General features: G+C 54.0%; 4 protein-coding genes across 6 annotated transcripts in view; 2 read left to right on the plus strand and 2 right to left on the minus strand.

Annotated features, from left to right (window-relative positions):
• Positions 1-16,955: 16,955 nt before the first annotated feature.
• TCTN1 (tectonic family member 1) lies at positions 16,956-38,251 on the plus strand. The gene is made up of 14 exons (XM_055147278.1): positions 16,956-17,228; positions 18,768-18,888; positions 20,709-20,839; positions 24,310-24,461; positions 26,388-26,475; positions 27,806-27,915; positions 29,380-29,400; positions 31,553-31,687; positions 32,199-32,324; positions 32,661-32,746; positions 33,724-33,864; positions 35,938-36,100; positions 37,526-37,648; positions 38,108-38,251. Exons 1-14 carry the CDS (start codon positions 17,009-17,011, stop codon positions 38,249-38,251), a joined length of 1,761 nt encoding a protein of 586 aa, XP_055003253.1. The 5' UTR covers positions 16,956-17,008.
• Positions 38,252-38,290: 39 nt separating this feature from the next.
• On the minus strand, positions 38,291-60,565 carry HVCN1 (hydrogen voltage gated channel 1). Of its 3 annotated transcripts, XM_055147277.1 has the most exons (7): positions 60,508-60,565; positions 57,055-57,093; positions 50,142-50,414; positions 44,649-44,753; positions 42,449-42,680; positions 39,507-39,619; positions 38,291-39,341 (listed from the first exon to the last, which is right to left on the minus strand). In XM_055147277.1, exons 2-7 carry the CDS (start codon positions 57,073-57,075, stop codon positions 39,276-39,278), a joined length of 810 nt encoding a protein of 269 aa, XP_055003252.1. In that variant the 5' UTR covers positions 57,076-57,093; positions 60,508-60,565; the 3' UTR covers positions 38,291-39,275. The 3 variants fall into 3 exon arrangements, with proteins under 3 accessions (XP_055003252.1, XP_055003249.1, XP_055003250.1); XM_055147274.1 differs by having other exon boundaries at positions 38,291-39,619; XM_055147275.1 differs by lacking the exons at positions 57,055-57,093; positions 60,508-60,565 and adding an exon at positions 52,658-52,808 and having other exon boundaries at positions 38,291-39,619.
• A 5,787-nt stretch (positions 60,566-66,352) lies between these two features.
• On the minus strand, positions 66,353-84,982 carry PPP1CC (protein phosphatase 1 catalytic subunit gamma). The gene is made up of 7 exons (XM_055147350.1): positions 84,751-84,982; positions 75,645-75,776; positions 74,703-74,933; positions 70,844-70,948; positions 69,676-69,899; positions 69,340-69,474; positions 66,353-67,682 (listed from the first exon to the last, which is right to left on the minus strand). The coding sequence occupies exons 1-7, from the start codon at positions 84,803-84,805 to the stop codon at positions 67,593-67,595; spliced, it is 972 nt and encodes a 323-aa protein (XP_055003325.1). The 5' UTR covers positions 84,806-84,982; the 3' UTR covers positions 66,353-67,592.
• Positions 84,983-135,843: 50,861 nt separating this feature from the next.
• Positions 135,844-139,803, plus strand: part of CCDC63 (coiled-coil domain containing 63) — a 21,169-nt gene continuing 17,209 nt past the window's right edge. Inside the window, exons 1-2 of the mRNA XM_004611173.3 lie at positions 135,844-135,917; positions 138,937-139,126. Coding sequence (XP_004611230.2) covers positions 135,859-135,917; positions 138,937-139,126 — 249 coding nt within the window. The 5' untranslated portion in view covers positions 135,844-135,858. The remainder of the gene's footprint in view (positions 135,918-138,936; positions 139,127-139,803) is intronic.

The raw sequence follows: 139,803 nt of genomic DNA on the forward strand, positions 1-139,803 counted from the left end.
AGCCGCAAGACGGGAAAGGCGGAACCGGCCTCTGGGAGAAAGCCAGAGGACTCCGATTCACAGAGGGAACGTGGAGTGCTGGGTGCCAGCGCCGGCCGACAGAGGGACCGACAGTTACTGTTTAATGTGTCCCTAGCTTTAGTTTTGCAAGATGAAAAGAGTTCTGGAGATGATGGAGGGATGGTTGCACAACCGCAGGGATGGACTTAATGCCACTGACCTGTGCAGCCAAAAGCGGTGTCTTAAAGGCCAGCGATGTCTTCAGGGGCCTGAGGACGGGGCCCCATGCTGACATACCCCGCCCCAGCACTGTGAGGTGGCCCCTGAGTACCTCCAGGACTGCCCTTCCCAACTAATTAAAAAAGGAGGCACTTAAAATGGTGGTATGCATATTTTTATATAATTAAAATGCTTTTTTTTTAAAAAAAAAGACTAGCATTCTGCACAAGACAGCATTAAAAATAAAACCAAAAAAAAAAAAAAAAGAGGCACTCTCTCTGCTGCCTGCATCACAAGTTCAGATGTGTACTCACTCTCTCTCTGACTTTTCTTTTTTTCTTTTTTTCTTTTTTTTTTTTTTTTGCTTTTTGAGTCACTCCCAGCAATGCACAGGGGTCACTCCTGGCTCACGCACTCAGGAATCATCCCTGGCAGTACTCAGGGGACCATATGGGATGCTGGGATTTGAACCCGGGTCGACCGCGTGCAAGGCAAACGCCCTACCCGCTGTGCTATCACTCCAGCCTCTCTCTCTGACTTTTCTAAATGAAACCACTTTTATTAAAAAAAATGGGGGGGCTGGAGTGATAGCACAGCGGTAGGGCGTTTGCCTTGCACGCGGCCAACCCAGGTTCAATTCCCAGCATCTCATATGGTCCCCCGAGCACCACTGGGAGTAATTCCTGAGTGCAAAGCCAGGAGTAATCCCTGAGCATTGCTGGGTGTGACCCAAAAAAGAAAAAAAGAAAAAATGGGGGGTGCTGGAGCAATAGGACAGCAGGGTGTCTTGCACTCAGCCAGCCTGGTTCGATCCTTGGCATCCTGTTTGGTCCTCCGAGCACTGCTAGGAGTGATTCCTGAGTGCAGAGCCAGCAGTAACCCCCGAGCATTGGTGGGTGTGACCCAAAAAGAAAAAGAAAGAAAGAAAGAAAGAAAGAAAGAAAGAAAGAAAGAAAGAAAGAAAGAAAGAAAGAAAGAAAGAAAGAAAGAAAGAAAGAAAGAAAGAAAGAAAGAAAAAGGTTAAGTCCTAGCCTGAGAGAAGATATTTGCATGTGTAAAGTCAAGAAGGTTCAATACCCAGAGCACAGAAAGGATTTCTTTGTATTAATAAAGAAAAAAGGGTCCAAAGAGATGGTACAGGGAAAAGGCGCTTTGTTGGATATCTTTGGTTTGTCCTTTCTCCCCTTGCCACTAGGAGCTTAGGTTTATCAGTCACACCCATCAAAGTGCTCCCGAGTCACTCCCATTCCTTTGTTTATCTGTAACCATTTCTACCAGTTTATCTGCTCTTCCCTTAATCAAACTCTGTTAATTGGTAAGGTCAGAACTTCCTAGGACACTGAATATTATAACATTGCCTTTCTCTCCTCTTTATGCCTTTTGAATAATTTACTTTAAAGCTATGTCTTTTTTGTATAGACACAAGAAGACAATATTATGTTTTTATAACTTAAGACTTAATTGGCCTCGAATATTATTCCCTCCTGGGTATCTGCTTTCTCCACTTAAGCCTCAGTTGCCCTCAGTTCCTAGCACCCCAAAGTAGGGTCCCCGATGTGGGACGGGAAGGATCCAGGGCAAGCAGTGAGTTATGTGCTACCCTGGCATCGAGATGGGCCTGGCCAAAGTGCCTAATTCTTAACTATAAGTTAAGAGCTTGATCATAGACAAATGCTGTCATGATCCAATAGTAATTATGAGACTGGGACCCTGCCAGGGATAGGAAAGACTGATCTGGCCTGAGCACTGTAGTCTGAGATTGAGATGGCCCCAGGAGAGCAATTCTATAAGCTTTAATGCATCTCTTATTGTGTCCATACAAAATAATTAATATTATGAATTCTTATATGTTTGCTGGCTGAGGAGAAGAGAAACACATTCATGGGACTCTGCCCTTGGGTGGATCCTCCTGCTGAAAGAGAATTAAATCCTAGGAGAAGCATCCCCTGAGGGAAAGGAACCTTACCCTATTGCTGACCACACCTATGTGTATGCCCCAACCCCCTCATGCTGTGGAGATTTAACTAGGCTGTAAGAGTGGGTTGGGGGCCAGATCCACGGGGCCAGATCCACGGAGCCAGATCCACGGGGGCCAGATCCACGGGGGCCAGATCCACAGATCGAGAAAGAGACTGAGAGCCGGGAGAGAGACAGAGAGAGAGAGAATGAAGTAGGATGGGGGAGAAAGAAGCAGGAGGAGAATCAGAGGAGAATGGAGATGGACATGAAATAAACCGATAGAGCAACCAGTTTGGCCTTGTTCCTTCCTTCGCCTGCCTCGCCGCCTGCGCGCCCTTTCTTTTTATTTTTGTGTTTTACACAACTGGCGTCCCTGGGTGGGCACGAACCACCAACCTTTCGGTTAACAGCCCTTTCTTTTTATTTTTGTGTTTTACACAGCGCTTGCCTTGACTGACCTGGCTTTGATCCCCGACATATAAGGTTCCCTGAGTACCACCAGGACTGACCCCTGAGCACAGAGGTAGGCACCCCCTCAAAATCTAAAAAATATTAAAAGTGAACTTGAAGGGCTGGAGAGATGCTTAAATGCCTAAAGCACAGGTTTCAATGCTGGGGCTCTGGGCTCCATCCTCAGCACCGCAGGAGCAATCCTGAGCACTGAGCCAGGAGTAGCCTCTGAGCACTTCAGGATGTGTTGGCCCCTCAAGATGAAACAACAATAACAACAAAAGTGGATTAACAGCTGGGGAGACAGTACAGAGTTCAGGGGAACATGACCCATGGCCCCGGTTTGATCCAGGTCCCCTGAGCTGGGCTTCGGAGGCCCCCCTAAAAAGCATTTTTAAAAAGTGGACTTAAGGGAGGGAGAAGGGGCCATGATGACAATGATGGTTGGAAGGGGTCACTCTGGACGCGAGATGTGCACTGAAAGTGAGCGAAGGACCACTTGATGGCCTCTCAGTATCTGCATTGCAAACCATATGCCCAAAAGTAGAAGGAGAGAGACAAAGAAGAGAAGTGCCTGCCACAGAGGCAGGCGGGGGTGGGGGTGAGGTGGCAGGGGAGATACAGGGGACATTGCTAGTGGGAAAGGTACACTGGTGGAAGGATGAGTGTTGGAACATTGTTTTGTTGTTGTTGTTGTTTTGCTTTTTGAGTCACACCCAGCAATGCTCAGGGGTTCCTCCTGGCTCTGCACTCAGGAATTACTCCTGACAGTGCTTGGGGGATCACGTGGGATGCCAGGGATTGAACCCAGGTCAGCCACATGCAAGGAACATTGAGTGTTGGAACATTGTATGACTGAAATCTGATAGTTTTATAACTATCTCACAGTGGTCCAATAAAAAACCAATTAATTAATTAATTAACAATAAATTAATTTTTAAAAATGTTAGGAAGAATAGGGAAAAAAGTTGACTTACGAAGATCGGGTGTTCAGGACTTAAATGAAGGGAGAATCTAGCAATCAGCTAAGGCTGGGTAAGGTAGAAATGATTGCTTTCATAGTCCATTTCTGGGAATGTAAAGAATCACGCCTTATCAAGGAAGGAAGGGAGGGAGGGGTAAGGAATGAAGGAAGGAAAGGAATGAAGAAAGCAAGGAGGAAGAGAGGGAGAAAGGGAGAGGGTAAAAGAATTATGCGGGCCAGAAGCAGGTAGAGCATCTACCTTACACGTGACTCACTGTCCCCAAGACCCCATATGGTCCCACAAGCCCACCAGAAGTGATCCTTGAGCAGAGCCAGGTGTGGCCCAGAAACAAACAGACAAACAAAAAGAGGACTGGAGCGATAGCACAGCGGGTAGGGCGTTTGCCTTGCACTCGGCCAACCCGGGTTCGGTTCCCCTCATCCCATATGGTCCCCTGAGCACCACCAGGAGTGATTTCTGAGTGCATGAGCCAGGAGTAACCCCTGTGCATCGCCGGGTGTGACTCAAAAAGCAAAACACAAACAAACAAAAAGCACTATACCTTATGGAGCCAAGGGGAGGGTTTTGGGGGGAGGGGCGCACACCTGCAGTGGTAGGGATCAAACCCAGGTCAGCTGCCTGCAAGACAGGTGAGCTGTGGGCTCTTCTATCACTCCGGCCCGAGGGCGAGTGGGATTTGGAGAGAAGTTACATGCTTTTCTTTTTATTCCTTGTTCCAAAGCACAGAACTGTTTCCATGGCAAATGATTTCTCTCTTCTCTGAGGCTTTTTTTTTTTAACTTTTTTATTGAATCACTGTGAGATAGACCCTTACAGAGCTGTTCATGATTGGATTTCAGTCATACAGTGTTGCAAAACCCATCCCTCCACCAGAGTACATTTATTTCCCAGCGCCAATGTCCCCAGGTTCCCTCCCATCACCCCCACCCCCCACCCCCTGCCCAACTCTATGGCAGGCGCTTTTCTTCTCTCTCTGTCTCTGTCTCTCTCTCTGTCTCTTTGTCTCTGTCTCTCTGTCTCTGTCTCTCTCTGTCTCTCTGTCTCTCTCTTCTCTGAGTTTTACAACAGAATGGAATAGTGTTCCTAACTTCCCTTTTTTTTTCTTTTTCTTTGTTTGGGGGCCACACCCTGCAGTGCTCGGAGTCTAGTTCTGTCGTGCTCCAGAGTCGCTCCTGGAGGCGCTCAGGGGGACCTTCTGCAGTCATAGGTTGAGCCTGGACCTTCCACATGCAAAGCGTGACCTCCCCTGAGCTGCCCCGCCAGCCTGCTCCGTTCCTCTTACCTTTGCCCTTCTCCACGGTGGCCCAGGGTTCTCACTGATGGACTATACTGCTGATTTCTAGAGAATAACAAAGACAGCAAATGACCTTATTCAAAGCTAAACCCTGGCTAAAAGGAAAGAATAGACACATATAAAAATTCTCCAACTTGTTAGAGAGGAAACTGTCAGCTGCTCAGGCTGGTTCAGGGAGCATTTTGAGGAAGTCGCTATTTGAGGAAGTAGGAAACTTATTCAAAACAAGCTAATCTCTGTAGCGCAGTTAGGCCTATAAACTTCAGGGCTCTTTTGCGGGGTGGGAGTTAGGTGATAACATGTAGGACTCAGGTGCTACTCCTGGCTAGATGCTCAGGGGTCTCTCCTAGCAGTGCTCAGGGGCCCATATGTGGTCTGGGTCTGCCACAAGGTGGACCACCTGTGCAAGGCAGGCACCCAAAGGTCCATACCATCTCTCTGGTCCTAGCGTTCTTTTTTTGTACTGAAGAAAAGAAATTTGAAATGCTCAAATATAAATGGAAGTACTTCTATGGCCCTTGCCCTTGCCCCATAAGTCTAGTAGAGCTTTTTTTTTTTTTTTTTTCTGGCTTTAGGGCTACATCTGATGATGCTCAGTGGCTACTCCTGGCTCTGGCTCTGCACTCAGCAATCTCTCCCCTGGCAGAGCTCAGGGGCCATATGGGAGTGCCAGAGATCAAATCCGGGTCAGCCATGTGCAAGGCAAGTGCCCTACGGGCTGTACTATCTCTCTGGATCCCATTTCTAATAGCGCTTTATTGGAGCATAGTCACATCATTTATTTACAGATTGTCTACTATGAGGACAAAGCTGAAAAGTTGACAAAGATCTCAAAGTCTAAAACCCTGAAATCATTGCGACCTGAATCTTGACAGAAAAATTGAGCTCGCTGGAGAAGCCAGCCCTGCGTACGCTGGTTAAGCAACCGCACTACCCTCTCTCGGTTCCTTTTCCAAAGTTTGGTTAATATTTCTTTAGAAGACGTTTGGCTTAAAAATTGGGGAGCAGCGTCTGGGGAGATGGCTCAATCAGCTCCACATTTGCTTTGCGAGCATGAGACCTGGGTTCCGGCCCAGATACGTCATAGTCAGACTCCTGAGCACTGGGTTGGGAGTAAGTACTACTGGGAGTGGCGTGAAAAACACAAAATAAGCTAATTTGGAAATTTGGGGGATTTTTTTTTCTGACTCAGCCCAGTGGTGCTCAGGGCTTACTCCTGGCTCTGCACTCAGGCATCACCCCTGGTGGTCACTCCTGGCAGATTCCTGGGGGCCTAAATGGGATGATGGGATCAAATCCCCGTCTGCTGTGGGAAAGGCAAGTTCCCTAGCCGCTGTACTATCGCTTGGGCCTCAATTGGAGAATTTTTTTTTTTTTTTTTTGCTTTTTGGGTCACACCTGGCGATACACAGGGGTTACTCCTGGCTCTGCACTCAGGAATCACCCCTGGCCGTGCTCAGGGGACCATATGGGATGCTGGGATTTGAACCCGGGTCGGCCTCATGCAAGGCAAACGCCCTACCCACTGTGCTATCTCTCCAGCCCCTGGAGAATGTTTTTTAATTGGTCACATCTGACAATGCTCAGGGGTTACTCCTGGCTCTGCACTTACTCCTGGCAGTGCTGGGGATATATGGGATGCTGCAAATCGAACCTGGGTTGGCCGAGTGCAAGGCAAATGCCCTACCTGCTGTACTATCGCTCCGGTTCCCCAGGGAATATTTTTAAAAATATCTATTTATTTATTTATTGCTTTTTGGGTCACACCCAGTGTTGCACAGGGGTTACTCCTGGCTCATGCACTCAGAAATTAACTCCTGGCGGTGCTCAGGGGACCATATGGGATGCTGGGAGTAGAACTCGGGTCAGCCGCGTGCAAGGCAAATGCCCTACCTGCTGAGCTATCGCTCCAGCCCCACCCCAGAGAATATTTTTAATATTTAATATTAAATATTTGGATGAGCCTCACGCATGAGGGACCAGCAGAGGAACCCAGGTGTGCGGGACCTGGGTGCTAAGACCTCCAAGCCTGCTCGGATTGGGACTGAGCCTTCTCCATCCAGACCCCCTATTTTCCAGTAGCTTGGCAGCCACACTCTCAAACTGCTCCCGGTGCCATGTAATCCCACCAACGGCCAACAACCAGAGACTATAAGACCAAGCTCCCGGAAGCCAGGTCTAATAGTCTTGTTCTCCTTCTTGGAGAACCTGACAAGCTACCAAGAGTCTATTGTCCGCACGGGAGAGCCTTGCAAGCTCCCCATGGCGTATTTATATCCCAAATACCGTAAAAGATATATACATACCTCTTGGAGAGCTCAGCAAGCTACCAAGAGTATCCTGCCTGCACGGCAGAGCCTGGCAAGCTACCCATGGCATATTTGATATGCCAAAAACAATAACGAGGGGCTGGAGCGATAGCACAGCGGGTAGGGCGTTTGCCTTGCACGCGGCCGACCCGGGTTCGAATCCCAGCATCCCATATGGTCCCCTGAGCACCGCCAGGGGTGATTCCTGAGTGCATGAGCCAGGAGTGACCCCTGTGCATCACCGGGTATGACCCAAAAAGCAAAAAAAAAAAAACAAACAAAACAAAAATAACAATAATGATAAGTCTCATTCCCTTGACCCTGAAAGAGCCTCCAATCGTTGGGAAAGATGAGTAAGGAGAGGCTGCTAAAGTCTCAGGGCTGGGGCTGGAGCGATAGCACAGCGGGTAGGGCGTTTGCCTTGCACGCGGCCAACCCGGGTTCGAATCCCAGCATCCCATATGGTCCCCTGAGCACGGCCAGGGGTGATTCCTGAGTGCAGAGCCAGGAGTAACCCCTGTGCGTCGCCAGGTGTGACCCAAAAAGCAAAAATAAATAAATAAATAAATAAATAAATAAAGTCTCAGGGCTAAGTGTAATTGAGATGTTACTGGTGCCTGCTCGAGTAAATCGTCAAACAACGGGATGACAGTGATAATATTAAATATTTTTAATATTTAGTATTTTCTCTCTGGCTGAAAATTCTTAAAATTTTTCCATCCACCCAGTCCAAGTACCCTTTTCTACATTGGAGACTAACTCAATGTCCCTTTGCCTCCTAATCCTCTCCCCTAAGCATGGAGTTTATGAAAACCTTGCAAGTACAGAAAAATAAAGACTTTTTTTCCCTGTTACAGTCAAGGTTGCTGTAAAGAACAAAGTTTTGGTGACAAAGGGCGCCACCTTCAGGGAAAGAGTCAGAGCTGCGGATGCCTGAGAAATGGTTACAATCAACGGGGAAGCAAGAGTTTTGGTGACTGTTCCTCTTCAAGCGCAGGCGAATTAGTCAACATCAGTTCCTCCTTCTCAATGAAGGAACCCTAAACTCGTGTTTCATAGCGTATTTTGTCCTTTGGCGTTCTTAAGTGCCCAATGTCACGCTACCCTCCCATACAGCTTCTCGCTATTTCCCCGTCTCATGAGCAAAGCATCTGGACACAGGAAGTCCACCAGAGGGGACACAGCGGCAGCACTTGGGATTGGAGTCTAAACGCTGGGCATGCAGGATTCGGACTTTCAGTGACTTCAGAATACTGTATCTCTGTGCCTGCAGAAGAAAATGTTTATGAGAGACACACAGAACTTGGGCCCAAAGAACCCAGACAGTTCTCCCTGCTCTTTCCTGAAGCACAATGAAAATGAAAGAAGAAGAATAGATGGGAGATTAAAAACGACTGTTCAGGGGCATTGTCAGATCCTAAAGGGAGGAGACGGAGATGGGGCTGGAGAGATAGTAGAGGGATAAAGGCACTTTCTTGGCCGACCCTGGTTTCATCCCCAGCAGCACATGCGCTCCAGAGCACTGCCAGGATGATCCCCAAAGCACAAAGCCAGGAAGAACCTCCAAGCACCACAGAGTGTGGTCCAAACTCCCCTAAAAGAAAGTGGATGGACTCTGCCGAGCAAGTGGGATACTATCGGTAGCTTGCTGGGCTCTCCAAGAGGGGCGGAGGAATCGAACCCAGGTAGGCCTCATGCAGGGCAAACGCCCGACCCGTTGCACTATTGCCTCAGCCCCTGTGGAAAATATTACATATAAATTTGAGCTCTTTTCTCCCAAGTTTGAGGTCACACTGAGTGGTGCTCAATGCTTACTACTGGCTCTTACTCAGTATATTTTCCACAAATATACTGAGGGGTCTTGGCAGATTCCAACTCATGCTTTTCCTTTTCAAAAAAACCTTGCTCACCTATATTATGAAAGATGCCAATACTTGGGGCTTGGGGTATTCATAAAATTTTATATAATAACTATAAAACTGTATGTAGCTCCGGGGACATGTCTTAGCAATAGAGTACTTGTATTGCCTGTGTGAGAACCTAGGATTTCTAGCAATGCAAAAAATAACAACAAAACCCAACAAAAGCACAAACTATTAACGCTTTATTGAATCTTGGTATTTTTTAAGTTTATCACATGTATTGATATTGGTTGTTTATATATATATATACATTAGAATGTGTCAGGATTTTAAATTGTAATGTTTTTATTTAATGTTTTCCTTATTTGAATTTGACAAGCCTTTGAACACAACAAAATGAAATTTTTTTCCTGCACTATATATTAGCCAGATCAGCCCATGCAAGGCAAATGCTCTACCCACTGTGCTATCGCTCCAGCCCAGTGCAGATATAAAAATTTTAAAAATTGCTTTGCCGTTTTTTTTTCTGGGGTGGGGGGAGGGGGGATTTTGTTCCCAGTCCTCTGGAACATAGTTCTGTTTTACCGGTTTTTTCTTTCTGAGTGTGAGTGGAGAGACCTTTCACATTCATCCTGCAACCCTGTACAAGTTAAAAAACAAAAACCAAACACTCAAAGTCTCTGGCACATGCTTCTTGGTTTTTGTTTGTTTGCTTGTTTGGGGTTTGTTTGGGTTCTTTTGCAGTGCTTGGGGAGGAAAGAAATGCCCCCTTTCCTAGTCCAATTGGGAAAATAAAAAATATTCACCCTGGTTTCTCTGTGGGGAACTGGGTGGGAAGCTAGGGGATATGCACCTCTTCCCGAGTTGGGAGAAATATTTTCACCCCAGCAGCTTGCCTACTCTTCTGGGTTTTTTGGTTTATTTGTTTCTTTGCTTTGTCTGAGCACTGAACACTATGGCAAAAGAAAAGAAGGAAGGAAGGAAGGAAGGAAGGAAGGAAGGAAGGAAGGAAGGAAGGAAGGAAGGAAGGAAGGAAGGAGGGAGGGAGGGAGGGAGGGAGGGAGGGAGGGAGGGAGGGAAGGAGGGAGGGAGGGAGGAAGGAGGGAGGGAGGGAGGGAAGGAAGAGAGAGAGGAAGGGAGGAGGAAGGAAGGAAGAAAGGAGGGAGGGAGGGAGGGAAGGAAGAGAGAGAGGAAGGGAGGAAGGAAGGAAGGAAGGAAGGAAGGAAGGAAGGAAGGAAGGAAGGAAGGAAGGAAGGAAGGAAGGAAGGAAGGAAGAGAGGAAGGAAGGAAGGAAAGAAGGAAGGAAGGAAGGAAGGGAGGGAGGGAGGGAGGGAGAAAGATAAGAATAAATAAAATAAATAAATTTAAAAAAAAAAGAAAGTGGATGGAGTGCTGGGGATACAGGCCTGGGTATGCACAAGACCCTGGGCTCCATCCTGGGCACCACGTGCCTTTCCAAATACTGTTGGCTATTGCCTGGTACCCCTCAGCACCACTGGGAGCTTGTGAGCTTATACTTCTCACTTGTTGGAGAGTCAACGGACACAAGCTAATAGGAGCTTAGAAAGATTCAGGCCTTCCTGGTCCCAGCTACCTGGGGGAAGAGGTACCTTAACGGAACATCTGTACTCGGGACTGTTACCCCACAGCCCCTCCTACAATTCTTGGCCTCCTATGATTCTTGGCCGGAAGTTCAGATGTTTATTCTCTGGAAAACTTGAACCAGAGCAGTTCTAGATTTAGGGAATATTCAGAGAAAGTAGCAGTGGCAACATGTTAAAGTCAGGACTTAAGTAAATCATGATCACGAAACCATGAAATCCCGTTGATCATCGAATTTCTCGAGTGGCCTCAGTAACGTCTCCATTCGTCCTATCCCTGAGATTTTAGAAGCCTCTCTCTACTCGACCTTCCCAATGATGCTGCATTGGAGGCTCTTTCAGGGTCAGGGAAATTGTTACTGGCTTTGGCATATGAATACACCATGGAAAGCTTGCAAGGCTCTCCCAGGTGGGCAGGAAACTCTCAGTAGCTTGCCAGTTTCTCCCAGAGGGACAAGTAGGTTATAAGATATAGCTTCTGGGAGCTTACTTTTAAGTCTCTGGATGTTGGCCGTTGATGGGATTACACACACCTGGGTTCCTCTGCTGGTACCTTCATGTGTGAGGCTTGTCCGAACATGTGGAGAGGGGCCTTGAGCATGGCTGTGGCTAGGTTCCGGAGGTCTTTGGCTACTGGGAGCTCTGTTTGGGGCAGGGAGGGAAGCTGGAGCCCATTTCCTCCGAGGGACCCCAGGGAAGACAGCCAGGCATGCGGGCAAGAGACTCTTTTACATAAAAGTGTGGAGTAAATTTTAAAAAAACCAAGCCAGGGAGCTGGAGTAATAGCACAGAGGGTAGGGCGTTTGCCTTTCACGTGGCCCACTCGGGTTCAATTTTTGGCATTCCATATGGTCCTCCAAGGACCTCCAGGAGTGATTCCTTAGTGCATGAGCCAGGAGTAACCTCTGTGCATCACTGGGTGTGACCGAAAAAGAAAAAAAAAGCAACCCTATGGCTGAAAAAACAAATCAGGGCTGTCTTGGCAATGCTATTCCAAAAGCACCACGCTAAAAGTGTGTGTTTGGGAATAAAGCAAATAAGATATTGTGTTGTGGGGGCTGGAGCGATAGCACAGCGGGTAGGGTGTTTGCCTTGCATGCGGCCGACCCGGGTTCGATTCCCAGCATCCCATATGGTCCCCTGAGCACCGTCAGGGGTAATTCCTGAGTGCAGAACCAGGAGTCACCCCTATGCATTGCCGGGTATGACCCCCCCCCAAAAAAAAGATATTGTGTTGGGGGCCAGGGAGATGACTCAAAGGAGGGTTTGCTTGATGTGTACAGGACATGAGTTCAATCCCCGGCACTATATGGCTTCCCCAGCACCCCAGGGTGCAGCCCTGGTGGCCCTCAGCACCACTAGGGAAGTGTGCGGATAAACACACACACACATACACACACACAATCATTACTGCAATTGCTGAGAGTCAAGCTTCATGGTTTTGGAGAAAAGACAAGATCAACACAGTCAAGTAGAGGCCAGAGATAGTGCAGCAGACCCAGGACATAGGCCAAGCTAGGTTCCATCCCCATATGGTCCCCTAAACCCGCCAGGAATAAGCCCTGAGCATTACAGGTATGGCACCTCCCCCACCCGCCCAAACAGTCAAGTAAAACCCCTGGAGTCTTGATTTTATTTTTCTTGTTTGGAGAAGGCAGGGCAAGGAAGCATTCGGGCCTTACCCCGACAGGCTCAGGGTTGACCCCTGTCCGCGCTGAGGGGATCATATATGGTGCGGGAGATAGCCTGGGTGGTTGCATACGAGGCAATTACCTTACTTCCTCTTACTTCTCTGACCTCTGCAGTCTTCATTTGATTGGAAGCTTAATAATGATGAATTTTCTTTTGAAAGAATACATTTTAGCTCTGTGTTTCTTTTATTTATTTATTTATTTTTGGGTCACACCCAGCAATGCTCAGGGGTTACTCCTGGCTCTGCACTCAGGAATTACTCCTGGCAGTGCTCCGGGGTTTATATGGGATAACGGGGATTGAACTTGGATTGGCCGTGTGCAAAGCAAACGCCCTACCCGCTGGCTGTACTCTCAGTACCTTGCCAGGCTCTTCGAGAGGGATGGAGGAATCGAACCTGGGTCAGCCGCATGCAAGGCAAACGCCCTACAGGCTGTGCTATGGCTCCAGCCCACTACACTGTGGTAAAGGGAACAAATGAACTTTCAAGAACTTTAACAGATAAAAAATTGGCTAGGGGCACGAGCGATAGTACAGCGAACGCGGCCAACCCGGGTTTCATCCCCAGTCTCCCATTTGGTCCCCTGTGCACCCTCAGGAAATTCCCACGTATAGAGCAGGAGTAATACTTGAGCATCGCCAGGTGTGCTCCCCGCCCCCGCAGAAACATAAAATGAACTGACTTGTTTATAGTGATATGCAAGCCCGGCGATGTTGACTGTTCTTCTGAACTTAATCTCTCCGCAGTTCAGAAATAGATTACACAATTCTTAAACAGGTAATGGGATGTGGTCCAGGGATAGAACACTTGCCTTGCATGTATGTATGAAGCCCTGGATTCAAAAAAGCTGGGCGTAACCCCTGATTATCACCGGGGCTAGTCCCCAAACTGAAAAATAAATTAGAATGTAAAAGAATAAATAAAGTTCCAGGTAAATGTAAGGCTGCTACAGTGTTGCCTCAGGCACTGAGCCAGACCCTGGAGCTCTGCCTCTGTGGGCAGCCAGGTGGATGGGAGTGCAGCAACTATAGCCAGGGTGTGTGTGTGTGTGTGTGTGTGTGAGAGAGAGAGAGAGAGAGAGAGAGAGAGAGAGAGAGAGAGAGAGAGAGTCCAAGAACCCCCTGAAGGAATGAAGGAACAAGGACAAAATAAACAAATTCTATCCCAGTAATCATTTCTACTCAGCATTTCAAATAAAGGTGATCTTTTCCTTATTTTCATTTTTCTTTTCTTTTTTGGCTTTTTGGGTCACACCTGGTGATGCTCTGGGCTTCCTCCTGGCTCTGCACTCAGGAATCACTCCTGGTGGGGCTCAGGGAAGCAGGCTGGGGATGGAACCCAGGCTGGCTACATGAAAGGCAAGCACTCCACCTGCTGTTCTCTTGCTCTGGCCCCTACCCATGATCTTTTCTTGATATTATCTTCTCTATCGTCTGTGGTTATATGATCTCTGACATCCTCCTCACTTCCCACCTCCCATGTTCCCATCACCACTACATGGTTTGAGAGACAATGCAGCACCCCTTTGGTACCTTAGCAAGCACTTCCTAGATAGCCCCATAGTAATTTTGTGACACTTTATGAAGTCCGAATAGGGTTGTGGCGTGCTCAGGGGACAGGGGACCATGTGAGATGCTGGGAATCAAACCTGGGTCGGCCACGTGCAAGGCAAATGCCCTGCCCGCTGTGCTATCACTCCAGCCCCTGAGAGCTATTTTCTTACTTTGTCCAAAACCACAGCATTTGGGTTGTGCATGAATGTTTGTGATTTAAAATGTCCATCTGTTTCTCTAGAATTTTTGGCATTCTCAGTTCCTCATAGTCTGTGCCAACACTGGGAAGAACCAATACAATTCATCTTCTGGGAATTCTGTCCTTGAAAATTGCCAGTGCGAGAGTTAGCTGCCGGGGACTAAAGCTGGCTTCCCGAGGCCGTGGCAACTGTGTGGTTTGGGCTTTGATGTGGGTTGGGATGGATGAAGTGGATGTTATTGTTGTTATTTGTTTCTTTGTTTGGGGGCTACACCAGGTGATACCGGGGAACACTCCCATCTTAGTGCTCAGGGTTACTCTGTACTGTTCAGGGGACCATGTGGTGTCAAGAATTGGACTTAGGGCTCCTTCATGCAAAATGTAAAGCATGTACTCCAGCCCATGAGCCCTTTCCCCAGTCACCTCTTCTCCTTCTCCTTCTCCTTCTCCTTCTTCTTCTCCTTCTCCTTCTCCTTCCCTTCTCCTTCTCCTTCTCCCTCTTCCTCTTCCTCCTCCTCCTTCTCCTTCTTTTTCTCCTTCCTCTTCCTCCTCCTCTACTTCTGGTGGTGGTCAGGACTTACTCCTGGCTCAGTGCTCAGGGATCACTGGATCACTGGGATCACAGCTGGAGGTGCTCAGGGAACCATATAGGGTCAGAAGTCAGGTAGTCCACCTTCGAAGCAAATGCCCTCCCCACTGTACTATCACTCCAGCCCCTCTCCTTCTCCTTTTCCTTTTTCTTGTCCTTTTTCTCTTTCTCCTCTACCTCCTGTTCCTCTTCCTCCCCTCCCCCTTCTCTTCCTGCTGCACCTTCTAACTACCTAAGATCAGGTTTCTGTATTTTTCCTACAAAAACTGAATTTTAGAGTGCTAAAAGCAGACTAAGCCAATGAATGGTTTTTCTGGGCTCCGCCGAGCAGCACTTCTTTCCCCTCCTCCACCGCTATTTTGGTCTGTGTCGTAAACATGTTTCCTATGTTCTCAGGAGCTGCAGGTGGTTCCGCTTTGTTCACCTCTTCCTGGCAGCTTGTAGCTTCTTGAAGCCTAACTTGCCTCTCGTGCCCCGTCTCTGGGTCAGACATTCCTGCTACAGCTTGTTGAAGGTATGCATCCCTTCTGTTAGTCCTCATTTGGGGGAAAGAATGTGAAAACCAAGGCCAACCCAAGGTTAAGTGTGCCTCTAGCCCAAACAGACTCACCTGTGGCAGCCTGCTGTCACGCCCCCAGTGGAGACCCACGCTCGGACAAGCAGAGATGCAGTGATGAAGATAAGGGAAAACTCGCAGTGTCTGAGACACAAGGTTTTTGTGGCTGTGGTTCTGACAAGCCTCGAGATGGGTGGACCCCACCCCCAGTGGGGACACCCAGGTCTCTGCTGTCACTGTTCTGGTGGGGGGGTAGAGAAGAGGAGGTGATAAAAGGCAGGATTTATCTAGGTTTGTTTGTGCAAAGGCTCAAACTAATATCACCTTTTTATGGAGACTGTTTATGAATACCTTCAAAAAATACTGAAAGCCTTACAGTGGAAATCTAGTCATATCTATCAGTTCACACAGCAGATAACCTTGTTCCCAGGACGCCGGCTCACCACATCAGAGGATGGCACTTTCGATTTCGATTTCAACAAAGGTCGCTTTTTCCCTACAAGTATGTCCCAAACAATTACGGACAAAGTTGCACTAAGAAGGAAATATTACGACCTGCAATACAGGTACTGAGCGGCCATCATGTTTGATCCATAGCCTACTTTCAGCACACATCTCCCATCCCGAGCGAGTCCTCCAACCATCATTTCCTTAGTGGTCCCTTCTCTATCCCAGCTGCCTTTTTCCCCAGCACGTGAGACTGGCTTCCACACTGTGGAACAATCCTCCTGGCCCTTATCTCTACTATCCTTAGGTGTTAGTCTCCTATTATGTTACAGAGGCAGGGGGGCAAGAAGGGCTGGGGTGGCAGGAGGGATACTGGTAACACTGGTGGTGGAGAATGGGCACTGGTGGAGGGGTGGATGGGTACTCGAACATTGTATGACTGCAACGTAATCACAAGAGTCTGTAAGTCTGTAAAAAAAAAATTATAAAAAATTTTTTAAAAAGAAGGTATTTGTCTGCTTATCTGAAGGGCAGATTGAACTGCATAGCCCGTGTTTTCACTTGCATGGCAAGCTATCCGTGGTGTATTCATATGCCAAAAACAGTAACAAGTCTTACAATGGAGATGTTACTAGTGCCCGCTCAAGCAAATCGATGACAGTGATACAGTGATCACAGTGTAGTGGAGAGAAATGACCTGACAACTGAGAAGCCTCTAACAGAACAAATGGCAAAGCCAGTGCCCATAGGACGAAGGACAAAGAAAACGTCAATAATGAATAATCTCTGCGCTCCTTCAAAAAGCCCTATTTAGTAGCTTCTTTAGTACCCAGCTGAGTCAGGGCATTTCTCAAGAACATTGATTTCTCAGCTTTGTTTAATACTTATTGAGTCCCAAGAGTTAGATCCTGGAAATGTGCCTTTAATTCAACTCGCTCTGAGCCCACAGGTGGGGTTCACGCGCCCTTGTCTCCGCCCCGCCTCCTAGTCTCCGCCCCCTCGTTTCTTCCCCGCCCCTTGTTTCTGCCCCGCCTCCTGGTCCCCGCCCCGCCCCTTGTTTCTGCCCCGCCTCCTAGTCTCCGCCCTGCCCCTTGCCCTCCGCCTCTCCCCTTGTCTCCGCCCCTCTCCTTGTCTCCGCTCCGCCCCTTGCATCCGCCCCGCCCCTTGTCTCCGCCCCGCCCCGAGTCTCGCGCGGCCTGAGGACTGGCTTCCCGTGATGCCCCGCGCCCCGCCGCCGCGGTTGCTGGGCAACGCGCGTTCCGTCTCCGGAAGCGCGAGGTTCTGCCGGGCCATGGGGCTTCAGGCAGTGGCGCTTCTTCTGCCGGTGCTCCTGGACTGCTGGGCCTCCGTGTGTGCTCAGGTCGGGGCCACGCCGCCGGCGCCGACGGAGGGCCTGAAAAGCACGGAGGCCGCCCTGACGACTGTTCGGCCCGCATTGTCGCCCAGGCCCCCCGCGACTCCCAGGCCCCCCAGGCCCACCTCCGGCCCCCGGCCCACCCCGGTCACGGACGGTGGGTACCAAACCAGTGCCACCCACGGGGATCCACGACGGGGGTGTCGTTCGGACGAGGAGGTGATAATGACGGTGATGGTTGTGAATGCTAGTCGACACCGAACGTGTGCAGGCATCGCTGTTAGAGTATTCATTCTCAGCGCGGAGAGGGAGTGACTTGTCCTGTCGATGGGAAAAGAGTGTTGAGAGGAACGAATCTCTGAAAGTACTTGCAGTCGGCCGGGAAAATGTTAGTGCTAAAGGCGATAACGAATCAATCCTTTCCCCGTTGCATTTGAAGAGAAAAGTAATTCAAAAGTTCTAGATCGCGGTGGAAATGAAATGCACAAGGTGTATCGACCTTTCCGCCTATTAAAAAAGGATGCAAGGGGCAGGAGGGAGAGTGCCTGAGCCAGAGTCCAGCTTTGGCAGGCTGGACCCCGAGTTTATGGACCCCCAGCCAAAAGAGCCTGCAAGTGTGGCTCTCAGTTCAGGAAATGTCATTTCGGTAGAACCTCCCTAATGCTACTGTGTCCCACCAGGACTCTGTCTGGAGGCTTGGGGCGCTGTATCTGCCAGGAGTGGGCTCCTGCCCTTTGGTGATCATTTGAGCTGTAACCAAAAAAAAATTTTTTTTGGCATACCCAGATGTGCCAATCCTCTGTTTGAGGGAACCTGTGACGCTGGCAGTTGAACCCAGCCTTCTGCATGCAGTGTGCACTCCGGCCCTTTTTCAACCATCTATCTGCCCCCCTCAAAAAGTTTTGAGTTTGGGGAGGGGAAGATTTGATTTAAGCGCCAAGGAGAGAGCTTACTCCTCTGTGTGTGTGGCTGGGTGAGACAGTGGTGTTAGGACTTTGAATTGTTCTATTTTGTTTTTTTTTGTTTTTATTTTTGGGGCATGCCTGGTAGTGCTCAGGGGTTACTTCTAGCTCTGCACTCAAGAATCACTTCTGATCAGGCTCTGGAGATCTATGGGATACCAGGGATCGAACCCCAATCAGTCAGGTGTAAGGCAAGTGTCCTACCTGCTGCACTATTGGGCCAGCGCCACTTCGGTAATTTTATGGTGGATCAGTGGGAATAACTTAAAGAATTTCACCGACTCCTAAGAATCCAGGACTTGGGGCCCCACGGTGGCGTCCAGCGGGCTCCTCGGCAGCAGGGTGAGGCTTCAAGGAATGTCAGTCAGTTAATGCCACCAGAGGACTTGGCACTGCCCCTGGTGGGCCTTAGGGTCAGAGAGGTGATGTAGAGTGGGTGCCTGTCCGAGTGATTGGCATCTCTTAGCAGATTTTGAAAGTCCGTGTCTGGGAATCCTAGCTTGTCCAATCAGTCCTCAGAGGTAAAACCTAGAACTTTCCTGGCATGTCCTACAGCATCTGCATCTGCGTGGGGAGGCCTGGGATGTGGCACACACAAACGGACCCATCTCCGCTTCCCACTGTCCTCTAAGGCATGACAGGATAAACAGAGCTTTCGCAGGGCCTGGCGGGGAGTACCGCCTGCCTCTTGTGACGCCCGTTTCTCCCCCCACACACACCTCCTGTGCCTGCAGTTGCTGCTTTGTGCGTCTGTGACTTGTCTCCAGCTCGGTGTGACGTCAACTGCTGCTGCGATCCCGACTGCAGCCCCGTGGATTTCAGTGTCTTTTCTGCCTGTTCAGTTCCAGTTGTCACGTAAGCTTATGACACGTGCAGCTTTCACCAAAAACAAACCAGAGGCCAGAAAGTGAAAGTGCTCTCAGGGCTGAAGAGCCTGACCTGGTTTCCATCCTTCCGAAGCCAGCCAGCAGGGAGAGAGTCTGTGCTCCTTTTTTTTTTTTTTTTTTTGCTTTTTGGGTCACACCCAGTGATGCTCAGGGGTTACTCCTGGCTTTGCACTCAGGAATTACTCCTGGCGGTACTTGGGGGACCATATGGGATGCCGGGGATCGAGCCCGGGTCGGCCGCATGCAAGGCAAACGCCCTACTCGCTGTGCAATCGCTCCGGCCCCGAGTCTGTGCTCCTTACAGGCCTCTGCCTTGCTGGTAGAGAGGAGTGGAGGGGTAAGGAACCCTCTGGGTTCAGAGAGGGAAGGACAGTTCACATTGATTTGTCAGCAGATATGGGTATCAATGTTTTTGTCTTTTGAAGTAAGAAGGAATTAGACTTACTTGAAGCACAGGGTGAAAAATACAGCTTAATTTTACAGCTTTTTTGTTGTGGAGGTAGTATTTGTAACACATAGAGTTAAATAGCCTGCAAAGCACTATCTATGGTTCTGTGGTATGTTCATCTAGGTTTTTTTAATTTTTGCTTTTGGGCCACACCCAGTGGTGCTGAAGGCTCACGCAGTGGTGCTCTGGCTCTGTGCTCAGGGATCACTGCAGGAGTAGCCCTCAGCACTGCTGGGACATGCCATAAGGAATACCTGAGCATCACCAGGTGTGGGCCCCCCAGCCCCCCCCCCCCCCAAAAAAAACAGCCCATTTTTATTTAGTTTATTCAGTGTTAAAATGTTTGAAACTTGAAAGTTTACCCACTTACAGGAAAAAAAAAAGACAACCTAAAATTCTACCAAAATTTATGTAATTGACTCTGTCAGGGTTTACAAGATTCATTTATATCAAATTTGTACCCTTATTAATATTTCTTACTTGAAAAGAATTTCTTAAATGTTATTTTAAACTTTCTCAATTACTTTCCCTGTGAGTGGGAAAATTTTCAAATGCCAAACATTTTATTTTATTTTATTTTTTCAAATGCCAAACATTTTAAACCTGAATAATCTAAATAAAAATGGGTTAGATTTTGGGGCTGGAGAGATAGCACAGCGGGTAGGGCGTTTGCCTTGCACGCGGCCGACCCGGGTTCAAATCCCAGCATCCCATATGGTCCCCTGAGCACGGCCAGGGGTAATTCCTGAGTGCAGAGCCAGGAGTAACCCCTGTGCATCGCCGGGTGTGACCCAAAAAGCAAAAAAAAAAAAAAAAAAAAAAAAAAAAAAAAGGGTTAGATTTTTTTGTTGTTGTTTTGCTTTTTGGGTCACACCCGGTGATGCACAGGGGTTACTCCTGGCTTTGCACGCAGGAATTACTCCTGGCTGTGCTCAGGGGACCATAAGGGATGCTGGGAATCGAACCTGAGTCGGCCTCATGCAAGGCAAACACCCTACCCACTATACTATTGTTCTAGCCCCAAAAATGGGTTGATTCTTTTCTGGGTTTTGTTTGTTTGTTTTTTGGCCACACCTGGTGATGCATAAGATTACTTCTGGCTCTGTACTCAGGAATTACTGCTGGCACTGCTCAGGGAACCATATGAGGTGCTGGGGATCGAACCCTGGTCAACCGCATGCAAGGCAAAAACCTATAGAAATGGTTTCAGCCTAATACCACATGCTCATAAATGTCCTTAATGAAGTTATTGAGCACAATGGCACAAGCATCAGTGATTTGAAAATAATCCTAAAATTGTATGTACCTGCCTCAAAACTTTTTTGTTTTAAATTTTTTAGGGGTGATCGTCAGTTTTGCAGTCAAAAAGCAGCTATCTACTCCTTGAATTTTACAGCGAACCCACCCCAAAGAGTCTTTAAACTTGTTGACCAGATTAATCCCTCCATATTCTGTATTCATATTACAAATTGTAAGTATTTGATGGTGATGTACTTTCTGAAACTCTGAAAAAAAGTGTCTTTATAATTATTTTCTGAAGAAATGTTCCATTCAGTGAGATTGAAAGATATCTTGCATGCGACTGACCTGGGTTTGATCCCTGATATCCCATATGGTCCCCTGAGCCCCTCTAGGAGTGATTCTGAGTGCAGAGCCAGGAGTAATCCCCAAGCATTGCTGAGTGTGACCCCAAAAGCCAAAGATAAATACATGAAAGTGAGATTGTACAGCAGGCAGGGCACTTGCCTTGCACACATCAGAGCTGGGTTTTTTTATTTTGCTTTTTGGGTCACACCCGACGATGTACAGGGGTTACTCCTGGCTCATGCACTTAGGAATTACCCCTGGCGGTGCTGGGGAGCCCATATGGGATGCCGGGGATCGAACCCAGGTTGGCCGAGTGCAAGGCAAACGCCCTACCCGCTGTGCTATCGCTCCGGCCCCCAGAGCTGGGTTTCAATGTTGGCACCTTGGATGATCCCAGAGCACTGTCAGGAGTGATCCCTGAGCACAAAGCCAGGAGTAAGCCCCAAGCACACAGCCAAGTGTCAGCCTCCCAAACACACAACAACAAAAGTAAAAGTGATGGGGTGCATTGCCCTGTCTCTCAGAGAGCATGCTGTATTTCATAGCTATTTGTGACGTGCAGACATGCATAGCATGCATAGGGCTCGTACTGGCTCTGCACCCAGGGATCACTCGTGGTGCTCTGGGGACCATCTAGGGTGCAAGGGGTCAAACCCAGGTCAGAGTGCAAGGCAGGTGCCCTACCTGCTGTACTAGCTCCAGCCTCAAAAACAAGATAGTTTTTACTGAAAGAAATCTATGTAGGAAAACGTGAGGGGAGAGAGGAATACATGTGTAAGGAACATGGGCTTCTCTGGAGTGGAAAAGCCTATTGTGTTTGGTTTTTTTTTTTTTTCAACATTTTTCTCTTCTGCTGTAAATGGTCCAGGTTTCGTTTCAATTTCCCTTTTTTTGCTTTTATTTTTACTAAGAATATTTGCATGAAAACCGGATCTTTATTTTTATCTGGGCAATCAACTTGAATACCTGTCGAATTTCAAAGTACAGGAAAAGTGAAACATTCTCAAATACCAAAGGCCAGAGACACGTTTCTATCTTTTAAATTATTTGTTATTTTACACAGGGTCATTCCAGTCCTGTTTATGCTTTTAGTAATCAAATGTCGTCATTGTTGTTGAATGTCTTTATATTTGTTTTTATTTTGTTTGGGAGCCACACCCAGTGGTGCTCAGGGCTTAGTCCTGGCTCTGTGCTCAGGGATCACTCCTGGTGAGGTTTGGGGGACCATATCGTCCAGGGATTGGCTGCGAGCAAGGCATATTCTCTACCTTCTGTACTCTTGCTTCTCCCTGTGGGTGTTGTTTTTTATTTTTTGAGGGGATGGGAGGTTTTTTTTTTTTTTTTCTTTTTGGGTCACACCTGGTGATGCACAGGGGTTACTCCTGGCTCTTCACTCAGGAATTACCCCTGGTGGTGCTCAGGCGACCATATGGGATGCTGGGATTAGAACCCGGGTCGGCCGCGTGCAAGGCAAACGCCCTACCTGCTGTGCTATCGCTCCAGCCCCAGATGGGAGGGTTTTACCAGGTGGTACTCAGGGGCTCTTCCTGGCAGTGCTTGGGGAGTCAGGTGGGAGTGACAGACCCAGGCTCCTGCATGCAGCATCACGCTCCAGCCCATCATGCTCTGTCATCCCCCGGCCCGTATCTGGGGTCTTTCCCTGCTGGCTGAGAATTGAGAGGAATGTGCTTTGCCTTGTAATCCTCATCACAGTTGGTCAAACTCCAGTGCAGTGACCGCGCCAGCTGGTCCCCTCCTCCTCCCGCCGCCTTCCCAGCCTGTTCTCCTCTTGGGCTCTGGAGGTGACGTGTGAGGGGACAGACGGGACCTCTCACTCCCGCTGCCATCTGGAGAGCGAGTCCCTGAGAGGCTGACCCTGCCCAGTCCTCTGCCCGTCGGTTGCAGAGAGGATGGATTGTTCTTGGCTTCTCTGGAACTCTTTTTTTTTTTTTCTTTTTGGGTCACATCCAGCAATGCACAGGGGTTACTCCTGGCTCTGCACTCAGGAATTACCCCTGGCGGCGCTCAGGGGACCAGATAGGATGCTGGGAATCAAACCTGGGTCAGCTGTGTGCAAGGCAAACGCCCTGCCCGTTGTGCTCTTGTTCCAGCCCCCTTCTCTGGCACTCTTTTTTTTTTTTTTTGCTTTTTGGGTCACACCCGGCGATGCACAGGGGTTACTCCTGGCTCTGCACTCAGGAATCACCCCTGGCGGTGCTCAGGGGACCATACGGGATGCTGGGAATCGAACCCGGGTTGGCCACGTGCAAGGCAAATGTCCTTTATATTTGCCCCTTCTCTGGCAGTCTTTACTGTACCGTTTCCACATGAGAGAAACGGGCCAATTCTGAGGAACCCAGTTCAGTTAGTAAAATTCACAGGGCCCGAGGCACGGCTCAGTGGCAAAAGCAACTGCTTTGCATGAGGCTGTGTGTTTGACCCCAGGCGCTGCCTGCGGGTGCTGATATGATCCCAGCGGCTGTGCAGTTCAGGACCCTTGATGCCCCAAAGCACACGATCTCCAGAGCACAGCCCCCAGGGGTGTGCAAGCTCTGCAGCTGAAGTGTTTGACCCCAGACACCCTGAAGCATGGGGGAGCCCCAGTTGGCAAAGGGCGGAGACAAGTCTATCAAATTCAGGAAATTTGGGCCGAAGTAAATACTCTCCCCCACCCCCGCCTCAGGCTCAAATGCCATTAAAGCTGTTCACAAAATATTATTCATGTTGTATAATAGCACTGTCACTGACACTATCGTCCCATTGTTCATTGATTTGCTCAAGCAGGCTCCAGTAACATCTCCATTGTGAGACTTGTTGTTACTGTTTTTGGCATATAAAATACGCCATGGGTAGCTTGCCAGGCTCTGCCGTGCAGGCAGGGTACTCTCAGTAGCTTGCCGGGCTCTCCAAGAGGGACAGAAGAATTGAACCCAGGTCAGCCACATGCAAGGCAAACGCCCTACCCACTGTGCTATCACTCCAGTCTGTTGTATAATAAAATTATTATTATACATATATATATAACACATACTGTCACTGTCACTGTCATCCCGTTGCTCATCGATTTGCTTGAGCAGGCACCAGTAACATCTCCATTGTGAGACTTTTGTTACTGGTTTTGGCATATTGAATATGCCACGGGTAGCTTGCCAGGCTCTGCCATGCAGGCGGGAAACTCTCAGTAACCTGCCTGGCTCTCCAAGAGGGACAGAGGAATTGAACCCAGGTCGGCCACGTGCAAGGCAAATGCCCTACCCTCTGTGCTATCACTCCAGTCCATTGTATAATAAAAGTATTATGTACATATATACATACAAAACACATACTAATTTAAAATATTTTTTCTAAAAACAGATAAACCTGCATTATCCTTCGTTGATCCAGAAGTACCTGATGAAAGTAATTTTGATAAATTGATGAAAACATCTCCTGGCTTTTCTTTGAATGCAGAATCAGATACTTCTTTCACAAACACATCAGATGCTCCAAAGGCTGGTAAATATGAGGTAAACCCAGAACTAAACTTTTTGTTTGTTTGTTTGTTTTGTTTTGGGACCACACTTGGCGATGCTCAGGGGTACTCCTGACTCTGCACTTAAGAATTACTCCTGGCGTTGCTCAGAGGACCCTAAGGGCTACCAGGGATTGAACCCGGGTCGGCTTCGTGCAAGGCAAACACTTTCCCTGCTGTACTATAGCTCCGGCCTGTAAACTTCCATTTTTATTCAGTGATAAATACCAGGTCAGTATAAAAGTTACTATCTCTTGAGCATTTTTCATGTGCCAGCCACCACGAAGAACTTTCCAGGCATCCCCTCCCACGGCGGGCAGACGGCTGTCTCCGCTGCGTTGATGACAAGCAGGTTCATAGAGGGAAGTAACTTGGACTTGACAGTTTGCCGATCCCAAGCATCCTGTGTCTAATCTGTTTATCAGCACGTCTTTCCCCTGGGCACAGGCCCTGGCCTCCGGTCTTGCTCTCATGAACAGTCCGTAGTGAGCATCCTTTTATGGGGGCACCCTCTCAAGTGGTCCCTGTGGGGCCGAGAGGCCCCTCCTGGCGGTTCCCAGGCCCCCGGACTGGCAGTTGAATGTGGGAGCCCGAGGATGTGCTGTCAGGGCTCAGCGCAGGAGTGAGCCCGGACCCGGACCTCCCTCGGGCCTGACACCCCAGTCTGTCTCTCCTCAGCCCCCGGCATCTGAGACACATTTCTCTTAGAGTAAGTATTTAGGGTAGGTTCTCAGAAATGGGGTGGCTGGTTAAAGGGCAATATGGACCTTGGTGCCCTGCAGAAGCACCGTAGCCGTGTATGGCCCCCGGTCAGAGGGAGAGGACTTGTTTCAGGGCAGTGCAGCCACTTTTTCACTGGAGAAACGTAGCCAGATGATGGAGGCCGAGTGATCCCCGGCATCCCATATGGCCTCCTGAGCACTGCTGGGTGTGGCTAAAGAACAAAAATCAAATGGAAAAAGAAAAGAGGCTAGAGCAATATGCAGCAGGGAAGGCTGTTGCCTTGATGCGACTGACCCAGGCTCAATCCCCGCATGTATAAGGCCTGGGTTCAATCCTCTGTTCCGCATAAGTAAATAAAATGTGCTTTAAAAAAAAAAAAAAAGGAGGGGCTGGAGCGATAGCAGGTAAGGTGTTTACCTTGCACGCGGCCGACCCGGGTTCGATTCCCAGCATCCTGTCTGGTCCCCTGAGCACCGCCAGGAGTCATTCCTGAGTGCAGAGCCAGGAGTAATCCCTGAGCATCGCAGGGTGTGACCCAAAAAGCAAAAAAAAAAAAAAAAAGGAAATAAAGAAAGAAAAGTAGCCAGCTGCTCAGTCGCTACATGTTTCATCTTGAATATTGGGGGAATTCTCATGAAATTCCCAGTGTGAAGGTCTGGTGTGTAAGTTACAGTTGTTTGATAATCACTGCTGGTGAGAATGCCTACCTGCTGTCACCTCCGTCCCGCACTGCAGAGGCGACCCTCAAGTCAGGTCCAGAGAGTTTCCTCATGAAGAATGAGAACATGGTTGCTGCACATTTGCATGCACACACTGGCACACACTGGCACATTCACACAATAACACACAGTACACACAGTAGCACACTCACACACTGGTACACACACTGGCACAGACACACTGACACAGACACATTGGCACACTGGCACACATAAACACTGGCACACACACACTGGCACAGACAGGCACACACACACTCGCTCACACACTGGCATACACACACATAGGCACACACTGGCACAGAAACACAGGCACACACACACTGGCTCACACACTAGTACGCCCACTGGCACACACAGCACACTCCACACAAGCCCACATTGGCACACTCAGGCCACCACCTCACAGTGCTACCTGGCCCGTGGCGCTGTGCAGTCGGGTACGGTCCCCCACGTGATGCTGCTGCTGTTCCTTCCAGTACGGCGTTCCGGTGCAGACGGAAGATGGATTCCTGCGATTCCCAGCTCCCCTCATGTCAGCTCTGTGCACCGATAATAACCCTGCAGGTAAGGCAGCAGGCTTTTCATTTCTGCCTGCAACACTTTGTTCTTCCATTGGAAACACGCTTAGCTGGTTGCCTCTGTATGCTGAAACCAGCTGAGATACTGTTTCCACCTATGGGATAGGAGAAGCTTAAGAAACTGAAGGCTGGACTGAAGTACAGTGGGTAAGGCACTTGCCTTGCATGCGGCTAACTGGGATTCGATCCCTGGTATCTCATATGGTCCCTGAGCACCGCCAGGAGTAATTCCTGAGTGCAGAGCCAGGAGTCCAGAGCCTGAGCATCACTGGGTGTGACCCAAAAAGCCAAAAAATATGAAAAAGGGGTGATCCCTCCCTGTGCATAGATCCAGGAGTAAGCCCTGCTGAGCACTGCCAGGTGTGACCCCAAAACCAAACAACACAACCAAAGAAATGTAAGGCTGTAATGATGGAGAGCCTCAATTCCACCGCTAGTGAAACTATCTGTTGGTTTGGGTTTCTCCTTCCACCTCCTCGCTGCCCTTTGGCCACCCCTTTTATTGGTTTTACTGAAAAGTTAGCATTGTGTCAGAAGTAAAAACAAATATGCCCACTGACCCAGCTCTTCTGCTTTTCGGATTTGGCCCTATAGAAATTCTGGCCCACAGTTGAAATAATTGGCAGCATTGTCTATGAAGCAAAGTTAGAGGCAATTTAAGTATCTGCTGGTGGGGTGGATGAAGAACTCTGGGATACATTGTTTTTGTTTTTGTTTTCTTTTTGGGTCACACTCAGCGATGCACAGGGGTTACTCCTGGCTCTGCACTCAGGAATTACTCCTGGTGGTGCTCAGAGAACCATATGGGATGCTGGGAATCAAACCCAGGTCAGCCGCGTGCAAGGCAAACACCCTCCCCGCTGTACTATTGCTCCAGTCCCAAGTGGGATACACTGTTAAGTGAAAAAATGCAGGGCAGAATATGCCAGGCATTTGTTTCCAAAAGGATACACACACACGTATAACATACATAAGCTTTTATCTGCATCGATTGTTTTGTTTCCAGGAAACCACATTAAGTACCTCAAAGCTGTGTTCAGGGCAGGAAACCATTGATTTCCAGAGGACAGGTGACCAGGATTGGTTGGAAACTGCTCAGTAACTTATGCTTTTTTGAGTTTTGAATCAGGTGAACATATTATCTATTTGAAAAAATAATTTAAAATTTCAAGTATATTTTATATTTGTCATATCATATTTTATAGCTTTGCCTAAATGAGAATATTTTGTTAGTACCAAGCAGTTCAGATGTGTCCTTTATTTTCAATTGTCCCCGCTCCCACCTTGGAAATATCTGATAAATGTCTGATTTCTAGCTTTTCTGGTGGATCAAGCTGTTAAGTGCAGCAGAAGGATAAACTTGGAGCAGTGTGAAGAGGCCGAAGTGCTGAGCATGGCCTATTACAGCAGCCCTAAAATTCTGAAGGTAAGGATGGCTTGGAAGTGAAACAGATTCGTTAGGTCTGTTTTCTGTTCCTCGCAGCCTTTTATTTATTTATTTATTTTTGCTTTTTGGGTCACACCCAGCGATGCTCAGGGGTCACTCCTGGCTCTGCACTCAGGAATTACCCCTGGTGGTGCTCAGGGGACCATATAGGATGCTGGGAATCAAACCCGGGTCGACTGCGTGCAAGGCAAATGCCCTCCCCGCTGTGCTATGTCTCCAGCTCATCACAGCCTTTTTTTTTTTTTTTGCTTTTTTTTTGGGTGGGGGGGGTCACAGCTGGCGATGCACAGGGGTTACTCCTGGCTTTGTACTCAGGAATAACTCCTGGCGGTGCTCAGGGGACCATATGGGATGCTGGGAATCGAACCCAGGTCAGCCGCGTGCAAGGCAAACGCCCTCCCCGCTGTGCTATCGCTCCAGTGCTATCACTCCAGCCCCTCATCACAACCTTTTAAAACATGACAGCCCGCAGCCAGCAGCGCCTTGACCCCTGCCTCCAGTCTTTTCCCGAATTGGGTAGTGGGATAATCATCTATTTCTCAGATAGTTGGCTTGTATTTTGTTTCATTCCTTTTTTAAAAAACTGTCATTCATTTTTATGGTAACCGATGCCTATGTCCTGAATTTAAAAAGCCTTTACTAATCCAAAACCTTAGAAATTGTCAAAAGCATCTTAATGTCTATGACAGAAATAATCCTATTAGCACCAGAGATCTCTGTGGAAAAGACCAGAAAAGGAGAGAGAAATCCATGTTTGGTCGGCAGGGGCTGGGGAGCACTCGGGGAGGGCGCTGGCTACATGCGTCCCTGACGCCACCTCTGAGAAGCCTGAGCACCGCTGGGTGTGGCAGTGGGCCTCGGGGAGGGAGGCAGCACCTGGCCGCGGTGGTCTCGGCTGGGCACAGGAGTGGGCTCAGCAGCCCCGTGGCAGGGGACCCACAATCCCCGGGGGAAGGGGACTCAGCCACACGCCTCCCCGTGCCGTCCGCCTCCTGCTTCTCTCGGCCTTTCCCGCTCCCTGCCTTCCCTTCCCTTCGCTGTCCTCTCCGTCCCCTGGGCCTATGCGTGCTTCTCAAGAGTGTGACCCACAGGGTTGCTCCGAGAGGAGTGCGGGGACATGCCATCTCCCCGAGCAGGAGTCTGGGGACAGAGGGGAAGTGCTTTGAGGCCAGCCGGGGCCTGCTGGGGTGGCAGGAGCAGGTGGCCAAGTGCCCCCCACCCCAGGACAGGCACAGCAGAAGCTCAGGGCCTGGTGGTGCTGGAGGAGGCTGTGACGTGCCCCAAACCCCCAGCATGCAGGAGTGGCCGAGTTGAGTCGCATGGCAAAGGGAGTCTGTGGCTTATTGTCATCTGTTCTTTGAAGTCCTGGGAAAGAGGGACACACCTGGGGCCTGGGGCGCTTCTGCCGTGTCTCACACACTCATTGTGATTTCCTTTGTCTAGATTCCGAATTCAACAGCCAAGGTGAGTGTTTCTGGATGACAGTAAGTGTTGCGAATCCCAGGCCTGATTTTTTTTTTTTAATTCTTAAATGGAATTACAGTGTTACACAGTTACAAAATTGTTCATGATTGGGTTTCAGTCATATAATGTTCCAGCTCATCCCTTCACCAGTGTACATCGCTCACCTCCAATGGGCCCAATATCCCTCCTCTCTCTCTCTCTCTCTCTCTCTCTCTCTCTCTCTCTCTCTCCCCTCCCCCCAACCTTTCCTTCTGCAACACATCCTGGAAGGTTATCAGGTATATCCCTTTACCTACTTTCAGCACTCGGTTTCTGTCCAAAATGATCATTTCCAATTATTATTGTCATGTTGGTCTTCTCCATCCCAAGTGCCCTCCGCCCCCGCACACCCTGTGGCAAGCTTCCAGCCACTGAGCAGCCTGGTTTCAGAGCCCGCAGGGAGCAGGGGTCCAGCAGGCCCACTGCTTAGGGGAGCCCCGTCCCGGGGCCCTCCGAGCCTCACAGAAGAGCCTCCCCTTCTGCCCACGGAATGGTGGGGCTGCCTCCTTGCAGCGCCTGGCGTGGGCACACCTTATCAGGACAGTGAAGTCTCTGAGTGGGGCTGACATGGCCCCGAGTGCTCCTGAGCCTGACACCCAACGACACCCATCTGCTTCCATGTGCAGACTGGGGAGACTGAGGTGTGGCAGCTGGACAATGGCCAGGCTGACTTTTCTTTTTCTTTTTTTGGGGAGGGTGGTCACAGCTGGTGGTGCTCAGGGATTCCTCCTGGCTGTGCATTCAGGAGTCACTCCTGGCAGTGCTCGGGGGACCCTGTGAGATGCCGGGGATTGAACCCTGGTCAGCCACATGCAAGGTAAACGCCCTCCCCACTGTGCTAGCGCTTTGGGTCTGAGTTTCCTTTTTCCTTTCTGGGTTTTGGGCCGTTCCCAGCAGTGCTCAGGAAATAGGGGACTGAGGCTTCCGACTCATTGTGGTGTCTGGGCTATCAAAGCTTGTGCTCTGAAGGATGAACAGGTCAACCAGTATCAGAGACTCGCTGAAAGATTTTCTGAGGAGCAGCTTCCAAGATTTGGTAGAGAATCGGGAGTACACAACGTGAGAGCATTTAGTGAAGCCCATTCTGATGCCTGGAACTCACACGAAAGCACCCACGAGGGTCAGCGTGGCGGGTAGTTCCCTGCGGAGCTCCCTTTCGCCCCTGGCTCCTGGTGCGGGAGGGACTCATGGGGCTAGAAGGACCGTGTCACTCTCGGACTGTTCCCGAGGAGGCTGACAAGCGAGCACAGCTCCGACCCCTCACACAGTCCGCCGCCCCCAGTGCTTGTGGAAATTGTGCCCACATGCCCACACAGCACGGGACCACGTCATCCTGCGGCTCGGGGGGTGCCCTGCGCTGGAACAGACAGGGACCCGGCTCCTGTTCATGACCTGAGCACAGGACTCACACGAGCCTCTAAAGCCACCACTGTGGCCTGTCCTGCTGGGGGTGTCGTGACGGGGTTGTCCTCCCGACTTCTCCCTGCCCATCTCTGCTTCCGAGCCACGTCATGTTCAGCTGGGGGGAGGGCGCAGGGGGACTGCAGACCCCGCTGTGCTCATGGGCCACTCCTGATGGTGCTTGGGGGACCATATGCAGTGCCGGGGATCAAACTTGGGTTGACTGTGCAAGGCAAGTGCCTTCCTCCGGCCTCGAGAGGGATGACAGGACAGTTGCACGTCTTTGTCATGGAGCAGACACATAGAACTTGTCTGTAAAATGACAGCTACAGCCCTTGCTCATGTTGAAGCAGAGATAGCATCGCCCGGCGCAGCATTTGGTACTGCACAGTGCGTCTTAGAGCATCGGACAGCATTTTGGCTGAGGGCAACTCTTCTCTCTCTGTCTCTGTCTCTCTCTCTTAGACACACGTGCGCGCGTGCGCGCGCTCGCACACACACACACACACACACACACACACACAATGGTGGGATCATGGATAAGACACAAGTTGAAAGTTCTTGGGATGGATTTGCCCCGTCCTGTCTGTCATGTGATGGGTATTTGGCTGTGTGGGGTTTCCTTGTGCACATGTGTGTGTTGGGGGACTCTGGGGGCTTTTTTGGGAGCTTCCCCTCCGACCCGTCAGGAGCTCCGGCCCTGTGCCTGCAGGTCTCTCTCGACGTGCGGTCCATCGTCCTCCGTTCTCTCAACAAGACGCTGTCCCGGCTGGACAGCCCTGGGGTGCTGCGGCCGGTGCTCACAGAGGCTGGGCACATGAAAGTCTGCAGAAATGCGGTTCTCGAGGTAGGCACCCTTTGGGGCACCCGGGCTCCTGGCCCTGGGCCACTGAACACCCTCCGGGGGCCGAGGCTCATGTCACGGGCTGCTGTTGGGGGCTCTGTCCGTGCCTGCTTGCTTCGTGCGGACGCTCCTTTGGGGACTGAGAAATAGCCAGGGGCACAGGTGCCAGGCGTGACTCCGTGGCTGTCACGGCCGTGTGAGGAAGTGGCACTGCCTGGCCCCTGTACCCACCCAGCGGGGCCAAAATAACCATGTGGGACTTTTCTCCACACACCTAGTGGCTTCTGAGCACAGTCAGACCAAGTGGTCGCTCTTGTGGAGGTCCTACTGTGCAGGCCAGCCGCCCCGGCAGACGGGGCAAATGACCCGCTGTCCCCAGGGGCGAGTCCCACCCCTCACATCAGACCCAACGGGACAGAAACACTTCAGCAAGTGGAGAAAGGGGGTGGGCTTGCCTCTGCTGTGGGCCGTCCCCTCCGGGACCAGGGCTATGGCAAGCACCGTTTGTTCGCAGGTGAAGTACAGCCTCACGTATTCCCCCGCGGGAGAAGTAACGGACGCTGCACTCTCCGTCCTCCTGGGGACACTGAGCAGCGCCCAGATGCCCCTCCAGCAGACGTTCAGCATTCACTTTACCCAGGTACGCTCGGTCGCCACCAGGTAAGAAGGAAGCCCAGCTTCCCGGCGAAACACCAGCTCCAGTTCCCCAGCCCGCTCGCTCACAAGGCCGGCAGCCTCGGGGGCGCCACGGGAGCTGGGCTCTTCCTTTGGGTGGAATATTCTCGTCTGCGTGAGCTCTTTCTCTGACAGCCTGATGTACACCTACGCGCAGCGGGATTATTTATAGTTCTGAGTAGGGGGAAAAATGCTTTCGGGGGTTGGCAATCCCAGATTTGATTATGCAGCGCTTTTCATTTTCTCCGTCCTCTCCTTCTCGAGACGGGATGATTTGGGGTCTTTCTGCACTGTCTTTCAGCAAACCACAAAGCCTGTTCCTCTCAGTGGCAACCCAGGTTATGTGGCGGGGCTCCCGCTAGTCGCCGGGTTTCGGCCTCAACGGGGGTATCCTTTGGGGTTTGTCGAGCAGGTTGGTTCCCGGCCATGCATGGTGGGGTCCTGGGCTGTGCGGCTGAAGGACCAGCCTGGCCAGAGCTACCCTAGGGCCATGGACTGTGCAGGCTGGGGACAGCCTGGCCGGCGCGGCCTCCAGTGGGTGGGCGAGGGCTGGCCGCAGGGCCAGGGTGGGCCGCGGGACCAGCAGCTGGGGAAACGTCAGCATTTTAAAAGGAAAATCTCAAGACAAAAAACACTGAGACGGGCTGGAGCAATAGCACAGCGGGTAGGGCATTTGCCTTGCACGTGGCCGACCCGGGTTCTAATCCCAGCATCCCATATAGTCCCCTAAGCACCGCCAGGGGTAATTCCTGAGTGAAGAGCCAGGAGTAACCCCTGTGCATCGCCGGGTGTGACCCAAAAAGAAAAAAACAAAAAACAAAAAATAAACATTGAGACACTAGATGCATGTCCTCTCGTGCTTAGAGCAGAGACTCCTAAAGCAAACTTTGTGATTCTGAAAACTCAGAGCGCGCTTCGGAGAGCTGGATTCTAGCGTGTTTCTTGTGCGGCTCTCCTAGGAGGGGGATGCGCTGTTCTCCCTGGGAAACAGCGGCGGAATCCCGGAGACCCAGAGAAGGGCCTTGTGCCTCCTGTCACCCACGGTTCTATCTCCTGAGGCTCAAGGGCCTCCTTTCTCCCTGGACTGTCCCCTGAGCTTCGGGCGGCTTTTGGACCAGGCACTTGTCTATTCCTTAATTTTTTAAAAAATTTATTTTTATCGTTGTTCACAGTAATTTATTGCGTTCAGTCTTCCTGCACCAACCCCACCACCATTACACTTCCCACCACCAATATTTCAAATTTTCCCAACCATCACCACCCAAGCCTGCCCCAAAAGCAGGCCCTAAATGATTCACTTTGTATGGGTTGTTATGAATAATTTGCTAACAATGATCCCCAGAAGCTCCTTAACTTTTTCACATGTCTGGGATCATTCAGACCACGAATAGGTACGAGCAACTTACCGTCCTTCGTAGCACGGCCGAGCAAGACTGCTTGGCCCAGGAGGGGACGCGAGCCCCAGTCCTGTTCGGCTACAACATGCAAACTGGCTGTCAACTCCGGTAAGCAAGTGATTTGTTTAATTGGTGAGATCAGAAAGCAAAGGTCCCCGCTCTTCCCCTTTGAACTGACCCTCTGCGGCGGCAGGAAGCACCACGTGGCCCGTCTTTCCTAACGGTCACAGCAGCAGGAACAGCCGTGTCCTCAGAGCAGAGAAGGGTGGGGGCCCGGGGTCGGGAAGGAGTGCACCAGGCTGAGCACGGTCCCCAGAGCACCTCAGGTGGCAACAGAGCCGGGCATAGCCCCTGAGCACTCACAGGGGTGGCCTCCAAACAAAAACAAGAAGAGTAAAGCAAAAGCAATAGTAGCACACCTTATTGTGATGTTGATTTGGGGGGCTCCTAAGTCTCTCATTTTCACTGGGACGCCATTTGTAAATGACTCAGGGGGAAAGTATTACAATCATTTAATCAAATACTGCAGAGTGAATATCTCAAAACTTTGGGTTTTTTGTTTTTTTTTTGCTTTTTGGGTCACACCCGGCAATGCACAGGGGTCATTCCTGGCTCATGCACTCAGGAATTACCCCTGGCGGTGCTCAGGGGACCATATGGGATGCTGGGATTCGAACCCGGGTCGGCCGCGTGCAAGGCAAACACCCTACCCGCTGGGCTATCACTCCAGCCCCCAAAACTTTGGTTTTTAAGGTTGTGTAACAGTTGGATTCAACAGAAAAATATCTTCCTTGAAAGTCATTCCTTTATGTCCAAATTTTTCTTTTTCAGTTTTTGGGCCACACCAGGCAGTACTCTGAACTTCCTCCTGGCTCTGTGCTCAGGGATCACTCCTAATGGGTTTTGGGGTGAGGGGCTGGCACCCGAGTTGACTGAACACAGCAGCAGGCTCTGTGCTGACTGGCCCTGCCTGCTCACCGTCTTTCCAGTGCCACTATGTCTGAATTTTAATATCCACAGCACGACAAACCAGGAAAGGAAACTTCAACACAACTCAGAAGTCAACCTTTATATTATCAAACTTGTACTGAAGTGTGAAAAATCAAGTAGCTGGGGGCTGGAGCGATAGCACAGTGGGGAGGACATTTGCCTTGCACGTGGCCAACCCGGGTTCGATTCCCAGCATCCCATATGGTCCCCCGAGCACTGCCAGGAATGATTCCTGAGTGCAGAGCCAGGAGTATTACCGCTGTTCATCGCCGAGTGTGACCCAAAAAGCAGAAAAAAAAAATCAAGTAGCTGTGCAGAACTTACTAGAAACATCCACAGGTCCAGTTCCTACCTTCATTTCCCCTCTCAAGAGGCAACCACTTTCAATTCTTGCAGCTGATTATGGGGAAATTTACCTCCAAATCTCTAAGTAAGTGGCATATAATCCTGCTTTGTGATTTGGAGTTTTTGTGAATAATTGAACTTCCACTGTGAGAAATTAGTGCCCTGTCCGCTTGTGTGAGACAAGCATTCCTCAAAAAAATGTTTCCACAAGGATGGGATAGATGTGCCCAGTATGTTTGGCGAACACCAAAGTTTAAAACTGGGCTGAAGCTATAGCACAGCATGTAGGGCGTTTGCCTTGCGTGCGGCTGACCCGGGTTCGATTCCCAGCATCCCATATGGTCCCCTGAGCACCGCCAGGAGTCATTCCTGAGTGTGCATTGCTGGGTGTGACCCAAAAAGAAAAAAAAAAAAACTGGGCTGGAGAGATAGTACAGCTGGGAGGACATTTATTTGCCTTGCACACTGCTGACCTGGGTTTGATCCTCAGCACCCCAGATGGGCCCCTGAACTGCCATGAGTGATTCCTGAGTGCAGAGCCAGGAGTAAGCCCTGAGCACCACCAGGTGTGGCCCAAAAAGAGAAAAAAGGGAAGAAAAGAAAAAGAGAAGGAAGGATGGGGCTGGAGCGATAGTACAGCGGGGAGGACATTTGCCTTGCACATGGCTGATCCGGGTTCAATCCCCGGCATCCCATATGGTTCCCTGAGCACCGCCGGGAGTGACTCCTGAGTGCAGAGCCAGGAGTAACCCCTGAGTATCACTGGGTGTGACCCAAAAAGCAAAAAAAATAAAGAAAAAGGAAAAGAGCTGGTAGGCGCGGGCTGAGGTCCCCTCCTCTCCCCAGGCTGGCCGGCGCTGTCACCTGTCAGCTGGCTGCGCGGCAGGTCCGGAGCCTGCTGTGGGGCCGCGGCTTCCCGGATTACGTGGCTCCTTTCGGAAACTCGCGCGCCCAGGACGTGCTGGATTGGGTGCCCATCCACGTCGTCACTCAGGCGCCCGCTGTGAAGGTAAGCGCTCGTCTCCCCGCCCAGTGACCCCGGCTCGGGGTTTGACTGCTTCCTGTGAGTCCACGGCTGGACTCAGGGCTGAGCCGGGACTGCCGGTGAGGTGCTCCTCATGGTGCCCACTGGTGGGGCGGGCATGCTGCCCCCCGCACTGTCCCGGTGGCTGAGCATCAGGGCTGTCCCCAGATGGAGCCTCCTGCCACCCGCACAGCTGCCCCCACCCGCCAGTGCCTCCATCCCGAAGGTGCCCTGATGGCCTCTCGCCCGAGGCCTGCCTTGGCCTTTCGTCTCGGGGCAGAGTGTGAGCCGGCCTGTGCGCCCAGCTCCTCCGCCGCCGTTTCTTCAGGCCTCATCATCTGCGTGCTGCGTGTAGAGACCGGGACCATGGCGCACTAGCCAGCACCCACCCATCCTCCCCACCGCGCCCCGCAGCCCCCCCGCCCGTGAGGACCCGGTTCCTGCTGCTCAGCTCTGCCACCTCATCAGGGAGAGCTGCTGGCGGAGATGCTGGGGAGACACCCGGATCTGAAGTCCCCCTCCCCGGGGAGCCGGGGGCTAGCAGAGGGGCCTGGGGTGGGGTGGGTGCCCGCCTTCTGGGAAACCCAGGTGGGCGCTGGCGCTGGGCGTCTGAGCGTGGGGCGTCTGCTGTAGTAGTGGCGCGTTTCCGCCCGCGCAGCTCCCAGCCAGCAGGGCCTTCGCGGCCGGCACCAAATTTAGCAGGCTGCTGGCCTCGCCTGTTTCCGAGATGGATTTGAAAACACTGGTTATGGCAAAACCTGAAACTACACCAGAGTAGAGTAATGCACGTGGAATACTCCTACCTTGGCAACCCTTAGCAGTTTCCTCTGGCCCCCACGGGGACGCGGGCCGGAGGAAAGGTCGGCCAGAGGGTCCCCTGCCCCGTCCCTCAGCGGCACGGACAGGGGCTGACAAGTCAGGGACTCCGCCACACACCCCTGCGCCCCCTCCACTGCCAGCCCAAGCTGTCAGGCCACCAAAAGGGAAGTACTTGGCTTTTCTCTAAGCACATTTGAATGAGATGGATCCTTTCTGTTGGTGCCAACCACTCTCGCCCTCCTTGCCCAGTGCCAGTTTCCCTCCAAAGAATCTGGAGGTAGATGTAGATGGACAGAGCAGTGAAGGCCGAGGGCGCCACAGCTGGGCACTGGGTGACCGCAAGAGCCAGGGAGTGCTGGGCCTTAGACAGCGGGACAGGGAGACTCGGCTGGACTCCTCAAATATTTGGAGCGTTGGGTGCTTTAAAATCCTCGCTGTCCAAGCTGTGTTTACCCCAACCTCTATTCATTCTCTTGTTCAGAACATTTTGTGATATGTGAAACATTCTGTTATTAAAACTCTGAAGTGCTGATTCAGTTTGACTGGAGATTGCGTAACTTTCAGAGTGATGAATGGCATTTTGCCCTGCAGGACTCCTGCCGGGTCCCGGTGGCTTTAGTTCTGGAAGTGAGATGGACCAAATACGGCTCCTTACTGAACCCGCAGGCCAAGATAGTGAATGTGACTGCAACCTTGATTTCATCCGTGCTCAAGGTAAGCCTGGAGCCCCAAGTTCAACCCTTGGCTTTCCTCCCAGGAGCCACCCCAAGCCCCGGACACTGCTGGGTGTGACCCCAAACCCCACAAAGGAAAACTAAGTCCAGGTAAGACTCAAGTGTGATAGGTGAGCTTTATTTGTGGTAAAGATGAAAATGGAAATAGCAGTCCTCTTCTAGAGAACAGAGGCTTCCCTGATCCTGGTTCCGCTCACACGAGCCTTCTTACTTGGATTTGATCTTAAAATTCACACGTGAAAATTGAGGTGAGGTTACTATTGATGTATTGATTGATTAGAACCATCTGAGTAAAACTTGTATTGTTTTTAAAAAAAATAATTGTATCTCAGCCCTGTTAGTGGCTGAAATGAGCGTCACCTGGCCTTCGGGTCCGCGGGGTGACAGGCTGGCGGGGAGAAGGTTGCTCCGTCTCAGCTGACTCAACTTCTTCTTTCAGGCCAACCCAGGCGCTGAAAGGACAATTCCTATTTCCACTGCGGTCACCTTTGTGGACGTGTCCGCCCCAGCAGAGGCAGGCTACCGGGCTCGGCCCACCATCAACGCCAAGCTACCTTTCGACTTCTTCTTCCCGTTTGCCTGACGTAAGCTTGGCGCTCCCACCCACCCCTGACCCCTCGACTGTGTGTGGGCCCCGAAGCCCCCCAGAGAGGCTGCCCCCAAAGCAGACGGCCTCCTCGCTCCACGCATCCCCTCCTTTTTACCTTTTGGAAATTTTATTCTATTGGGTTTGACTTTTTATGGTCGGGGCATCTTTGTTAATTCCGCTACTCCCCACCTAAGTGGAAAGCAGGTGGCGCCTTTGAGAAGACTGAGAACGTCCCTTGAATTGGTGCCGGCTCTGCGGGTTTATCCCAGTTACCCTTCCCCGCTTTGATGTGAGTTATTTTTAAAAAAACAGTCATTGTTTGTAGTTGAGGTTTTCTTTCCTTTTCAGGTCTTGCTTGCGTATAAAAATAGCAACGATGGTAGGAAATCGTGCGCACACGAGACCTCCTGGGGACTCTTCCCCCAGTGCCACGTTAATTATAGTGGAGTCTGGGCTAATTGCCGCGTCTCTGCCAGGCGCTGAAGCTAGCTGGCTCTCCCACGGGAGGCTGGCCAGGGACCCGCAGAGCAGCTGAAGCCGGGGAGAATCTAGTAGGAGGGCCCCAGGGAAGGAGAGGGCTTATTTATATGTTAATTGGACGGTAATTGAGAAAAATGTTGTCAGGGGGCAGAACTAGGCGGAGCCAGCTAGAAGCTGGAGGATGCTGAGAGGGAGGGGAGGGGCCCCAGCTGGGAACCCCCGCCCTGGGGAGATGAGCGGGGCGGGATGAAGGTGTCCACGGCAGGGCGGGAGGCCAAGGGAGTGGCCCTTTCTTTCTCCTTTCCAGGGACGAGGCCGGAAAGTTTGAGAAGCAGTTGGTGAGGCGAGTTCCGAGTCGCGGCTAAGTCACCAGCCAGCTTTGTTCAGCTTGAAGCAAGAGCCACGTGTTGAACGAGACGCTGGGTTTCGGGTGCACTGGCCAGTGCCAGCGAGGGACGGGGAACTCTGGGTCGGCCGGAGAGGAGTTCGGGCCTTCCGGAGGCCTGTCCCCGCGGGAGCCGCGCCAGGCAGCCCGGGCCTAGCTCACGTCGCCCATCAGCCCGTGCTGTCTCAGCAGCTTGTTCAGCCGCTCGATTTCTTGCTCCTGTCAGTACAAAGGGGAGGAAGGCCTTGAGCTGTGAGCCGCGGGTCCTGGGGACCTGGTGAGACACTTGGGAAGGAGGTGACGCCTGGGCCCAGGCTGAAAGGACCCGGGGTGCCGGGGCGTGGTGACCGATGGGCGCCCCCCCGACCCCCGGGCTCTGGTTACCTTCTCCGTGCAGCTGAACTCGAGGTGTTGGATCTTGGCCGCCAGCTGCGCGTTCAGCTGCCTTAACCGGAGCAGTTGCCGCTCTGAGCGCGTCTTAACAGAAATGATTATCCCTGAAAAAGAGGCGAGGGTGTCAGCTCTGGAAACAGAACCCAGCTTCCCGTCAGATGTCCCCCCTGGGGACCAGCCATCGCCCACGGCCTCTGGTGTGGAAGGTCACGGCCTCGTTGAGCGGCAAGCTGCTGGCCTGGGTTCCGGCCCTGGCATCCCGTGTGGTCCCCCAAGCTGATTCCGGAGAACTCCCCCAAGCAGAGCCAGGAGGAACCCCTGAGCACCGCCGGGTGTGGCCCCCAAACCGAAAAATAAACAATCCCTGACCCGCCGTGTGCGCAGCCCCTGCCTGCCGCTCCCGTTCCTCCCCGCACATGCACACGGGCCAGCCGGGCGCCCGGAGTGGGGCCCTTCCTTCCCCCGCAGCTGCGACCTCGCAGGGTCAGGCCAAAAGGAGACCTCGACGGACGAAGGACTGGGGGATGGGCCCCACTGGATGGCCCCCAGATGCTCATGCTGCCCGGGGCTGCCTGTCCCTCCCCAAGGAGGTGTGAGCGCGGTGGCCCCTGGCGTCCGTGTGCACCAAGCGCCTTTGTGGCTGGTGCTGTGGCCTTGAGCGGCCCAGCCCGTCCGTGTCATATTAAGTTTGACAGTGGCACAGTAATGGGCACCAGCCAGCCTCCCCAGCCCTGCCGCACTGAGACAAAGGAAATGAACAAGTCTTACACATCTGTTGGTTTTTTTTGGTGGGGGGGCGCTAAGAAATGGAAGTTTCACTGTGGGGTGATGAGTTCAAGAGTGACTTATAATTACTAGTTTACCTACCCCAGTCATAAGCTGCGGGACAGTGCCTTTTCCTGAGTGATGAATGCAGTAATCAGCATGAGCACTTTACTAGGAGCCACAGGACCCAGATGAATGTGTTACGGGGCTTGAGGGCCTGAAGAGCCCCCAGGCGGAGGGTTACACAGACCACCACCGAGGTGATGCGCCCCCCACTGGCAGGGTGCACACTGGGGGGGCAGCGGGCGGGGGCCTGGGCGTCTGCCAGGAAGGACGCCTGCTTGGACAGGCCCACCAACTCTCCAGACAGCACCCGAGGGTGCTGCATGAGCCTTAGTGTGGAGGTCCCAGACCAGTCTGGGAGCACTGCAGAAAAGCACACCCCACACCTCTCACCACACTCCTTTGTGTGTTGTTTTGTTTGGGGGCCACACCCAGTGGTGCTCAGAGGACCACTCACAGCAGTGCTCGGAGCACCATATGCGCTGCCAGGTTCGGTTTGGAACTGGGGCCGGCTGTGTGCAAGGCAAGCACCTAACTCCTGTGCTTGCTCTCTGCCTCCCAGACTCCCCGACTCTCTAAGAAAACCAAAGGGGGTGACCTCGGAGCATTCGGGTGGCGGAGCAATAGGGCGGTGCTTATCTTGCAAGCAGCCAGCCTGGGTTCCATTCCCGGCACCCCATATGGTCCTCAGAGCTGCCAGGAGTGATTCTCCAGGTGTGACCCAAACCCCGCACGCCACCCTCCCCCAAATAAACTAAAGAGGCTCAAGCACATTTCTTAGGGGGGCTGAAGCCTCCCTGAGTGTTAACTGAGGGGTCACAACAGGAGACTAGGGCCTGCTGGTAGGATGGAGAGGGCATAGGAAGGTTAGAAAAACACCACGGTCGAGGTAAGACCGAGAAACACTGACCCAAGCACAGCTCAACGGCAAAGCACCTGCCCTGCCACACGAGACCCCAAGCTGTGTTCCCAGCACTGCCCTAGCCCAGTGGCACTGGGAGCCTTGGCACCACACCAGTGCATGACTGGCACACCACAAACGTGTGACCGTGAACGCAGAAATCAAAATGTGTGAGCTCATACATGAGATACAGCCGTGCGTGTGTGTCGTTCCTTCAACAAGCAAAGGGCAGAGAAGTGAGAGGGTGTCAAGGCTTTCCGGCGGGACAGAGGAACAGTGGCCCAAAGCCCAATTCACAGGTAGCCCACCCCAGTTCAATCCCGGCACCCTGCAGCCCCTTGACCTCTGCCAGGTAAGGCCTGGGGTCCCTTGGGTACCAACTGGATGGCTTTTATGGGCCCCGAGCACCAGGGCCCTCACCACACCACACCATCAAGCCGTCACATTGAAGCGCCTGGCAGGAAGGGTCCCCCCCGGAAGCACCTCTTCCCCCAATAAAAATGACTGACTCAGCAGGCCCACAGCATTCTAGCAGCCCTGACTAGTCCAGTGCACTGGGACATTAAATAACCAGAGACCACTCTGTCCACGCCAAGCCAGCCTGTCACGGCTCCCTCAGGGTCTGTGGGGGGCACAGGACTCCCCACGGAGAATGGTAGAGCAGCCGTTCACGGTCAACAGGTTATCCCAGGAAAGAGGCACGTCCTCGGAAGGCACGTGCTGTGGCTTCTGAGCGGAGAAGCTGACTGGCACCCCCTTGGACGGGCCCATCCTGAGGAGTGAAGGGGTTCGTGAGAACACGCTAAGGAAACCCCAGATTAAAAACGGGAGCCATGGGAACCAAGCCAGGAGGGGGCCATTGTATCAGTCCGTGCTTTCCACTCCCCTCTGTCTGTCTTCCTTTCTTTTGTTTTTTGGGCCACATCTGGCAATGCTCAGGGTTACTCAGGAATTACTCCGGGAGGTGCTCGGGTTATTATGGGGTGCTGGGTATTGAACCCGGGTCAGCTGTGTGCAAGGCCAGCGCCCTCCCCGCTGAACTGTTTCTCCAGCCCCTCCAGGTACCTTTCACGATGCATGGGCGCACGGCCTGCTGATGCGCGTGCCTGAGCAGCCCTGCGCTCTCCCCGAGGGTCCTGGAGAGGGTGTGGCTGGAGGGCGCCCCCATCCCGGAACAGCCTCCGCCCCAACACAGGGCACCTACCATTGATGATCCGCGCCACCCGCCACAGCCGCAGCAGGATGAGCAGGTTGAGGGCCTCAAACTCGTGCTCCCAGAACACGAGGACGATGTCTAGGACGAAGGACACCACCACCACGATGGCGTCCAGGATCTCAAACTTGTGGTGGAAGAACTCGAGGCGGAAGACGAATATTTTGAAGAAAACCTCCATCATGAAAAGGGTCAGGATGGCGATGCTCAGGTAGTGGAACACCTGCGCAGACAGGAGTCGTGGTGAGGGGCCTGGGCTGGTCCCCACGGCAGCTGGACTAAGTGAAGGGCTGCCCCGGGCTAGGGCAGGGAATTCACTAGGCACCGGGCCCCGCGGTCCTGCCCAGAGGAGCGAATCCTGCAGCAGGAGCATCAGGCAGGCACAGATGCCCCTGAGGCACATCCCAGCCACCAGGAGCTGCAGAACCAAAGGCTGGAGACTGACCCAGCAGCTGACCGCGGGCCCTGACCGGAAACCATCACCAGTGAGTGGAAAGAGTTCCCACGCTTGGTCTGTAGTGACTGACCTTAACAAAAGGGAGCTTTCCTGGCAGGGCAGGGGAAGGACAGAGCCAGTGGGGACAACCAGAGGCAGCAAGAAGCCTGCCAGGGACTTGCCTGCAGGACTCAGCGGTCAGTGCAGGCCCCGTGACCGTGAGAGCAAACAGTGAAGCTCAGAAGAACCCACAGGGCAGGAAGACAGACACGCCTGGGCCCCACTCGGCCACGCGGAGGTTTTTCTTAATAAAAAGACACCAGCCCCCAGGTGTTGGGGGGAAGTGGGGCGAGAAGGCACGAGCGCACCCCACCCCCACGGGTGCAGTCAGGCGGGGAGAATGTACAGACATGCCAAGGGGCGGGAGAGAGTGCAGGGGTCCTCTCTCTCCACAGACCCCCGGAACACCATTGGGGTGTGGTCCCAAGCACAGCTGCCTGGACTCTGGGTGTGGCCTGATGGCCCCCAAGCACAACTGGGAGTGACCCTGGGCCCTGAAGCACTGTGTGGTCTCACCCGTATTTTTAAAAAATACTTTCTTGGGGTCAGAGCAAATACAGTGGGTAGAGGGGCTGGAGCGATAGCACAGAGGGGAGGGTGTTTGCCTTGCACGTGGCCGACCCGGGTTCGATTCCCAGCATCCCATAGGGTCCCCTGAGCACCGCCAGCCGTGAGTGCATTCCTGAGTGCAGAGCCAGGAGTGACCCCTGTGCATTGCCAGGTGTGACCCAAAAAGCTAAAAAAAAAAAATACAGTGGGTAGGGCATTTGCTTTGTATGTAGCCAACCCAGGTTCACTCCCGGGCCTCCCCTGTGATCCCCCAGCACTGCCCGGAGTGACTCCCGAGTGAAGGACCAAGAGTGCCCCTGGACGTGGCCCCAAAAAGCCAAATAAGTAAATAAAAATAAAATTAAATAGACATTCTTGGGACAAATGAGGAAATTAGAATACAAGCAGGCTGTTACCGACTTTAACTGGGGCTACTGATGTTTTTTTATGAGAACACAAGAGGTAATGACGGTTCTTAGACACACTGAAGTATTTAGGAGGGATGGAGCAATAGTACAGCAAGTTTTATTGGACCCGGCCTACCAGGGTTCTATACCCGGCATCCCATATGGTCCACGGAGCACTGCCAGGAGTCATTCCTGAGTGCAGAGCCAGGAGTAACCCCTGGCCATCACCCCATCACCAGGTGTGACCCAAAAAAGGAAAAAAAAAAAGCTAAATATTTAAGTGCTTGAGGATGTCAAAAGAAGTGTAGAAAAAAGTAACAAAATGTGTATTTGCCATTTTTCAGAAAGAAGCGTGAAGGTGTGAGAGCCAGTATAAGCAGGGCGTTTCCCTGGGCGTGCGGAGAGTGGAGTAGGGCAGGGGGGAGCAGGGCTCTGAAACGGGAGCCCCAGAATCAAAGGAGAATCCGCTGCCAAAAGGCAGCGCAGGAGCTGCTTTGAGGTGCACCCGACTTCCCTGGTGCTGCTGCTGGGGCACCCGCCACTCTGGGGAGAGGGTCCAGGTCTCCCCCGGGCAGTCAGTGTGGAGGGGGAGCAGCAGGTGGAGCCCCGAGAAGCTGGGCCAGAGCTCCCAGGGTCGCACCAGCGCTGCGCGGCTTCCCGCGTGCAGGGGCAGAGGCGTTTTCTCTGCTCCTGGACTCGAAGCGCCCGTCTGAGCCCCCCAGCCAGGGCGACACTTTACCCTGGCGGCATAGTTGTTCTTGTCGGGCTGGATGATCCTCAGGTCCAGGATGAGCTCGGCGAGCACCAGCAGCGCGTCCAGAATCACCAGGCAGATGATGATGACCTGCAGGCCGAGGAGGGTGTGAGGACCGCGGGGCCAGCTCCCCGCCGCCCCCCGCACCCACACCCGTGCAGGGGCTGCCTCGGGCCCTCCTGGGCAAACCCCGGGCCGGGATGCCAAGCAGAGAGGCTCTGGAGGGGGCCCTGGGTGGAGGACCGCGTCCAGTCCCCCTCCAGCCCTGCCTGACCCCACGTGGGCCCCTCGCGAGGGCTGACCAGGACTCACAGCTCCTTCTCACTCGCACACCAAGCGGGTCAGCCCTGGCGAAACCAAGAACAGCAAGTTCCCAGAGTTTCCCCTTTTCTATGTCTGGGGCTCGCCCACGCCTAGAGCAGCAAAGAGTTGGGAACGCTCGGCCAGAGCCGCCATCGGGGAAGAAGCTGGAGGCCTGGCCGCCGTGGGCATTCGGGTGGCAGAGATGCCCACGCCGCACAGAACAGCTTGTCCGGGGCAGGCGGACCTTCCTCCCCGTTTGGGTGCAGAGGGCTGGGCGGGGTCAGTGAGGGTGGCACAGTGGTCTGGTGGCCAGAGAGGCAGCGGCACTGAGGCGCTTGGGTAGGGCTCACAGCGTGTCCCCCTCACTGGCCTCAGCCACTCTGGACCATCCCTTCTTCCCCAGGCCGTGTCTCTGAGGCTCCCGGGAGGAGCGAATCTGACCCCTGCAATCAGTTAGCCGTGGTCCGCCAGTGTCAACACTTCAGGCTGAGACAAAACGGCTCAGTCCAAGGATGGCCTCTCCCACCTGTGACCGTCTCGAGCTGTGGCTGGTTATGGCAGCAATCAGAGCACCGGATGCTGAGTCACTCCCGCCAAACACCCTGCCGCCGTGGAAGCTCACCTACTCGCCTTGGAAGACATCAACCAGCTGCAAAAGTTTCTTGGACACCGGTCCCCGGCTGAGACTTCCAGGCCACTCTCAGTGCCAGTGCCCGCCCAAACGGAGCCCCAGCAAACACTGGCTCCTACATTCCGAAGTGGCTGCCGTGCCTCCGGCCAGACATCACCTCAGGACTGAGCCTCACAGAGAACTCAACCTGCCAATATGCAGGTGCGCAGGTTCCTGTGGCTGAGAGCCTGGGGCCTTTTTGGGGTTGAGACGGAATACCTCCACCCACCTGCCTGTACTTCTGGAAACCCCGACAGTCACGCCCACACCCCAAAGCTGCTGCCCAGTTAAAAATTTAACTCCAGGGGTCGGATCAGTAGTCCAGCAGGGAGGGTGTTTGCCTTGCACGCGGCCAGCCTAGGTTCGATCCCCGGCATCCCATATGGTTCCCTGAGCACTGCCAGGAGTGATTCCTGAGTGCAGAGTCAGGAGGAACCCTGGAGTATTGCTGGGTGTGACCAAAAAACAAAAACAAAATTGAATTCCAGCTGGACCATCCAGTTAAACATTCTGGATTTCCTGGAGTGCGAGAGCTACATGTAACATCTCCAAGCTCTGACACTGACATCCCAGTGGGAGCACACCAGATTGGATGGGGTATAACGTAGAAGCTAACCAATCTCAGCCAATGAAAACATTAGCCCAGGAGGCCTAACTTGGAACAATAGCTTAGTAATCCCTGCAACAAAGACTTACTGTCCCCATGGTGAGATACAGTAATTTTCACTAATTTTCTTCTAAGGAGACATTTTTTGATCATTCTGTTAGCAATGTATTGGTAACAAGCACTATAAAATAAGTTGTTGTGGGCCTCTTATGGGGGCGGGCCTGAGGGGTGGCTGGGAAAATGGAGACAGTGGTGGAGGGAAGATAACAGTGGTGGTGGGTTTGGGGATGGAATACTGAATGCCTGGAACAAATCACCTTGAACAACTTTGTAAACCACAGTGTTCAAGTGAATAAATGTGTGTGGGGGGGTAGGATGCAGAAAGATAACTAAATACACCGGTTGCAGGGTCTAATAAAGCATCTGATGCGGGGGTCGGCTATGAAGCTCGCAGGCAAACTGCGAAGTTTCACATGTCTCCACCCCCAGGGGCCTGAGAGAGGCTCAGTCCCCAAGTGGCCGCTCCCTTTCGTACTTCGTCCTTGGTTGGAGGGTCCCGAGGGAGCCGAGAGCTTCTTAACACCAAGACAGGGAGTATTTGACATGAACTGTCGGGCCGTGGGGGGGCCGTGGGGGGGCCGTGGGGGGGCTGTGGAGGGGCCTCGGAGGGGAGGCGCCCTGGTGTGGATGAGCCAGGAGACCGGCTGTCCAGGAAAGAGCCGGACACAACAGAGGGTCCGTGACTTGGCCGATAGCAAACCTCCCGAACAGGCGAATCCACTGAGATGCAGAGGCTGAGGCCTACCTGGTTCAGGGTTCCGGGGCGGCCTGTGGGATGCGGGAATTGTCGGTGGAAATTGTGGCGGGATGGTGAGACCGTACTGTGAATGCACTGGATGTCACTGAGCTATTCACTCTGAATATCCAAGCTGCTACGTGGATCTCACCGGAAGGAATTTCACAAAACTGCAAACCCTGTTCTGTGACAGGTCTCTGAGGCCTTGGACTTGCCCACTCACAGCAGAACCAACCAACTCCCTCACAGACATCAAACCCAGGTCCCAGGCACCGAGAGAAGGAGGCCCGGCACCGATCACACCTCAGCCTGTGTGGAAGGACCCCCTTCCCCACCACCCGTCTCCTGCCAATTTCAAACTGTAACTAATTATTGTGGCAATTAAAGCCACATTGCCAGCCCTACACAGTTTTTCTGAGGGGTTTTCCCTGACAAAAGTGCCGAGAATTTGTTTCTCTGGGGGTCCAAAAGCACAGCAGAAACACCATCTGCACTCCTATGTTCACTGCACACGATCCACAGTAGCCAGAAGCTGGAAACAACCTGAGTGCCCGAGAACAGACACATAGATGAAGAAATTATGGTGCATCTACACAGTGGAATACTATGCAACTGTTAGGAAAAATGAGGTCATGAAATTTGCCTAGAAATGGAGTCGTGCTGAGTGAAATGAGTCAGAAGGAGAGGGACAGATATAGAATGCGTTTATTTATGGGATATAAAAAAAAGTATGAAACTAATATCCAAGGCCAGGGAAAATGGACAAGGCGATGGGGGGGGGGGGTGGTGGTGGAGGGTAGTTAAGATAGAGGAGGGTCCAGTCTGACAGTTGGAAATGATCACTCTGGACAAGCAGGTATGGGGATATACATGATAAACTTTCAGCACCTGTACCGCAAACCGTAATGCCTAAAAGGAGAAAGAGGGAGAGAGAGAGAGAAGTGCCTGCCATAGAGGCAGGTTGGTGTGTGGGGGTTAGTTGTGGGGGGAGGGAAACTGGGGACATTGGTGCTGGGAAATTACACTGGTGGAGGGACGGCTTTTGCTGGAACATTCTATGACTGCAACCCAATCATGAACGGCTTTGTAATGCTCTATCTCAGGGTGATTCCATAGAATAAAAATAAACACTGGGGCTGGAGCAATAGCACAGCAGGTAGGGCATTTGCCTTGCACGTGGCCAACCTGGGTTCGATTCCCAGCATCCCATATGGTCCCCTGAGCACCGTCAGGAGTAATTCCTGAGTGCAGAGCCAGGAATAACCCCTGTGCATCGCCAGGTGTGACCCAAAAAGAAAAAGAAAAAAAAATTAACACTAAAAAAATGCTGAGGCTTTGGGAAGCTGAAGAACCGAAGTGCCTGGGGCAGAACAGCTGGCGGAGGGGATGGCGCTTCCCGTCCCCCACCCCAGCCTAGACCCCTCAGTCCTGCTGGGCTTGGCGTGGCTGAGCTTCACAGCCCTGGGAAGGGGCGGGAAAGACGAGAGCTGCCTCCACGCCCAGCGGGAGGTGCCGGGCCAGCCGGGGAGCAGGCGAGGGAAGTTGCTCCTGGCCCTCGGGGTCCGCCGAGGCTGCGCGAGCCCCAACAGTCCCCACACCGCGTCCCTGGCTCTGTCCAGCCATGAAAGCAGGGGGAGACACAGCCCCGAAAGGGATTCCAGAAGCTTCTTGTGCACAAAGCCCCAGCGCTGCCTCTCGGGGGCAGTCGCCCCACTCCCACCCCACATCCGGCCCGGCCTGCCTCCCATCGGTCCACGCAGAACCTTCCAGAGCCTTCTCCCTGAGGGGCCCCAGGCCCGTCAACTCAAACGGCCCCTCCTCGAGCCTGCCTTGGGTCTCCCGTCCCCACCAACTCAGAGCCGCGTGGAAAGTGTTTCTCAGAACCAGCATCCACCGACCCATTCTGGGAGCCCCCTCCCCCACCCCCTCCCCACAGCGACTCCCCCCATGACCCTGGGGTGTCCCCACCAAGACCCGCACCCCCGTGCCCCCTAACGACAGGAGGTGCCAAGAAGCGACTGTTCCCCAGGAGAAGCCTCCCTGGGGGTCCCAGCCAGGGGTGGGGGTCGGCCTGAGCCCCGGGGGTGGGGGAGGAGGGGGAGGGCTCCCTGCGAGGGGGCGGCCGGGGCGCCCGGCAGCTGGCTGCTTCCTTCTGCGCCTGAAATTGGGGGTTTGGGATTTCAGCCCCGATGGCTTAATAGCCACTTTCCTCTCCCGTCACGGGGGCGGCACCTCGGGAGGGAGGCGGCCTGTCAGCCCGCGGGAGAGAGGCCGGCTGGGGGGCTGCCACCGGGAGGGGCGGAACCGTGCCCAGGGGGGTCGCAGAGAAGGGGCTGCGGCCTGCTGGGGCGGGGGCCTGGGGGTGTGGCTCCGCCGGCTCTGTCCTTCCCAGACGCGACCGCGGGCTCTTCCACACCCACGTTTCCCGCTCTTGTTGGTGCCCGCACCTGGGTGGGCACAGCTGAGCCTGGCGGAACTTTCTGGGTTGACCCACAGCGTCGGCGCCATGTGTGGGAGCCGGGGGGGCCCCGAGACCTGCTGGGCCAAGGCCAGGCCCCGGCTCCTGCCTCGACGATCGGCTGAGGGGCTGCGAGCCGATTGGCCTCATAGAATTCCCCACCTCCATGCTGGCATGCAGCACGGTGGCATGAAGCCCGTTCACAAGCTCTTCGCCACTGTCAAGTTCCAGAACCTTCTCGCCCCTTGCAGATGGGAAACGTGTGTCTATCCAGAAGCCACCCTCCTCCAGCCTTCCCCCGGCCAGCGGGGACCCCAGGCTGCTCCCGGCCTCCTGGGTCAAGGTGCTCTGCACATTTCCCACACGCTGGAGGGCCTGGGGGCGGTCTTGGGGGGTCTGGCCGCTCTCAGCCAGCACCATGGAGGGGCCTTGGCGGGGACCCACAGCCGGGTTCTGAGTCTGTCGGGAGGTGGTGGGTATTTAGGGGACTTTACATCACAACTCATTTTTTCCCCTCAACAACAGGCGACCTGTCTGGGGCAGATGGGGGGGGGTGCGGGGGTGCCGGGTGCCACGAGTGAAGGGGGCGGGGGCAGAGACGGGGCCCCACACCTTGGGCCCCCGGGGGGCTCTGCCCACCTTACCTGAAAGCGGTGGGAGCTGAAGAGCTTCCTCAGGGAGGTTCTGAACTGCGCTGAGGGCCGGGGCCCGGGCTGGGCGGGGGCGGCGGCGCCTCTGCCCTCCTCGGCCCCTGCCGTCGCAGTCGCGGGCTCCTCCTCGTCCTCCTCCTCCTCATTCTCCCACTTCTTGTAGTTGAAGTTCCAGGTGTGGTAGTCGTCCCCCACCACGGTGAAGTGCCGCAGGAACTTGCTCATCCTCTCGGCGCCGCGAGCCGCCTTGGCCCTGCGGGTGGCGGCCTGGAGGGGACAGGGAGGCAGCGCTGGGCGGGGCGGCCCGGCTGGACGCCCACCCCCACCCCCACCCCTCGCAGACACTGGGGCACGGCGGTTTCTCGTGATCGTATTTTTGGACTCCAGGGACGCGGGCCTGTGAGGCAACAGGAAACCCCAGATCCTGGCAGGCCCGTCTGTGGTCGGACCCACGCGATCGTCCCGCAGTGCCCCCACCCCCCGGCCCCGTCATCAAGGACCCTCATGGGCCGCGTGGACACGCCGCGGGAGCAGCCCAGGGGGCAGAGACTTCCCAGGCCGAGAGCCAGGCCAGGCAGAACCTAAAGTAAAAGTGCCCCGAGTTTCGCCAAGGGCGAGGGCCGCCTTCCTGCCACGGGTGAGTGGGGCCGCCCAGCCTTCAGCCTCAGACACACCCCGGACGGCTTCGAGGCAGGACGCCCTCTGCCCTCGACCTGCCCCCCCGACCTGCCCACCATGCCAGGCCTCGGGTGTCAGCCGAGGAAGAGGAAGCAGATGAGACAGCCCAGAGGCCCGGACGCAGGAAAATCCCAAGAACAACCACAGGCCCCTTGCATCGCCATGTCGTCCTTGCACGGACAACAGCCAGTGCTGGATTAGGGGATGAGGTCAGGGGCTCCTCCCAGGGTGTCGGAAGGGGCGCCGGCGCCACCAGCCAAGGAACGGGCCTGGTCCGGCCCCGCAGAGCTGGTGCGTCTCTGCCCGAGGCCCCGGCTCTCCAAAGGGGAGCTTTGCCATATGTGCTGGAATCAGAGCCACGTTCCAGAGTCTTCCCTGAAAGGTGCCCCATCACGGCGGGGATTTCTTCAATGCATGAGCTCAGGGCACTGGCGACACCCCCCTGCCCCATTCAGGGGTCCCCACGCCCCACTGCCCTTTCTCCAAACGCCCCCTCCGCACGTCCTGGGGTTCCACTCTGCTGCCTCAGGAGACACTTTGCTTGCTGGCATCCTTCAGAGGAAGACCTCACACATTCATTGCTGGGCCACACCTGGCAGTGCTCAGGAATCACTTCCGGAAGAGCTTGGGGGATCCTCTGGGGTGCCAGAAACAAACCCGGACTGACTGTGTGCAAGGCAGGCTCTCCCCCGACTGTGCTCTCTCTCTCTCTCTCTCTCTCTCTCTGTCGGTCTCTCTCTCTCTCTCTCTCTCTCTCTCTCTCTCTCTCTCTCTCTCTCTCTCTCTCTCTCTCTCTCTGTGTCTCTCTCTCTCTCTGGCCCTAAGACATCGATTTTTTTTTTTTTTTTTTTTTGCTTTTTGGGTCACACCCGGCAATGCACAGGGGTTACTCCTGGCTCTGCACTCAGGAATTACTCCTGGCGGTGCTCGGGGACCAAATGGGATGCTGGGAATAGAAACTGGGTCGGGGGGCTGGAGTGATAGCACAGCGGGTAGGGCGTTTGCCTTGCATGCGGCCGACCCGGGTTCGATTCCCAGCATCCCATATGGTCTCCTGAGCACCGCCAAGGGTGATTCCTGAGTGTAAAGCCAGGAGTAACCCCTGTGCATCGCCGAGTGTGACCCAAAAAGCAAAAAAAAAAAAAAAAAAGAATCTGGGTCGGCTGCATGCAAGGCAAACGCACTACCTGCTGTGCTATTGCTCCAGCCCCAGATCTCGAATTTTTGAGTACTGGTTACACCAGACTTGGGCCCAAGGTGGCATCTACGTTCCTGGGTGTCCCTCAGTGCCACAGCTGTCCTGGGATGGTGGCCTTGGTTGTGGCACCATCATGGAGCTCCAGACACGAGGCGTGGCCCCACCTGGCCTTTGCACAGCTGTCTGGGAAGTTCAGAGCACAAACGGCCCATCTGCCACCTGGAGCGGCCCCGCCTTCTGCTCCCTCGAGCCTCTGTCCTGCTCCTGGTTACCTCACCGGACACTGTGGGCGCCGTTCAGAGACTGTCTCAAGACAGACGTTTCTCTCGTGGCCACTTCTCCACCCTGCCCACTGCCGGCCACTTCTAGCTCCCTGGGGCCTCCCGCCCACTCTCTAGAGGGCAACCAGAAAGAACTTTCTAGCACATCAGTGAGATCATGCCCAGCCTTCCCTGGAACCCCACAAATCTGGGCCCACGCAAGGGCCCCCTCTTCCCGGCAATGCCCGCCCTGCCCCCATCCTGGCTCTGTCACATGCCTCAGGCTTCAGCTCAAAGCCCTCCTGCCCCGACAACCTCCCCCCTCCCAGGGGCGTGCTGTGCCCCCTCCCTGCCTCGTCTCTCCACGCACGCACGGCTGGCTGGCGTCCACTTGTCCTCTGCTGGCCACCTGCCTCCCCCAGGACATGGTCTTGAAGTGCCACGGGAGCCAGACCGTTTCCGGTTCCCTCCCGGGCCCCGAGCCCCAGAGCGTCGCTCTGGACAGAAGCTCAAAACCTCTGGGATCGAAGTGACGGCAGCGGCGTGGGGAGGCGGAAGGCAGGTCTAGAGATGAGTGGAGAGAATGCCGCCCATGCAAAACATTTTCCATACATGCAAAAGCCCCGTTCTTTTTTGGGAGACGAGTGAAACCGTTTCAGAGTGTAAACGTGCAAAATCATGAAATTTCTGGGCATGCTCGAGTGGCCAGGCCCCTCCGGAGCCCGGCCGGGCGGACAGCACTAAATGGACATGCGTCACCTTCCCTTGCTCCCCGAGAGGTGTGAAGAGAATGAGAGGAAGGAGCTGCCCCCCCCCCCCCCCGCTGTGCTGGGCGCCGGGCCACAGGTACCTCCAGACTCCGTGACAGAGATCCTGCTAAGGGTGGCCGAGCCCCGCCCCCTCAGGACCCGCCGTGCTCCCAAGGAAGCCGTGCAGAGAGAAAGCGCCCCCTACAGGCCTGCCCTGAATTCTTTCTTTTCTTTCTTTTTTTTTTTCTTTTGCTTTTTGGGTCACACCCAGCGATGCTCAGGGTTACTCCTGGCTCTGTGCTCAGGAATTACTCCTGGCGGTGCTTGGGGGACCATATGGGATGCCCAGGATTGAACTCAGGTCAGCTGCATACAAGGCAAGCGCCCTGCCTGCTGTACTATAGCTCTGGCCCCCTGCCCTGACTTCTAAACAGCAAAAGCGCCACCAGAGAGAGTCGGGCCAGATGGGAGCGGTGTGAGTGGCCGGAGTCAGGGCAGAGCAGCCACGGACACCGGCGCCTCGCCAGACATCCCAGAGTGGCTGGAAGCAGACCTCACCGAGCCGGCCACAGCCGGGGTCCCCTTTACCAGGAATGCGGCTTCCATGGACGAAGCCCTGGGTTCGATCCCCAGCACCACACACATACACACATATACACATTTGCAATTTTCAAGCTTTCCATGTTTGAGTCCCAAGTTCAATCTTGGGACCGCTGCCCCCCTAACTCCCCAGGAGTGACCCCCCCAAAAAAAATTATGGCATTACTGGGAGTAGCCCAGAGCAGCTGGAATGTTCATCATACAATAAGAAGGGACTATTCGGGGCCGGAGCGATAGCACAGCGGGTAGGGCGTTTGCCTTGCACGCGGCCAACCTGGGTTCGATTCCCGGGATCCCATATGGTCCCCCAAGCACTGCCAGGAGCAATTCCTGAGTGCAGAGCTAGGAGTAACCCCTGAACATTGCTGGGTGTGACCCAAAAAGCAAAAAAAAAAAAAAAAAAAAAAAAGAAGGGACTATTCAAAGAAGCAGAAAAAAACAGTGTGGCTCCAAACTGGTAGAAACAGTAGCTGATTCATTGCAAATGGACAGATCTCCGCCAGCAGAGACTTGAAAATAGTTGTTACAAATATTTGGGGAGGGGGTTTCCAGGAAACCAGGAAACGTGGGAAGAGACCGTTTCCATGGGGAAATAGAAGCCATAACAAATACCCAGGTGGACTTCCCAGAACTAAAATTACAACCAGGAGATGAACAAACCGTCACTGCACAGCAACTGCCCCGGGGTCAGTGAGGACGGGCGGAGAGAGGTAAGGGGAGGCCTGGGTCAGCCCCAGCACCTCCCGGAGCTCTGAGCACACAGTCAGGAGCATCACCAGGTATGGCCCCCAAACCAACCAAGCAGAGATCAGGGAACTTAGACGGGGCAATAGAAACTGTCCAGTGGGAGCTCAGAGGGAGAGAGGACTGGCGGGGGGGTGTCGGGGGGAGAGAAACTGCGTAAGGTAGTGGCACGTGACCTGGAGTCCCAAGACGAAGGAGAGAGACCGGGCAGAAGAGTATCTGGAGAAACGGTGGGCAAACAAATTCCTCTTCTGGGAGCCAGAGAGTGCAGTGGGAAGGCGCTTGTCTGGCGTACACCAGACCCGGGTTCGATCCCCGTCACCCCTGAGCCCCACCAGGAGTGACCCCTAAGGGCAGGGCAGGAGTAAGCCCTGAGCACTGCGGGGTGTGGCCCCAGAACAAACACAGACACAAAATCAACGTCTGAACCAGGGAGGCAGCTGGAGACCCAGGACCAGGATTGTACGAGTCCCAGAGCAGAAGAGTCGGGCGGGGCAGAGAGGGCAGGGCTCAGGGCACGTGCCTGCTCTGTGCCCAGTCTGGGTTCAACCCCTGGCATCTGCAGTCTCCTGATCATCGCTGGATGTGGCCCTGGAACCCCCTGGGCACTGCTGGGGCAGGGGTCCTGGCACTGCATCCTCTGAACCTGTGACCCCGGGGGCCCCTTGGTCAACTTTTTTCTTAGCCAAACTGGCACACCTGGGTAATTTCATATGGTTTACCTATTGTTTTGTTTTGTTTTTTGTTTTTTGCTTTTTGGATCACACCCGGCGATGCACAGGGGTTACTCCTGGCTCTGCACTCAGGAATTACCCCTGGCGGTACTCAGGGGACCATATGGGATGCTGGGAATCGAACCCGGGTCGGCCGCGTGCAAGGCAAACGCCCTACCCGCTGTGCTATCGCTCCAGCCCCTTGTTTTGGTTTTTGAGCCACAGCTGACAGTGCTCAGGGGTTTTACTCAAGGCTCAGTGCTCAGAAGTCCTGCTCAGCAGCGCTCAGGGGTTTCTATGGTACCAGGGATCAAAGGCAGGCCTCCCATGCCCAGCCTGTTGAGCTCTCTCAGGCCTGGCTTCATATGGTCTACCTTAATACACTCGTACCTGTTTGGGGCTGTTTTTAATCATATGCAGAGAATATGTGAATATTCACTTAAAAACCAAGAGACAGGGGGCTGGAGCGATAGCACAGCGGGGAGGGCGTTTGCCTTGCACGCAGCCGACCCGGGTTCGATTCCCAGCATCCCATATGGTCCCCTGAGCACCGCCAGGGTAATTCCTGAGTGCAGAGCTAGGAGTCACTCCTGTGCATCGCCAGGTGTGACCCAAAAAGAAAAAAAAAAAAAAAAACAAGAGACAACGTGGAGGAACAGAATCTCACTCCGAGCTGGCCGGCTTCCCCTCTTCCCAGGACACGCCGGCCATGAGGAGAGCAGGGCAGCAAAGCTCAACTTTGGGGTCAGGGTGATAGTCCAGTGTGTGTGGGGGGGGCGGCATTTGCCTTGCACACAGCAGACCTGGGTTCGATTCTCAGCATCCCATATGGTCCCCTGAGCACCTCCAGGAGTAATTCCTGAGTGCAGAGCCAGGAGTGACCCTTGTGCATCGCCGGGTGTGACCAAAAAAGCAAAATAAATAAATAAATAAAAGGAAAGCTGGACTTTCTAGCAACCAGAATGATGATGCTGTTCAGATAAAAGCTTTTTATCTGGGGGAGGGGGGATGTTGGGGGAAGGGTTGGGTCATTCTGGAGGTGCTTGGGGGCTGCTCCTGGCTCTGTGCTCAGGGGACTCTGTGGTGCTGGGACACATCAGAATAGCCACATGCCAGGCAAGCGCCTTCCCTGCTGTACACTTAGCTGTACACTCACCCCGCCCCCCCCCCGCACGACCCGCCCCCCCAGGCCGCTCCTCCCCTACACAGCGGCCTGTGTCTGTCACCAGCCGCTGCTCACGACCCCCAGAGTCAGAGTGGGTGTGGCTGCTCCTGCAAATCCCTTGGGGGCCCCTCCCCTCCCTGGGGGTCCCTATTTTTAAGATCAGGGAAGTCCTTAAATAAGCGCAACCGTAGCTGCTTTTCCTCCCTGCGGCCGGGGAGGAAGTTTGAGGTTTGTGCGAACAACCCCTGAGATGATTTGGGGACTGCAGCAGCCCGTACTCCCAGACCTTCCTCTCCCGCTGGAGTGAGGCTGCCCCCCTCCCCACGCCAGGAGCGCTCATGGAGCCCCTCCAAGAGCCTCTGTGCACGCAGGGCCCTGCAGAACAGAGGACGGGGCTGGAGCGACAGCACAGTTGGGAGGGCTCCCGTCTTGCATGCGGCCGTCTTGAGTTCCTTCCCCGACATCCCAAGGGTCCCCCAAGCCCACCAGGAGTGAGCCCTAAGCTCAGAGTCAGCCCTGAGCACAGCCAGGTGTGGCCCAAAAAGACAAAACAAAAGCAAAAACACTAGACAGACAGGCTGGAGCGGTAGCACAGTGGGGAGGGCATTTGACTTGAACGCAGCTGACCCAGGTTCGATCCCCAGCACCCCATATGGTCCCCAAGCTCTGTCTGCCAGGAGTGAGCCCAGACAGAAGCCATCACGGCTGCATCCTGGGGAACCCGGTAGGATTCTCAGGGTTCTCTCCTCAGCACCGGGGCACCAGTGAGGTCACGAGCCCGCCAGAACGGACAGACTTACCTTTACATCCAAGGTGGCCATGGTCCTAGGTCTCTGGCCCTGCAATGAGAGGACACGTATGCAGACCCGCCACCTCCTGCCAGCGCTCTGCTGCGTGTTTTGCTACACTGACAAGTTACTGCACTTTTTTGGGCGGGGACCACACCTACTCCCCGTGGGCGGTTTGGGGGCCCTGCATCAGCGGGGCTAGGACATGGCACCCACCTGCAACGCACGCGCTCCAGCCCTCTGGGTCATCTCTGCACACGTACTCAGGGATCACTCCTGGAGGGGCTCGGCGGGGCCCAGGTGGTGCCAGGTCTACCTGCCGTACTATCTTTTCAGCCCCCCAAAAGTAATTTTTTTTTCTTTTTGGGTCACACCTGGCAATGCACAGAGGTTACTCCTGGCTCTGCACTCAGGAATCACCCCTGGCGGTGCTCAGGGGACCCTATGGGATGCTGGGAATCGAACCCGGGTCGGCCGCGTGCAAGGCAAACGCCCTACCCGCTGTGCTATTGCTCCAGCCCCCCCAAAAGTAATTTTTAATGAAGGTGACAGATGTCGTAAAAAAGCTTAACCTCAAAGCTTTTTATCTTTAATATCCCCCTGCCCTCCCAGAAGCAGATACTGTTGGGTTTTGTTCTGTTTTAGGGTTTTTTTGTGTGTGTGTGTGCACACCCAGCTGTGCTCAGGACTTACTCCTGACTCTGCACTCAGGGCTCACACCTGGTGGAAATAGGGGGACCATATGGGATGCAGGGAACCGAACTCGGGTCCCCTGTGCACAAGGCAAATGTCCTCCCCGCTGTCCTGTCACTGGTGGGGGGAGGAGGGGGGCCAGAAGCAGCTACTCTTCCCAGTGTCTCGGGAACCCCGGGGGTGATCTCCATCCATTCTCTCCCTCCTCCGGGCTGCAGCTGGGAACGCACACACAGCTCCAACCCTGATCTCGGTGGGTCTCGGAGCCTGGGACTCAACAAGGGACTCCCCTGAGGATGGGATTCAATGTAGGCTCAGGAGCTGGGTGGGGTCAGGTGGGGCCAACGGGGTGGGAAGCACAGGAGAATCGAAGCTTTTTTTTTTTTTTTTTTTTTTTTTTTTGCTTTTTGGGTCACACCTGGCGATGCACAGGGGTTACTCCTGGCTCTGCACTCAGGAGTTACCCCTGGCCATGCTCAGGGGACCATATGGGATGCTGGGATTTGAACCCGGGTCAGCTGCGTGCAAGGCAAACGCCCTACCCGCTGTGCTATCACTCCAGCCCCGAGAATCGAAGCTTTTAAAGACATCAGGAAAGCTGGGGTTCAAGGGGGAGAGCCGCCCCAGGAGATGATGTTGCTGTCCCTCCGGCCCCGCATTTCATAAGATTCTTAACCCCAAAGATGTTCATCTTCCCCACCCTCCCGCCATCCCCAGAAGAGGGAGACGGGGAAGGACCATGCCGCCGAGGCACTGGGTGCTGCTAGATGCTGCCAGAGGAACCAGATTCTCCCAGGAGCGCCTGACAGCAGTCAGCACCTTGCTGGGGCCCCCAGACCAAGGCTGGACTTCGGCCCTGCTACGCCCAGTGGGTTTCCTTTGTCGCTCCAAGCCCTGGGCTCTGTGTGTGTGGCCTGTGGGAGAGACCAGCTCTCTGCAAGGAGCAAAGACTGCACAGACTTCCCCGAGGGGCCAACTCTGTGGCTCCTCCCCAGCCTTCTGCCGCTCTGGGGTTCCAGTGAGTAACCCTGCACACCACAAGTGAAGGTAAAGGAAGCAGGGAGGTGCCGGGTGATTTGCTTCCTCCACGGGACAGGAAACAGAAGCAGCACATGCAGAGGAAAGCCCCGGCTTCATGCAGCACTAAACAAGAAAACGTGAAGCCACGAAACCGGACAAGATAAAGGAAAGTGAAAAAGCCCAGTGCTGGCGCGGCTGCAGGGAAATGGGCAGGCCCTGCCAGGGAGACGTTCCCACCCAGCCACATAAATCCATGAGCCCTGGACATCATGGCTGGTGCCACCAACCAGCGTCAGGGGAATGCCAAGGAAGGCTGGAGGGTGCACGGAAGACTCTGAGGGTGGTGGGGAAATGCAGCGAGGGTGCTGTTTGGCAACGGGAAGGAACGTGGAAGTGTGATGGCTGCATGCCCGGCCCGCACCTGGTCACATAGGCTGCGCCTTTCCTGTGTACCAGGCACCGGGTGGGTTTCGGGGTGATCCAAGAGCAGAGGCGAGAACAAGCTCAGGCTGATGTTTGTGCCGCGAGTGGGAAGAGGAAGGAAGCACAAGGCCAGGCGGCCTGTCCCGGGCCAGAGGGTCACTACCTTATCACCTCTGAGGAGGGCTGAAAACCACAGTGCTCAGCCAGGCACCGGGCGCGGCCCAGGCAGAGCCCACAGCAGGGCCCACACACAGAGGCTGGGGCGCAGCGGGTGCCAGACCCCACCTTTAGGCCACGCTCGGGGTGGGGGCCAACCAAGGGAGACAAGGATGGCAGGGAACAGGACTGGACGGTGGCCAGCATCGGGGTCACGGTGGGGAGGCAGGAGGGGCCACAGGGACACGAACTTGCCGCCCACCTAGATGTGGGGGACAGCAACCCCGGAGGGCAGAGGGCAGAGCATGGAGGTTGGGGGGGGGGGGCGGTAAAAAAAACAACAACTCTGCATTTATTTCCACCTTCTTGCTAAACCAGAGGTTGGGGAGGGCTGGGGGCTCCGGGGCCTGCAGGAGTTGTGCAAGGGTTAGCCCCAACATTTTCAAAACCCAGGCCCCTGCCCTTCCCGGGGGTGGGGGGAGAGGCTGCCGCTGCCCGCCCCCTCAACCCCCATTCTTACTCAAGAAGCTTCCAGCCGCTGGTGGGGCTGTGGAAACAGCAGCTCTGAGGGAGGGGGCGGAGAGGGGGGGCCCAGCCCTGAGCCACGGTCACTCATGGACAAGAGGAAAGAGGGCAGGGGACAGGGGAGCCAGAGACCAGCCCCCACAAGACCCCTGCCTGGCGGGGCTGAGAGGCTCCAGCCGGTCAGGATCAAGGGTTTCAGCGGGATCCTTTGGACCCCTGGCGGGGCCGGGGGGCGGGGGGGGGGGCGGTTCTGCTCTCTTCTGCCCCCCAGAGCCTGCCTGCTGGCCCTCCGGCTTCCCCAGGGCGGGCAGGGCCGGAGGGACAGTTTGGGGGTCTCCCGCCCCCACCCCCGCCAACCGGCCTTCTTGCTCCTATAAGCTGGCACCGCTCAGCTGCTGTCACGGCCACGGGGTCACGATCACGGGGTCGGGAGCAGAGGGGCGCAGGCCGGACCCCCGACTCAGAGGTTCCAACCAGGCCGGGATCCGCCGCCCCTCTCCGCTGGCTCTGGCCCCTCACCCCCAGGGCACGTCATCCCCCCCCACCCCTCGGGCGAGCTGCCCGCTGCGCCCTGGCACGGGGGTCCCGCAGTCCGGGCCGGGGGTGCCTGGAGAGGGGGCTGCATCCCGGCCCGGACCCCGCACTTACCCTGCGCCCCGCCACCGGCCACCGCAGCAACTGCGCCCCAGGCCCCGCCGGCCGCGCGTCCCCGCCCCGGCCCGCCTCCACCGCGCCCCTGGACGGCCCGCTGCCCCGCCCCGCCCAGGTCCGGCCCTTTGTCACCCTCCTCCGCCCCCCGCCGACGTGGGGGCGCCCCGCCCCTCCCCCGGGCCCAGCCGGGCCGGCCTTAGGGGAGACCCGGCGCGGGGTGGTGCAGGGTGGGCGGCGCGGAGGCGGCAGCGGGGAGGGGCGCTGGCACCGAGGGCTCCTGGGGAGTTTACTGGCTCTGGGTGCCAGCGAGGGACCAGCGGCTCTCCCTGAGCCCAGCGACTGCTGGCACTGGAGCGCCCCCAGACTGCCCCTCGGGGGCGCCCGGGTGGGGGGTGTCCCAGAGGCCAGCGGAGGGGGAAATCGGACCCCGGCCTAGTTGGAATCCCTGAGTGGAAGGCGTGGGGAGGGGGGGGGGGTCCGGCCTGCGCCCCTCTGCGCCTGACCCCGTGGCCGTGACAGCAGCTGAGCGGTGCCAGCTTATTATAGGAGACGGAGGCCGGTTGGCGGGGGTGGGGGCGGGAGACCCCAAACTGTCCCTCATGCCCTGCCCGCCCGGGAGAAGCCGCGAGGGCCAGCGGGCAGGCTCTGGGGAGCGGAAGTGAAGACCCCCGGCCCCGCCAGGGCCCCAGGGGCCAAAGGTGCCTCAACTCCAGGCTTCTGGCTCCGTGGCACCTGGCTGGGGTAGGGGGGCGCCTCCTGCACCCCTTCCTCAGCTGTGGCTGCAGTGGGCCCAGGTCCCCACCAGAGGCTCCGGAAAGGCAGTTCAGACACGTCCCCCACGCATCGCGTCCCGAGGAGCGTGGGGCGTCACACGCGGTGGCGCCTCAGTGACACTCGCGCCGGCCTCTGGACTCCTGCTCAGAACTCAGGGCGCAGGGCAAAAGGATGCGACTGTTCAGGAACGAAGATTTTCAACAAGGATAAATGGAAATCAAATACGTAAAAACTGTGTGATCCGAAATTGGATCAAAAATATTAGCATGAACTAAATGTGTTTTTAAAAATTATATATATAGGGGCTGGAGCAATAGTACAGCGGGTAGGGCATTTGCCTTGCACGCGGCCGACCCAGGTTCGATTCCCAGATGGTCCCCTGAGCACCGCCAGGGGTAATTCCTGAGTGCAGGAATTACTTCTGCACTCAGGAATTACCCCTGGCGGTGTAACCCCTGTGCATCGCTAGGTGTGACCCAAAAAGCAAAAAAAAAAAAAAAAAAAAAAAAAAAATTTATATAAATTATATATATGTATATAGCTTTGGTATATATATCTCTCTATATGTCTATATATATCATTTTGGTTTTGGGCCACATGCAACGGTGCTCAGGGAGGGACCGGGAGCTGGCCTGGCATGTGGCCGACCTGAGTTTGATCTCCGGCATCCATGTGGTCCCCCACTCCCGCCAGGAGTGATTTCTGTGCACAGAGCCAGGAGCAAGCTCTGAACAGATCTGGGCGTGGCCCAAAATCCAAAACCAAACAAGAAAGTGCAGAGACTTGGGAAGAGCAAAGTGGGGGAGGGAGATGCTAGAGTATAAACTGAAATGCTGGCGTATAAAACCTTTTCCTAAAGCGCACCTCAGGGGCCGGGCACGCGGCTCTGGCAAAGCGCACGCCTCTCGAGTAAGGCCCCGAGTTCTGCCTCTGGCACCCCCAAATAGCAAAAACTCCAAAGGAACAAAAATAAGACCCAGGGCTGGCAGCAAAGGACCAGCAGGCGGGTCTCCACGGAAGTGCGGCCAGGGCCTTGTGCCGGGGGCGAGCGATCACCCACAGGGCTTTTGCCTTCAAAGCTTCTCTGACCCCCAGAGACTTTGAACTTGGAGTGCCTTTATTTATTTATTTATTTATTTTGCTTTTTGGGTCACACCCAGCAATGTTCAGGGGTTACTCCTGGACTGCACTCAGGAAATTACTCCTGGTGGTGCTTGGGGGACCGACCATAAGGGATGCTGGGGATTGAACCCAGGTTGGCCGAGTGCAAGGCAAACCCCCTACCCATTGCGTTATGGCTCTAGTCCCCCACTTGGGGTGTTTTGCGACACTTAAGGGGATGACACTTACCAACTCAAGGCAGAGAGTCTTTTATGAAGCTGCCATCACTTTTTGTTTTGTGCCACGCCTGGCATGTTCAGGGACCATTCCTGGCCGCCTCAGGGTAGCATGGAGGGTTACCGGGGGATCGAACCCGGGCCAGCTGCGAGCAAGGCAGACGCCTTACCTGCTGGACATTTCTGAGGTCATTTCAAGCTGCCATTTCTGAGGCTACACTTGATGACACAAGCTCACTGAGGTATGCTCACAGGGCCCAGCCCTAATTTCCCTAAGCCCCAACACACTGGGCTCTGTGACGGGAAGATGAAGCCTGCCAGGCGGAAGCCAGCAACTGAAACAAAACAAAAGCCCCAGACTCCCCTGACGTGGCCCTGGCAGTGGCAGAAGCAAGCCCTAGCTTGAGAATTCTCGGGAGCCTGCAGGCGCGACCCCGTCTCACACCTGTGTGCAAGCTGAACTGCATCAAGATTTTGCACGTTCCACTCACCCCGTTTCCCTGGCCCGTGGCCGGTCTGCCCACTTGGTGGCAGTGCTGGGGAGGACACTGACTGAGGCAGGGCAGCGCCACCCCTGTGTGCAGGGCCACACCTTCAGGGCTCTCTCCTGTCCATGCTCCAGCCCATCCCGAGAGGCAAACTCAGGTCTGCGGGAGTTCAGTGTCAGCCCAGGCGCAGAGGGAGGGTCCCCGCGGTTCAAAGATGCATGTCCTGGCCCGGCTCAAATATGTACAGAACACAGGGGAACCGGAACCAGTGGGAACGAAAGCTAGAAACAGGTCCTCCAACTTCAGACACGGGGGGTTATCAGCTAGAAGACATCACGGGGCCACAGCGCTAGGACAGTGGGGGAAGGCGCTTGCCTTGCCGGTGGCCAACCTGGGTTGGATCCCGGGCCAAGAATTCCCTTTGGTGGGGCTGGAGCGATAGTCCAGCGGGGAGGGCGTTTACCTTCCATGCAGCCATCCCGGGTTCGATTCCCAGCATCCCATGGTCCCCCGAGCACCACCAGGGGTAATTCTTGAGTACATGAGCCAGGAGTAAACTCTGTGCAACGCCGAGTGTGACCCCACCCAAAAAAAAATCCCTTTGGTAACTAGCTGAGAAGTGTGCCCTCAAGCAGCTGGGGGCTGGGGTGGGGCCAAGCTTGAGCCCACAGCACGAGCTGTCTGCCCGCTCTTCCCCACCACTCTCTCCACTCACCAGCTTGCCAGCCGGGGCAGGACCGTGTACCATGTGCCGTGCGGGCCGGTCTGCCCAGCAACACAGACTCTGACCCTGTAATACCGGGGAGCTAGAAGGCAAAGGGAAGACACGTTTTGAAGTGGCTCTTCAGAATTTTTCCTAAATAGGAATCTTCGGGGATTATTAAAATCCAGTATTTGCAAAAAAAAAAAAAAAAAGGGGGGGGGGCTGGAGTAATAGCACAGCGGGTAGGGCATTTACCTTGCACTCAGCCGACCGGGGTTCGATTCCCAGCATCCCATAGGATCCCCTGAGCACTGCTAGGAATAATTCCTGAGTGCAGAGCCAGGAGTAACCCCTGTGCATCGCCGGTGTGACCCAAACAGAAAAAAAAAATCCAGTATTTGGTCACATGTACTTATCTCAGAAAAACTGGGTTGGGGCTGGAGTGTAGTACAGCAGGGAGGGTGTCTGCCTTGCACAAGGCCAACCTAGGTTTGATCCCCGGCATCCCATAGCCCCCCCCCCCCCCCCAGCAATGCCAAGACTAGTTCTTGAGTGCAGAGCCAGGAGTAACCCCTGAGAATTGCCAGGTGTGATCTAAAGAGCCAAATAAATAAATAAATGGTTTGGGACACAGGTACTTCATACTCCCCAAATCGAAGTCTTGGCCAGGGCCATAGCTCGGTGGTAGTGTGTATTTTGTAGGAGGAAGCCTGAGTTCTTGACACAAAACAACAAAAAAACCCAAATCTTACATGTAACTAAAATTGCCAGATTTCCCCCAAGTTTGACATTATGCAGGAACCAATCTGTAGGCTCCTGGGCCACACCCAGCAGTGCTCAGGGCCGGCTCCTTGCTCTGCTCAGGAGTCACTCCTGGCAGTGAGCGGGTGACCCTATGTGGCACCTCACCCCCCTAACGCCTACCTCTTCAGCCCCAACATTTCTGGCCGCCGCCATCACCTTCGTGCTCCTGCTGTATTTCTGCCCCTTTATAAAACTAAGCCCTGACTTACTTTTTTGTTTTTGGGTCACACCCAATGCACAGGGGTTACTCCTGGCTCATGCACTCAGGAATTACTCCTGGCGGTGCTCAGGGGACCATATGGGATGCTGGAAATTGAAGCTGGGTCAGCTGCATGCAAGGCACACACCCTACCTGCTGTTAAGCCCTCACTTCTGAGGGGAGGAAAGAGGCCCTTCTGGCAGGCCCATCACCGAGTCAGGACACATGTGCCGAGCAATAGGTTCTGCTCAATTCTGAGACGACGACTTAAGTTTATGATCCCTCTAGCTGAGGCTCTGTGCAACCCAAGAAGGCTTCAGAATTTTTAGCTCTTAAACATTGTTGCCTAGGGGGCCGGAGCGATAGCACAGCCGGTAGGGCGTTCGCCTTTCTTTGGTCCGAGCCCTGGCTCCACCCAACCCTCGTGTGACTTCAGGGCTGACCAGCAATCCAACTGCTACCGTGTCCATCTCTCTCGAGTTTTTGACTCAAATCTTTTTGTTTTTTGCTTTTTGGATCACACCCAGCGATGCACAGGGGTTACTCCTGGCTCTGCACTTAGGAATTACCCCTGGCAGTGCTCAGGGGACCATATGGGATGCTGGGAATCGAACCCGGGTCAGCCGAGTGCAAGGCAAACACCCTACCTGCTGTGCTATTGCTCCAGCCCCTCAAATCGTGTTAAGTCGATCTTTTAAGCCATACCTGGCGTGGCTCGAGGGACTATATAGAGTTCTGGACATTGGATGTTGGCCGGCTGTGTGAAGGGAAAAGACCCTCCCCGCAGGCTCTCCCTCCAGCCTCTCACTACTGAATTCTGGAACCCCGGGAAGTGACTCCACTCCTAATGTTAGGGTGTAGATCAAAGATGTATGAAGCCACACAAGGAACTGCCATCTCTCTCCCTGCAGCCAGAGGTCCTGAGAGGACAGCAGATAGGACACGATGCCTGGGCTTGGCACAGAGTGTAGGGCAGGAAACCACGAGAGGGCATGCGCTTCCTCCCTCCCTGCAGAGCCGAGGTCTGAGTGGAGCCTGAGGCCCCCAACCGGAACTTGTTAAAGCAGATGCTGCCAAGTTGCCCTCCGAGTGCCGGTGCAGTGCCCAACAGCACCCAGGAGGGCAGCTCTTGATGCAGAAACTGCTTTCCAAAAGACAAGCAGTGTCTTCGCCCTCTTCCGATGGGCTCGGAGAGATTAATATACACCAGACACAACTGTCACCAAGTAACGACAACACTGTGCATATGATTAAGGAAGAAGAGATCAAAGAAAGGAATGTGTGAGAAAGTACTGGTGGAATCAGAGTAATAAAGCAACCCTTGAGATGAATCCAGTTTGACTGAACCCAAACAAGAAGATCCTGGAGCTGCACGAAGTCTGAGCTCTCCAAGCACACGGGAGCACGCTGTGACCCCGCCCCTCCACTGCAGAAGCGCCCTCGGTGCGGGTCAGAACAAAAACTCCAAAGGCTCGTGTTCTAATCCACCTCGGAGAACAGAGCACTGGAAGAGGAAGACAAACCCAAACAGCATCACTGTGGTTTCCAGAGCAATTTATTCATTAGAATCTATCCAGTAAGCCACCGACAGTCTCCTGTGGGTACTGAGCTGATAAACAGACACCAGAGGGTTTACCAAGTTCGTCATTTAATAAGTCTGATATTCATTTCCATCACATGGTATTGTACACGATCATCTGTTGAAACAGATTTCTTTTTAACAGGTCTTAGTTTAAAAAAAGTCATAGATACTGTGAGTTCTGTATAAACTGGTAGAGAGTAAGTTCCTTTGTTTTGAGTTATAAGCCTCAACTTCACCGCAGAATAAAGAATGTGGCCATAGAAAGCATAACCGGTCACTCGTATAGAACAGTATTGTTTCTATAATTTGAAGCTTTCTGAATGGTCGGGTTCAGGCCTGACGTAACTGTAAAAAGATTACTTAGTGAATAGACTATATGGGAATTGTACAAACTGTCATTAAGTCTGATCATTAATAGCTTAACTAGCACTAAGTTTCTAATCACTGTTTGAGTCCCGAGGAGGCAGCTGTGGACAGACCCGGGTCACCTTCTACTTCGGGTGTCTCAGTGTTTCCCAACAGAAACTTTGGCTTTAGGAAAGAGTCACAAACATTTAAAATAATGGCTTTAATTGTCTTTTATATAGTAGGGGAAAGTGTGCTTTAATTAAATATACATACCAGTGATGCTGGCAAGGTCGAAAAGTTACTCCTAATGTTGACAGCTATAAAAACTATAGTTTTTACATGTAAGACAATGAGAGAAAAAAAGCAATCCCTTTGAAACAAAATTTAAAAAAAAAATGTTCACAGTGGCTTGTATCAACAGATATGTATTATATGACAATAACATGTACAGACCGAGCACCCTAGGGCTCTGTTTATGTCCTAAAGAAAATGAGCTCTTACATTATTTATGTTTTTTTTTCTTTTTCCTGAATTAAAAAAAGATCAATTGTACAACGACCCCCCGGGAAGGATAACTGTCCGGGATGTACAGCATTAACACCATGATTAAAATTGTTTGCAAAAGGAATCGAGAATTAAAAAACAGAACAAAATACTTTGTGGAATTGTAGAGTCTTTCATTTGCTGTTACAACCAGCAAATGGCATTCATTAAGACAAAAATGGAAGGGTGGGCGCGCTCCACAAACACACTATTTGAGCAAGCTGACCAATGCACATTACAGTTTTAAAAATGAAGGTTATACACTCTATGTTACAAGTCCCCGCTAGGCAGTGTCAAATGACATCTATTTCTTGGCCTGCTTTGTGATCATACCCCGTGGAGGTGTTACAGGTCTCGTGGCATTCGGTTTCTTTTTCTCTGCAGGCTTTAGTATCTGCAAAGATGCAAAAGGCAATGCACGTTAGGACACGCACTCAATCCCAAACCCGAAGATTCCTTACATCTCATCAAATATTTTGTTCAGAAAAGCTTCTATCAAAAATTGCCCCAAACGGGGGCTGGAGCGATAGCACAGCGGGTAGGGCGTTTGCCTTGCACTCGGCTGACCTGGGTTCAAATCCCAGCATCCCATATGTCCCCTGAGCACCGCCAGGAGTAATTCCTGAGTGCAGAGCCAGGAATAACCCCTGTGCATCGCCAGGTGTGACCCAAAAAGCTAAAAAAAAAAAAAGCCCCAAACTCTGAAAGACCCCCTAGCAAATGAACTAAACACTCTGCTTTTGGGGTAACACGCTACGGACAGGTTCAAGTACAAACTTTGAACAAAATCCGTTGCCTCTGGAGAGATGATTTTGAGTCCCACCTTAGTGCACCTTTAGGCTCCTCTTTCTTTCCAAGCACTGCAGGGGAAAGGCTCCTGTGAGTGGCGGAAGGGGTCTGGGGACTGCAGGGCTCACAGCCCGCCGGGCTTTCACCCCCTCTCGAGAGGCTGTCTCTCAGGCCCGAGGTGGCAACCCCTAAGCGCCCTCTCATCATCTCAGGGAGCAAGTTCTCTCCAGTAACTGGCTAAATGTTTTAAAAATGAATTTTTGTTTTTGGGTCACACCAGATGGTTCTTGGAACTTATTGCTGCCTCTTTGCTAAGGGATCCTTCCCGGTGGACTTAGGGGACCACATGGGGTACTTGGGGTTGAACCCAGGTTGGCCTTGTGCACGGCAAGTGTGCTACTCAAGTGCCTCCTCTTTTCGGTTTTGGGTTACACCTGAGAGGCTCAGGGGTTATTCCTGGCTCTGCGCTCAGGAAACTACGGGCAGTGCTCAGGGAATCATATAGGATCAAACCCGGGTCGGCTATGTGCATGGCAAACACTATCAGCTATACTATTGCTCTGGCACCAGAAGTTTTAATTCTCTTATTCATGGTTGCCACGTGTCTTTAGTGGCTAAATTTAGGGCAGAGCTGCTTTGAAGCCAGGCGAGTTTAATCCTAAACCAAGAGGAAAGGATTAGAGCAGATGTGGAAATAATGCTATTGTAGCCAGTGAAGCCATTCATGCGAGTGCATCAGAAAGGCTTTCCAGACAGAGGAAACCGAGGGAGGGAGACGCGATCACACAGCGCACACAGCGTCTGCGGTGCAGACACAAGCAGCTCATCAGTAAAGGAGCCAAGAAAACAGAAGGTGTCTGTGTATTTACTCATTTTAATCAAGAGAAAACAGAAACTCAACACTGAGGGAGTTTCCAGGAAAACTCTTCTTTTAAAAGGGATCTACTAGGGCTGGAGTGATAGCACAGTGGGTAGGGCGTTTGCCTTGCACGCGGCCGACCCGGGTTCGGATCCCAGCATCCCACATGGTCCCCTGAGTACCGCCAGGGGTAATTCCTGAGTGCATGAGCCAGGAGTAACCCCTGTGCATTGCCGGGTGTGACCCAAAAAGCAAAAAAAAAAAAATAAAAAAATAAAAGGGATCTACTCAAAAATTAAATAAATAAAGGGGATCTATTCATAACTAGGACCAAGAGGAAAGAAAAGCAGCCTGGAAACTGCTCGACCAGCACACGGAAGCGGCAGGAAGGGCGGGTCTCTACCTGAAACGAGCACATCAGCGTCTCGTCCACACTCATCATGGCGCCGGCATTGTCAAACTCTCCACAGTAATTGGGTGCGGAAAACAGAGTGACCAACTGCCTCTTGGCAAAAAACTCATATCCATCTTCAACCACCTTGGAGAAAAACGTTTTCAGTATAAATAGGTGCACGTTTTAGGCCAGCACACCACACTTCCGCTCCCCACCGAGCCCGCCAGTCTTGAGGCCGCTCGGAGACACTCTGTACAAACCGGCAATACCTACCCACCAAACCGACAAGGAGAACCTGCTCACACACATGCTCTAAAGGGTACATGTAAAATTCAAAATCAATACCTGATGGGCTCTACATATAAGATCCAAATCATGCTTATGGAGAAATTTTGCAACCACTTCTGCACCAAATGTGAAGGACACTCCTCTGTCATTTTCACCCCAGCCTAAGACATCTTTATCGGGGTCAGACCACAAAAGATCACAAAGAAGACCTTGATCTGGTACATCAGTTGGTCGCATAATTCGCCGGATCTGCTCCATAGATTGAAGATCTGGTGATAAACCTGGTAGAAGGGCAGGAAAAAAAAAAACAACCACATTTTTAAAGAGAAAATGTTAATTTCCTTTGGTTTCTAAGAGCCAAAGGTTACATCAAGGTCTAAAGACACAGCCAAGTTCTGCCAGCACCTCAGGTGGGGCCAACACCCCCACCCCCGGGGCCACAGACAACACAAAGGCCCACACAAGCTCTGCATGTAGGAAGCTTGGGTTCAATCCTTGGCACTAGGTGACCCCCAGCACCGCAGGGTGCAGCTCCCACCTCCCCCCACCCCCAGCGTGCGGTGCAACAGCAAATCCTCAACAAAATCAAGAGTGGAACGTGTTCACGTACAAACCTGAGTCACGCGGACGGAGACAGTTGCACCAACACACAGAGCCTGACACACTCAAAATCCAGAGACGGGAAGCGGCCCCATCCCCACAGTGCGTCCCCAGGAACGACAATGAAAACAATGAAACGTTCGTTTCCACTCTGAACGACCAGCATGAAGACGGGGACTGGCCCGGCAGACACGGGGCCGCGTGGGTCCCAACAGCACACGCTCAGTTCTGCCCGAGCCCGAGCACCCGAGGGAAGGCAGTGGGTCAGGACTTCGGGAAAACACACCATGTCGGATCTCCTGGTTGTTTAATTTCAGATTTAAAAGACTCGGCTCCACTTTCCTTCCTTCCTCCCTTCTTCGGTGGGGGCACCCTCCGAGAGGCTCAACCTTCACCTGGCACCCAGAGGCCCACGGCCCAGGCCTGCAGTATGTAAAGCAAGCGCCTCCCTGCTAAACTCTCTCCCGCCCCACCACTTCTATTTTCCAATCGAATCCATTGTCTCGAACTCCCCGTACAGACCCACTGCTCAGACCAGGCTCCGGCCCAGTGATCCCGACCACCCAAAGGGGCCCCGTGACGGCACACCGAGACAAGAGCGCAGCGCCGTGCCCGGGTCACCTACCTCCATGACAGCAGAATATCTTCTCGTCCACGATGGCGGCTATCGGTAAACAGTTAAAGCAATCTGTGAAAGTTTTCCATAGTTTAATGTTGTATCTTCTTTTACCTGTAAAATTTTAGGATGGTTTTTTTTAAAATTAGAAACCGAGAAATTGTTCTGTAGGTCCCATCTCAGGAGATTCAGCTCTCCCTCTCATGTGGTGCTGGAGACCAACCCTGGGTTCCCGCCAGTGAGCTCCGCCGGCCCCTTCGCCCTTTCCTTTTAAAATTAGGGTCCAGGGGCTGGAGCGATAGCACAGCGGGTAGGGCGTTTGCCTTGCACTCGGCCGACCCGGCTTCAAATCCCAGCATCCCATATGGTCCCCTGAGCACCGCCAGGGGTGATTCCTGAGTGCAGAGCCAGGAGTGACCTCTGTGCATCGCTAGGTGTGACCCCAAAAAGCAAATAAAATAAAATAAAATTAGGGTCCAGGCCGGGGCTGGAGTGATAGCACAGTGGGTAGGGCATTTGCCTTGCAAACGGCTGGCCCGGGTTCGAATCCCAGCATCCCGTATGGTCCCCTGAGCATCACCAGGGGTAATTCCTGAGTGCATGAGCCAGGAGTGACCCCTGTGCATCACCAAGTATGACTGCCCCCCCCCCAAATAGGGTCCAGGCTGAGAGACCCCCTCCCTGCGTAGCTAGTCTGCAGGGCCGGGTCCCCGGGTGGCAACATGGGGTGAACCCCGCCAGGCAGGGGCTTCACAGCGGGCTCCCTCTGGGCTACTGTCCAGACCCCCGTGAAGGATGCAGAGCTATGCTTCTCGCGTCACCCAGAGTTCAATCTGTAAACAACAATTTCTATCTTCACAAGCAATTTTACAATCCCACAGAAGTGGAAGCCCGGCAGATTCAGGAAAACCATTCACAGAAACAACCACCGAGCCAGCTCTGTGTGGCTCGCTCTCACATGACCAGTTATTCCTTTCTTAAGAAAAGGAATTATGAACAACTCATACACGTGCAGTAGCCTCTTCCTTCTGAGGAAGGCTCAGAATAGCACCCGTCACGCTCAACGGCTCAATGACTGCCTGGTCCCAGGAACTCCCCAGCTGTAATTATTCTAGCAGGAGGCGCAACAGCCACAGGGAACTACACTGCCCCCTGCTGGTGCTCCAGGGTAGCACTGCACAAGTGCCCAGAGTGTTCCCATGTTTTTGAGTCAGCGTGTGCTTCAGATAGTTTGTGTGTCTGTCCAGGGACACTGCTGGCAGGGTAAAAGGACCATCTGTGATGCCAGTAATCGAACCCAGGTTGGCTGCATGTAAGACCAAAACCCTACATGCTGTACTTATGGCTCTGGCCCACTCCGATTTTTAAGCAAATGCCCTCACAGGAAAATCACTTTGTGCTAAAACCCAATTCCCAAGCTTGCTGGTATTGACCTGTGAAAGGACTGAGGATGGCCCCGGTGTCAGGGTGCCTGGCCGCCTGCCCGCTCCCCCAGCAGCAGAGAGAGCTGGTGACTGGGCAGTTAGCACAGGGTTCGAACAGCGGCTGAATCCAACGCATCTGCCCCGTCCCTCCGCAGAGAACTGGGGTCTATCCTACAGAAATAGTCCACGGCTCAGAATGATTACTTCTGTCACTTGCTTAGTATGTCTTGGAAGCCCAAAGCTCTCCCTGTCCCTTCCAGAGGATATGAGAAGCCTGACAGAAACCCTTTCTACAGGGACTAGAGGGTAACTAGCGCATAATCACTACCACCAATCCCAATCGCGTAAGAAACAAGACCTGGATCTTCTGATTCTCTTGGTTTAGAGGCGACAATCACGGACCAGAGGGGGCGGCCCCCCAGAGGCACGGAGCTCTCCCTAGCCACGGGGCTAGTTAACTTTATTCACTTATTATTTTACTTTTTGGGTCACACCCAGCAATGATCAGGGGTGTGAACTCCTGGCTCTGCACTTAGGAATTACTCCTGGCGGTGCTCAGGGGATGCCGGGGATTGAACCCTTAGACCTATAGTTTTCATCTTAAAAACTAAAACTCAAAGTTTAAATTAATTTAAAGTTAATTTTAAAATTAAAATTTCAGGGGGCTGGAGCAATAGCACAGTGGTTAAGGCTTTTGCCTTGCACACGGCCGACCCAGGTTCGAATCCCAGCATCCCATATGGTCCCCCAGCACCATAGGGGGGAGTTAATTCCTGTGTGCACAGTAATTACGCCAGGAGTAATTCCTGAGTGCATGAACCAGGAGTAACCCCTGTGCATCGCCGGGTGTGACCCAAAAAGAAAAAAAAAATTAAAATTTCAGCACCTTCATCACTGGTCTTTTTTACATAAGTATGCAAACTAACAGAAGCTAGCCAAGCTGTAACCTTCAGAGTGCAGAGTCTTGAGGCGAAATGTGTTTTGATGGCTAAAACATATGGAAACAGGTAACACTCAACTGTGGCCTTCAACAATTCTTCTTGGTAGTGCTCAGAGACCCTACGCGCTGCGGGGGATCAAAGCCGGCCACATGCAAGGCAAGTGCCCCGCCCACAGCACTATCTCTGGTCCCCCAAAGAACCCCTCCTGGGCCCAGCACCTGTCTCACCAGGTTCTCGGCCCAGCCACGGTTCAGAAGGCCGATTCTTGGGGCTGGAGCAATAGCACAGCGGGTAGGGCGTTTGCCTTGCACGCGGCCGACCCAGGTTCGATTCCCAGCATCCCATATGGTCCCCTGAGCACCGCCAGGAGTAATTCCTGAGTGCAGAGCCAGGAGTAACCGCTGCGCATTGCCAGGTGTGACCCAAAAAAAGCAAAAAAAAAAAAAAAAAAAAAAAAAAAAAAAAAGAAGGCCGATTCTTCTCCTCGGTGACCCCACCCACCTCATCTCTTTGAGGGGGCTCAAGCCACAGACTAATTAAACCCCACTCTGAAAGAGAGCGGCAGGAGAGGGGCGCATTTAAACAGAGCCAGCCGGAAAGGGTGCGACAACCCTCCTCGAGACGCCAGGAGGGGCCTGGTCGGGCTCTCCCGGTCGCCAGCTATAACCACCCTCTTCTCGCGTGGAACCTATTCTTGTAGAAATACTAAGAACAGAGGCAGAAGGATTCAAACCTTTTTCTTTATACAGTTGTTTCGAAAACACAATAAACCTGTACCAAACATATTATTTTCAAGGCAGTAAGGCTTGTTTCTGTCAATTATCCAGTGCACTATCAAGGACCCAATTCAAAATGGGCCGTAAAAAGGAAAACATAAAGTTAAAACGCTCCAGCATTACAAATTTTAAACAACGAGACATTCTGAGGTTCCATTCATATGAAACGTCTACAAACATCTATACGTAGAAAGCAGATCAGTGCCGGCCTGGGCTGCTTTGCGGATTTATCAAGAATCATTGAACTGTACTTTATTTTATTTTTTTATTTTTTTTTGCTTTTTGGGTCACACCTGGCTCTGCACTCAGGAGTCACTCCTGGCGGTGCTCGGGGGACCATATGGGATGCTGGGAATCAAACCCGGGTTGGTCGCATGCAAGGCAAACGCCCTACCTGCTGTGCTATCGCTCCAGCCCCTGAACTGTACTTTAAAAAAGAAATTTTGAAGAAGGAAATCTCAGCTAAATCGGCCTAAAGCCGTTAAGTCGCGCCAGTCCCTAGAACTGCACCAAGAAGGGACCACTGCGAACACTCAGAGGCAGCCTGAGAGCAAGGCCCTAGCATGCCGCTTGCCCTGGCCAGGCTCAGAAGCCGGGCACCAAGGACGCAAGCACTGAGCCCCAACAAGTCAGTGACAGAGAAAATACGAGATTCAACGCTGGCATCTAAACTCTAAACCACGCCTCAAGGTAAAGCCCTCTCCCTTAGATACAGAAAAGTACTTACATTCGTCATAAAATCCATAAATCCTATTGATGCTGGCACATTCATGGTTCCCTCTGAGAAGAAAAAAATTCTCGGGATATTTGATTTTGTAAGCCAGTAAGAGGCAGATAGTCTCCAGCGACTGCTTCCCCCTGTCCACATAGTCCCCAAGAAACAGGTAGTTGCTCTCTGGAGGGAAACCACCATACTCGAAGAGTCGGAGCAAATCATAGTACTGCCCGTGGATATCACCTGGAAGCAAAGATTCCGTTAGCGCCTTCGCTAGCGCAGCTCTGCCCAGCAACGAGACTTGGGGCGATGCCCTTTAAACGCACGGCGCAAGGGCCCCGACAGCAATGCCAGTTCCCAGCCGGGCACCAGGTCTAGTTCAATTGAGCATAATAAAAAATTTAAGTCTATGTCTATGTACGGAATCTCACACAAAACCTTACTAATTAAGAATTTATTTTGTGGAAAGTATTCTAATGCCAAAGAAAGGCTTCTTGCCAGCTAACTGGCCGCCGGGTCAGCAGGGCAGCCGCCCTTGACCGAGCCAAGGCTGACCCACACCTGCCGGTGAGACCGCCCTTCATTTCCTCCTGCCAGAAAGGCTAGAATATTAATAGCATCCCCCAAAGTTTAGAGGCTACGTATGCTGGGTTTCTGCACTGTGAAAGGGCAGAGCACCATGCATGCCCAGCCGCTCTCAGATCGACACACTGTTGCACTCATCCTTCTTCCTGTTGTATTCCTCTATTTTTTACTTTGTAAAAAATTACAAATCTAAATTACAATAATCTAAAAAATTACTTTGTAATTTTTAGATAAACATTTGAAGTTTATCTAAACAAAGAGTCCACTGGAGTACTTATTCTAAAGTCACAAGGAGCGGCAGGATGCCGGTGACCGGGCAGTCATCCGTATGGCCGGCCGTGGCTCGTGTGCCCAAGGGGCCCCACTCACCACATATCTTGAGCGGTGCTTCGAGTTCGAGCAGGATGGGCTGGCTGAGGAAGATCTCGCGGGACTTCAGGCACAGTCCTCTGATTTCACTCTCCTGAAGCTGCACATTCTTCCCAGGCTTGGCCCCCCTCACTGCAAGGGACGAAAATTCCATTAGTCAAATGACTCCAAAGGTGATTTTTGGTGAAGATTTAAAAAGTATCTGACAAAAGGGTCTAGATGCAGGGGATGAGAGACGGACAGTAGCTTTCGGTCTGGCTTAATTTTTCAAGACACTCAACAAGGGCTTTTATTTGGTGTTTGGGGAGAAGAGTGCCACACTCGGCAGTGTTCAGGGCTTACTCCTGGTGGAGTGCTCAGTGGAACACGGATGCTGAAGAGCAAACTCGGGCTGTCTGTGTGCGCAGCACGTGCTTCGCATCTTGAGTGATCTCCCTGACCCCCGTAAGAAGGTTTTAATAATCATTTAGAATTTCAGCTTATTTCCTTACTCAGGTGACTGGCCCAGAGGCTGTCCTCTGGAGAAAGGCCTTCCATTCGCGCCCGCGCCCTCCCCAGCCCAGCACGCGTCCAGTCTCGGGAACGGATCTGCAGCTGTGAGGCCGAGTTCAGAGGCCGCGGCGTCACTGAGGCGCCCCGAAGAACGCCTTGTTTCAGAAGGGAGACGAGAAATGCCTGAACTCCTTCCCACAAAGCATCTTCCAGAGGAGCACGGCTGTCATCTCCTTGAGGGGCCCTTATTTATCTATGAAAAACCTCTCTCTCTCTCTCTGCTTCTTTGGGTCACACCGGGCAATGCACAAAGGTTACTCCTGGCTCTGCACTCAGGAATTACCCCTGGCGGTGCTCAGGGGACCATATGGGATGCTGGGAATTGAACCCGGGTTAGCCACGTGCAAGGCAAACATCCTCCCCACTGTGCTATCGCCCCAGCCCCAAACATTTTACTTTCTTTTTTTTTCTTTTTTGCTTTTTGGGTCATACCTGGCGATGCACAGGGGTTACTCCTGGCTCTGCACTCAGGAATCACCCCTGGCAGTGCCCAGGGGACCATATGGGATGCTGGGAATCGAACCCGGGTCAGCCACGTGCAAGGCAAACATCCTCCCCACTGTGCTATTGCTCCAGCCCCAAACATTTTACTTTCTTATGGGTTTGGGGACTACACCCAACAGTGCTCAGGGTTTGCGCCTGATTCTGTGCTCAGAGATCACGCCTGCCAGGACTTGAGGGACCATTTGGGGTGTTGAGGGAGTGAAGCCGGGTTAGGTTGGCCACCTGCAAGGCAAGCACTCCCCCCGCTGTACTATCTTCAGCCCCCAAATTACACGGTTACAAAGAAATATCATTAACATATTGTCAGTTCACTGCAGATGGTGCCCCTGTATTAGCAGGCCTGTCTCCCAAGGGTGGTGGCATGCGCCGGAGGAAAGGAATTAAGCCAAGGCTTTCCTACCTGAGAAAGCAAGCAGAGCCCAAAGTGGGCGGGCACCACCCAAGTGCCCTCACAGCAGCCAAGGGCACGAGGGCACCTCTGGCCCACACAGGCAGGCAGGAGAAAATGAGGAAATTGTTTGGGTTTGTTACAACAGACAGCAAATGGGCCCTAAGCACCTCTAGGAGTAACCCTTGAGTATCACAGGGCATGCCCCCCCCCAAGTCAAGACACAGGACAGGACTAAATAGAGAATATAAGCCTCTAAAGTGACTTTTTTTTTTTTGGCTTTTTGGGTCACACCCAGTGATGCACAGGAGTCACTCCTGGCTCTCTGCACTCAGGAATTACTCCTGGCAGTACTCGGGGAATCATATGGGATGCTGGGAATCGAACCCGGGTCAGCCATGTGCAAGACAAATGCCCTCCCCGCTGTGCTATTGTTCCAGCCCCTAAAGTGACTAATTTTTAGGGACCTCCCTAACTCACCAGATTAAGTCAATGTTGCTAACTTAATATTGGTTTTGAAGACTTTGTATCAAATCATAAAATGAGAGCTTAGAAAATACTTTGTATCAAATTGTAAAACATAATAGCTTGTTAAGGGACAGGGTTCTTTTTTAGCTTTTGTTTTGGGGAGGGACCCTCCCAGAGATACTCTGCCGACCAGACAGGGGTGCACAGCCCAGGGGGGGATAGGTTCCTGCCCCAGCACCAAACAAACCATTAAACAAAAAGCAACAGTTTTAACTGGACCCTAATTTAACGCTACAAATAACTACTTAACTTTAGATACTAAAAATTACAAGAAAAAAAATCCGAGAATTTTTCTGATAAATTATTGGGCCAGCTCACTGGGCTGAGCACATGCTTTGCATGCAGAAGACCCAGTACAATCCCCTGCACCCCACTAGGTGTGGCCCCGCAGTGCTGGTGAGCCCAGCACCACGGGCGGAGTCTCGCCCCGGAGTGAGTAGCCCACAGGGAGCGGGCACACACCTACTACACTAGGTCTACCACGACAGGTGAGGCATGAGACTACCATCATGAGATCCACGTATAAAATACAATTTAATGTAAGATTAAAAAAACAAACTACCAATTTAGAAAAGGGAGGGGAGGCTGTGTATGTTTGAAAGCCCTGGTTCAATATCCAGCCCCCCCAAAAAACAAAAAAAGTCACCTCAGGCAAAGTCTTGGGACAGAGTGCGGTTTTTTTTTTTGGGGGGGGGGCTTTTTTTTTTTTTCTTTTTGGGTCACACCCAGCGATGCTCAGGGGTTACTCCTGGCTTTGCACTCAGGAACTACTCCTGGCGGTGCTTGGGGGACCATATGGGATGCCGGGGATCGAACCCAGGTCAGCCGCGTGCAAGGCAAACGCCCTACCCGCTGTGCTATCGCTCCGGCCCCTGGGGGGGGCTTTTTTAATCACACCCAGAGATGCTCAGGGCTTACTCCTGGTTCTGCACTCAGGAATCACTCCTAGTGCTTGGGGGACCCTACGGGATGCCGGAAATCGAACCCAGGTTGGCCGTGTGCAAGACAAAAACCCTCCCCACTTGACATTGCTCTGGTCCTAAAACCCTGGATTCTTGGGAGAAGTGTTTTAAATGGAAACGAACACCGCGTAGAAGGGCGGGATTATCAGCACTGCTGTGAGGAATATAAGCAAGGAAGGACGACAAGCTGGAAGGAGCAAACGCATACAGCCAAGAGAGCACTGTTGAGAGGCTGAAGCGTGCGAGGAGCCAGTTTCTGTGCTGCTGCCTCGGTTAACTCACTGCCCTGGGCCCCAAATGCCTAAAAGCAAAGGCTTGCGGCCCCTTTCCGATCCAAACCAAGACCCCAGCACTGGAAGGCAAAGACGTTCGACCCTCCGAGGAAGACCCCAAATGGACACAGGTGACAGCACCTGAAGTCTGTGAGGGCAGCCACGGTGATCTCTCGGGACACGAAGCGGAAACTCCAAAACACTCCCCGTGGAAAAGGCGAGCCCCCCCCCCCGGCCCCCAGCCCCCGCCCAGCGGCTCAGGAGGACTCCAAGAAGCTTCTGGATCTACCTTCTCCTGAGTCACGTGTGGGAACAAGCAGGCCAGTCCTGGTGGACCCTGTGGGGAGGAGCCGGAGGGACCGGGCTGCGGTCAGCGCTCGGGGGCCATGCGGCATGCAGGACTGCCAGGTCCCCAGAGGGACAGAGGGCACTGACCAGGTGCAGGCAGCGGGGATGTCCTCGAACACCACCCGCGTGTCACAGACCCGCCACAGAGGCCGACAGACCTGACCAAGGCACCAGGCAAACTGTTTCCCGTCACCACGTTTAGACAGCTCACTGCTGCGTTGGTTTTTCAATTCTACTTTTGCCATCTGAAAGTGTAGAGATTACTCAAAACCTATGGCAACTATCTAAATACTAATGTGGAACAAATCCAGTTTTTCCTGAGTATCACACTGGAGCCAAGGGACAGAGCTCACAAAAGACAACGTGGTCTCGAACTTAAAAAACTCCTTATAATGTACCCCGAGAGCAAACCCACAGAGCCTGAGAGACAGCACAGGGCGTAAGCGCTGGCCTTCCACGTGGCCTCCCCCGGCACAACCCAAGGCACAGCGTATGGCTGGTCCCACAAGCCCCACAGGCCTGACGCCTGAGCACAGTCAGGAGTCACTTCTGAGCACCCCTGGTCCCAAAGCAAAACAAAAAGGAATCAAGCGGACTCCGGCGGCAGGTGAGCAGTCGGTGTGCTGCAGGCACGAAACCCAGCCATCAACGTATTGTCAAGCACGGTGAGTCACGGACACTTTTTCTAGAAAAGATACAGGCCGGAGCTCCTGTTACCCCTGCATGAGTCGCAGCTGCCCCTGCTCGCCCTGCATGGCCACCACGCACGGACACTGCCCGCCGCCCAGGTGCACCTGACTGTGAGCACCAGGGCCAAGGAGGTGTGCCTAATCAGGGGGAGGCCAAGTCACAAAGTGTCAGTAACCTGCGCATTCTACAGAAACCTGCATCCCAGCAGACTGTAGACGTCTGATAAGCAACAACGTTTAGTTTCTGAGCTTTAAAATCACAAGCGGGGTGTGGGGTTCCGGCGGGCACAAGCTCCGCCCGCTGAGAACCTGGCTCCTCTTTCCGGTCTGCGTTACCGGCTGTGAAAATTTAGTCTCCTCTTAAATTGTATGGTGATTTAAAAGAAAGTTTCAAAGGCTGTTTTTGGCAATTCAAGAATACTATACTCGGGGCTGGAGCTATAGCATAGCGGGTAGGGAATTTGCCTTGCACGCAGCCAACCCGGGTTCAAATCCCAGCATCCCATATGGTCCCCTGAGCACCGCCAGGAGTAATTCCTGAGTGCAAAGCCAGGAGTAACCCCTGTGCATTGCCAGGTGTGACCCAAAAAGCAAAAAAATAAAACAAACAAGAATACTATAGATACTGCCTATAGATACTGCCCCTTTTTTTTGGTGGGGGGAGGGTGTTGGGGACCAAGCCCCTGAACCCAGGGATCCTGCATGCAAAGCATGAGCTGGCCCACAGCCTCTTCAGCTCCCGACTCAGACCCAGAGACGCCTCGGACGTCCAGGAGGGTGTGCCGCCCTCCCAACCAAGAACCTGCTCGTCACTAAACGTCCCAGAGGACTGTTTATAGGACATATAACCAAGCTCCACAGGACCGTCACTGCTCCCTAAAAAAAGATCTGACACAGGTAGAAAACAAAACGGGAAGCACTAAGGAAAACGAAATGTCCGTCCTCTGTTTAGATTATCCGTGAGTCTGACTCAAACATCCAAAGACACACTGCCCGGAAGCTCCAGTGCGCAGCGACCCTCGGCTGGACGCTGGGCCCCGCGTGGCAGCCCTTACTCTGTGGAAGGCACAGAAAATGACACAAACCAGGGAGGCGCAGACCACTGGAAGCCCCGAGACTAGGGCACGCGCCCTCCAACGGCCTGGACACTCACATGGTGTCCTGGTTGCCATTAAAGACACTTTTTACTGTATCTGCCAGTGGCACAGGAAACTGCCAACAGTGTGGCTCTAGAGGTGAAAACCCTCCGACACTGACCCACTGGGGTCCTCCAAGGCAGGGACCCTGCGACCTTCCCAGGCAGCACCCGAAATCCCAAGCGCAAACATTCAATTATTTTGTCAAGTGCCAACGAAATCCAAAATATTCCAACAAACAGGAATGCCACTCTCCAGATGGCGTGTCTCATAAAGCCAGGTGCCAGACGTTACACAGAAATAGTCCCCGGGCACCACAAACTGACGCAAGCGCTCAGCCCTGAAGCGTTCCTCTCGCGGGGTGGAAGGGCGGATTCAGGGAAAACGTGCGGTGGTGTTCTCATCAACTCTGTCCCGCAGCACAGGCAGAGCACAGGGTGGAAAACCCCGTCCCGGTCCAGGAAAGACAAACCGACAAAACCGGGAAAGACGGTACTTAGCAATGCCAGCTTCCCTCGGCAGGAACGACTCGGCCCGTCTGGACAAGGCAGAGCTGAGGACCACAGAGAAGAAAAGTACCGTGGGACGAGTTAGAAGAAAGAACTACATTCTGTTGCTCAGAGGGTCACATCAAAGCAGCACACACAGCCCAGCTGAACTACAATAAAGCTGGGAAACCGAGAATAACACTACTGATATAAAAATAAGTTAACAGAAATTTTGCTGTTTTAAGATGATTCCATTCAAGTAGGCGAATCTTACAAATATGCCTCATCACATTCATTTCAGTGACAGAATCAATAATCTAACATTTGACAGGTTTTAGAAAATAAATCAAAACAAAAGTTGAACATTTCCAACACAAAATAGGAAATTGTAGAGAACAAGCACGTTCTCTACAAAAACTATACGCCACAAACGTTACCATGCAGTCAAGATTAAGTGGCAAAGACACTACTTTTGCTTTCAATGAAATGCGATGTTCTACACCCAAAGACAACTTACTGAAAAGTGTCTTAACTTCCCAACCCATTTTGACAAGACACCACTTAGATGCCACAGCTGACCCTACACTTCTAGTTGTTCTCCTAAGACACCAGTGACTTCCACTCCAGGTGAACCATTAAGCATCTGAGTTTGCAACTTTGGATTCAGGGGTCTGATTCAATTGATTTGAGTCGTGGGATACAGTCATTCCAGACAGGATGTGCCACATAAATGTTTCAACTCGGGTTCCTTCACCAGCCATGGTTTTCCTCTGCCCCTCCCCAGCCAGAACTGTCACTCCCAGAGAGAATCCTACCTTACTCCTATTGAGTTCAACTTTCCAGTTTCCTTCCCTACAAAAGTAATTCACATTATCCTTCACATTTCAACTTTGAAGATCTACTTAGTGACCTTGACGGCAAATTAAATAAGCCGAGTGAGTCCCTGTAATCTCACCTCCCTGCTTCAGGACCAGTAACTCTCAACTAATCAAGTGGACCAACTGGCACTGCCACATGCTACTGCAGAGAAGAACCAAGTCATTACCAGATTGCTGCTCAAAGGCAGAACTGAGTCACCAGCCTCCACTGCAAGCGGCTCCTAAACCTGCCCGGCCAGAGGCAGCCCCTGCGCCTCCTCACGAAGCCCTTCTCTGCCGCTAAGGCTGGCACCCACCCCAGCCCCATGACAGCCACCCAGATGCCTCCTGCAACTGCGAACAAGGGGGCACCGCAGGCTCTCCCACAGCCCCACTGGAGCAGGGTCCCACACAGTTCAGCAAGGACCCTGCCATCTGAGCAGACTGACTCCCTCAGCGACTCGCAGAGCACTAGCACAGCGGGTAGGGCGCCTGCCTTGCATGCGGCCAATCCAGGTTCGACCCCCAGCATCCCACATAGCTCCTGATCCCCACCAGGAGTGATTCCTGAGTGAAAGCCAGGAGTAACCCCTGAGCACTACCAGCGGTGTGCCCAAAACTAGAAAACAAACCAAAAAACCCAAACACTTTAATTATTAAAATGATCTACTGCATTAATTTAAAAAGTCGTCGCTGTATTCCATTAAGAAAAACTTGTCTTCTTGGTTAGCATTTTTTTTTGGGTGGGGGGGTTTGTTTTGGGGCCACACCTGGCAGTGCTAGGGACCAAAACCTGACTCTTGCATGCAAAGCGAGTGCTCCAGCCCTTTAAGCTACTTTGGTCAGCAAATAGTTTTGTATGTGTGTAGGGAGCAGGGAAAAAACTGTTTCTTGCAGTATGTTCCTCCTTTATTATCTTCAGACCTGATATAAAACATGTTTAATATTACACCAAAAGGCTAAACAACTCGGTATCTTCAGATGAACTCTTACAAATTAGGACTGAACTGGCTGACGCATTCCCTGTGGCAGGGCAGAGGTCACAGGGAACTCACTAAAGCCAGTGGGTAAGTTATGCAGAGCGTGGCTCTGCCCCATACCCACACCAACAATGGCCCAGCTTCCCGGCCAAAAAATAAAAAAAAACGCTTCTTGCAAACCAAGATGTAGCACGAGTTACATCAGACCGCCGGCTAAGCAAGGCAAACGCTGGACATCACCTGCTCCTTGAAGGAGGTCACTAACCACGTACATCTCTGTTCCCGATTTCCCTTCTCTCCCGCCCAACAGGAGCGCCCCGGTCACGCAAAGGTTAAGATAAAGCTGCAGCTTGGGGCTGGGGGCGGGGAGGTGCCAGCGGGCTGACTGGCCCTCTAAGTTCCCCAAGTCGCAGTGCAGTGAGCTGCCCACCGTCGAGAGCTTCCCGGGAGGGCTGAGGCGACCCCAGCCCGTGAAAAACACCAGGAACTTCAAACCCAGCTGCGGCGCAGGGCTGCCGGCGCGACCTCCCCACGCGAGCCGCGCGCGCGCTCGGGCTCGGGGCTCCCCAGGCAAGTTCCTGCAACGTCTGCGGGCGCAGTGGACACGGCGGCGAGCAGGGAGCAAATTCGGGTCTCCCTCACAGAGCAGCCCAAACAAGGAGCCAAACAGGACTCAATCCCCCACGGAAGCGAGCCTCCGTGGACGGGCTCTAGAACCGTCTCCCCATCTCCAGGCGTCCACTGCTGGCACCTCCCGCGTCTTCTCCCCCCCACCGCCCGGGTGGTCAACCCCCAAACTGCAGTTTTAGCTTAACCTCTGCGTGACCACGGCCACCTCCTTCCTGCACGTTTTCCAGCTCGCGTGACCTTGGTTAAATGCCTTTACCTTAATCTGTAAAACGGGGGGGGGGGGTATGAGAAAATTTTTTAAAAAAGCAAAACAATAGCCCTAACCTCGCAAGGTCGGGGAGAGCGTTCAAGGCAATGTGCGCCCGCGGGGAGGGACGGAGGGTGGGCTGCAATTCTTAAAAAAAAATAATAATAAATCAAAATCAATCAATCAACAACTCCAGAAGCCCGACGCGGCGCCGCGCACCGGCAGGAGCCCGCGGGGAAAGAGCCGGCGGCGGCTGCAAGTTCGGACCCGCGTCCAGCGGGGCGCGGGGAGCTCCCGGGGCCCCGGGAAACTTGCAGGGGCGTCTGGGACGGCGGCGGGGGGCTTCCCGCGCCTCCCCGCCCTCCCGGGAGCCGGCCCTTCCCGCCAGCCACAACCGGGAGGGGGGGTCCCCGGGGCGCGCGGCCCCCCCCCCCGCCCCATCCAACTGCTGCTCGGGCAGGAGGCGAGGCCCCCCGGGGCGGGGCGGGGCGCGGGCGGGGGGCGGCGGGGACCCGCGGCGCTCACCTTCCAGCAGCCGTTGGATGATGCTGTCGATGTTGAGTTTGTCTATATCCGCCATCGCCTTCCCCCCGCCGACCCTCCCGCAGCGGCGCCGCCGCCGCCGGCTCGCGCCCGGGACTCACGCCTCCTCTCCCACGCCACGAGCACTGAGGTGGTGGTGGCGGCGGTGGCAGCAGCCGCGGCGGGACCCCCCCCAACCGCCCCGCACCCTGCTTCCTCCTTCTCTCCCCACTGGAACCACGAGAAGAACAAAATGGCCGCCGACTGCTTAGCCAGCCTCGGGCGGCGCACGGATGCGCGCGGGGAGTGCAGCGGCCCGGCCGGGACTTCTTTACGGGCCAGAAGGGCGCGGGGGCGGGGGCGGGGCCAGCGCGCGGAGAGGGCGGGGCCTGCGCTCGGGAGGGGCGGGGCGGGGTCTAGGCCCAGGAGGGGCGGGGCCTCTGCTCGGGAGGGGCGGGGCCGGGGCCCGGGTGGGGCGGAGCCGGGGCGCGGCGGGGGAGGAGACGGTTGAGCGTATTAAGCAACCGCGCGCAGGATCCTTCCGCCAAACGGGTCGCGCAAATAGGCCCCCGTGGCGGGAGCTTGAGTTGTAAAGTTGCTCGGCGCCGGAGTTGGGGCGAGGGGAGAGCGTGCAGCTGTTAAACCCCGAGGACGCGAGCTTCGCCGGATGCTGCTTATTGGGGCCAGATGTTTGCAGAATTGAAAGTGCAGCCAGGGAACCCAGGGGCGCTGGAATTTATCCCTTGAAGACGAAATCTGGGGTGGAGGTGGGGGGAGAATAGGATAAGTGGGTTGCCTTAGTTTTGCATTCAAATTTACTGACTGTGAAGAAAAAGCACTATTTGGTGACTAATAAAACGTACCCCCTTCCGGAGAAGTCTAAATGTGAATAGTTATTTTTTCTGAGTGGTGGGGAATATGGGCATTTGTGTGCGTGAGAGAGACTTTTGTACTTTGGGGAAATTTTTTTTAAAAAAATTGTTCTCCAAAATATATTTCACCAGCCCTGTCTTTTGATCGTCTTTCCTGAACTCGGGGAATTATATAACCGTTGGAACAACTGCCCCGACGCTGGCTAGAACTGGGGGGAACGAGCGTGCGCCGCAGGCACGGAGCATTTGTTTGCAGGTTTCGCGCGGTGGAGTCGAGCGGGAAGTGGAGTTTGCCGAGGAGGGCTGGGCGGGCTGGGATTCCCCGGACACCGGGCGGGGTTTGGGGGCTTCACCCCCACGCTCCTCAGCTTGCTCTCTCTCCAGAAGGCCCCTCAATGTGCATCTGCCGGTGAGCGCCGCTGGAACTGCATTGGAGACTGCAGCCCGCGCTCTGCAAACGTTTCCATGCCTTCCCCACCTAAGCTCGTTCCTGAGGCACTTTACAGTTTGCAAAGCCTTTTCCCCTGGGAAGTTTTCTCTCCGGGCATCAGGAGGATGCCAGGGAGGATGACCTGGCGCCCGAAGGCCGTCTAATGATTGGGGTGTCGGGGCATCCATCCTGGGAAACTGGACTCCCCTCGGGCTCCTGGGGTTTGGGAGTCCCCTGAGTGTGGGGGGGCCAGGAGTAGGGGTGTGGGGGAGCGGGCTTCAGACTCAGGGCGCCCCAGCTCTGCTCGCTTTCCCTGCTGCGCCTCGGTCCACCAGAAGCCACACACACAGCATCGCTTAGCTCAGGGCACAGAGCCCATTTGGTGACAGTCCCAGCCATGCCCAGCACGGCTGTGAACAGCTGGCTAATGAGGTCAGGGAGGCTCTTCTGGACTCCCGGAGACATGGGCACCTCCCGGGCAGGGCACATGGTGGCAGAGGCAATTAGAGCAGGAATGTGAAAGGCAGTGATTCATTCATCAGACAAATATTTATGGAGCGCCGAGCCTGTGCCAGGAGTGCTCTGGGTGGGGGGGAGAGGATGAGCAAGACAGACAAGGCCCTTCTCTCTCCCCAGGAGCGGCCCCGGGGAGCCAGCAGACAATAAACAAAGAAAAAACAAAACCATCAGCCTCTGATAGCAGCAGCAGAGGGCAAAAAGCAACGCTGCGCTCATTTGCCTAGTATGTGCCAAGAGTGATGTCATCGACTGGCCCTGCCTACCCTGGAAATTCTGTGTAGCCTTGCGCCACCCCCATTTCCCAGATGAGGGAAATGAGACGCAGCACAGGTTGTCTGTCGAAGGTCACACGGTGGGTCAGTTCCAGGGCCAGGGCTGGAATGCAGGACCGCCAGCCGCCAAAGGCCTGTTCCTCTTCAGTAAATCCCCCTGAACCTTGCTGGCGTCTGGCACGACCCTTGCACGTACCGAATGTGGAAACAAATAAAACCACCTAGAGGTTTCAACCCGCACAAAGAGGCCATAAGCTCCGTACACAACAGGGCGGTGTATGATCGGCTTTTGCTCTCTTGACGACAGAAGATTGTCTTCTCCTTCCTACCTTTCTTTCTCTTTCTTTCTTCCTCCTTTCCTTTCTTTCTCTCTTTCTTTCTATTTCTTTTTTGTTTTTGGGCCACACCCAACGATGCTCAGGTCTTATTCCTGGCTCTGCACTCAGGAATCACTCCTGGAAGGCTTGGGGGGCCAGAGAAGGTGCCAGGTGGTGGTAGGGGAGCCGGGAGGGGGGGCGGCGGAGTGATAGTACAGAGGGGGAGGGCGTGTGCCTTGTAGGGAGTCGACCCAGGCTTGGTCCTTGGCATCCCATATGGTCCCTGGAGCACCACCAGGAGTAATTCCTGAGTGCAGAGCCAGGAGTCACTCTTGAAAAAAAAAAAAAGAAAAGGTGCCGGGGATCAAACCCAAGTGGGACACGTATGGTATGAGACAAGCGCGGCCCCCCGCTGTACCGGTCTCCAGTCCATGGAGGACTTTAGACCAGACCGGGTGTATAAAGGGTGACTCTCCGGGCAACTCCCCTCCAGAGTCCAGCATTGCTGGCACAAGCCAAAGGGAGGTAGCTGGCTGCAGGGCCCGAAGGGGGCAAGGACTCACAGGGACGGTGGCCTGAACAGCCACTGCAGAGCCCGGAAGCAGTTTGGGAAGAAAGTAATGGACTGGTGGTTTTTTTGTCTGCCATGAGCCACATGTACAGCTCAGGGCAAGGACTTTCCAAGACAATAAACCTCATACACAGCGTTTATTCTGAGCTACTTAGCAGTAGTCTTCATGCTCACTAAGTTTGGGGGAGAGAACGGTAAGAATTCTTCAGCCTTCTAGAACCTAACTCTGAGCTGCTGACTGGGGGCCAGTGTGGCCCCAGCTCTGCTTTGTGGCCTCACAGAGGGTTTTAGAGGAATTTGAGCACATGATCCACTTCTTTTTTTTTTTTTTTTAAGTTTTTTAGCTTTGGGGCTACACAAAAGAAAAAAACTTAAAAAAAAATTTTTGGGGGGGCTGGAGCAATAGCACAGCGGGTAGGGCATTTGCATTTCATGCGGCCGACCCAGGTTCAAATCCCAGCATCCCATATGGTCCCCTGAGGACCACCAGGAGTAATTCCTGAGTGTATGAGCCAGGAGTAAGCCCTGTGCATCGCCGTGTGTGACCCAAAAACCAAAAAAAAAAAAAAAAGTTTTTTTTGGGCTGGAGCGATAGCACAGCGGGTAGGGCGTTTGCCTTGCACGCAGCCGACCCGGGTTCGAATCCCAGCATCCCATAGGGTCCCCTGAGCATGGCCAGTGGTAATTCCTGAGTGCAGAGCCAGGAGTGACCCCTGAGCATTGCTGGGTGTGACCCAAAAAGCAAAAATAAAATAAAATAAAAAGTTTTTTGGTGGGGCTGGAGCAATAGCATAGCAGGTAGGGTGTTTGCCTTGCACGCGGCCGACCCAGGTTCGATTCCCAGCATCCCATATTGTCTCCTGAGCATGGCCAGGGGTAATTCCTGAGTGCAGAGCCAGGAGTAACCCCTGTGCATCGCCGGGTGTGACCCAAAAAGAAAAAAAAAAAAGAAGTTTTTTGGTGGTGGTACTCAGGGCTTATTCTGGGCTCTGCACTTAGGGGTCACTCCTGGAAGGACTCAGGGGACCTTGTGGGGTGCTGGGGAACAAAGTCGGATCTACCACAGGCATGGTGCTCCTGCTGTGCTGTTGCTCCAGCCCCAGAGGCTGAGTTCTATAAAATTAGCAGAGGTCATAGCAGGAGCAAAGCAATTTTGAGGATTCGACGTTTGAGGGAAAAGCTGAAGGATGAGAAAGAGAAAGTCAAGGGAAGATCTCCACACGGAGCACATTCCCAGGAGGGATCCCCTGTGCAAAGGGCCTGGGGCAGGAGCGCTCTCCCTGGGGGAATGGGATGGGCCAAGTGACTGGCATGGAGGGGGAGTGGGGAGCGTCTGGAAAAGCTGAAGCACCCGTCAGATCACTTTAGTGATCACTTGGCCAGATCACTTAAGATCTTTTGCACCACAAGAAGACATTTAAATTTTGTTCTAGGCATAATGAGAAATTACTATCAGGTTTTAGGCAGAAGACTTGCATGAGCTGATGTGAGTGTGTGTGTGTGTGTGTGTGTGTGTGTGTGTGTGCGCGCGCGCGCGTTGGTGTCAGAGATGGAACCCGCATGTGCTCAGCTACACCCCCAACCTCTTGATTTTTTGTTTTGCTTTTTGGGGTCCCACATGGCGATGCTCACGGGTTTCTCCTGGTTCTGCACCAGAAATGACTCCTGGCGGTGCTCAGGAGACCATATGGGATGCTGGGAATTGAACCCGGGTTGGCCTTGTGCAAGGCAAACGCCCTCCTTGCTGTGCTATCACTCTAGCCCCACCTCTTGATTTTTTTTTTGGGGGGGGTAACCTTTCCCACCCAACCCCTCTGATATGTTTATATAAAATAATTAAAAAATAATTTTATATTTAAGAAATTGCAAATATAGTCCAGAGTTATCTTACAGCTTTCATCCTGCTTCCCCTTGTTATAGTTTTATAACCGTTACATTATTCTAAAGTTGTCAAGACATCTAAATCTTAAAGAAATGCTAGATCATAAACTAATACATGCCATTATTACATATCCAGAGAACATCTTTAAATAAAAGTTGATTTGTTTCCCAGAGATCTTTCCAGTCTCTGTGGAGCTAGTGGGTTGCTGGCAGGCCGGGAAGAAAGCCGTGAGCTGGAGGGCGCCAATGAAAAATGTGGAATGATCCCCCTGAGTCCCAGTTTTCTCATCTGGAAAATGGGGTCCATTCTACCTCTCTCAAAGACTGGTGGTTTGGGGGTTGGTTCATTCATTTTGGCTTTGGGGCCACACTTGGTGGTGCTCAGGGGTTACTCTAAGCTCTGTGCTCAAGGATTACATGGGATGCTGGGGACGGAACCCTGGTCAGCCGCGTGCGAGGCAAACACCCTCCCCGCTGTACCATCACTCCAGCCCCCACAAAGACTGTTGTGGGAATGGACCCTCCCAGGTGCGGGGGGGGGGGGGGGTGCTGGTGAGAAGGAGGGGCAGGAGGAGAGCTGGCAGCTCTCCAGCGCTTGCTGTGTCTGTGGCCATGGCCTTTCACGCATGATCAGAGGAAGCAGATCCTTTGGGATGTTCTGGCACCTTCTCTGGGGAGGGGGAGGGGATTGAGCCGGAGCCTCCCAAATCTCTTGAACTCTCCTGCATCCTCCTGGAGTCTGTGTTGATGATGGGGTTGGGGGGACCTCTTGGAGACGACCCCAATAGGTCTCCATGTGGACTTACCCAGCAGAGCAATTAGGCTGGATCTCGCCTTGCTAAATGTTCCCTCACTTCCTGCCGTGACTCACCCGGCGCTGGGGAGGCAGCAAGCTGTCCCGGCTCCGGAGCGCGGGTGCAGGGCGGGCGGAGCCAAGTCTGGCACTGCCAGGCTCTCGTCAGAACAGGCCCTCTCTGTCGGGGCTCTGGGGACCCTTGAGCCGGATCAGAACTGGGGCTGGGCCCGCAGGACCGAGCCTCGTGCCTGGCCTCCACGCCCCCGCACTGAAGCATTGAAAATTGTTGCAGAAACGCAGCCTAGGGTTTGGGGCCTGTGCAAAACGGCTTTTAAAGGGTTTTCCTTCTCTCTGTCTCTGAGCCTCTGTGCTAAGTGCTCAGCCGTGCAGCTCTTCCATCACTGAACTTGCCGCTCATTTATTTGTCCAGAATTTTCTATGTGCGCCGACCCCGACTCTTGCTTCCTCTAGGAATCTTCCAGCCCGATCCCCACGTTACACATCAGGCAAGATGTTACCCTCCTCTCGCAGATGGAGGAAACGGGGGTTCATGACGAAAACCAGAGCGTGGGAGGCCTGGACGACGCAGCAGCAGCAACAACAACAACAACAACAAAGAAAAGCGGGAAATCAAATGTTCTGTGAAGCTCCAGCCTGGGGAGCGCCTGCCCATGCAGGGAGGGAGGGAAAGCGAGTCTCGGGGAAGCAAACGCCCGCTAGTCTGTCGGCTCTGGCAGCGGGGCCATCTGGCTGCTGGGCCCGGGAGCAAGGCCCCAGGGAACCCAGAGGCCCCATGTTGCACAGAACAGTTTCAAAGGAACAAACCGGCTGGAGTGATAGTACAGTGGGGAGGGCGTTTGCCGTGCACGCGGCTGACCTGGGTTTAATCCCGGGCATCCCATCTGGTCCCCCGAGCACCACCAGGAATAATACCTGAGTGCGTCTGAGCACCGCCGGATATGACTCAAAAAAAAAAAAGGAAATGTTTTCCTATTTATAGGGTACTGATTAGAGAAAGATATTTTATTTATTTTGGGGCTGGGGGATGCACCCAAAAGCTCAACAGTTGTTCCTGGCTCTGTGCGCATATAGGGGTCATATAGGATGCCATAGGGACCATTTGGGAACTGGGGTCAGCTGACGTGACCCCATGCAAGGCGAGTGCCTTACCTCCTCTACTGCCAAACTGGCCCCAGAAAATTATTTTATGACCCAAAGCAATTCACATAGATACATCAGTGTCACCAGGCTTACCTGTGCTACATGTGATATGCTGGTATTTTTTTTTCAATCCTATCCCATTCTGTTCATCCTGCTCCATCTTTATTTATTGATTGAGTTTCTAAATGCTGACATGACCCTTTTAAAGAGTTGCAAGCAGCAGTTGGAAAAAAAAAAAAGGTTTAGGAGTATGCCTTATATTGCCAAAAATAAAAAGACACTCAGGAAAGAAATGTCCACAGAAAAGTATTTCCACGTGGTCACAAACTCATGAGGCATGTTGACAAGACATACCTGACTTGGAAGGAAAGGAGGAAAGAAAAGGCTGGGGACAGGGTCCCAGAGGGTTTGATTTTTTTTTTTTTTTTTTTGCTTTTTGGGTCACACCCGGCGATGCACAGGGGTTACTCCTGGCTCTGCACTCAGGAATTACCCCTGGCGGTGCTCAGGGGACCATATGGGATGCTGGGAATCGAACCTGGGTCAGCTGCGTGCAAGGCAAACGCCCTACCCGCTGTGCTATCACTCCAGCCCCGGGTTTGATCTTCTTTCTAATGGTTTATTACCTATATTGGATGATGGTTAAATGAGAATGTTTCGTATGACTTTTAAAAATCAACTTCACTGGGGGGGGGATGAGGGGTTGGGTAGTACAGTGGGCAGGGCTCTTGCCTTGTACCTGGTCAACCTGGGTTCACTCCCAGGCACCACATCTGGTGTCCTGCGCCCTGTTGGGAGTGATCCCTGGGTGGGGCCAGGAGTGAAGCCTCAAGGACAGCTGAGTGTGGCCCCAACACAGCAGCAAACTCTGGAATTCAGCGTGGGAGCCATAGTTGGGGAGCCAGAATCTGTTCGTCCACTTTTCTGTCCGCATGCATTTGGGTAGATTCCAGTTTGGAATTATCTATCATTTTATTAAAATTTTTTTTTTGCCCACCCGTGGCAGTGCTCAGAGCTTACTCCTGTCTCTGCACTTGGGTTCACTCCTGTTGGTACTTGGGGGGACTCGGTGGGGTGCAGGGATTGAGCCTGTTGGCTGCATGCAAGGTAAGCGCCCTATCTGCTGCAATATTGCTGACCCAAGGTATTATCTATAACTTTAATGCTTGTTATGACTTTTTAAAAATAAATGTAGAGGGGCTGGAGCAATAGCACAGCGGGGAGGGCGTTTGCCTTGCACGCGGCCAACCCGGGTTCGATTCCCAGCATCTCATATGGTCCCCCAAGCACCGCCAGGAGTAATTCCTGAGTGCATGAGCCAGGGGTAACCCCTGTACATTGCCGGGTGTGACCCAAAAAGCAAAAAAAATAAAATAAAATGTAGAGAGACCGAAGCGATCGCCCAGTGGGTAGGGTGCTTGCCTTGCTTGAGGCACCCCATATGAACCCCCAAGTCCACCAGGAGTGATCCCTAAGCACAGACCAGGAGTAAGCCCTGAGCACTGCCAGGTGTGGCTCCCCCCAAAAAAATAAATAAAAAGAAAAAAACAATCTGAGCTCACTTTACAAAAAAAAGAAAATCAGAGAAGACAGATTAAAAATATATAGTCTGTGACACCCCACCCCCACAGCATCCGCTGTCAAAGCCCCAAGCCATCGCTTCCTGGCCGGCATTCTGGAAAACCACCGAATGTCAGCAGGAGCCGGTGGTGGGTCACTGGGCAGAGAAGCCAACAGTCCCCAGGGCCCTGCTTGGCCTCTGCTTTGCCCGGCCTCCTCTCCCAGGAATATTGATCCAGGAAGAGGCTGCTGGCCTGGCTCGCCGGGGCCTCTGGCCCTGCAGCCTTGTGGTGGATCTGGCCGCATGAAGCAGACACCAGAACTCAGTGCCACCAGCCCTCCTGCCTGCCCACACTGGCCTCCGCCCAGTGACCGGCCAGGAAGCTCTGCCCAGATTTCTCCCTTCCAGAGCCAAGCCTGCCCAAGGGGCCCAAGCCCTAGTACAGCGGGTCAGACATTTGCCTTGCATGCGGCCGGCCTGAGTTCCATCCCTGGTACCCCACAGGGTCCCTCGAGCACGTCCAGGAGTAATTCCTGAGAGCAGAGCCAGGAGGAGCCCCTGAACCGTGATCCCCATCCCCCCAAAGCCCTCCCAGTCTCCGAGATCTGCTTCAGGGCAAACTAAACTATCTTTCCTCCCACCTTCTCCTCACTGCCCCAGATGGGGGTCACACTGCAGCCTCGGAGCTGCCCTGGGAAGGCCCCTGGGGCTGGGAGCAGGGTCCGAGGACACAGCTCCACAGCTGATCCCGGAATCTGACACAGTGTGGCTGCTTGGATGAGGAGGAGAGCAGCCCGCTGATCTGTCGCTCTCCTGCTGGGGGACGGAATCCAGGGACCACTGACTCTACAGCCAGGCCTCCAGGCTCCTTCCGGGGCTGAAACCACTCAAAGACGAACAAGGCCAGCCCTGGCCAGAAAATCAGACAGTAAGGTGGCCGCTGCCTGGGCCGATGCTGGCTAAAGGGCACCACAGGCTCCTGACTGTCTCTGGCACAGTTCTGAGGCTGCAGCCAGCGGGACCAAAGGTCACGGGCCTAGAAGCGTGAGTAGAGCAGATATTGGTGCCTTGCATGTGTGAGGACCTGGTTTGGTCCCTGGCATGTTGTAAAAAAAAGAAAAACTCGGGGCTGGAGCGATAGCACAGCGGGTAGGGCGTTTGCCTTGCACATGGCCAACCCGGGTTCGATTCCCAGCATCCCATATAGTCAGTCCGTCATGCACCGCCAGGAGTAATTCCTGAGTGCAGAGTCAGGAGTAACCCTGGTGGATAGCCGGGTGTGACCCAAAAAGCAAAAATAAATAAATAAATAAATAAAAGGAAAGAAAAAAGAAAAGCTCTTGAACACACATATGCTCACACATAATCATAATTAAGTGCAGGGACAGAGGCATTAACTCACGTAATAGTGACAATCATTTTTGTGCTTATCTGGTCACTGCCCCGCACACATTACGCATCTTTGTGCACATATCAGGAATTCTCAGTGCAGTGTGTGTAGGGGTGTGTGTGTGTGTGCATGTGTGTGAGCTGTAGTGCTCCCCCCCATCTCTCTCTTAGAACTCTGCCCCTGGGCTGGCAGTGTTAGGACCGAGACCACCCTTCAGTATTCAGAGAGACAAAGAGTCCAGCGGGACTGCAAATCACACACCGAGACTTTATTATTCCAGCTAGCTGGGGCCGAGTTGTCCTGCCGAAGCAGGCGGTCAGAGCTCGACCCCGAGGGCTTACAGCCGAGGGTTTATATGGCCGTCCTGGGCACACAGGCCTCAGGAGCAAGCTCAGAGATAAACAATCCCAAAGGCAGAAATAACTTCAAACATCTCATAAATGAACAAAAGCATACAGGAACAATATACAAGAAAACATTCCCAGTTAGGGCTGGAGTGATAGCACAGCGGGTAGGGCGTTTGCCTTGCATGTGACCGACCCGGGTTCGAATCCCAGCATCCCATATGGTCCCCTGAGCACCGCCAGGGGTGATTCCTGAGTGCAGAGCCAGGAGTAGCCCCTGTGCATCGCCGGGTGTGACCCAAAAAGAAAAAAACAAACATTCCCAGTTAGGAAGACATTCCCAATTCCCATACATCAAGAAAGATCGGTTAGACACAGGGGACAAGACACGGGTGTGCCGGCTCCTGGCTCTCCAGCCACATGTCTGTATGAACACCAGGTAGTTCTTTTCGCCCATTGGCTCAGCCGTATGCCCTTCCTGGCCAGGGCTGCTTCCCACCAAGTGGCACTGCCAGCCACTTAGCTCAGGTGAGTCATGCAGCCTTCCTGGCCAGAGCTGCCCCTACAATCTTAACGACCAGGGTGGGAAGAGATCTGCTAACTGCTTCTCACAGCAGAAAGTGGAAGAGGTTGGAGCTCAGGGCCTGACCCGGATACATCAGCCGTCAGACGCCTGCGGAGAGACCCCTCAAGGTCCCCCACCCACAGCAGGCCGAGATCTGCCCCCACACGGCACCCTGCCTGAATCTCAGATCTGAGAGATGCTTAAATGCGGGGCGGTCGTGAGCCACGGCTTTTCAGGGGCCTTGACCGTGCCGCCCTGGGGTACCAGGGCACGTGCAGGAACCTGGGCATCGCGTCGCTGGTTGGGCCTTTCACTTGAGCCTACACTGCGACAGATCCAGAGGCATCCAGCCTGCAAGCGCCTGAGACCCCCACGCCTGGCCCCGGGCCGGAGGCCTCTGGGCTGCTCTGGGTTCCGGCTGCCTCTCCCCAGGCCGGCAGGAGGGAGTCGGAGAGACAGGGAGGACCATGGTACTCACTCTCAGGCCTCCGCTGGCTTCCTGCCACCCTGAGAGCGAGATCCGCATTCCCGTGTGTGGGCCTGAGGCGTGCCAGGAAGCCGCCTCCTGGACAGAGAAGGTCCGATGGCCTGAGCTGGCTTCCTGCCGTAAGGACGCGCTGCGGTCAGCCTCAAGCCAGCAAGGTAGCGGCGTGCAGCTCCCGGGAGCTGCTGGAAGGTCACTCCCCTGCACATCTCCAGCCTCAGACCCTCCCCGTCCCTGCCGCTCTGGCTTTCTTTCTTTTGTTTGTTTGTTTGTTTTTGGGTCACACCCGGTGATGCACAGGGGTTACTCCTGGCTCTGCACTCAGGAATTACTCCTGGTGGTGCTCAGGGGACCATATGGGATGCTGGGATTTGAACCCGGGTCGGCCGCGTGCAAGGCAAACGCCCTACCCGCTGTGCTATCGCTCCAGCCCCCCCGCTCTGGCCTTCTTGCTGGGACCCACCCGAGTTCCTCACGCAGCTGTGGAGAAGCCAGAAATGCTTTCTCAGGTTACCGTCTCTGTCCCTCCACTCAAGGCTCGGTCCCGCTGCCACACCGTCAGAGGCCCGTCCAGGTCAGCCTTGAAAAGCGCCTCCGCCGTCTGGGGGCTCCGGGCCGAGGCCCCGAGCTGGGTCCCCGGCACCAGCCTGCGTCCCCAGCGTGACCCCTGCAGCACCGCCCATGGGAGTTTCTGACCCCAGCACCGAAGTGGGGGATCTTCATCCCTCCCCCAGCAGCCTAGTCCTGCGAGCACCGAGGCTAGGGCACCACCCCACGTGCGTGGACGTCGCAACAACAAAACAGAAAGGGAAGGGGGAAAAAAATTAAGGGACAGAGAAGCAAGAAGCGAATGAAAGCAGCCCCCGGGCCGGGCCCTCCTGCCTCGCTCAGCGCGTCGGGCCCCCCCCCCCCCCGCCTCCTGTCCCCCTCCCGGCTCTGACTGTATTTGGTCTCTGGGACGGTGAGGTGTTCAGTTTTTTTTTTCTTCCTCTTTCTTTAAAAAAAAAAATTTATTTATTTATTTTCATTTAATTTTTTTCCATTTATCTTTTTGAATTGAATCACAGGGATACACACATTTGCAAAAATGTTCATGAATGGATTTCAGTCCCCTCCCTTCACCAATGTACTTTTCCCACCACCAATGTCCTCAGTTTCTCTCCTGCCCCCTGTCTGCTCTCTCTCTCTCTCTCTCTCTCTCTCTCTCTCTCTCTCTCTCTCTCTCTCCCTTTTGGGCCTTATGTACCCTATGCAATACAGATAATGAAAGATTATCAGGTCTATCCCTTTCTCTATGCCCTTCCCCCTCCCCCATGCTTGTGGCAAGTTCCAACCACTGACCATCCTCCTGGCCCCCGTTTACCGTCACTCGGGTATTAGTCTCGTACTATGACTGCTGGTGAGGGTTTTACCGGCTTCTTTTACTGCTGCATTCCCAGGGCCCGGCCCAGACAAGGTGCTCAGTCAAAATCTGCTGAACAAGCAAATGCATGCCCGCTATTAATATTACCGTTGTAAAAAAGAGCTAAAAATAGTCCGGGAGAGGATCCAGCGAGCTGGTGCAGGTAAGGGCTGTGCAGGCCCTGGGTCCGAGTACAGGCAACAGCCCAGGCTGTGATTCATTTGGCTGTGGCCAGGCCACGGTGGAGTCTCTGCGGTGCTTCCCGGGGCCACAGCCGTGGGGGTCGGTCCGAGGGCAGCCCTGGGGGGCACTTGCCTGGATCGTGTGAGGTCGTGGGTTTGATCCCTGGCAAAACGTAAACTGAGTTTTTACTCCTTCATCTTTAAGATCTCTGACCGCTATTTTGAGTTTAAAGCTTCCCCCACCCGTCGTTCCTGCGCTGATGGGGTGTGTCAGGGATGGGGACTCTGAACCCACAGACTGCTGGGGTGACCTTCGGGCACGTGGGGTGGTACAGGGGGAGGGAGGGATGGGACTCGCAGCCTCACCCCTGCAAGGCAGGTGCTCTCGCTCCGAGCTGCCCCTCTCCTCCTTTCCAGGTGAAGTGACACAACTGTGGGGTTTGAGCCGGCGGAGCACTTAGGGTGCTTAGGCCCCAGACATTGCCGTCCTGGAGCCCCCAGAAGTGTACGGGTGGCCCAAGGGCCCCCAACACTGTAGATCCCCTGCAGCTCCACACCCTCAGGCCCCTGTGCTGAACAGTGGCTCCGGTGAGAATCAGGGTGGGGCCCCTGGACTCCCGGGCACTGCTCAGACACCCCCGAATAATGTCAATAATAACCCGTGTTCTGGGTTGGCTCGAACCCCCCCACCCCACTGCGTTTTCTGACTAGGTCATACATGCACCCCTGTCTGTTTGGGCTGCTGTCACAGGAATGCCAAGGGCTGAGTGGCTTGCAAACAACAAACATGCCCCCCCCCCACCCTCAGCGCCGGGGCTGAAAGCGCAGCATCAAAGCGCTGGCTCCTCGGCTGCCGGGGAGGGGCTGCTTCCCGCTTGAGAGAAAGCCTCACCGCTGGCCACCCCACTGGCAGGACAGGGTCAGGAGGGGGCACGAGGGGGGCTGGAGCCCCGTGGGATCTCCAACCTCCGTTTCATTCCCTGTAAGTCCGACAGCAGTGGTACTCACCTGGGTGGGCAGTGGGGAGGTAGAGTCAGTAAAGCAATTTCTTTTTTTCTTTTTTGGGTCACACCTGGGGATGCTCAGGGGTTACTCCTGGCGGTGCTCAGGGACCATATGGGATGCATGCACAGCAAATGCCCTCCCCGCTGTGCTATCACTTTGGCCCCAAATAAAGCAATTTCTTTTTTTTTTAAATTTTTTGCTTTTTAGGTCACACCCGGCAATGCACAGGGGTTACTCCTGGCTCTGCACTCAGGAATTACCCCTGGCGCTGCTCAGGGGACCATTTGGGATGCTGGGAATCGGACCCGGGTTGGCCGCGTGCAAGGCAAACGCCCTACCCGCTGTGCTATTGCTCCAGCCCCTAAAGCAATTTCTAAAGAGAGCTGAAAGTCTGCCAGCTGCAGCCATAACTCAAAGACAGTTGTCATCGTCATTAAGGTCAGTGCAATCTCACATAAAGGTGATGGATGTGGAAACAGAGGGTTTTGCGTAAGATTCATTGTTAGGCTGGTTGCTCTGGATGCATTAAACTTCTTGGCCTCAGCTCTCCTTACCTGTAAAATGGGGGCAAGGTTTAAATAAAGTTCTTTCTTTAATAACTCTTATTCTGGACTACTTAGCACTCTATTTCTTTGTTAAACAAACAAACAAAAAAACCCCACAAACTATTTATGTGCCAAGCCCTGTTGTGGACTCTGGGATTATGCCATTAAATAAAATAGATTCACCCACACCTTCACCAAAACAGATAACATTTTCTTCCTTAATGTAACACTGGGGAGGATGGTTGTAGGGAGGAAACATAAAGATAAATGACAAAACTATGCAAAAAGTTATACAAAATAGGGGCTGGAGCAATAGCACAGCGGGGAGGGCATTTGCTTTGCATGTGGCCGACCCAGGTTCGAATCCCAGCATCCCATAGGGTCCCCTGAGCACCGCCAAGAGTAATTCCTGAGTGCAGAGCCAGGAGTAACCCCTGTGCATCGCCAGGTATGACCCAAAAAGAAAAAAAAAAAAGTTATACAAAATATAATGAGAGGACGGGATAGAACATTAAGACTTTTATTCATAAAACCACAGAAATTCCAGTCCCAAGTGGCTGAAGGTCAGAGGCTAACTGCTTCTGTGGTGTACCATAATAATTAACACATTCAGGTGTGGCTTGATCCAGTCGAACATGATACAGCAGCTGAACCCTGTCCTTCCTCTATCACTCGTTCAGTTCCCTTTGTACCAGTTCCTCGCTCAGTCAGGTGCTGACTGTGACTGGAAAGCTCACTGCCAGTGCTCCAGGCCTCGCCTCAAGACCTGCGGGGAAGGGAACCAGCTTTCCTCCAACAGACGGAACAAAAGTCCTGGGCCTCACGGTTTCCTGCCCCCAGAGGCATGCGAGGCCCTGATTGGCCAATCTCAGGTCACATGACCATCAAGGTTGTTGGTGGCGGTTTCTTTTTCCCCTCTCTTGGGCCTGGGAAAAGTCCCAGGAAATGCAAGGTGTGGCCACTTGAGGAAGGTGGAAGATGGGCCTGTGGGGGCTGGCAGAAACAGAATCAGGGGTCAGCAAACAGCGGCGGATTTGAAGAAAGAGGTGACCTCCTTTCTCCAAGGTTCTAATCTGGTTACCCTGGGCTGAGTCAGAAAATTACATTTGAGCCGCGTCGGACAGTCTGGCCTGGTCAGGCCCCAGCTGCCGGATAAGCCAATTGGCTGGTGCGTGCGCCTGGAGCTCTGGCTGGATCCCGGCACGCAAGGACCCTCCTGTACCCCCGGGTGTGTCCCCCAAACCAAGGAAGCAAAGTCAGTCCTGAGTAAGCTCGATGCTTACGCAGGCCTGGCGGGAAGGAGACAAGTATGAAAAACCTGAGCTGGACGGGCAGGGCAGGGCCGCTCCCACCCCCTCCTGGGAACCTTCGTCCCCGAACACCCCCCCACCCCCACCTTCCTTCTCGGATTCGTGTCCCTGCTCCCAGTCTCCGAGAAAGACTCCTGGTTTCTGCAGAACTGGGGTTGGTGACCTTTGACAGGCGAGTGGGCCAAGAGCAGGGACCGGACTCCGGAAGGGGCGGGCCTGCCAGCCTGCAGCAGTGGGCCTGAGAACACTTCTCTTTGCCAGAACTTTCCAGGGCACCTTGCAGTGAGCAAAGTTCTCCCCTAGGCCCAGCCATGAGTGGGGAAAACAAAACAGAAACGCAAACCTACAGGAAAGGCGTGTAGCGTGAACATTCATCTGCAGTGGATTCTTTGGTGGTTGAGTCACACCTGGCGGTGCTCAGGGACCACTCCTGGCAGGATCGGAAAGACCCTGTGAGGTGCCAGGGATCAAACCTGGGTCAGTAACTTGCAAGACCAGCGCCCTGCCCACTGTGCTATCCCTCCAGCTGCCCGTTTGGGTTCGAAGTGCGCCGAAGGGTAACTCAAGCCCACATTACTGGTTGTTTCTTCCTCCCAGGAGGAGACGTTTCTGGGTGGGCGGCTCGGGGTTCTCGGGCCAGACCCAGCACACCCAGTTGTTCTAGCATTTCCCGCTGGAGTCTTGGGGGTTTCCTGGCCTGTGAAGGCTGCTGGAACGGGTACACTGCCACGCCCCCGGAAGGAGCGGAGCCAAGAGCTGATGTGGGATTCGATGAACAAGAAATGAAATGGTCCTGTCCACCCCGCGGGGCAAGACAGCGTGTGGACTCCGTGAGGAGCTCCCCCCCTCCAGCCCCGGAGCCTGCAGCTCGCAGGTGCGAGGCAGATATTGCTGAGTGTGTAAGATCCTCCTGACCGTGCTAACAGCAGCAACTTCCGGCTTGCATGGAAATTGCACACGGGACAATCAGTGGAGGATTTATTGCACATGTTACTAAACTAGGGCCTGGTGCTTAGAGAAGCAATTTGCAGGTATCTTCTTCTTTTTTTTTTTTTAATAAGAACCAGAGCAATAGTATAGCAGGTAAGGCACTTGCTTTGCCATGCAGCTGGCTCCTGAGCCCTGCCAGGAGTGATGCCTGACCACAGAGCCTGGAGTAAACCCTGCATACAGCCATGTGTCGGGGTGGTAGACAGGCTGCCATGCAGCAAATGCTAGAATAGGGAAGGAGAGCCCAGTGAAAAGTACGATTAACTTCCCAGAGTGCTGAGTGACAAGAGGTTCTGGGTCCCGTCTCAGGGAGAAAGAGCTCCGTGATCGATTATTGATGTCTGCAGAGGGTGAGGGTAGTCCTGGCCGTGGTGGGTGTTGCCTTATACGTCCTGCTCCTAAACCAGAACCCAGAGCCTGCCTGGAGCATTGCATCAGCATGGTCCGGGGAAAGGGGCTGGGGAACCACACACAGTGTCTCCACACACAGAAGCTAGAAGTCAGCTCACTCCCGTGGCCTGGGCTGGGCTTTAACTTAGCGATCCCTGGTCGTCCAGGGGCCAAAGGAGCTGAGCGGTCTCCTGGGCCAGACTTGCGCCCGGAATACTGAGAGGAAACTGGATCTGCTGGGCAAGGCCGGGCCTGCGGCTCCCTGGGTGACTGACCTGTGGAGAGCGGGGCTGGGACCGGCCCGTGCCATCTCCTTTGGGATTCCTTGGCAGGTCTAAGCACCTCCAAAGTGAAACTTCCTGGGCAGAGGAGAGGGAAGGAACAGAGTTACCCTGTGTTAAGTGGCGGCTGCTGCTTTGCCCTTCGTGCCCACCTCAGTGTCTGGGCCATAGTAGGTGCTTGGTAAATACTTTGTTGCTAGAAAAAGGAATGACTGCATGTAAGCTCGTTGGAGTCAGTGTTAGGTCCGAGAACTGAGGGGTCCCAGAACTCCCAGAGGTAAGGGGTCAGGGAATGCAGGGAGGAGGGAACAGTTTCTGTTTGAGACTCACAGGCAAAAGGAGTGAGACCCCTCCCTGCCCCAAGGGACCCGGCCCCTGTAGCATCACCCACAAGTGCGTCTATTCCTGGACCGCGCAGCCGCATTCAAACCACAGACTCTGCCCATACTCCAGGACTACTGCACAGCATTTGGCAGGGTTCAAAGCAGGAGGCAACCAATCTTAGAGAGAAATAGATATATTTTTTTTACAGGTGTATATATGAAAAACACACAAGGCTCAACGTTTAACAACGTGTTAGTGATCTCTTATAGAAGGGCTTAGTGGCCCCTGGTGAAATACAACAACCCTCACACTCTTTCCTCTAAGGAGACCTTTTTTCTAGCATTCTCAGAGTTTTTCATAACAAACAATACAAAATATATTATTGCGGTTCTGCTTTGGGGCATGAATTGGGGTTCGGGATGGAAACATCTGAAATATGGTGGTGGGAAGGTGCGATGGTGGTGGGATTGGTGTTTCAATAGTAAATGTAATCAAATATTGTGAACTACTTTATAAAATTAAAAAACAAAACAAAACAAAGTTGCAGTGAGGTGGCCGAGGCGGCAGAAGCAGGTAATCTGGAGCCTCCAGGTATGCTGAGGGCTTGGGCACTCCTGGGCAGACATCCCAGGGCTCAGAGCCCGGCTTTGACTGGTGGGTTTTTTTTTTTTTTTTGCTTTTTGGGTCACACCTGGTGATGCACAGGGGTTACTCCTGGCTCTGCACTCAGGAATTACCCCTGGCAGTGCTCAGGGTACCATATGCGATGCTGGAAATCGAACCTGGGTTGGCCGCGTGTGAGGCAAACGCCCTACCCGCTGTGCTACCGCTCCAGCCCCCGACTGGTGTTTAAAAGCAGGTGCCCGGTGAGCAGGGCCTGGTCCCAGTGGTTGGACCAGCAGGGTGAGCTGGGGGGAGCAGCTGGACTCAGACCAGACATTGGAGGCAAGAGAAGCAGAATTTGCTTTCAGACCGGCCCTGTGGCGTGGGAGAGCAAGAGAGCCAGGATGGGCCTGAGTTTGGGCGGGGGAATCGCCGAGATGGGGCTCCCAGGCAGAGGTAAGGGCGGGTGGCTGGGGGGCTCCAGCGCAGGAAGAGCTGGGAGCTGCTTTCCCCTCGATCCTCCGGGGCCTCTTGTCTAGGCTTTGGTTCTTTTCTTTCTGCCAATAGGTTTTGTCTGATTTTTTTTTTAAATTTAATTTTATTTAATTTTATTTATTTTGCTTTTTGGGTCACACCTGGCGATGCACAGGGGTTACTCCTGGCTCTGCACTCAGGAATCACCCCTGGCAGTGCTCAGGAGACCATATGGGATGCTGGGAATCAAACCCGGGTCGGCCGCATGCAAGGCAAACGCCCTACCCGCTGTGCTATTGCTCCAGCCTCCTTGTCTGATTTTTTTTTAAGCGTTTTACTTTTGGATCACACCCAGCCATTCTCAGGAGCTATTTCTACATCTGTGCTCGATCCAGGACCAGATTCGGTGCTGGGGAAGTGAATGCCAGCGGTGGTATGCGAGGCAAGTACCTGCCTCACCCCTGTACTGTCTCTCCCGCCCTCTCATTATGGTTATTATTATTAATTGGTTTGGGCTCACACCCACTGGTGTTCAGGGCTTACTCCTAGCTCTGCACTCCAGCATCACTTCTTGCGGGCTGGGGTGGGAGGCGGGGACACGTATGGGGTCCCAGGGATCGAACTCAGGTCAGTCACATGTAAGGCAAGTGCCTTAACCTGCTGTACTATCCCTCTGGCCCCTTAATTATTTATTTTTTTATTTTGGTTTTGGGACCATGTGAGTTCCAGCGTTGGTGGCGGTGGTGGAGAACTGCCTTCCCAGGCCAGCTGATGGTGACAGATGGACGAAGAAATGGGCCACAAGCTGATTTGTAATCAGTGACCATTTAGTTCAATCTCTCGGCATTAGTTGTTATATAGAAATCGTGAAGGGAAGGGGTACACATAGGTATGGTTGGACATTATCATAACGATAAACAGATGTAAAGCCCTACCTTCAGGAGGACTTCTAAGGAGAGTGACTCAAGGACAAAATTCTCATGGGGGGGTTAGGCACTCTAGGTTACAAGGAGATTCGCTCAAGGGCGGGATTCATCTAAGAGTATTGCTTCCTCCTTTCCTTAGCTAGTAATCCATTTAAGCAAGCATATTAGGGGGCTGGAGCGATAGCACAGCGGGTAGGGCGTTTGCCTTGCCCGAGACTGACCCGGGTTTGATCCCCGGCATCCCATATGGTCCCCCAAGCACTGTCAGGAGTAATTCCTGAGTGCAGAGCCAGGAGTAACCCCTGAGCATCGATGGATGTGACCCAAAAAGAAAAAAAAAACCCAAGCATATTAAATACTAGTATTTTTAGCAATTTTGTATGAACACAGTAAGAGATATACTAAACTTAAAGTGTGTCTCTTCCTGGGGACACCTCACTATATAGCCCAGACTACAGTCCTCAGGCCACGTTAGTCTTTCCAGCAGGGTCCTAATTTAGTTATTTCTTTTTGGGTCATGACAGAGCTTATTCCATCACTGTGCCTCTTAATTTATTATACATCTTATTGCGCTTAGCCTGTCCCTTTTCGATGCCAGGGTAGCTTATGGCTTGCCCTGGGTCCATCCAAGTCCCTTGCCAGGACCCTCCTTTTGGGGGTGTTAGGAAGTAAAGGCAACTGAGGCTTAAGTGAGGTAAATATGATGGATGCCCAGGAGTAAATATTATTTAGAGTCAACTAACTCCCATGTTACAAAGGCATAGCACCAACTGTCTTCCCGTGTCTATGCAAAAAGTCCATTGCCAAACCGTGCAAAAGATGTAAAGGAAAGAGAAAAGCAATACAGGATTAGGAATGCCTGTTGGAATTGGGTGTGCCTCGGGAGCACTGTGATGGGTGCAACTCAGTAAACCTAAGCTCCTTGCGGGAGGAGCAGGGACAAACCAATGTTATCCCAGAGGCCCACACTGGGAGATGCTCAGGACTTACTCCTGCCTCTGCACTCAGGAATTACTCCTAGAAGTGCACAGGAGACCTTATGGGATACCAGGAATCGAACCCCGGTTGGCCGTGTGCAAGACAAATGCCCTATTGCTCCGACCCCATAAGTATGTACTTATTTGTTTTTGATACAAAATCACCCAGTCTCCCCTGTCTGGTCAGCGAAGGCCTCTGTCTCCAAGCATGTGCTGTAGAGCAGCGGTGTTCAAATTGCTGCTTCAGAAATCCCTGACTCCACAGCACGCTCACAGGAGCGCCACAAGCTATTTTATGTTTGCAAAGCAAACCTTGGTTGCAGAGGCACCTCCCGGAGGCCTTGTGAGCTGCTAGTCTGGGGAAGCGCAAGGCTAGCTTCAGCATTAGCCACTCGTGCTGCTCTCCGAGATGTCTTATCTTGGCAGGCCGGGTATTCCAAGGTCATTGTGATAAAAAGCAACCGCTATTTGAAGTGGAATGGGAAATAAGAAAGAGTCCAATCGGACTCTAAGGGCTGCAAATTTGGCAGAGATCCGCAGGCATGCACCTCCTCTTAAATAGCAAGAAGGTGATGGATGAATAAAATCGATTTTTTTCTTGCAGTTGATTTTTTTTCTAATAGCTGCCTTGTTAAGCCTAAAGATATATGAAATCTACTTAATAAACAGAAATGTTGGCTAGCTTTTTGACCTAGGTTAGCCCCCCAACAAAAGATCAAGATCGCAGCTATGCAAGAATCCAAGAAATGTGGGAAGCTCTGGTCGAGACTCTGATTGGTTGCTGGTTAGCCAATGGGTTGCCTAGATTTGGATTAAGTATTAATGGTTTATCCAATCAGGGGACAGATGGTTGAAAAACCAATACAGAACAGGTGGGCTGCCCAGGGAGGGAATCAATGCGTTTTTTGGTTAAACTCGAGCCGTGTTCCTTAAACAAAATCCGAACATCAACTCCACCACAACTGCAAAAACTTTCCCCTAAATTCCAATGGTGAGAGAAATCCTGGAGTTCTAGAACTTGGAACCTTAAATGAAGATTCTCTAGGTTCATTAGGAGGCTTTCGGTGTTGATTCTGGTCCCATTGAGGAAACGAAGGCTTAAATGGGAACAGACCAAACTGGGTAGGTAAGAAGAATGAAGCCTGGGACTGGAAAGATAGTAGAGTAGGTCGGGCATTTACCTTGCACGCAGCCAACCCGGGTTCGATCCCCGGCATCCCATATGGTCCCCCCACGCTCACTGGGAGTGATTCCTGAGTGTAGAGCCAGGAGTAAACCCTGAGTTGCGCTAGGTATGCCTCCCCCCAAAAAAAATAAATAAATAAAAGGATAAAGTGTGGAGCCTGAGTTTGAACCCGCTGATGCCCTGTGCTCGGGGGCTCCCTGAGTCTTGAGCTGTGAGCACAGATTCATTGTAAATCTGAGCTGACTGACTTGAGAGGAGCCCCCCGAGCAGGTCCCAGACATCAGGTCCTGGCTGTAGGGGCTCGGGAGGGGACAGGGCAGGAAGGACGTCATTAAAGCGGCAGGCTTTTAAGGGCTGGAGCAATAGCACAGCGGGTAGGGCATTTGCCTTGCACGCGGCCGACCCGGGTTCAATTCCCAGCATCCCATATGGTCCCCTGAGCACCGCCAGGGGTAATTCCTGAGTGCAGAGCCAGGAGTAACCCCTGTGCATCGCCAGGTATGACCCAAAAAGAAAAAAAAAGCTGCAGGCTTTTAGTGAGGTGGGGGTGAAGACAGCCTTCCCCCAAGGAGGGAGATGTGACGCCTGTCAGCTTTGTGGGCCCATGGGCTGGCTTCTCCAACAGTGACCATTCGAGAGTCAGGAGTCAGGAGCATTCTGGAAGCTCCATCGTCGAGGCTGTTCACGGCGTCCAACCGTCTGCTTCAATGCCTTGTTCTGAGGAGGCAGCGCCTGCCTTACCTACTCTTACCTACCGCTTTCCTTCAAGAACTCCCAGTGCTTGCTGGGGTCTTTGGCGGGGGTGCTGCTGCTTTTCCCTCGGGGCTTTGGTTCTAAGGCTGCCAGGAAACTGTGAGTAGCCCCCAGGTAGGAGCCAGACCCCTGCCCACCACAGCCACATCCCCCACGGTCCCCCAGCCCCCCTGGGAGTGATTCCTGAGTGCAGAGCACCAGTGTGGCCTCTCCGGAGTCTTTTCTGTCGGCCAGTGAGACATAAAAGAACTTTCCAGAAGAAACATGGTCCATAGGGGAGGCCTGGGAGCAGACAACTGAGGAAAAGGGTTTGAGGAGAGTCTTTAATACAGAAACATTTTGTTTCATCTTGGGCTACATCTGACGGGGCTCAAGGTTGACTTCTGGCTCTGCACTCAGGGATCACTCCTGGCAGAGCTCGAAGAACCAGATGGGGTGCCAGGGATCGAACCTGGGTCAGCCCCATGCTGGCACAGATCCTACGTGCTGTACTACCTCTCTGGCCCTTTTATAGAAGCTTGAGAACATTTTGTTCAGGATACACCACAGGGTCTGCATACCGGGGGGGTGGGATATTGGGGGCTAGTTTGGAACTTGGCCCACGTTTCCACTTTCCCACCCGGAATAGGACTGAATGTATAACCAGAGCAGGAAGGATGGTGTGTAAATTCCAGGGCTAATCATCAGAGACATTATTATTATTATTATTATTATTATTATTATTATTATTATTATTATTATTGCTTTTCAGGTCACACCTTGCAATGCTCAGGGCTTACTCCTGGCTCTGCACTCAGAAATCACTCCTGGTGGTGCTCGGGGGACCATATGGATGCTCAGGATTGAACCTGGGTTGGCCATATGCAAGGCAAGTGCCTTACCTGCTGTACTATTGCTCTGGCCCCAATCATCAGAGATATTTTGGCTTCTACCTGCTGTCTCCCTGGGATGACCCTGGGGACTGCAGTTGCCACACTGGGAAGATGCTCAGTTAGCCCTAAGTATCACCAATGCATGTCCACGTAGCACTGATTTGTGGTGCCAGAAAGCTAGTTCACAGGGCCATGGCACATGCTTGGCATGAGAGTGTCTGGGATTCCTTCCTCAGCACCACCTGGTCCCCCGACCCCCTGTGGAAGCTGGGAATAGCTCCTGAGAATGGTGAGTAGGGACCCCCCAAAAGGGGCCTCTGCCAACTTGGAGTCTTGCAATGAAAGTTGTCACAATACAACTCGTTACTCTGATGTGTCCACTTGCCCAGTGAACATCATTCAGGCCTCAAAGAAAAGCTTCAGAAACGAACAGTAGCCTCAGCTGAGAGCTGTGGAGATTCGAAGGGGGTGGAGAGGAGGGGCTGCAGTGCCGGGACCACTGGAGGGTTAGAAGGACTCAGATCCTGTCAGGCAGCAGAAAGGCACAGCTGGGGCAGTCGGAAAACCAACAACAGCAAAGATCCCCACACTGAATCACACAACTTAGACCAGTGAATTTTCTGAATTTCATGGGCTGTGAATTCTATCTCAACAAAGCTAACACAGCTATTAAAAAACAAAAACAGGGGGCTGGAGTGATAGCATAGCGGGTAGGGCGTTTGCCTTGCATGCGGCAGACCCAGGTTCGAATCCCAGCATCCCATATGTTCCCCCGAGCACCGCCAGGGGTAATTCCTGAGTACAGAGCCAGGAGTAACTCCTGTGCATCGCCGGGTGTGACCCAAAAACAAACAAACAAAAAAACCCAAAAAACAAACAAAAACAGGGCTGGAGAGATAGAGAATGTAGGATGCTTGCCTTGCACACAATGACCCGGGTTAAGCCCCCAGCATCCCACTGGGTTCCCCAAATACTGCCGGGAGTGATTCCTGAGTGCAGAACCAAAAGTAAGCCCTGAGCACCGCCAGGTGTGGCCCCAAAACCAGAACAAAGAAAACACCCAGAACCAAGACAGGAACAATCCCTGGTACCGCAGGGTCCCCCCCACCCTGAGCACCACCGGGAGTCACCCTGAGCACCACCCCTCCCCAAAACACAAACACCAGCTTTCTTGCTCGTTGCGCTGCTGGGCTCCGCAGGGCCGTCCTAGCTCTGCTGAGCTCAGGGCTGTCCCACATCTGTCTTCGACAAGTCTCTCACCTTTGTCAGAGCAGCAGCTGCTCCGACACGTGCCGTCCACGGCAACCAGGTGCCGGGGAGCGAGCAGACACGCGCCGATGTCCTAAAGCCTCGCTCAGAACTAGTGACTCACTTCTGCCCATTCTGCCCACATCCCATTGACCGAAACGCCCCAGATCACGTGGCTGCATCCACCTCCCCCGGGACAGGGCACTGTGCTTGCCTGACTGTGCGCTCCAGTTACTTGGCAGGAGAGGGGGGAGGATGGGGAAGGACCAGCCAGGCCCCCTGCCAGCGTAGCGTGTCGCAACGCCCCTCCGGAGACCCGCAGAAACCGGGCAAGACGCCAATCCCAGGCCTGGGCAGCCCGAAGTCTCCCCATGATTTCTGCTGCTTCCCGAGTTCCTCTCGCTCCCCGCTGCCCCATGTGCCCTGTCTCTGGGCTCTGTCCGGCTTCTAACTCTGTCTTGCTTCTAACCCTGTGCCAAGGCCAGAGAAGTCCAGCCTCACGTGACCTTGTTTGATAAGAAATAGGTCACACATTCAACAGAGAGGAGGCCAGGCAGTCTGGTGAGCAACGTGGCCGGAGAAATGCTCGGGACCCGAAACCGGGCCAGCAACACCGGGGATCCAGATGGAGGAGGTACAGCTGGTACACCTTCTCCGGATGGAGCCCTGGCGACACTGAGCAGCAACTAACACGGCTCCGGGTTGCGGGACTGGAACACATCTGAACCGCGTGGCTGCTAACACGGCCGCATGACCTTTTCTAAAAACTGAAAACGTACAATCTTTTAATGGAAAACCAATTATCAAATGCTTCCTTAGTAAGGCTGTCTTTCTTGGGGGGAAACTCCAACAACAATAGTGAGTTTTGTTTTGCAATATGGAACGTAATCAAGGTAAAGAGAAAATGAAGTGAAATTCATCAGTTATACAGTTGGGAGTGGGGGACGGGGGCGGGGAGTATACTGGGGATTTTGGTGTTGGAATATGGACACTGGTGAAGGGATGGTGTTTGAATATTGTATAACTCAGACATAAACCTGAGAACTTTGTAACTTTCCACATGGTGATATAATAAAATTTTTTTTAAAAATTCGAGTTTTTCGACATCTCTCCTAATTAGCATATTCTCTTAATGTATTGGATGACACATTGTTGATAATTTACTATCAAATTATTACTCTGTTTTTAAATAAAGGTTAAAGCACCTTTGAAAAACAAGAAATAGGTCACACAGCGTTTAGCGCGCTCGGCATCTTTGCTGACGAGGGGAAGGGTGGAAAGAAGGAGGGCGAGGACTGTTGCACAACCGTGCTCTGAATTCCTGGCTTCCCCTTCGCGCCTTTCTGCCCGGGCTGGGGAAGGCCTCTTACAGAACTCCCCGGATCTTGAACACGGAGAGCTGGCACGAGACCGTGGCGGGAGAGAACAGCCCGGGAGAGAGGACAGTGAGGAAAGAAGATGCGAATAGTTGGCATGGCGGGGTGGTAGATGATGGACGGAATGAGGGGGGTTGGCAGGCCGAGGCTGGGAGGTTCCTCCAAGTGGCCTGTTCTGTGTCCAGCGAGAGCTGCCTTTCCCGAGTCACATTCCCACTGTGATCGGTGACAATATTAGCCCTGGAGAAACTCAGCGAGTGCTGGAAGCTGCCAGTGAAATGGGCGCCATATTGTCCGTACTGCTTTTTTTTTTTTTTTTTTTTTTTTTTTGCTTTTTGGGTCACACCTGGTGATGCTCAGGGGTCACTTCTGGCTCTGCAGTCAGGAATTACACCTGGCGGTGCTCAGGGGACCATATGGGATGCTGAGGATTGAACCCGGGTTGGCCGTGTGCAAGGCAAACGCCCTGCCCACTGTACTATTGCTCCAGCCAATATTGTCCATATTCTTTTTTTTTTTTTTGAGTCATACCCGGCAATGCATAGGGGTTACTCCTGGTTCTGCACTCAGGAATTACTCCGGGTGGTGCTCAGGGGACCCTATGGAATGCTGGGATTCGAACCCGGGTTGGCTGCATGCAAGGCAAACACCCTCCCCGCTGTGCTATCGCTCCAGCCTCCAATATTGCCATATTCTAAAGGTCAATAGGGCTCCTGGCACTCAGGGCATTGACCCAGCTGGGCACCTCAGTGGTCGTGTGGCTCCAAATTCATCTTCATAGGCTCCAGTCTGTCCGTCCTCTCCCTCCTGACCCGCCCAGTCTTCCTTCCAGACAGTTGCCCTATTGCCCAGAGACCAAGAAGGTTATTTCAAACACACCTGAATGTCGTGCGAGCCGGAATGGAATTCCCCCGGGGCTTCTCCCCGCCAGCCACCGCTAATGTTCCGTCATTCTTGTAGACCCATTACCCCAGCCACACTTAATGGTTTTTTTCCCCCTTGCTTTACTATATTGAAGGAAATCTCAGGTATCATAAAATTTCATCCGCAAATAATTTGGCATCGATTTTAACAATGAGCACACAAAACCATGACTGGCTTCCTGCCTACTATTTAGTACTGTCTAAATTTTTCGTTAATGACCCACAAAGTGATTTTAATTTTTTTTTATGGTCACTTGTATCACTTGTAGTCCTGTTGATCTTCGATTTGCTCGAGCAGGCGCCAGTAATGTCTCCATCTGTCCCTGTCATGTGCTAGTGCAGCCCAATGATATCTGCTTGCTCTAGGAACAGGAAGAGCCTCGAATCGTTCATTCAGGGATTTGACGAAGAAATCCCTGGTTTGCTAAAATCTGAATCCGAGCATGGATTCACATAGATCATTAGCCACTCGAACCACTCGCCTCATCCCCCACCCAGTCCCGTCTGACTGAGGAAGTCAATGGGTTTTCACTGTATGCAGGACTGTGATAACGTGCTCTTAGAGTTTCTCCTACAGAAAGTAGAGTCTGTTTCTCCAGCGGGAGTCTGGACTTGATCATGTGACTGGATGATCACATGATCATGGCCACCGGATGCAGCCGGTGGGATGCTCAGTGCCTTTCCTTCCGGGCTGAAAATACATGTATGTTTTGTCCATTTCCCACTTACTCTCTCGCACCCCCGTAGGCACAGGTTATCTGCTGTGAGGGGAGAGTGTTCTTGGCACAGGGGCAGGGCCAGGAATGAGATTTCTCTGGTTCTGGTTCTCCAAGAGGCAATGCGTGAGTGGGTTATTTGGTTGGGAGAATGGTGCATGGGTTATTTGGTTGGAAGGCTGTGAAATCACCTTCCGCTCAGAGGGAGAGAATGCAGGGAACCCAAGGCGACACCTCCCTTTGGGCCTGGGTGCCAGTGATTACCAAGAAGCTGCCTCAGCCTCACAGCACTGCCCGGGATCTCAGGGCCCCTAGACAGAAGTTGGGCGTGCGGGGATACCTCACAGGGACCAAGGCCAACCTGGGTGGTGACTTCCCAACCTTTTTGTCTTTACTACTTATGTGTTGGAAGGCGAAGGTTGCATTGGACAGTTACAATGACCCAGATCCGGCCGTGGAGATAGATGGGGAAAGCGGTAGATTTTTCCTTCCCAAATTAGAAGGAATGTGTTAAGAAATGCTGGCCATGACCACTTCCTCTGGGGGAGGTGTGTGAGGACGTGATACTTGGAATAGTGGCAGCTGTTTTGTGACAAAGAGGACACCTGACCACCCTGTTGAGGACGCAGAGGGTTAGGGAAAGACTCTGGATCTTTGAGGCAGGGATTGAGCTATGCATTACCTCAGGACCCAGCAGCTGACGAGTCAGATGCCCCATAAAAAGTAATCGTGTCCTACTTAAGCCACGGTCAGTCAGGCATTCTCCTACTGGCGGCCGACGGCAGCCCCGAGGGTGCACTGACCATTCTCCACGCTTCATGGGTATAGCTCAGGTTAGAGAGCTCCAACCCACGGCTGAGTGAGTCAGAAGCCACTGTAGACCCACATTGTAAAATCGGGCTTCGGCACTCAGCGCGCGGCCCTCGAGGACCAATACTTGTCTGCAGAGCTCTTGTTCTAGTGATGCGAGTTCAAGTCAGAGTCTTGGAGGCAGCAGTCGCCGGACAGGATGGGCAGCTGGAAGGGCGTCAGGGAAGAGAAGGAAGCAGGAGGCTGACCAGGGTGCAGGTTCGGCCAGGAGCCGGACTGAAATGACTAACTCCCGGGAGTTCCCAGGGCGCCTCAGAACTGCTCTGAGGTGGGTTAAGATAGCCGGTCCTTCCTCTTCCCTCAACCAGCCGCTGGGCATGCAGCCAGCTGGGGAGGGGCCGTGTCCCCGGGCAGGGTGGCGCCCTGTGGTCCAGGGACGGTTGCTGTAGATAACACCGCGGCACCCTACAAGGTTGCTTGGGAGGCGCTGAGCCTGCCTGTCCTTCAGGGGCATTTGTGTGTGTGCGCGTGTGAGTGTGTGTGTGTGTGTGTGTGTGTGACTGTGTGCTGTGTGAGAGTATGAAGGTGTGAGAATGAGCATAGAAGACTGTGTGTGAATGTGAGGTGTGTGTTAAAGTGTTTGTGTGAGAGTGAGCGTAGAATTGTGTGACTGTGAGGCGCGCGCGTGTGTGTGAGCATGTGTGAGTGTGGATGTGAGAGTGTGTGTGAGAGAGAGTGAGTGTTGGAGGGGGGAATGTGAGGCATGTGTGTTGTGTGTTAGTGAGAGTATAGGAGTGTGTTGGAGTGTGGGAGTGTGTGTGAATTTGTGGTGTGTGAGAGCGTGTGTGTGTGTGTGTGTGTGTGCGCGTGGCGTGTGAACACAGTGTGTCAGTATTTTCTCCCTCCCTCCCGCCATCCCTCCCTCCCTCTCTCTCTCCCTCCCCCCCCCCCTCTCTCTCTCTCTCTCTCTCTCTCTCTCTCTCTCACATGCACACACACGTGCAGTAGAGAACCAGCAGCTCAGGAGCCAAATTTGTTCTCTCCTGAGTTCTGGTCAAAGCGGTTTGCCTCCAGCTCAGCTGGGGCATTTTCTCCTGAGCTGTCTCACTGCCCATGGCCTCTGGGGCGTGGTCACTTTTCCCCAGCCCTGCCTCGGTGAGTCCTGACCTCTTAGAGGACCCAGCCGGTCTGCCCTGTGGGCGCCTCCCAGTTGTGAAGAAACGGCAGCTGCTTCCACGAGCCCGTGACGTGACTAAGGAGGCTTCAAGCCACGCGGAGTCGGCGCCGGCCCTGACGAAACCCACGCCGGGCACCACTGCTCCTCAGGGGCCCCTGGCGCGTCCGCTCGCCTCCTGCTTTGCAGCAGCTCTCTCTCCAGCCCCTTCCCTGCAGACCGAAAGCTGGGTTTTAAATTCCATCTTTATAAGGGTTCGAGGCTGGGCGCAAGCTCGGCTCCTCGCAAAACTCCGCAGGAAACTCTCAGGCTGTGGTTAGGAGTCGCCGGCCGCCAGGGGCCGCGGCGCAGGACGGCAACATCAGGCTGTGTGGCTGCTCTGGGAGCAAAGGCCCCCACGTTCTGCCTAGTGGGTGAATCGGCTCCCGTGTGCCGAGCCCCAGAACCCCTACTTGCAGAAAGTGCGGTGGGGGGTGTGTGTTCAAACGGTCTAATGACTTGGGCTGTCCGGAGTGAGGGGAAAAAGCAAGCCCACCCAGGGCCAGGCCTGGGACTCAGTGAGGTGGGCTTTGCACAGAGGCTCAGGGGTCCTGCCCTGGCACAAGTCAGCTGAAACCATGTCTGTCTTTTGGAGCGTGCGCCAGGGTGCTCGAAGGATGGAGAAGGATGGAACCCTATAGCTCCCGTGTGCAAAGCACGTACATTGATCCTTGGCGCGCTCTCCCTGGAATGGCCAAACCTTTCACTTAAAACATTTCCAGGTGAGGCCAGAGCGACAGCACAGTGGGGAAGGCGCTTGCCTTGCACGTGGCTGACCCAGGTTCGCTCCCCAGCATCCCACACGTTCTCCTGAGCACTGCCAGCAATAATTCTTTTTCTTTTTTTTAATTTTTTTTATTGAGTTACCATGTGGAAAGTTACAAAGTTTTCAGGTTTAAGTCTCAGTTATACAATGCTCGAACACCCATCCCTTCACCAGTGCACATATTCCACCACCAAGAATCGCAGTATAGCTCCACCCTGTCCCCCCACACCCCTAGCCCCCCCACATCCCTAGCCCTCCCCACCACCCCTAGCCCCTCCCTTGCCTGTGTAACTGATAAATTTCACTTTACTTTCACTTTGATTGCATTCAATATTTCAACAAAACTCACTATTATTGTTTGGAGAGTCTCCCCCCTAAAGTCAGACCTGGCCAGCAATAATTCTTGAGAGCAGAGCCAGGAGTAAACCCTGAACTCCACTGGGTGTGACCCCCCACCCCAAGAAAGGGCAAAAAGGAGAAACAATTTTATGTTTACAGAAAAGTCGCAAGAGTAGCAGGAAGGATTCATGCAGACATTTTGCCCTGTGTTTTTTGTTTTGTTTTGTTTTGTTTTTGTTTGTGCCACATTTTCTCTGTCATTTCTCCTGCAGGATGAAAAAGTGCAAAAGATTGTCTCTGAATCGTCTGAGAAGACATACAGGGGATGTCTCTACCGCTCTCCTCTCAGAAGGAGAAGGAAATTCTCTTACGTAACTACAGTGGGACCATCAAATTCAGGCGCTCGGCCTAGAGAGAATTCTCTTATCTAACCCACAGCACATAGCAACTTTCCCTAACCCTCCCTTCCTTTAAAAAAAATAAAATAATCGCCTAGGGGCTGGAGTGATCGTTCAGTGGGTCGGGAGCTTACCTGGCATGCAGCCAACCTGGGTTCTATCCCCGGCACCTCACATGGTCCCCCGAGCCCGCCAGGAGTGAGCCCTGAGCACTGCTGGGTGTGACCCCAAACCCCAAAATAGATAAACCAGAGAGTTGGGAGAGCCCAGTTGGTAGGGCTGGGCCCCTAGAATTCTAGCCCAGGCACCTGCACCCTGGTGGCCCTGAGCAACATCTGAAAAGGCTCTGCCATCTTCCACGGGGCTCTAGAACAATCCAGAATCACACAATCACATAGTGCTTTTGTCATAGGGGGAGCGCCGCAGGGGTTATTCGTGACTTTTTTTTTTTTAATAAGAATTTTATTTTATTGAATCACCATGTGGAAAATTACAATGCTTTCAGGCTTAAGTCTCAGTTATACAATGCTGAAACAACCATCCCTTCACCAGTGTCCGTATCCCACCACCAAAAAAAAAACCACAGTACACCTCCCATCCCGTCCACCCCCACGCCCCCATCCCCCCACCCCGCCTTGTAACTGATAAATTTCACTTTACTTTCTATTTACTTTGGTTACATTCAATATTTCAACACAAACCTCACCATTATTGTTAGGAGCACCCCACCAGAGTCAGACCTGTTGTGAAGAGAAATGAGGTCGTGCGGCCGCAGTAGTGGCCGTGCAGTTTTGGATTTCTGTACTTTAACAACTAAGTCTAGGGAGATTTGTTTCAGATATTGGATCATTGCAAGCTTGTAAGCCCCATCTGTGGTCGTCATAATATGGCAGTCACCACGCCCTTCATCCCCGGGAAGGGAGAGGCGAGAGAGAGAAATACCTTTCCCCTCCTGGGCGGGCATGGGGTCGAGGCTTAGTTCTCAGTCTGGAGACATTCTGCAAGGAGCTGCCCATGTCGAAAGTGGTTTAGCTGGGTCTGGATTCACGCTCGTGCAGCTGCGGAGGGGCCGCACGCGTGGGATCACATCTCGGCAGCGGCAGGGGGGGGCCGGTGCCTCCCACCTTCCCAAGAGCACCCTTGCATCCTTTTGCTGCAGTTTTTGTCGTCTATTCGTGACCTTTTGAAGTTTCTGCAACCAATTATTCAGGAGAGAGAATGACGCTGGGTTTGCGTCCACCTGGGGATCCTAAGTTGTTATCACTCCATCGGCCTTGGGCTCCTAGGAGCACTGCGCAGGCAGCAAGCTGCTCTGGTGACGGGACTGCCGGTGCCCAGGGCCTCCAGGGACAGCTCGGAGGGGCCCGGCTGAATCCCCACAGGGTTTCACTGGGGCCTTTTCTGAGCCCCGAGTCGCCGGGCGCTGGGATCACGGCTCTGGCTTTCATCGCCTGAGTTCCTGACCGAGGCCTATTATTTTCTGACTTTGATCCTCGTGATAGATGGGAAGGTTCTGGCAAGGTCAGGGGGTGGAGCAGCCTGTGCGTTTGGGGTGGGAAGCAGAAAGGGCAGGGAGGGGTCAAGGATGGGGGGAGGCTGGAGCGACAGTGCAGTGGGGAGGGCATTTGCCTTGCAGGCGACCGATTCCTGCCATCCCCTGTGGTCTGCTGAGCACCGCCAGGAATGAGCCAGGAGTAACCCCTGAGCACCCCTGGGTATGGACCAGCCTCCTAAAAAATGGGTAAGAGGAAAAGGAGCCCTGTCTCCCGGGAGAGGTGGGGCGCAGAGCACTTGGGCAGAGTCCTCTCCCCACACCTCTTTCCACCCCCGAGTGAGAGAGAGCTCCATTCTTCAGATGGAACAAGTGAGCCTGTGAACGGGGCGTCTCTGGCCCTCTGGGCCATCAGGACTGGCCACGCTGGGGGCCTGTGCCGTGGTGCTTCACCAGGAGCCGTGCAGGGGGCGGGGAGTCTCCTTGGGGGCTGCGGGCTGCACCAGGGGACCTGCCGCTGGCGGTGCCGTGGGGGGTGGGGGGTGTTGGGCGTCTGTCTGGTGTTTGCTGTCGGCCTTTACGGCTTCGTTGTCTCTCTATGGATCCCAAGGCCTGGGGCCAGTTCCGGCTCTGCCTGGAGCAGAGTGTGGCGCAGGGGCCGGGGGGTGTGTAGGCCTGCACACACCTGCTCCCCTCCCCTCTCCTTTTCACGGCCCCCGTGAGGCCTTGCAGGACTGTGCGGATTCGTCAGTAAGTGCAGGAGACCGCTCAGAACAGCGCGTTTCGTTAGCATCTGCCGAACCCGCCAGCGTCGTTTTCAGTCTCCTCAGCGTCTCGGCCATCTTGCAGCTACCCGGCCATTCTGGTCATCACCCTGGCCGCCTCCACTATCACGACTGTCGTCTCCACCCCCCCTCTCCATGCTCTGCCACAATTCCCGGGGGGCGTGCCTGGGGGCACCGAGCCCCTTCCGAGGTTTCCCTCTTCCCCTGCTGCCTGGGTCCAGCTGCTCCCGGCTGAGGCCTCTGGCCTCTATGTCCCCCGCCTACCAACGGAGACCTTCCTGGCTCAGCCTGGACTGACACTTCCAAAGGCAGCCGCCGATTCTGACCTTGAGAACTTCATATCCTCTTATCTTCGGGCTCAGCCCGGAGCTCTGGCTCAAGGCCAGCATCTCCCGCAGCCCAGGCTGGGTCCGGCTCCCTGGGGTCAGCCCCCCTCAGCCCTGTTCTCTTATACACACACACACACACACACACACACACACACACACACACACACACACACACATGTTCGGATCAGAGACGGGCTCCCGGGAAGCTAGAGCCCGCGGACAGCAGGAAGGAAGTGAGCACAGGACAGCAGAGAGAAAGTCGGCAGTGCCCAGCCCACAGAAAGGAGCTGGAGATGGACTCGGGCGGGCGGGGAGCCATGCGGGGTATTTTGGGCTCAAAAGTTCTCTTTCCAGGGCATTCCGAAATCTTGGTGATGGGCAGGAAAAGTGCCCCCAGAGCTTGCAACCGACAATACGTGACTTCTAAGGGCTTCCCGTCTGCTCCCCTCCCCACTCCTCCCTGCACATTGCAGCCAACAGGAGTTTTCCAAATGTGGTCGCATCTCCCACTTGTCCAGCTGGGGGAAGGACCGAAATCTCCACATCAGCCTGTCGCTCCTGCCCTCAGCTCTGGCCAACTAGCCAGGGAGCCTGTTGGCAGCACCCTTCCTGCAGGGAGCAGCCGTTCCTTCATCTCAGGTCCAATGTTCCTTCCTCCAGGAAGCCTTCCATAACAAGGCCAGACCCCCCCAGTGACAGACTGACATCACTGGCTTCCTGGACTTCCTCACTTAACTGCCCGTCGCAGTCCTGACAGGCCTGGGGTGAGAGTCTGGCTCCCGTCAGAACGTAAACTCTCTGCAGACGGGAGATTGCTCACAGAGAACAGTGCCTGGTGCTCGGTAGGGCCTTAGGAATATTTGCTGAATGAAGGGCGGGAGCGGTAAAGAGGAATTAAGGAGCGCCAGGCAGTCGCCACAGGTCCTGCAGGACCTGCCCTGTGCTAGAGACGGCCCACACGCAGGTGCCTGGCAGGCCCTGGGGATCCCTGGGCTGGGGACAGTCCCCAGAGAAAGCGGCGTGACTCAGTCTGCTTCCCCTTTGGCCCTGACCCCCTGGGGATGCCGGCCGTGCTTCTGATGCCTGCTAATTGTCCTTTGATCTTTTATTGAGAGTTTTTGCAGGGCCTCGATCAAAGATGCGGGCGGGGAACAGAAACTAGAAATGAAATAAAAACATACATTAGGAGTTCTCTTGAGGAACTAACGATTTGCCAAATGCGTTTCGGAAAACTGCTCCCGGGATTCCACTCATGGGACCCCCTTGTTCCCCTCCACCACCCTGTCCCCTGACCTGGAAATACTCCCAGCCACCTTCCAGAGGTGGGTGTACAACGACACTCACGGCAGCGCAGTGCTGGTTTCCAGTGGAGACTGTAACCCAGCAGAAGAGCCAGTTAATCGGGGCTCATCTACTTTTATTTTTTTTTTTGGTTTTTTTTTTGGTCACACCCAGCAATGCACAGGGGTCACTCCTGGCTCTGCACTCAGGAATTACTCCTGGCGGTGCTCGGGGGACCATATGGGATGCTGGGATTCGAACCCGGGTTGGCCGCGTGCAAGGCAAACGCCTTACCCGCTGTGCTATTGCTCCAGCCCCCGCATCTACTTTTAAAAAGACTCCGGGGGGCCCGAGGGGCGTGACGCACATGCCGGGCATGGGGTTGACCCTGGTTCAGTTCCCGGCACCACATATGGTCTCCCGAGCACTGTCAGCAGTTATTCTTGAGCACAGAGCTAAGCGTGAACACTCTGGCAATGCCTCCCTCACACACACACACACACACACACACACAAACACACACACACACACACACACAGACTGAGGTAGGTGTGTCCCTGCCCTTGAACTTCAACACGTAATTATTGCAAGGGGTCATTTGCAGCTGGTGGCCGGGCCCTCAGCTCTGACAGTGTGGTTTGGTTGGGGCCCGGGATAACTTACGGAGGATCCAGTGGGGGGGACAGAGGCCCACCCCAGCTGCTCAGCACTGACACAGAAGGGGCTCCTGACACGCCCTCAAGTGGGCGCTCCAGCTCAGTCCCTCTGCACGTGGACACAGACGCCCGGCGCGGTGCTCGGGCTGGCCTTGGCCTCCTCACCCGCCACCTGGGGGGCCAGAGGCTTTGCTCGAGGCTCTGCACTGGGTGTTCCTAGTTCCAGGACTCTGCTCTCCAGAGCAGGAACACGCAGCCTGGCAGTTAACCCCGAGCGCGTGTAAAACACATACATATATATCTGTATTTCGGTGGTGCTCCAGACTTACTCCTGGTTCTGCATTCAGGGATCACTCCTGGCAGGCTTAGGGGGCCCCCTGGGGTGTCAGGGATGGAGCTCAGACCAGTACATGCGAGGCCAGCACCTTACCCCTATACTATCTCTTCGACCCTTTTTTTTTTCTTTTTTTTTTTTTTGGTCACACCCGGCAATGCACATACTCCTGCCTTTGCACTCAGGAATTACTCCTGACAGTGCTCGGGGGACCATATGGGATGCTGGGAATTGAACCTGGGTCAGCTGCATGCAAGGCAAACACCCTACCCGATGTGCTATTGCTCCAGCCCCCTCGGCCTTTATTTATTTTTTTCTTTTTGGGTCACACCCAGCAATGCTCAGGGGTTACTCCTGGCTGGCTCTGCACTCAGGAATTACTCCTGGCAGTGCTTGGGGGACCATATGGGATACTGGGAATTGAACCCGGGTTGGCCACATGCAAGGCAAGCGCCTTACCCACTATGCAATCGCTCCAGTCCCTCGGTCCTTATTTATTTATTTTTAATTTTTAAGAATTTTATTTTAGTGAATCACCATGTGGAAAATTACAACACTTTCAGGCTTAAGTCTCAGTTATACAATGCTGAAACAACCATCCCTTCACCAGTGCCCATATCCCACCACCAAAAAAAAATAATACCACCACAGTACACCTCCCATCCCGCCCCCCTGCACCCTCCCCAGCCTTGTAACTGATAAATTTCACTTTACTTTCTATTTACATAGGTTACATTCAATATTTCAACACAAACCTCACTATTATTGTTAGGCGTACCCCACTAGAGTCAGACCTTCGTGGGAAAATAGAGTCAGACCTAAATGGGAAAATAGGGCCCAGGGAAAATTCTTACCTGACAAACACAGAGACACAAATTCAACTGCTAGTGTCCCCCACATGAACTAAGTGTGTAGGTGTGTAGTCCCAAAGAGTCTGGTGTTTGAGAGGTGAGTATCAGAGGTAAATATCACGACAAAAGTATGTAATCTTTGGTGTCACAACTAAAAATGTATAAGTTGTGAAGAGATATGAGGTCGCACGGTTTTGGATTTCTGTACTTTAGCAACTAAGTCCAGGGAGATTTCTTCCAGATATTGGATCATTGCAAGCTTGTAAACCCCATCTGTGGTTGTCATAATATGGCGGTCACCACGCCCTTCACCCCCGGCAAGGAAGAGGCGAGAGAAAGAGAAATACCTTTCCCCTCCGGGCGGGCATGGGGTCACGGCTTAGTTCTCAGTCTGGAGACATTCTGCGAGGAGCTGCCCATGCCGAAAAATTTAGCTGGCATCTGGAGTCACGCTCGTGCAGCTGCAGAGAGCTCGGTCCTTATTTATTAATGGAGCAAAAATTGACTTTTATTTTTGGGGTTTGGTGGCCACACTCAGCAGTGCTCAAGGGTGGCTCCATTTGGACACACCTGCGTGTTTTTTTTTTTAATGTAGGAGTACTGCTATTTATTCAGCCATTGATTAAGCTGATTGAATTGGGCATGAACTCCACATCACTTTAAAAAAATTTTTTTATTTGGATATTTGTGAAATAGACCATTACAAAGCTGTTCATGATTGGGTTTCAGTCATACAGCGATCCAGCACCCATCCCTCCACCTGTGCACATCTCCCAGCACCAATGTCCCCCGTTTCCCACCACCGTCCTCCAACCCTCCACCCTCACCCCCAGCCTCCCTCCATGGGGGGCACTTTCCTTCTTGCTCTCTCTCTCCTTTTCCTTTTGTGCATTGCACTGTCACTGTAGCACTGTCATCCCGTGTCCCGTTGTTCATCGATTTGCTCGAGTGGGCACCAGTAACGTCTCCATTGTGAGACTTGTTTTTACCATTTTTGGCATATGAATACGCCACGGGGAGCTTGCCAGGCTCTGCCATGCGGGCGGGATACTCTATGTGGCTTGCCAGGCTCTCCGAGAGGGATGCAGGAATTGAACCCGGGTCAGCCGTGTGCAAGACAAACGCCCTATCCACAGTGCTATTACTCCAGTTCCCTTTTGTGCATTATGGTTTGCAATACAGGTGCTAAGGGGTCATGGTGTTTGTTCAGAGAATTCGGTGTTTCCATCGGGACGGTAAGGTTGGAGAAGCTTTTCAGTTGGGTGGCAGCTTTGGGACACCTGCTACTTTGTGAACAAGTGCCTGGTCACCCCAGGACGCCGCCCACTGGCCCCTCAAGCTCCTGTGAGAGTAATTACTAGCCTGCTGGAATCCAAGGTGTTCGCTAGAATTTAAATCAGAAAAGAACAAAACCATTGTCCCCTGTATGGACAATGCCCGGTGCCCTGTCCTAGTCCTGAACTTCTGGGGGGAGAGCCCCACCCCGCCCAGACGGTCCTCAGAGGCTTCTCCTTCAGTGCCCGCTCACTGCCTTCTGCCCTGCTGCACACCTCGGGCCCGCCTCACCCCTGCTCCTGAGAACAGGTTGGAGAAGAAATTATGTGAGTCCATATTGGGGCCACCTTTGGCCTCCCTGGAGTACAGGCTGTTCCTGAGGACTTTGTCTCGGCTCCTGGAGACGAGCGGAGACACTTTCACCTCGGCCAGGCCCTCTCAGCGCCACCCTGTTACCAGGGAGTTTCCCCACTAACCCAGCCGGCGGCCTCACTGATTACGCCGGCCCCCAGTTAGCGCAGAAAACACCGATTCCTCTTTCTCCCCACTTAATTGCCACTGAGCTGTGTTACTCCTCGTCATCACCATGGCTCACAGGGACGGGCCAGCCGGCCTGCCATTGACTGGGTCATTAATTGAATTGGTTCTCCCGACCTGGTTACTTCATTTTCCCAAGGACCAAAGGAGGCCGCGCTCTTGCCACCCCCATCACAGAAGAAGGCACTGAGACCTGGAGTCTTGCCCAGCCCAACACCTGGAGAATTTTCTATAATGGAACAGAAACCCAATTTTTAGCGACGAACATGGCTGCTCAGGATTTCCCGGAATTAACTATGGCTTCAGGGCTCCTGCTGCTGGTGTTCCTTTGTCTCTTGTCTCATTTGTGGCCTGGCACAAAAATTCACCTTGTTGGATCAGGAGGGGGGCCCCCCGAGGGGACGTGCATCTGGCTGGTGGCATCTTGGGTCCCCAACATTCTTCAGAGACTCTGTGGAGGTTCCAGCAGGCAAGTGCAGATACTTGGGTACCCTCGACCCAAAACCAAAGTCCCTATTCAGGAGGGACACGTGGGGAGGCCCAGCCAGACCAACATCATCAGTGGGGTGACAGACGTCGCAGCTAACTCACTCTCACAGCCTTTTTTTGGTTTTCATTTTGTTTTGCTCTTTGGGGCCACACCTGGTGATGCTCAGAGATCATTCCTAGGCGGGCTCAAGGGACTATCTGGGGCGCTGGGTTCCAAACCCTGTTTGACCGCACGCAAGGCAAACGCCTACCTGCTGCTCTATGACTCTGGCCCTGCCCCACCTCTGACATTCTTTTTTTTTTTTTATTTTTGGGTCACACCCAGCAATGCACAGGGGTCACTCCTGGCTCTGTGCTCAGGAATTACCCCGGCGGTGCTCAGGGGACCATATGGGATGCTGGGAATCGAACCCAGGTCGGCCGCATGCAAAGCAAATGCCCTCCCCGCTGTGCTATTGCTCCAGCCCCACCTCTGACATTCTTAACCGCTGTGACCAGACCTACCCCGGATTATTCCATCAGAGAGAGATAAGCTGCTTTTTTCCTTACTTTCCTTTAAACTACTTGTTTTGGGGGGATTCAGCCTCAATATTAAATGCAGTGGCAAAGCCAGGATTTGAGCCCAGGTCTGTCTGACTTGACCTCCTCCCTGTCCAACGCTTCTTCCAACCTGAGTCCATGTGCCAACCTGTTTTCGAGCCTCTTTGTCAGATGAAGAAGTTCAGGATTCCCGGAGGTGGGACGGGGCCATGTAGGTTGGGGGAGGGAGACAAATTCAAGAGCAGGGTCGTATCTTCCTTAGGAACCAACCTTGGGCCCAGCCGTAGCACAGTGGGTAAGGCACTTGCCTTGCACATGGCTGACCGGAGTTCAATCCCTGGCAACCTGTGTGGTACACCGAGCCTGCTAGGAGTGATTCCTGAGCACAGGGCCAGGAGTAAGCCCTGAGCACTGCCGGATGTGCTCCTCCCCCCCCCCCAAAAAAAAAAAGCCAGAGAGACATTACAGCGGGTAAGGTGTTTGCTTTGCATGTGGCTAACCCGGGTTCGATTCCCAGCGTCCCATATGGTCCCCTGAGTACCGCCAGGAGTAATTCCTGAGTGCAGAGCCAGGAGGAACCCCTGAGCATCACCGAGTGTGGCTCAAAAAGCCAAAAAAATATTTAAATGAAAGGATCACCGTTGTTGCTGATTTGTTCTGGCTAGATTGCCTGAATCCATCCGTCGAACAGTACATCGGGGTCTGTGGGGCGAGAGTGCGAGGACGGGCTAAGGAACATCTGCCTCGGGATTAGCCACGGGCAACTGCACATCTGCCAGCTCTGATCTGGCGTCGAGACAACTGAGGTCAGCTCTGGTCACCTTCAGTTGGGCTGGAACAGCGAGGACTGTGGGAATGGGGGGGCAGGCAGAGGGGTGGCCGTTCGCCCTAGGCGGGAGATGTTGGCGGGGGGGAGGGCAGGGCGGGGGGGGGGGGCGCTGTGCTGTGTAGCGCTGGTCCGAACAGGGATGTGCACACGGGCTCCGAATTCCACCCGCCCGGCGCTCACCTGCAGTTAGTCTCTCTGAACTGCAGTTCCGTCCTCTGTAAAGGAGGGTGACAGCTCACCCTGAGTGCCTGGGCGCCCGAGAAAGGAGAAAGGCTCGTCTCTCCTCGCCCAGAGGACGCCAGGGGCAGCTCCCTTGGTAGCTTGTGTTAGTGGCGCCCCCCTGGCACACCAAAGTGAACGGGGCGTCTGCATCATGGCGCCGAGATGAGCCAGCTCACCTGGGCTCGGAGAGGTGAAGCCTCTTGCCCGAAGGAACACAGCTGGCATGTGGCCAAGGTGGCATTCAAACTCAGGCCACTGCCCACGACCCCCCGCTGCCCACCACTGGTCTCCGAGCGTGGTGCCAGCATCCGTGGCTGGGCTTTGGGAGGTGCTGACTGCCAGCTCCCTCTCGGGAGGGAGCCCAAGCCTGAGGGGACCCTGAGCATGCCCAGGGCGCAGGGAAGGAGACTCAGGACTGCAGGGAAGTGGGGGGGCTGGAGGCGGACCCTCGCTCAGAAACTCGCTCAGCATGGGGAAGGCAGCCCCATGGGAGCTGGTGCAGCATTTTCAGTGGCGGGAGGCAGAGGAGTCCCCGGGGTGGAGGCTGAGTGAACTGGTTTGATGAGGGGCAGGTTTGATGTGGGGGGCGGCGGGGGGATGGGCGGGCACAGGTTCTGCCTCGAGTTGTCTGACTCTGGGCCTGGGCACTTGGGCTCAGGGAGTCAGTGGCCTGGGGCTAAGAGCTGGTGATGGGGCGGGGGGCGTTGGGGGTGGGTTTGCCCAGGTAGGGGGGCCCGGGCGGGCGAGAGGGGTTGGCCAGTTCTGCCCCGGGGAAGGGCAGGCAGAGACAGGCAGCTGTCAGCTCCCAGTGGCGCTGAGGGTTGTGGCATCTCTGGCCACTGAAGGGCTGTTTCTCGGCCTGCAGAGGACGGAGTCCTGGAGGAGGTGCTGTGAGCACTCCCCGCAGCCGCCCCGGGCCCCGCACCCCTGCTGGGCGTGTTGGCACAGGGTCCCCGAGAGGCTTTGGGCTCCGGTGGGTCCCCTAAGAACAACGGGGTTTCCTGCGGCCCTGCCGGAACTCGGCGGCTGTAAACGCCTGTTCTTCCTGGCACGCCTGGTGGGCGCCATCCGGCAGCATGGCTTTCCTGTCCCCTGGCGCGGTGGCACGGTGGCTGGGGCCCTGCCCACCCTGCAGGCCTTGGGGAGCCTCCTCGTACCCCACCCCCCAAAGGTACCGATCTTCCTCTTAGCTTAGAGCTAAGCCTGCCCTGGGCTGCCAGGAGTGAGAGGGCGTCGGCTGGGACAGCCAGTGTCACCTCTGTGCACTGTCTCCATCCCTGTCGCCAGGTAGAGGAAGGAGAAAAGGACAAAGGACAGCACCTGCCAGGCGGAGCTTCCGCTCCCCTTCCAGAGGGGCCGGTCGGGCGCTTGGGGCTCCGGGTCTCTTCCCGGCTCAGCTCAGTTCTTTGCTGCTGGCGAGATGGAAGCGTCTGGCCCCACTCCCGGGCCACACGGGCAGGCTGGCCTCGGTCCCAGGCTTGTCCCCAGCGCCCCTGAGGACAGAGGCTCTGAGGCATCGAGGCCAGGGAGGTCACTCACTTGTCACCAAGCCGGATGGGGGCAGGACCCGACAAGCGCGGGGGCCGGGAGGGATGCATGCACTGGCCTGGGATGTTGCTGACCCTGTATCCGTCCCCTGCGCCGCCCGGAGGGTCCCTGAGCACAGAGCCAGGACTAAGCCCTGAGCACTGACTGCGGCTGTGCCCCATCCCCTGCCTGCACCCCCTTGGGCGGGTCCAACTGAGATGGGGGAGGGAGTTGGAGAAGGCGGGTCTGCAGGGCTGGGAGAGGGAGAGCAGAGAAGGGAGCTTGAGGCAGCACCTGTCAGGCCTGGGGTGGCTGATGGGGTAGCTGGGGCTGTGCAGGGGGGCGGGGCGGGGGCAGCTGGGGGCTGCTGGGGCTATACAGGCAGGGCTGGAGCTAGGCAGCAGGGCTGAGGGAGGCTGGACCAACAGGGAGAATTTTAAAACATCCCCACCCCCCACCCCTGCATCTGACCCCCTGCCCCCTCTCATGGGCTCCACGGAAGCCAGCGGCAAAGACGTGGCGTGTAGGCACCAGCGGTGGGCAGAGAGCGGGAGGCACAGGAGCGGCCGAACACACAGTTTGTCAGACTCAGGCACAGGACGAGGCCCTTTCTCACGTCACCTGTCAGATCCAGAGTGTCCCGAGAACAGACATGCCACGGGAGCGAGTCCTTCCCTGGGCCACCCCCGTCGGAAGCTCTTTGGCTCGGGGTCCAGTGGGCTGGGGAGAAGGTGTGGGTGGGCAGCCGTGACTCCGTACACAGCACACGCTTGCCACGGGACTCAAGCCGGGCACTGCACGGCACCCATGGCCCCGCCAGGGACACTGCACAGCACCCGCAGCCCCCCAGGGTGCCAGCAGGGAGAAGAGACGAGACAGAGACCAGCAGTCTTGGGCGGGCAGTAGCCACCAGGGAAAGGGTCAGTTTGAATTTGTCCCAGAGCACCGGCGGGGACACCCAAAACCATCTATATGCAAGATTTCACTCTCAAAACAATGATTTCATTTAGAAAAGCATCACGGCAGCCATCGGAACCCTGTCAGACGGCCTGGTCTCCACCTGAAGGGTTAGCAGCTTCTCCTGCCGGCCGTAGGGAAGCTGAAACACTCCACCATCTGTGCGGGCTGGACCGTGTTCAGCTTGGGGCTGCGAGGAAGCTCATGGTAGAGCATGTCCCGTACTGTGTGAAATCTGGGTTTGATCCCCGGAATCCCCACCACCATCCCCGTGCCCCCCACCCAAAAGTTCTCAATGGGGTCTGGTGGGCTCAAGAAACAAAGTGTAGAGAGAGTAACGGAATGTTCTAGAGGCACAGAGCACGCCAGCAGCGCCAGGGCGAGAGCCTGGAGATCTCGGTACTTCCCCGAGGTTTCCATCACCCTGTCACACGTCCTCCCTTCTCCCGGAACCGCTTCTCTGAGAATCGTTTCCATGATTCTGTGAGACTGGGCCGGGTATCAGGGTAGACGTGAAATCCAGGCTTGGCCAGTGGGATTCTCTTTCCTGGGAAGCTGATTTGGACACTGATTTTTTTTTGGGGAAAGAGGAGAAGTCTTTTTATTTTATAATATGTGCATGTATCAAATCAGTATATCATCTGGTTATATGTTGCCTCTCAACAGGAGAACAAGAGACCAGGTAGAGAGAGACCAAGAAGTTCCAGAGAGCACTGGAGAGAAGAGCTTCCTTTGTTTCTGACAGATTTCTAGTTCTTGGTTCTTGGTCTCCCAAGGGTTTATCCCTGACGTAGGTGCCATCACCCTAAGGATTCCTAGAACATAGCAGACCTTGGAAGTAACAGAAACTGCAATGCAGATTGACTTAAACAATAAGGAAACATTAATTCTTAGAACGGAAAGTGCAGCACCAGGGTGGGTTTCAGGTATGGCATGATCAGTGTGCCAGCCCCATAGTCTTACGATTCGCTCTAGACACTTCTTTGTTGAGTTCTGTGTTGGCTTTGAGCTCAGACTTCCCTCATGGTTACGAGAGTTGCCAGCAACATCAGGGACAACATGCTTCCTTTTCCATTCATGGAGCTAGAAAAAACATGTCCCGCCACCCTCGGACCCTGAGTCCTTCCTCCCTATGTTATCAGTCCACGGTTAGCCAAGTGCCTGCCTGGCCCTAGAGCAGTTGCAGTGTCTAGTGCTCTGTGCTGATTGGCTTAAACTGAGGCACCTGGTCCAATGATCAGCCAGCTTGATGGGATGTCTGTGACATCCCCCAGAGTTACAGTGATCCACCCAGGAAACGTGATTGACAGCAGCTTCCGTGGTCCTGTGGGTGGAACGGAATAGGACTGCTTACCTGAACAAACTGGAACTGGCTTGGGAGAAGGAAGGGGGGGGGGACAATTCAGGAAGGGTCAAGAAAGAACTCAAGTAACCACAGTGTTATTTCTTTCTATTTTTGCCCTTTTGGGTCACACCTGGCAATGCACAGAGGTTACTCCTGGCTCTGCACTCAGGAATCACTCCTGGCAGTGCTCAGGGGACCTATGGGATGCTGGGGATCGAACCCAGGTTGGCTGCGTGCAAGGCAAACGCCTTCCCGCCTTCCCGGCTGTACTCTAGCTCCAGCCGCATCACAGGGTCATTGCAACTGGGTTTCTCCACCTTGCAGCCAAAGTCATTTGGACAATCCGTTGGCTGGGGTGGGGCCAGCTGCCTCCCGCCAGCCCCTCTGCGGCTCGGCTCTCCTTTCCTCCTGCATTCAGCTCACGAGATCGCCAGCATTTCTCGCTGCTGGCTCGGTGCTTCGGCAAGCTGGCACCTCGCTCTGAGCAAGCCCCGCTGACGGCGCGGAAGGTCCCGTTAGCAGAATCTGTTCTGGCATGTTCTTAATTTGAAAAGCCCTGCACTTCCCTGCATGGGGGCTGCTGAGATCCCAGCCCATAAAGCAGGGGAAACTCTTCAGCGGAAAGCCTATTTTTAACAAGTCCTGAACCTAATTGAACTTAATCATTTTCAGTTGTTGACACTTGAAATGCGTGAGTCATTGGCTATGTATGGAACAGAGAGTTAGAACAGTCCTGAAACATCAGAGGTGGTAAGTGGTAGCTTCTAGAACTTGTCGGGCTTCCGGGCTGTGATTTCACTTGGGACTCTCGGGTTTGAGCCAGGCTCGGGTTCAAGTCCTGGCCAGGCCACTTTGTACCAAAGTTCCCGTTTCTCCAAGCCTCGGGTTTTAATTTTTTTTTTTTTCATCTGTATGGTGAGGATGGTCACGCTGGTCCCAAAATATTTCATGTGCGTCAGCGTGGCCTGCAGTGAGGCTGCTCATAACCTCTCTTCGTTCTGCTGGACATGAATATTCATATGTTTCCCTGCAGAAATGTTACTGCGTCTGCTTTTGACACGTTGCCCAAACCCCGGAACCAACAAACTGTCAACACCAACTTCCGCTCAAGGCTTCCAGCAGCACGTGGGGCAGGGTGCCTGGGTGACCTGAGACAAAAATACAATTTCCACAGCCCATAGCTCTCGTTCCAATAGCGCAGGGAATAGAAGATGGAGCTCTCCGGACGGCGGTGTGCTGGTTCACTCACGGAGTGCGGGTCTAGGTGAGTGTCACCTGGAACCCAAATGACCCAAATGACCAAAATGACTTTGCCTGAAGCTGAGCCCTGTCCCTTCCAGCTCAGCGCACAGGGCAGGGGTCACTTTTGACCAAGCGCCAAGATTAGCTGCCCCCCTGCACAGCATGGCAGGGGGTGGCCCCAAGCCCCAAAGAATAAAAATAAAATTACCCTAAAAAAAAAAAAGTTCCCTCATCCTAACCCTAACCACAGCGGCTGTCCTTTGGCGTGAAGCCCTGGAGGAAGCTGGTCAGCTTGAGTTTCCAAATGTACGAAAAAGGTCTGGCTGGACACCCAGGAAAACGCTGACACCGCGAGTCCCCGCGCAGGCCAGGGTCACTCGGGGGTGGCAGAGGGTGAGGGTAGGTGCGACGGGCGACCCCCTCCTGCGATGGTGAAATAAATGTTCTCTTAAATGATTTCCCCTTTGGCCGAGCAGGAGGAAGCGGTCAGCAGAGTCGCTGTAGCCGAACACTGGCTGGAGATGCAAGGGGCAGTGGGTGGGCTGGAGCTGAAGGTTGGGGGCGGGGGGCGGCTCAGAGGGTTAGAGGGGTCGGCTCACTCAAGAAATGAGGGTCACCGGGGTGTGGCTGGTTCGCTGAGGGGCTGCAGAGACCCCGACCTCCCTCCTTCTCTCTGGCTGCGCCAGGGCCCCTCCCCACCCCAGGCCTTCCAGGGGAGAACGCCCCGGTTGTGCGGGTCACAAAGGTGCCAGTTCCAAGCGTGCGGGCCGGGGGTGGAGGCACTGGGCTGCCCGGCCCTTTCCCTGCAGTCTGCCAAAGCGACCCAGGTTCGGGTGAGTGACCCCGCCCGGCGGCCGCGCCTGCTGCCCCCGAGCGCCCCCTGCTGGCCACGGGCAGAGCCGCGGGCGCCGGCCCCCGTCGTTCCCGGCTAGAAAGTATCCGTCCATTCATCAGTTACAGTGTGTGAAACCCCGGAAGTCCTGCCAATTCCCCCCTCCCCCAAGCCCATCGTCACCCCCAAGTTTTAAAAGCGTGTCCTTGCACCTGTGCGTGACCAGTGGCGTAAGCGTCGGTTTAAACTTGCACTCGTGGGCCTTGCTCAACCCCTCCCCCTCCCCCCACCCCCCGTCCCCCCCAGGGACCCTTCCTGCGATTGCTAGAATCTTTCAGCACTGGCAAGAGCTTTTCTCCGCTCCCGAGCCAGTAAGAGACTCGTGCAGTCCGACAGTGTTTACTAAGACTTCACCCAGGCCCGTGGGGGGACGGGCGGGGTAGCGCCAGCGCCAGACTGAGCCCCTGCTCGCCTGCTGCCCTCGGCGCTGTACCCCCCACAAATGGGCAGCTTCGCCCTTCCTCCCGGAATTGCTGTCTAGGGTCCCTGGTGCCAGTGGACAGTTCAGTGAGCGTGGGGTTCCGGGGTGGCTGTAGCAGTAGGGGGTGGGGGTGGGGGTGCCCCTGCACCTGATCAGGGCTCATTTGTCCACCCGGTGGCTCTCTGTGGTGGCAGAGCAATGACCCCAGGGTTGGCAGGCTGGGTTGCGGGCACACACTTGGTTGTGATGCCCCGGAGCTCACATACCGGCCTGGGAGGGGGGCTGGGAGGTCAAACAGCAGCGCCCTGGGTCCCACTGGGCATGTGGGCTGGGGCTGGAGGTTGAATGTGCATGTGTGGCCCCCTGCCCCCGGCCTTGACCCCCACAGTTCCACCCGGTGCTAGGCAGAAAGGAAGGCGGAATGAGTCACTCTGGGCCAGTGTGAGACCCGGAATGGCAGTGGGCCAGCGGCCAGGACAAGGGCAGGGGCAGCGAGAGATCTCTAAGGACTTAACAGCCAGAAGGAAAGAGTAGGTCAGTTCCAGGGGGCCTGGCCCAAAGGGAAAGGCTGCACCGGCATCTTGTGGCCGGACAGAGCCAGCGTCCCGGGAACTCTGTGGTGTGTGTGTGTGTGTGTGTGTGTGTGTGTGTGTGTGTGTGTGTGTGTGTGGTTGTGTGTGGTTGTGTCACAGAAACACAGGCACAACGTCCGGCGCTGGGGAAGCAGCTCCAGCAGCCGATGAAGTCAGAGGACTGTCGAGCAGCAGCTAACGCCCCCATTCCTGAGCCAGAGAACTACTGCAGGGGGTCAGGCGCTTGCCCGGCACGAGACACCTTTCACCCATGTTCAATCCCTGGCACCATCTATGGTCTCTGGGCACTATTAGCAGTGACCCCTGAGCACTGCTGGGAGTTTCCTGAACACTCCCCAACCCCCAAAAAAGGAAAAGAAAAAAACTCCAAATTCCCAAACAAGCTACATCCATCAGCACCCGTTAGACAAACCAGGTGTTGGACGAAGCCAGCCTTATGACGCTCTGGGAGCCTGCGTGTAACGGGCGGGAGAGACAACTTAAAGGGTTGGATTCTGTCCTCGGCATGCAGCAAGCGTGGGCCCAGCCCGCTGCGCTGCCTGGTGCCTCAAGTACTGTCGGGAGTGGCCCTGCCCCCCACGAATAGCCCCTCTATCTAGTAACCTGTGATATTGTGGGGACATCCCCATTCTACAGATGGAGAAACTGAGGCCCAGAGAGGGAGAAATCACATTGTCCACAAATGGCTGCTAGACTCAGGTTCTGCTGTTTTAAAGGTGCGTGACAGAGTCCCAGAGCCTAGGGGAGCTCCCAGACAGAGTGAAATTAGAGCGCTACAGAATCCTGGAGAGGAAAGAAGCTTGGAGCGTGGAACCTAGCCAGTCAGGTAAGTTCTGCCCCAGCAGAACCCTGTCAGGTGGGGGAGGTGTTAGCCCAACTGGCCTTTAGCCCAAGTTCACTGCCTGCTGGATCTTCCCGGCCTCTCGTTCCCCCTCACACTGAATTTACCACATTCTGGTTGGGCCCGACGCTGGGCTAGACAGAGGCAGACACCCTCAGTGCCCACTTTCCTGTTACTCAGCTAGAGAATCATTTTTCAAGATAGTGGATCATGTGAGATAGGGATGTTCTAAGCTAAAATGAATAAAATTCTTGCAAAGAATTCCCTACACAGGGCGGGGGAGACATGTTTTGCCTAGAGGAGTATCAGATTCAGTCCCTAGCACCACATGGAAACTCGGGTGTGGAAAAAAAGTTCTTCAATCAATTGTGACACATTGTTTCCATTAATAAAAATGTTAGAGATGGGTAGATCCAAAGGAGACAATAGAAAACAATGTCAACTAGGACCTAAAAGTGTTCCCATCTTTTCTCTTTCCTTTCCCAAGTTTATTGGGGTTATATCTCCTCATGGTCACAGAATGGTTGCCTCAGCACCAACCATCACATCTTGACGATATTTAGCAAAAGAAATATGTGAAAGGGGAACACAGACAAGTTTGTTTTATTAGAAAAGAGTAGGAAGACTTCTCCTTGTGTCTAGCTAGCCAGATCTGGATCCTGTGTTCATCCGTTGAAAAAGGGAGGGAGGAGGGATCATGATCAGTGGGAACCAATCGCAACTCTGGGAGTAACAGAATCAGAATCCTAGTGGGAAAGACGGAAGGGAGGGGGTATTTTCAGAGTCATGCCAGCTGCTATTACAAATAAGTCTTCACGTTTCATTGACTTGCCACAACATAAATTAATTTCTCAGTTTGTAAAACTCCAGGGAGGATGTTCCTAATCGGCAGGTGGCTTCCTCCAGACAGGAACTGGGAGGTTTATCTTCGTGGTCCTGCCCCTCTGGGGCTCCACCTTCCCCCAAAGGGCATGTGGCGAAGAGAGTGTGGAAAAGTCACCTTTACTGACAACTCCTCTGGAAGTGGCAGGGAGGGACGAGGGGCAGGAATTCTACAGATTAGTCTAGACTATGGGCCTCTGACGGACCCTTCCAGATTGTAGGGTCAGACCTAGGGAAGAAAAATAATGGCCAGGGGGCGGGAGCGATAGCACAGCGGGTAAGGCGTTTGCCTTGCACGCGGCCTACCCGGGTTCTATTCCCAGCATCCCATATGGTCCCCTGAGCACCTCCAGGGGTGATTCCTGAGTGCAGAGTCAGGAGTAACCCCTGTGCATCACCGGGTGTGACCCAGAAACCAAAAAAAAAAAAAAAAAGGCCAGGAGGGCTTCTGAACGAGGCTTTCATCCAGAAAGCAGGGGTGTTACTTGTAGGTAGGGGGGTGCTTGAACCCCCGAGCCCTCGTACACATTGACCACGCTGGGCCGTGGGACAATCTGTGTCTCATCAGTGACTCGGACTGTCTCTTGCCTCGGACCAGGCCACGTGCCTGATTCCGTCCCGAAGCTAGAAGTTTCTGCCTTGGGAATCCCGCTCTCCCCACCCAAAGGAGCGGGGGTGTTGGGGTGCCGTGGATCCCCCAGCCCTGTCGGGCTCAGGGGATGATGCTCTTGTTCCTCCATCTGCGTCCCGACGGGCCGGATGTGGCCCAAGGCTTGGCACTCTAAGATGCCTCAGTCATGGCTCCAGCCGTCAGGGAGGCGGGGGTCAGTAACTCCTGCCCTGAGTGCCCCCCGGAGCCCGGGAGCAGGGGGTGACGCTTTCCTGGGCGCAAATGCTGGGGCGGGGACCAGGCGGGCTCCCCTGCAGGACGAGGGAAAGGGCAGAGGAGCCAGCGCCTCTGCTCGCACCCGGGCTGCCGTCTGCTGTGTCCCCTCCTGTGCAGGGGCTGGAGGAGGAGGGCCGGGGACCCTGAGTCCCGGGAAGGCCGCAGGCTCACACGCTCTCCGCTTCTCTCTCCACAGGGCACGGAAGGGCGCCCCTGGGCCGCCTCTCCCGGGGACAGAGGGACAGAGTCTGGACTGTTTCTGAGAAGAGGGCGCACAGGACGTGCTGAGGATGTCGGTAGGTGGCGGCCGGCCCTGCCCGTCCTCTCCACAGCCAGCAGCCCGTCTAATGCTGGCAAGATGAGGGACTGTTGGAACAGAGAGGGTCAGTGGCCCTCCCAAGGTCACACAGCGAGGCCCCCTCTTGTGTATGCAATAATGAGGTGCAGGCGACTCAGGGGCCGCTTTCCCTGGGGCAGAGGAGCTCTTGATAGGACCCCCGGGTGGGCTTTGCCCTCCAGTCCTGCCCCCAGCACCTTCCTGCCTCTCCCCGCCCCCAACCCCCAAGCTGGCATGGGAGCTTTTCTCGCCCCCTGACCCGTGGTACACCCTGGTCTCACCCAGTCGAAGAAATACCGGAGAAAGACACTCGAGGCGTCCCAGAAGCTTCTGGAGAAAGCCAGGGAGCAGCTGGAGGAGGCCGAGCTGCGGAAAATGAAGCAGCAGCTGAAGAACATGGCGGAGAGCCGCAAGTCCACCCTCCTGCGCTCGGAGAAGACCCTCCTGAACCAGCAGTGAGTGGGGGGCTGCACAGGGCAGCCAGGGAACGCACCCCCCGGGCACCCACGGGAGCAGGGCACCCAACACTCGGTCCTGGGAGGTGACCAGCCCCAACTCTGGACCTAGAGAGGGCCACACCGAGAGGAGGTGGCCTTTGTCATTCTGTGTTGTTGTTTTGGGGTCACACCTGGCGATGCTCAGGGGTTCCTCCCGGCTCTGCGCTCAGGAATCACTTCTGACGGTGCTCCGGGGACCCTAGGAGATGCCGGGGATCGAACCTGGGTCAGCCGCGTGCAAGACAAATGTCCGACCCACTGGACTATCTCCCGGCAGGAAGACTGTGCTGTTCAGCTCCGGGAGCGGGAGAGTGCTTGGCTCAGTGTGGGCCTGACGTGTTCAGTGGCCGCCAGCTGGGGAGTGCACAGGGAGGGGCCGTCACTGCCTGGTGGATACACCCCAGGGGACATTCTGAGCACCCTTGGGCCCCCTTTGTGTGACTTTGTGGCACGTGCCTGAGGATACAACTGAGAATATCAAGCTGGGGGACTTGACACAGGCAAGAAGTCTGTATCTGAGCAATAGGCTGGTTCCCAGGCTGAAAAGCCTCTAACAGGCCTCTTAGATTCCCTCCAGCTGAGCGGAACTTCTTCTCTCTAAACGGGGTGTACCCAGCGGTGCTCAGGAGTTACTCCTGGCGGTACTCGTGGGGCCCTGTGGGATGCTGGGGATCGGACCCAGGTCAGCCGTGCGCAAGGCCAGCCCCCTCCTCGCTGTGTATCGCCCCGGCCCAGGGGAACGGAGCTTCTTAGCTACATTTATAATGTCTCCACGGACGGAAACTGGCCGCTAGGTGACGCGGGATGAGAGGGGCTTCTTAGGGCGGTCTGTGCTTCAGCCCACTCAGACCCCACGGGGGGCGCAAAAGGTTGCTCTTCTCAGTGCTTGGCAGCCCTCTCGGAAAACGGAGAGGACTTGTTAGAACAAGACCAAGTGTCTCCCAGGAAAGTGCCACCGATGGACAGGCATTGCCCGTCCGAGAGGGAGCAGCTGGCACCTGCGCAGAAGGCTGGGCGGTGAACGGCGCAGGCCCAGCCTGATCTGGCCAACGTCCCCCTTTGGGAAAGGTCACATTACTCAGCCCCGCCTCAAGGAGCTTAGCTTTTTAATTTAATTTTATTATTATTATTATTTTGCTTTGTGGGTCCCACCCAGCGATGCTCAGGGGTTACTCCTGGCTCTGCACTCAGGAATTACTCCTGGCGGTGCTTGGGGAACCATATGGGATGCCGGGGATCGAACCCGGGTCGGCCGTGTGCAAGGCAAACGCCCTACCCACTGTGCTATTGCTCCGGCCCCAAAAGAGCTTAGCTTTTTGGGACACGGGGAGAATTCGCCTGTGGCACGCACTCTGGGGTTTGGTCCCCCGAACCCATGTGGTCTCCCCTGCCAGGAGCGAGCCCCGGGCACCATCAGGTGTGGCCCCAAAGAAAGGAGAGAAAAGAGGAATTTACCTTCATTGAACAAAGAGCGTCTCCAAATGTTACCCTCGGCTGCCTCTCCCTTTCCCCGTACGTCTGCCTAGCGCCCCCTGGAGGCAGTACTGTCCCCTCTGGGAAGCACTTTGTTTTTTGTTTTTTTTTTTTAATTTTTTTTTTTTTTTTTAGCTTTTTGGGTCCCACCCGGCGATGCTCAGGGGTTACTCCTGGCTCACGCACTCAGGAATTACCCTGGCGGTGCTTGGGGGACCATATGGGATGCTGAGAATCGAACCCGGGTCAGCCTCGTGCAAGGCAAACGCCCTCCCCGCTGTGCTATCACTCCAGCCCCTGGGAAGCACTTTGGATGGTGACTCAGAGCATCATGTAAACCATAAACCGGGCCGGAGCCAGGGCGGCGTGTCGGGCGCAGTACTCGAGGGAGCGCCAGTGCTGACTGTTTATTCCGCCCGGAGTAAAGGCCCGCGGTGTGGGGTCGCTGCTCTGTCTGCGGGACAGTGGTGGGGCAGTGGGCAGCATCCTGGCCCCACTCTCTCCAGGACTGCCCGGAGCCGCCCTCGGACAGGCTGGTGTTCTTGTTCTTGTTGCTTTGGGCGCGGGTGACCAGGCCCAGCGAGGCACGAGGGGCCGTGCAGAGCCAGGATTGAACCTGGGGCTCCCATTTCCCCTCGCCAGACTTGGAAGGTGGTGATGTGGTGCGGGGAGGCCGGGGAGGTGGGGAAGCCTCACCCGGGCTTCTTTTTTTTTTTTTCTAACATTAGTTCTGATGCATTCTTCTTTTATTATTATTATTATTATTATTATTATTATTGTTAGTGAATCACTAACAATAATAATAATATTGGGTACAGTTACAGATTTACACATTTTCATGCTTGTGTTTCCGTCATACAATGTTCGAGAACCCATCCCTCCACCAGTGCCCATTCTCCACCACCCATGAACCCAGTATCCCTCCCACCCCCCAATCCCATCCCCCCACCCCACCCCGCCTCTGTGGCAGGGCGTTCCCGTTTGTACTCTCTCTCCTTTTGGGTGCTGTGGTTTGCAACAGGGGTATTGAGTGGCCATCGCGTTCAATCCATAGTGTACTGTCAGCACGCATCTCCCTTCCCGAGCGGGTCCTTCCTCCAACCGCATTTAACTTGGTGGTCCCTTCTCTGTCTGAGCTGCCTTTTCCCCCACACGTGAGGCCGGCTTCCAAGGCATGGAGCTCACCTCTTGGTACTTATGTCTACTATTCTTGGGTGTCAGTCTCCTGTTCCTCTTGGTACTTATGTCTACTATTCTTGGGTGTCAGTCTCCTGTTCTGTTATTTTCCAGTCCATAGCTGGGTGCAGTCTTTCTATGTCTGTCCCTTTCTTTCTGACTCATTTCACTTAGCATGATACGTTCCATGTTGACCCACTTATATGCAAAGTTCTTCACATCTGTCACTTGTCATCGTCCGTCGGACCAGAATCTCAGCCCGTCAGGTGCCTCCGGACGCTCGGCTGGGAGGGGAACGTCTGGGCTAATGCCGCCCCTTGCCTGGCAGGAAGGAGATCAAGAGCCTGCAGGAGGAGAAGGATGAACTGACCTTGCTTCTGGGTCTCGTCAAGTCCTCCCGGAACCTGAACCTGAACGAGAAAAACTACCGAGAGCTGCGCTTCCTGCTGCAGACCAAGGAGGACTACGAGGGCCTCATCAGCTCCATGAAGGCGTTCCTGGAGCAGCTGAACCAGAAGGTGGGCGCGCCTGTGCCCACAGGCCTGTGTGTGTGTGTGTGTGTGTGTGTGTGTGTGTGTGTGTGTGTGTGTGTGTGTGAGGGGGGGTTACCCAGGATGCCTCAGGCCAGCTCTGAGGATCCACCCCCGAGCCCACCTTCTAACCTTGGCTGTGCTCTCCTGGGGTCCCCGCTCTGGTCTCCACTGGGGGGCTCGGGGCCCACCCAGCACTTCGAATGAGCCCCCCTTTTGTCCCGTCAGCATCGGTGAACACCGTCTGCAGTAACAAACATCCCCTGGTCTGGCCTCACCCCGGGAAGTTTTTCCCAGTTCTGTGACACTGCCACTTCTGGATTTGCCGTCAGTCCCCGGAGCTGCTGGCCGGGGACAGCTGAAGGACAGACACCACCTTGGACGCTGCCAGGCTCTGGGCTGGAGACCCAGTGGGTCTGGTGCTCGCAATGGAAGGTCCTCCTGGCAGTGCCATGGGGCTCTTGTGCTGACGGCTCGCGGGCTGGCCACAGTCTCCTCAGACGGGCACTGCCCTAGTAGTTAACGTCCCCACCCACGGGAGGGCCAGGAAGAGCTGGAGACAGCGGCTGGGCAGTGCCACCGTCCCTTCCTGTGGCAGGAAGCCTCTGCCCCCGGCTGGCTCCCCGCCCCCCTATACTCACCGGCTCCCACCCCCCTGGCCCGGG

Source organism: Sorex araneus, chromosome 9 (genome assembly GCF_027595985.1).
Source record: "Sorex araneus isolate mSorAra2 chromosome 9, mSorAra2.pri, whole genome shotgun sequence".
Lineage (NCBI taxonomy): Eukaryota > Metazoa > Chordata > Mammalia > Eulipotyphla > Soricidae > Sorex > Sorex araneus.

What these genes read in the sequence shown, in the direction of transcription:
- PPP1CC (XM_055147350.1), bottom strand. Translation starts at nt 84,805, where the DNA reads ATGGCGGATATAGACAAACTCAACATCGACAGCATCATCCAACGGCTG. An exon ending in CATCCAACGGCTGCTGGAAG is followed by an intron (nt 75,777 to 84,750) that starts GTGAGCGCCGCG and finishes CGTCCCTTGCAG; the next exon opens with TGAGGGGGGCCAAGCCTGGG. An exon ending in TTATATGTAGAGCCCATCAG is followed by an intron (nt 69,475 to 69,675) that starts GTATTGATTTTG and finishes TTTTTCTCCAAG; the next exon opens with GTGGTTGAAGATGGATATGA.
- HVCN1 (XM_055147274.1), bottom strand. Translation starts at nt 57,075, where the DNA reads ATGGCCACCTTGGATGTAAAG. An exon ending in TCAGCTCCCACCGCTTTCAG is followed by an intron (nt 44,754 to 50,141) that starts GTAAGGTGGGCA and finishes CTCGGCCTGCAG; the next exon opens with GTCATCATCATCTGCCTGGT. An exon ending in AGAACAACTATGCCGCCAGG is followed by an intron (nt 42,681 to 44,648) that starts GTAAAGTGTCGC and finishes CTGTCTGCGCAG; the next exon opens with GTGTTCCACTACCTGAGCAT.
- TCTN1 (XM_055147278.1), top strand. Translation starts at nt 17,009, where the DNA reads ATGGGGCTTCAGGCAGTGGCGCTTCTTCTGCCGGTGCTCCTGGACTGC. An exon ending in CACCGATAATAACCCTGCAG is followed by an intron (nt 26,476 to 27,805) that starts GTAAGGCAGCAG and finishes TCTGATTTCTAG; the next exon opens with CTTTTCTGGTGGATCAAGCT. An exon ending in TGATTTCATCCGTGCTCAAG is followed by an intron (nt 37,649 to 38,107) that starts GTAAGCCTGGAG and finishes TTCTTCTTTCAG; the next exon opens with GCCAACCCAGGCGCTGAAAG.